At 41.7% G+C, this 136,199-nt stretch overlaps 6 protein-coding genes across 7 annotated transcripts; 3 read left to right on the top strand and 3 right to left on the bottom strand.

Moving 5' to 3' along the window:
• Window positions 1-55,924: 55,924 nt before the first annotated feature.
• On the bottom strand, window positions 55,925-61,993 carry C19H17orf67 (chromosome 19 C17orf67 homolog). The gene is made up of 4 exons (XM_050908619.1): window positions 61,922-61,993; window positions 61,140-61,240; window positions 57,923-58,062; window positions 55,925-56,376 (listed from the first exon to the last, which is right to left on the bottom strand). The coding sequence occupies exons 1-3, from the start codon at window positions 61,974-61,976 to the stop codon at window positions 57,946-57,948; spliced, it is 273 nt and encodes a 90-aa protein (XP_050764576.1). The 5' UTR covers window positions 61,977-61,993; the 3' UTR covers window positions 55,925-56,376; window positions 57,923-57,945.
• Window positions 61,994-64,515: 2,522 nt separating this feature from the next.
• Window positions 64,516-74,193, top strand: DGKE (diacylglycerol kinase epsilon). Its single transcript, XM_050908517.1, has 11 exons — window positions 64,516-64,973; window positions 66,647-66,806; window positions 67,293-67,412; window positions 68,339-68,482; window positions 70,409-70,566; window positions 70,864-70,915; window positions 71,066-71,179; window positions 71,705-71,776; window positions 72,280-72,407; window positions 73,334-73,445; window positions 73,755-74,193. Exons 1-11 carry the CDS (start codon window positions 64,516-64,518, stop codon window positions 73,944-73,946), a joined length of 1,710 nt encoding a protein of 569 aa, XP_050764474.1. The 3' UTR covers window positions 73,947-74,193.
• A 9,186-nt stretch (window positions 74,194-83,379) lies between these two features.
• On the top strand, window positions 83,380-89,668 carry LOC127024116 (meteorin-like protein). Its single transcript, XM_050908559.1, has 4 exons — window positions 83,380-83,489; window positions 84,451-84,860; window positions 86,494-86,553; window positions 88,955-89,668. The coding sequence occupies exons 1-4, from the start codon at window positions 83,380-83,382 to the stop codon at window positions 89,269-89,271; spliced, it is 897 nt and encodes a 298-aa protein (XP_050764516.1). The 3' UTR covers window positions 89,272-89,668.
• Window positions 89,669-95,873: 6,205 nt separating this feature from the next.
• Window positions 95,874-106,283, bottom strand: TRIM25 (tripartite motif containing 25). The gene is made up of 8 exons (XM_050908358.1): window positions 105,675-106,283; window positions 104,399-104,494; window positions 103,236-103,469; window positions 102,639-102,795; window positions 101,925-102,008; window positions 100,732-100,758; window positions 100,273-100,368; window positions 95,874-99,570 (listed from the first exon to the last, which is right to left on the bottom strand). The coding sequence occupies exons 1-8, from the start codon at window positions 106,281-106,283 to the stop codon at window positions 99,023-99,025; spliced, it is 1,851 nt and encodes a 616-aa protein (XP_050764315.1). The 3' UTR covers window positions 95,874-99,022.
• A 3,619-nt stretch (window positions 106,284-109,902) lies between these two features.
• On the bottom strand, window positions 109,903-116,652 carry COIL (coilin). The gene is made up of 7 exons (XM_050908578.1): window positions 116,402-116,652; window positions 114,581-115,775; window positions 114,155-114,241; window positions 113,046-113,093; window positions 112,361-112,436; window positions 111,519-111,607; window positions 109,903-111,022 (listed from the first exon to the last, which is right to left on the bottom strand). The coding sequence occupies exons 1-7, from the start codon at window positions 116,650-116,652 to the stop codon at window positions 110,933-110,935; spliced, it is 1,836 nt and encodes a 611-aa protein (XP_050764535.1). The 3' UTR covers window positions 109,903-110,932.
• Window positions 116,653-116,864: 212 nt separating this feature from the next.
• Window positions 116,865-129,342, top strand: SCPEP1 (serine carboxypeptidase 1). 2 transcript variants are annotated; one of them, XM_050908372.1, is made up of 13 exons: window positions 116,865-116,931; window positions 118,462-118,607; window positions 119,575-119,664; window positions 120,586-120,741; window positions 121,027-121,101; window positions 121,313-121,385; window positions 122,389-122,426; window positions 122,610-122,738; window positions 124,252-124,336; window positions 125,163-125,273; window positions 125,934-126,071; window positions 127,609-127,772; window positions 127,896-129,342. In XM_050908372.1, exons 1-13 carry the CDS (start codon window positions 116,865-116,867, stop codon window positions 127,959-127,961), a joined length of 1,338 nt encoding a protein of 445 aa, XP_050764329.1. In that variant the 3' UTR covers window positions 127,962-129,342. The 2 variants fall into 2 exon arrangements, with proteins under 2 accessions (XP_050764329.1, XP_050764328.1); XM_050908371.1 differs by having other exon boundaries at window positions 125,160-125,273.
• The last annotated feature ends 6,857 nt before the right edge of the window (window positions 129,343-136,199 follow it).

Below are 136,199 nucleotides of genomic sequence, written 5' to 3'. Positions count from 1 at the left end.
AGTGCTCTGAGTAAGGTGCCAGTCCAGAAGTGCTAAAGATTACATCATACATAAGGACTGAAATCATATCCTTGGTTTATTCAAAAGCAACTAGGACACAATTTATATCCTAAAGTTTGGGGCGTATGTTACAATATGTGTTCCTATGTATCCACACAAAATTTTGCTTCAAGTCAGTAAAATCTAATGTGTGACCCAAACAAAACCAGCACAGTGAGCAATAAATTTTCAGCCACAGGCAGTAAAATACTGGTACGGGTGCACACCTCTGAAAGCTCTACTGAAAGCTTAGAAACCCTTGGCTTTTGCCTGTGGGGTATGGTGTGGTGTGCTAACAAACATTTTCACAGTGAAAACAGCCATGAGCAACTAAGTGTGCACTCACACCCTAGTGACAGAGCAATGGCTACCAGCGTGGAGGCGGGAACCGTCGTGGTTCCTCCTGCCATTATGCCCATGACTGCACAAGCATCTCTGCAGTTGCACAGTCCCTGTTGTCAGTCCCTGTACTGCAAAGCAGTACCAGTTCAGAGGACAGCAAAACATCCTTGCCCAGACCAGCTGACTCCACCCTGCGAGGGATCCTCTAGATCAATGAAAGATCATCCAAGGAGAAGAGAGAAAAGGAGCCATTGGCTGACCATTTGCAGTTCCTGAAGGCCAAGGCCTGGGGCAAATGTAATCATTTTGAGTAATGGAGTGCAGTAGCTGATCAAGGTGGACTAATTTATGATGCTTGATTTTATAGTTCTAGATTAATTATACTTTTTTCCCCCTCCCAATTACTCTAAGTACCTGACAAAACAATGCCCAAGCAAATTTCCATAAAATGAGGGGGGGGTGAGCAGCTTCTTTTGAAGGATACACCAGAAGTTTTACATCAGAAACAATAAAACGTCCTTGAAGCTTCTACAAGCTGCTGCTAATGACTTTTCAGTTATTTGGACTGTGTTTTAAAGTAGATAAGATTTTAAAAACTCTTCTGGCCTAAAAATCTGTGAAAAAATACTGATCTCTCTTTGCTTCCTTTGTTGGAAACAGTATAGTGCAGACAGTATTGTAAGCATCATCAAAATAGCAGGTATCAGGAGAGCTGGGAATCTATGAGTAGTTGGGAATGCTGATTTTCTTTATACTCAAAACTGTATGTCATTATGTCTGGTACCTGTGTGAGCATGGATATCCAGTTCAAGAAAACACATATTCTTGTATTAAAATCCCATTTAGTCAGTGAAATTTTGTAAGTGCATAACCTTTAAGACCTGATGATGCAACAAGCATATATTTGAAGATGCCCTTCAAAGATTTCCTGAACTCAGGCTGGAAATAGTGGTAAGGTAGTTCTGACCAGCTGAAGATGGATTCTTTTTGAAAGGGGTTTTATTTCACCCACAAATAGCATGCCCTGGTTTGCCGTCATTAATTGCCTAACATGGTGAGTGATAATGTAACATTTCCCTGATTGTTTTTTTTTTTTATTTTTAGAATAGTAGCATTTATATAACAGTCTTGGTAGAGATTTAGGGTACAAAATACCCCTAACCAAGGCTACAGCTATTAACCTCATGTGTTTATAAAAAGCCACTTTAATACAGTGCTGTATAAAGTATGTATAAAAAGAAAAATCCATTACAACCAAGGGGATTTTCAATGAAGTATTAGCCTGGTAAGAGGGTTAACAAGGTTGGTGCTTTTTTCCCCTTCCTTTCTTTTTTTTTAATCAAGGCACAACTTAGTATAAGCAGTTAATGTGCAGGTTTGGTGCCACAGATTAAATTGTGCAGGCAAAAGTACTGCAGGGTTTTTGTAAAGACATATATTCAGTTCATTGATACATATAAATAAGATTATACCCTTTCCCCTGTATTTGCATTAGCCAAGACAAGTATTAGACATCATAATACAGAATGGTTATTCAGAGTTCACTAATTATGGCTTCGTATCTTTAAATGAGATTATAATATGGCCAGCTCTGGATCCTGGTACAGCCTGACTGAGTTATGCTGTGACACTTGGAGGCAGCAGAAAAATAGCCTGGAAAAGAAGTTCACAAAATATTTCCATATCAAGTTGGTAGGAGTGTGTGTGTGCAGGGCAGGAGGGAAAATGGATCTGAACCTCCCGGTTACAAACGGTTGCTCCAGAGCTGGGATTTCTGATGCTGTCAGCTGGCAGTGCAGGTGCTGAAGGTAAATAATAGCGGACTGCATTAAACCTGCGAGTGAGGAACTGAGGGTGGCTGCCTCCCAAACACTCCCACACTGCTCTAGTAATAGTCGAGTTTGCCCGTGCTGGAATGCTTTCAAGGACTATCCCAAAGATTTCCAGTTCAACTGAAGATGTGGCCATGCAGTTGTTATATTGGCTGTGGACTTCAGTAGATGTTTTCCAGTTCTGTGCTGGCCAGGATGGCCTTCAGGTGTTTGGGCAGACAAAGCTCTGTGAAAAAGAGAATTTTTATTTTGTATGTGACTTTTATGGGGATGATATCTACCTATCATCCATTTTTTCTTAGGAGCCTGTCGAGTTTCTGCTGCTCTTCCCCTCTTCCACCCTTTACAGTTTTTGAACACAGTCACATCTCTGGCTTGCTGGGTGGCAAAGGGAGCAGGGCATTGCAATGGAGGTGGCTGAGTTTTCCTTCCATTCCCTATTGAGCTACAGGCTAGCATGTTTAACATCATGTGTAAATCACAAATAACATCACAGAATTCAGTGTAACTGCAATAAGATATGGAAGAAGAGAATCAGGCACTCCATACTCCCTGCTGTAAACAGCTCTATAGTATTGCTCTGAGCTGTTGCTACTAACCATGCTTCACCCCAGAGCTGGCTGCATTTCAGTGATGAATGAAGCCATCCTGTGTCCAACATGTCTGTTTTGTTTTAATTCTGCAGAGCTCTTTGGACTCTTCTAGGCTGAAAGGCGCTATATAAGCGTGAGATTGTTGTTTTTATTTGGATTTGGAAATGGCCTTTCTGAAAATAGTAACTAGTAGATTAAGCGCCAGACCAGGATGAGGCAATACCGCTTTGTACACAGAGAGGATTATTAGAAATATTTCTTTAGAATGATACCCAGAATGTGAATTACTCAACTTGCCAGGTTACTTATGAAACAGAAAAAGTTACAGAAGCGCTTATGTAACATTGTTTTTCCAGAAAAGTAGGTGGTGATTTTTCTCAGCAGTTCCATCTGCTAAATGGACTAACATCTTGCAAAACCCCCTCACTGCTTTTCCTCCCAGAACTTCTGTAAGCGGACACATACAAAAGCATATCCATGCGTAACAAAGAGCAATCTCAGATGTTTTAAGTAGGCAATCGGATACAAGAACAAGCTTGGACTATTTGATGGGTGAGAAAGGTCAGTTTGTTTTTAACTTCTCTGCATATAAATCATCTATGAAAAAGTTTATTTTGCAAATGTCTTGAGCAGTACAAACAAGCAATACAAAGTTCAGTGATGGGGGGGGGGGGCAAGTTGGCCAAAAAGGTCTCTTGACATGCATGGCCTCATCCTTGTTACACCAGCGCTCTGTTACACCATGCCGACAGCAAGCCCAAATTAGCCCCTTTCTGTACAGCCGCGATGTGAAGAGGTTCAGTGTCAATGCGGAGTGACTCTTGCAGCGTTCACCTCTCCTGGGTACAGCAGTATTTATAGATTAGCAACTGCTCCCTCTGCTTTTGGAAAGACTGGCTGGAATGCTTAATATTTGGGGCTGAATTCTTCTAGAAATGTAATTATTATTAAACACAGAAGGGAAAAGGATTAGTCAACTCAGAGTATTCGCTTCTAGGCAAATATATGGGAGGTCTCTAGTGATACAAACGTTATGTTGTGCCTACTATTTAGTCTGGCTAACAGCATGTTCAATTTTGGGTGCTGAGCTGACAGAGATCTCTTTCAGAGGGTGTATCATTTACCCCTTCAAAACAATGCTTCTTGATGCTTTTTTTTAATAGTATTTTAAAACTCACTACAGGACAACAACAACAAAGAAACCCTCCTCCTTAGCTCCCCAGTAAAGCTCCGAGCGGGTGTTTATGTCACTCCTTTAATGGGCATTTGTATTTTATGCTTTATTTTTAAAATGCATTTACAGATTTCTTTCTAATTAAATTTTATGGGTGAATTTACTGCTCATGAAAGTGAGTGATTAATAATACTGGCTCGAGTCAGATGTAGTGGGGTAGGCATTATGCAAACTTCCCTGCGTGGCTCTGCCAGGGCATCTCAGTCTTGACCTATTTTACCCTGGAGAGCAGGCTGGCCAGTCGTGTGATAGTCGTGGCACATGGCGTGACTTTTTCATCACGTGCCACCAAGCAAGCCGCCAAGGAAGAATTTTCCTCTGGAGTGTCAGTGGCTGGCATGATTCTGTTATTTCTGCTGCTGACATACATGGTGCCGTACTGGCACTAATAACAACAGGAGAACCTGACTGGGAGCTTTGTGCTTGGCTCCCATGAAAACAAAGAGTAGCCTAACCTTCCTGTCACTTGGAGAGGGTCTGAAACTTCAGTACCTGAATAACTTCAAGGATGTAAATAATCTTATTGCATTTAAGAGGAGAGTCATCTTAAAGTCAAGCATGTGCTGAAGTAATTTGTTGCCTATGAAAGTAAAAAATCAGCAGAAGCAGTAAGACAGGGGAGGTAAGCATGCCAAAGACTTGAAATCAAGTCATTAGAAACTAGAAATCAGTATATCACTAATCTATCTATATTATAGCATACCTTAGAAATGCAATTAATAGATAAGACTCCCTTGTTAGTCCTTACCTGCTATTCCTTGAGAATCCTGTATTTTTTGTGTGTTCAGAGCAACTCATGGCAAATACGAGGCCATTTATGACAACGTGACCTGAAGTAATTATAGGAATAGCTCCATTTCCAAAAGCTTGTAATGCCCAGTGTATTTCCCAGTGACTCCTTCCCAGTCCTGAAATGCACGTTGACTGTCACAGCTATAATACAATTCTGAGTTGATATTGTGGCATCTTCAGAAATCTTGCCAATACCAAAACCATGAATTTATACCAGCTCTGAAAGGTACAGATCTGAGCTTTACTCAGTATGATTTTTGAAACCATCATCTTGAGTATCACTTGTTCTTTGACATTTTCTGTCTCACAGAAATCCCCATGTCTTTTATTCATCTGGAAAGGAATCTTATCTTTGCGAAGACTGTCACAATAGAGCATTTCTAGAAAGCAAAATTCCCTGTGACAGCTGTTCCAGTTTTTCTCTTCGTATTTTTAGACAGTGGACACATCCCTCAGCTGATATAATCTCAAGTAGCACTATTAGTTAAACTTAAATTTTCAGTAGCCAGATTTTAGCCCCAACCCTTTAAACATTTCTTTCAAATGCACTTTTAACTGTGATAGTCTTTAGCATATTTCATTTATATGCCTGTTACGTTTTTGTAAAATAGGCCCTCTCTTCACCACATACTTTCTATTAGCAGTGTTGCAAGCCTTCTTAATACTTAGTGTTTATACATACAGGCTTGGCATTGGGATTTGCATGAAGACATTAGAATAGTAATTTTCAAGTTTTACATTTAAAAATATATCTCTCACTACTGTGGTTATAAAATTTGGACATGTTTCTTAGGACAAGGCGGCAAACAGAGGTCAATAAATATTTACAAACTGTCGTAAGAGTTTAATTTTTTTCTAAAAAGACATTATAATTCTGAGGCTGCTACATCATTTCTTCAAACACTTTGTAATGCTGTAATAGATATAAATTACCATCAAGAAGCAAAAAGGGCTCTGGACAGAATGAAATGATGCTACACTTATATCGAGAGAAATTAACTGCAGTATATAAATAATGCCTGTGCTGCTTGACCAGAATTAGCCAAGCCTCACACAACTCATTTGATAATGCTATTTGTTGTTTTATTTTTCCTCCCAGAGAGAGTTCTGGTAGTCCAGAAAAGTCTAATGAAATGTCTAATGTAAAGACTAATGAGAGTCAATGGAGTTTTAAAGTAATGTTGGTTAATACTGTAGGGTTAGACCTAGGACGGTTGCTGAGACATTTTTAGAAAACAGAAGTTGACCCAATAACATTGGTATAATTGATAGGTGTTCCCCGGACACCAGATCAATGCTGGTACAGCAGTAGGTTGCACATGGAATAGGCTTCTGCAGGGTGATAGTCTATAATGGGATTTGAAGTATGGACTACACCTGCACTCTTAAAACTGAGTTGGGGTACTGCTAGAGACTCTTGTATGGCAAAGCTTCATCTGGACCAATGGTACACTCTGGGATGTACTTACTGCATTATTTTCAGCCCAGATTTTAGGCCACTTCATAGAGAAGTGGCTATTTACATGTGGAAAATGCAGCAATGTCTTCCTAACCACAAACAGGATTTCCAGTGAATAGTTAATGTTAGGCAAAGTAGGCATCTACAGTAAGTAGCAATGTGGTTACTGTAAGTGCATATTTTATAAATATATATATATTGCACCCACATTTTCTTTCCCCTTTTAAAAATTTAGCCTTAAAATCCCAGGTTACCAGACAGGATCTTTATTTCTAGGGCCTTATATAAATGACTTTCATATACTGCTTGGAATATATCTATCTCACAACGATTAAACTATAATCCGCTTTATTATACATTGTCTTTAATTTATTCATACCATGTTCTGCAAGACAATCATTATGGAAATTGCTTATGAAGAACATTCCACTAGACAAATGAAATGCCAGTTGAATATCTTAAGGAAAACTCTGATTAAGTAAAAAGACTGACTGATCATGTAATAGGTTTTGTTTCCTGTGAAAATTATGCTGTCTGCACTGAATTGCTAGGGGTTTTTACAATCACTCGTTGCAGAACTCCATAAAGAACCTTCCATCACTCCTCCTCCTGGCTTTCACTGGTGTGAATCCAATCTAAAACCTGGTAAATGAAGAAGAAACTTCATGAAAGAATTTAACATTTGCTCCTTGGGAAAGTGTAAAGAGTGACCATCAGACAGGACTTTGCAGATAAAATATTTACCTGCAATAGCATTGATGTCTCAGTAACTGTGAAGAGCATTCTCCAATGAATAGTCAATGTTTGGCTTAAACTCAAGTGGCCCAACAGCTAATTCAAGTTGGCAGGTTTTGTTGACCCGCAGACCTAATTATTTACACTCTCCAGGTATTGTGACCTTTAAGGAGCACATTTCAGATAGAAGTAAATGGATATATGCCAATTTACACCAGCTGTGGAACCAGTCCTTAGTTTTACACCCTGTTCTTAAACATTGTGAGTCAAAACCAAAGTACAAGGATTCATGGAATTTAAGTAATTTCTGGATGTGCTTCTGGATTCATATCCAAGATAGCTTGGTGCCTTCCCTTCCCTAGCCTTCCCTTCCATCATTATGAGCTTCAGAAGATGTCTTCAACATAATAGTTTATGCCTTCAGAAAGGCAGACATTGCTGTTTCAGTAATTCCTATCTACATAGAACATTGTTTGTCAAGGCCTAGTCCTCTGCTGGCTAATACTGGTGAAAATCAGGAGGAATGTCACTCACCTGGCTACAAAAATTTGAGAATCTTTGCTAAAGACCTCACCTAAGGAAGGAAGAGGAGGGAGTAAGGAATATAGCAGCACAGAGCAAGTAAACTATAAAGCCAGAAATAGCACTTAGGTTTTCGAACATTCTCTTAGTACCCTGTCCGCTGGACTACACAGGTGTAATTAGGAGGCTGAATTAAGCTGTAAACTAAATCCATGGGAACTCAGCATAGAAGAGCTAGCAAGAATGTCAGGAACAAAACTTTGTTGTTGGAATTTAAAGGGCTCTTTTGCCAAGTTCACAGAGCGCTTCTGGAGTCCTTTGCGTGTAGAGCACTTAACTGTGAAGCTGGCTTCAACCTCTAGATACTAACAGACAATTCTTTTTTATCCCTTGAGCAACAGTACACCTACAGTGAAAAACTCTGGAGAAATATATGGGTATTAGTGCAAAGAACTGCAGCTGTCCAACACATATCAACTGGAAGTATTAGAGAGTACTGCATTGGTGAACTTGTTGCAGAAAGTCATCAAATTCTGGTCATGAGAATTTGATCCATTTTCTTACAAGTAATCACAGTAGGGCAGATGAGAGCATTCCAAATCCACTTATGTAAAAAATGGAACCAAATTTCTGGAGTCCCACTCTTAATTTTGCCTACGTATTGTTATGATAAGGATATCTAGATACACCTAAGGACATCAGTTTGAACTGTGCTGTTTTAGCCCGTAGAAAAGCGCGCACCACAGAGTGATCTACAGTCAGTGGAAAGATTTCAGGGGTTCCTGACTCAGTGTGTGACATGGGTGCTTTGAAAAAAACAATGACTAGCACTAACTGCAACTGTCATATTATTTTTCCATAGAAAAATACCTGTTTATCAAAACAGATTTTGAATTTTAATTCAACATTCTGATATTTAGGAAGGAATTTTCGATCAAAATTGGAGAAAGAAAAAGAATGAAAGAAACTGTTCCTTCTACCCATTTCAAAATAGTCAGTAAGGTGGTAGCTGGGACAGTTACTTGGAACGTGAGATAACTGGCTTCTAATCGCTCTGATTCAGAGATTTAAAGCTTATCCAGCAGCTTTACACTAATTGTTACTCTGGAATTGTTAGCTTTTTCTTTTCTTCTCTGATTTTTGTGCATGAAAATTCAGAGGGACTTATTTTTGTTCTGCAAGAAATGCTTAAGAGTAGGTGCTAATATTTAACAATTCCTACAAAGTACAGTTCTTGTTTTCTAGCCTGGATTTCTCTCTGAAGCTCTCCACATAGCTGTCAAGAATAGTTTCTGCACTCTTCCATCCCAGTTTCAGCTTTGAGTATGCATAGGGCCGGAGAACCCTAAGTGTGTGCACTGAGATTTCTTAGCAAACGCAAGAGTAACTTAGTTACACTACACAGGAAAGACTAGAAAATATAAAAACATTATTTCAAAGTCATATTTTTATCTGTTGGCTTTAAACTTACAACCATGTGTATGAGGAATTGGGTGTGCCAATCCCATTAACAATAATGGGAGCAGAGGACTTAATTCTCCACATACTATGCTGAAAATGTGCCCCCCTAAGAATACTGCGTGTGTAATTGATTTGGGCTATTTGTTTGAACTTGCCAAATGGATTTCTTGAATATTTGTAGCTAGTTTTGAAAGCACTCCCATCCTCAACCAGACACACACGTTATTAAAGGATTTGATTTGACATTTAACAATTTTGTATATTAATATTCCCCTCTTTTTCCTAAATCGACATAATCCTCCTAAATCCTAGCATCAACAGTCATTACACCAAAAGAACAAGATGTTGCTGGTGTCGCTGCGTTCCAATATTGAATTTTGTATGAGCTTGGCTGATTTGGACAGATTTATATTCTGCTATTTCCTGAACTGTGAGCAGCACCTTGCAGGTTCAGCTCTTTGAAAACATTCACATAAACAATCTCACTTCATTACTTTGAAGGAAATAGATTCAGTGGCATCTGCTAGAATGGTGATATTCCGTGACACAGAAAGACATCTTTTCGCTCTCAATCCTGGCTAAATAAGACTCAACCTTGGGTACCAAGAAACTGGTACGTGATGGAGATCTGATCTCAGATATAGTAAGGATTCATGTCATTTTGAGCTACTCTGGATTTCAGCTGTTTCAGGTGAGAGTGACAGCAAGAAGCTTAGTTTCAATTGATGTAATGATTGATAGTTCTTCCCATAGCCAATGTGAGTTGCAAACCAGAGTGCAATGTTTTTTCCCCAGCTTTTCCTAGGACTTTTTTTATGATAGGTCTTCATTCTATCTCGCAACATTAAAGTGCTTCTCATGTTGTCTCATTCTATGATCACAAGATATAAACTATGTTTTGCCATCCTACCTAAGACTGAGTACTGCATCACTCAACAGATAATTCCATTGCAATGAACTGGGCTACTCAGAAAATTTACCCTACAGCTTCAGATCTGGTGTGATGGAGTGAACAAGATTCACTCATCAACTGACTTCCTTATTCCAGTAGGTAGAGTGAAGAATGAATGTTGGCTCTAATTTTAGAGTCACTAGCCAAAATGGCAAGGTCAGCATAGCAGGAAGATGTTGTAATTTGCTGCTGGTGTAAACCAGCAGTAAGTTTCTGCCCCAAAGGACCAAGAGGAAGTAATGAAAGAATAGTGACTCAGAGGTGTGTCTCTGAGTCACAAATGCCCTGGGGATTATCTTCAAGACAGTGCGATTAACACTCAACCCCTTGTTCGAGGCTGTGCCTAAAGGTACAATATATCCTACGTGATGAAGATTGATCTACCCATTCTGAGTCATAATTGCTGTTGTACTGAGCAAGGTGAATGCTAATCCCAAAGTCCAAATGTTGAATATAAGTAGTACAACTCAGTCAGCCTTTAGCAGAGGAATCTTTTGAGAAATGAGAATACCTGAAATTTTCTGTGGAAGATGCTTAACTCTTTTTTTTTTTTTTTTTTTAACTCTTGTCAGACACACTTCAAACCCAGGCTGAGGAGCTTGGAATAGGTTAATTTAGATACCTAGTTAGTTGAGTGTTAGTTATAGCAGAATCCCCCAATGAGTGAATGAACTATGTTTAGCACCAGCCATTTATCAGCAGTGTTTTGTTCCAGTGTATCCAGCCTTATGTTGACATTGTAGTGTTTTCCAGGCCTGATTGCATCTCTCCAGGCTGTATCTATGGCAAATGGGAGAGAACAGCTGGCATTCTAGAGAAAGGCCTGTCTTCCCATCCCCTCCCTTGGTCATGCTGCTCCTAACTGAATACGCCACACTGAGCACCTCGGGGAGCTCTTGCTGACCCCTTTCGCCTTTAGATGTTAGTTCAGACTTGAGACATCTGGGACCTTCTAAAGCTTGCTCGTCATATAAACCAGCAGTAACTACCAGCATGCATATACCTCTTCTTTTTTTTTTCTTTTTTTTTTTTTAATACGCCATACCACTCTTCACATTTCTGTTATGATTCATGGAAAGACCTTGGGTCTATGATTCACATATTTTAAAAATCACCAGTGTTATGACCTTTATTTCCTAATGTTCTGACAGAAGTTGTGGTCTCAGTTGTGTTTTGTAGTTTCCTCCTATTAAAATGTCTTTAGAGAAGTTGTGGTTGAGGTTGTTATGTAAAAAAGGACTCTCACAGTTAAGATGACTAAGAGTGTAGCTTATTTACTGGACTCAGCAGGTCTGAGAAGGGCTGCATTAGCAGCCCAGGCATTAGCTTTTCTAAGGCTACTTAGGACGAGCAATCCAAATCTCAGTAGCATCTCCTTAACCTTTTCTGCCTCCAAAGCAAATGAATTAAGTATCAAAGAGAAATGGGGTGAGAGCTTAAAGTCTTCTCCAAGCGATCAAGAACATGTTGTACTTTTAACAAAAGAGAGATATTTTTTTAGTCAAAATACTGTATTCTTGCTGATAGTGTTGGGAACTAGCTGTTAGTGTTGGAGCCTCACGGATCCCTAAAAGAACGAAAGTGGCAATCTGGCCATTAAATGTTACCCCTGTGGTAACACAGCTGACTTGCCTGTGGTGTAGGGGTTGAAATGGTGCAGCTGGCAGTGCTTGCCTCCATCCTTCTCCACCTTCATGGCACAGTTACCTAATCCATTTTCTGCCCTCAGCAGCTACAGCTCAGCATAAAAGTTACATTAGCAACTTCAGGAGTAAGCCAGATAATGGCTCCAGTGTTGTGCTTATGTAGGTCCCTGCCCCTGCTTCTGTCAGCTGCCACTGGCTCAGCCACTGCCAGGGAGAAAAAGGATTTCCCCTGAAAGCTAGTTCTCCTGAGGCCAAAAGATTTTTGTGACACTGCTGGTATGTGAAAGAGTGATACACAGCAAATAGTATTTGTACATTACTGAAGAGACCATTTAGGGGTTCCTGTACTATAAATGTTGAAGAGACAGTACTTCTTGGGAGGTGACATTCAGTGATATTGTCATATTCCATTCCACCCTCTCCAGGTTAAGATGCAGTATTGCAGTCTTGAAGGAAATTATTTCCCCTCTGCAGTCTTAAACTTTGAAGCTTGAATTAGGCAGGAGAAGAGAGAACTCAGAACGAAGGGAGCCCATAGGGGAAAAGAGTATCTCTCTTGTATTTATTTGAGCTGAGCTTAATTACCCTATTAATAGCCTGTCTTTGGCAGCAGCATTAAAGACCTGTCCCAGCTCCTGGGGAGAACAGGAACTCAGCCACCCAAGCCCACTTCATCTCATGCATTTGCTGCGCAGGCCTGCAGCACCGCACCCAGCCTGGACCTGGCTCCTGGAGCAGGAGCTGTGCACAGACAGTGGGGTCCAGCCCTCACACATCTGCCTCCTCTCTCCCTGCAGGGCTGCTCCTGCTGCCCCGTCACCTGACGCAATGCCCAAGGAAGGACAGACACCTTGCGTGGACTGCTGTAAGAGAGGCTGCCAGGGTCAGGCCCACTGTGTGAAAAGGGAGTGAGTAGAGCAGCAATGGTAATGTTTGTGGTTTTGATCAATGTGGTTATTTTAAGATTTTCATGACCCTAAAAACAGTACATAGCCTTTTATTATATGTCAACAGACTGCAGCTTAGCTCTGTTAGCTCCACTGAGTTCTGTGCACGTTCTATTAATATGAATCATATAGTGCACTTAAAAAAAAAAAGAGGGCTGATTTGTGCTTATTTATTCTGTACAACTGCAAACATCTGTGTAGAAAATAAATATGGACACTAAAGAAAAAAAACACTTCACCCTTTTTCTCTCCCCCCCCCCTTTATTTTTAAACCTTACAAAGGCAGGCCATGTGGTCAATATCTGGAATGTATGTGGGAATTATTCAAATGAGCCTTAGTGGTAGTTGCCTTGTGCCAGGCTCCTAAAGTGGCAAGGAGGAGTGACAGCTCACCACGTCTGTGTACATGCTATGCTCTTGCACACAACATCCACATTCCAGTCGTCTTCTTGTTGCTGGGTTTGCCACTGGTGGCCTACAGGCTTACAGGCTATTTCATATCAAGTGTATTTTGCATGTCTATGGTCACGTCTATTCCAGGATCTCAGTGCTTGACAGTACTCCCATCTTTGGGAGGGAAGGAATAGATACTGTTGCTGGTTTTAGTTCGGAAGGGTAATGTTGAGCCACCTGAGCAATATGCCATTTGCAAGGCAAAGGGAGGACAGTCACATCCATTCTTACAACTACAGAGCCCCCCATGGAGCCTGGGGGAAAACACCCAGTTCCTGGCAGAGTTGAAGCCCTTGCTGGAGCTCTCACTGTGTTACTTCCAGTGAAGCAAATCAATGCTGTTTGAAAATTGAATTTGGTGGATCAGCACCAGGAAAGAACATGGCCCACTACAGAGACACAAGTCCAGCTCATTCCTGCAGCTCCCCAGGCAGTGCCTGGGAGGCTGCGACACTGAAGGTGAATTGCCATCAGATAAAGTCTGCGGCCCTTATGCTTGGGCTGGTGGCTTCTCCTCAGACTCTGCTTGCCTGAAGTGCGCATCACAGGCTCCAGTTTGCCTTTCACCCGTGCAGCCAAGTTTGTAACACCACACCCACCATGCTCTAGTTGGCTTCACTGAACTTGAATAAAGGTGGTTGGTAGAAAAATGTTTCTTGGGTAAAACATATTTATTTGCTTCTTTCTAGCCCTTTAGCTAGAAGTCCTTCATCAGTAGACTTCATCTTACACAGGCAGGGGCTGCATTTAGTATCAGATAGTTTTGGGTTTGGGTTTTTTGTCATTACTATCAGCTAAGGGTCAGTGTCCATACTTATGGAAGATTTTGGAAAAATCTGTCATCTTTGCTACTATGAGAAGAATCGCAGAAAACACACTGGAACTAAACAGACTTTATCTCCTGTTCCTTTTCTTCCCAAGTAGCCAGGCATCTTATAATTAGAAGCTGGATGGTGAATGCCTTACTCACATCAGCGGCTCATTACATCAGTCATCCCACTTACGTTCGTGCTAGGCTAATACTCTCCCTATTAACTTCAATGGGAATAAGCGTGTATGAGTAACTCGCCGTCCTGAGCTAAAGCTTGGCAAGCCAACCCTAAATATGTAGCAGTTTGTTCTGTGAGATAAATAGTGACCGAAGCGACTGTGGTTTCATCAGCTGAGCTCACTGGGTTGGAAAGAGATGCGTTAAGACTGTACTCGCCAGCCCCGCTGCTTTCAGCTTGCCGGGCAGCGGGAGCGGAGCCGGGCGCGCTCGGGCAGAGGCGCGCAGCCGCCCCGGCGCTCCGGGCTTGGCTCCCAACCACATCCACAGTTTGGAGAGAGAGAAAAAAAAAACCACCCCATCGCTCGCAGAATGAGGTTTTTCAGCAGCTCTATTGGCTCCTCTCCTCGGAGCAGTTTGAAACTTTTTGACAGCTTAGCAGCTCAGCGGCGCGATTTTCGCACAGCCCGAGCAGGAGGCGGGTGAGCGGGCGGCAGCGGGCCGGGCCGGGCCAGGCCGCCGCCGCTCCGGCAGCTGGGGGCTGCGGCAGCCCGGCCCTCCCGCCGCAGCGCTGCCCGGAGCCGAGCCGAGCCGAGCCGAGCCGCAAGGCTTTCCTCGCCGCACGGCGCCTGGCCGGGCCGGGCCGGGCCCCCGGTGCCCTGGCCCGCGCTGCCGGGCCGCCGGTGCCCTCTAGCGGCGGCGGGGCCGTGCGGGCCGCCCTGTCGCGGCGCCGGGGCCGGGGCTCGGCCTCGCACACACAGGCGCACAAAAAGGAGCCAAAGCTTTCCGTGGTGCAAAGCGGCGTTACGCCGTTGGCTTTATTGCTAATTGACTCCAGCTGAGGATCTGGCCCAGCTTGTTCAAACAAATTAAAAACGATGCAAATCAGCCACAAGTACTTGATGATTTCACTGTGCTAAGGGGAATACAACTATTTGGCACTGGGTGTGCTGTCAATGGGAGGATTGCTAAGTATTTTGCAAGCGCAGCACTTTCTAAGTGCAAAATGGCTCACTTATGTTAGGGCTGATCAAAAATATTTTGTCAAAACTGTTTTTCAGTGGAAAATTGAATTTCCAAAAAAAACCCCATCTTTTTCACAATGGAGATCTGCTTTTGCAGAAGAAATACATTTCCCTCGGGAACAATTCAGCTAAAATTTTAAACTTCTGTTTACAGGCTCTTAGTTTCTGTTGAAATTTTTCATATTTTGGGTTTTAAAATAAAAAGTTTGCATTTCTGCAGCAGAGGAGGAGTAATTTTCCATACAGGTCTATGAATTAACTCTCATGAAACCCCAGCCAGCAACACAAGCATAGTTTTCTTTTTATGGATGAGAAGCTGAGAAGCAAAGAGGTTAAGTGATTTGGCTCCAGTCCCTACAGGCACCATTAAAAGCTCCTGGCTCCCAGTTCTGTGCTCAGAATGTTAGATCGCATGACATATCTTTGTGAGGCAGTTAAATGCTTTCAGACTCCCTTGGATTTCAACGGGAGAATCAGTCAGTCTACCGAGAACAAAAAGAATGATAGAGTAGGCTTGCCTCAACTCACACAGCGAGTCCTCCGCAGAATTAGAGCTAAGACTTTTGACTCTTAGTTCTTTGCATTACACGTCACACAACGTGGCTCGCCATGCAGGAAGCTTGCGCTTTCTTCTGGCCCATCTGGGCAAATCTTATGTCTTAAGATGGAACAGCGGTGGCCGTTCCATGGACAGTGGTATTTGCCCTGGATTTGAAATCTAGTTGATACCCATAATTGAAAATTGGAACCGTTGAGTCTTACTGAGTGGTTAATAGTACGATATTACACTATCAGCCCCAAAATGGTGGTGGTCAGCCACAGGGAAGAAATCAGAAGACTAAGCAGGCTGACAAGGTGACTGAGGGTGTCAGTCATTTCTTGGTTAGAGCCCATGAGCTGAAGCTCCTAAGCTGTGTTTCCAGGTTTGGTAATTTCATAATATCTAAAAATGGTTAAATCATAGCATTTCCTTATACCTCAGTTTTCATATATGCTTATAAAGTGTTTCCAAACCTTGTGAGAGAGCAAGGTCTTACTGAAAGGAATGGTATTTAGCTGGGCAGAAACTTAGGTCGACCACACTGGGGTTTTTTGTGTATTCTCCAAAATTACAAGAGGCGAGATTACCTCCCACCTGTGCTCTCAGCTTGCACAGGTAACTCCAGAGGCCGACATCTAAACATAGGTTCACACTGTAGTTAGGCATCGTAAGCTGAAGTGACCTGGTTTTTAGTGATTGCCATTAACATATGTCTCTTCTCAGATGTTTTGAAAGCTGAATCACTTTGTATATTGACTGAGTATCTCACTGTGAGCAGCCGAGATGGAAAATGTTACTTAGATTCTTTTGTACACTGGAAAACACAACATTTCTTCCTGGGTGGTACAGATCTTTTCACTCAAGCAGCTGTGTGTGTTAATATTTTTACATTGAGGCTTTTTTATCTTCATTCACAATTTCTTTCTTTGAGGACTCATTATCCCTTCCCTTGACATTTTTCTTTTATTCTGGACGTGTATCTTGATGAACCATGTTGAGGAACTAGACTATATTGTATTGTATTACCGTTGCATTACCAGGTTGCAATACTACTATATCTTCTCACTTTGCCAATCAAGTAATTTGTAAACTGTCTAGACTACAGTGATTTTTCTACAAATAGCTGGTGTAGTGATCTCGCTAACAAATTCAACTTGCATGATTACCATGTTCAGGAGAGTTCACAGTTTGGCAGGAGCTGCGCAGGAAGCACCGCATCCAGTTCAGAGGCCACTGACCAGAGCACACCTTTTATCACAGGAGCCAATGCAGAGAAGCCATTTTTTTTCTCCTTTTCCACTTCAACAAAGGACTGCTTTAAAAATACAGTTCAAAAAATGTCAGTGATTCTTTTTTAATTCAGAATAAATGGTTTAAGGAGTCCTTGCATCCTAAATATCGGTACTTTTTTATGAGCAATTTGAGATTTTTTTTTTTGCTGTTCCTTAGCCAGTTGTGGAGTTGATAAATATCACTGAATATTCTAAATTTTAGGGAAAAAAAGAAAACATACTTTTTCCCCCCCACAAAATGTTTAATTCTATTTTTCTTTAAGCTCTAATTTCTGTTTTTCCCCCAGCAAAAATTGACAACTGTTCTTTGTGTCAGGGCCCTGCGGGCACTCACAGCCCTCAATTGCCCCAGCCAGCCTCACCTGGGGCCTCCCCACACTCCCCTGCCCGTGGCTCCAGGAGCTCTATTTAAGCTCAGCTCTGGGCCCTGGGCCCTTGTTTGATCTGTGCTGTTGAAGTGCCTGCCTGCAGCTCCATCATGGCTCCGTTTGGCTGTGGCTCCCAGTGATCTGGCCTTGCCTTGCAGACTGGTTTTTCCTACTTGCTCTTGGACTTGCCTTATTGCCATGGACTTGCCTGGCAATCACAGGACAACGTCTGACCCTGGTCACCCTCATCAGAGCTGATCCTGACTTGACTTCTCAGCTTGACCTCATCACCAGGGACTCCCCTGATGTGGACATTTGGCTGAAGCTGGCTGCCACCCCACGCCTGCCCTGCTCACCTTGCTCAGGTACTGTGGGACAGGGCAGTGGCCAGCAAGGTCGCAGCCCCGCCAGCCTTGTTATCGCTTCTAGCCCCGCATCACTCAGGGAGCAGCCAGCCCAGTTATTTCAAACACTTGGAAGCTAGACAAGTGTTCATCTGGCTGTTTTACTGTACACTTCTTTTTCCCTGATAGTGGGGAGATAGAAAGAGTAGGCTACTAATGCTAATCTTGTTCTTTTCACCCACTGTCTGAAATATAGACATTTTGAATGTTCAATATTGAGTCTATATAAATAGGCAATTTAATGAGACACAGAGAGAAATTACTTCTGCAGTAGCCTGATAGGAAAGCTGGAAATTAAACTCATTTCTTGAACCAGTGATCCTCTACCCACTGAACCAAGTTTAAAACTTTTTTAATGCATGTTCACCTCATTTGGAAAAGGGAACTTTTAGTAATTCAGTTTCTTTACCACTCCTCTACTCTGTTAATAGGTAGCTAGATAAACTGGCTCCTTCTAGTTCCTGGTATTTCTGTTGTTTTGGATCATAGACTTCATGTTGGTGCCACCTACTTTGCACCTTGTGTGAGAGGCTTGTGTGATTTATTGCACTGAAATTACTTTTATTATCAAGTCAATTCAAATTTGGTAATTTCTGGTTAGAATTTATCTCCTTTCCAACTCAGACAGCGAGCAGGTGAACATCTTGGTCTGGATACACCTGTAGATGAACCTGGGACTGGTATCTAACCATCCACTTAGTGATGTTTAGGCAGTGTAATATGTATCATATACATTGTGTAACAATTCCTGGAAAAGTCCATGTCATTCCTTTCATTAAGTCTTAAAAATTAACATTGTCAGCCAAGAAACATAGTTTTTCTGCCTCAAGCTAAGGAAATACAGGCACTTGGAGTTACAGCAGTATGAAGTGATGAGTTGGTAGCTGCTAGGGGAAAGTAACATGTTGTGTAGCGGTGTCCATCACTGAAATACTCTGCAAACATCAGCCCTCATAATCCCTCTTTCAAAGACACACAGAGGCAGAATTAGTTTAAAATAGACTATGCTGTGACTTGTCCAAGAGCCTGTATTAAGTCACTGGCAGATGCAACATGAACCCAGGCTTTGTCAGTCCTGTTACTGTGCACCGAGTTCCCCCTCTCTGGTATGGTGGCTTTGTCCTATGCTTCTTGTCCTGGCCAGGTGCTGCCAGCTTCAGCTGGTAACCTCCGTACTGGGAGGAGCTGGGAAAAAGGCCAGATATTGGTGAGACCTAAGTTGTGAACTGGTGACCTAGATTGTTTCCATTCTTTGACACATGATTTCTTCAGTCTCTGAGGAAATGGACCTTGCCATCTCACACCAACACAAATGGAAGAAAAACAATATTCAGTGTATTTGCAGGAGAGGACAGTGAGGAGCACTGCCCCAAAACCTTGTTTCAAAAGTTTTGCGGAGGTTGGAGCTCTAGAGTCAGGAAACGGCAATTCATCTAGGTTTTCAATTTCCTTTTTTTCAGCATGATTTATCATAATTTATTATTGGTGAGGTCTAAAAAGGAGTTGTGTAAGTGGCCAGAACTTTTTCTGGTGAAAACTGCTAAAATTCCCTGTAACTTGAGTAGTGTCACATTGATTGGCATGGCCTGGGCATGGTCTCACTGGAATTCAGTGGAGCTCCACTTGCATCAAAAGCAATTTTGGTCCAAGATGCACTCTGATTTGTGTTTAAGGTGCCTGGCAACATGGTAATGAGCAGCTTTATAAATAACTCTGTATTATTATCTTTATGTCTTAGTAGTAGTATTGTTATTTTTATGGTACTGTAATGTTTATTATGGCTATTTTATAGTGTAATTTGATTAGTGTGTTACCCTAATGTCACATAGAAAAGGGGAGGGCATTCCTGTCATACTTCTGAACACTACCCCTTCTGTTTTCATCTGAGGAACCCAAAGCCCTTTGGCGATCATTAATTGTCCCACACCATATAAGTAAACTCAAGCACAGAGAACTTAAATGATTCCCCCAAGCCCACACAACAAGTCAGTGGCAAAGCTGAGAGTTAGACCTCAAGAGTCCTGACTCCCTGACGTCTGTGTTAACCACTAGAAAACATTCCCATCACAGTAACAGCAGGTATAATAGAAATGAAGATTGCCACTTTGCAGTTTTTTAGGTCAGCTGTAATGAGAACACTCAATGTTTTATAAACTCTTTAGGTTTCCTGTTTAGGACTTGATCAAACCATAAACTGCTCGTTTAAATAAGCTCCAAAAACAAAATGTACTAGAAAGCTGAGGAGTAAGGAGACAACATCCAACAGCAAACTTATGTTTATTGCTCATTTACTTTCCGTGCTGGGATGATGCCGTGTACTTAGATTAAATATGCAGAGCCAAATTTATCCCTAGGGTGTAATTTTTTTGGACTCTGAATGACACCAGGGTGAATTTGGCACATTTACACTCAAAATTAATATGGGTTTTACAAATATTTGGAACGGTGTCAAAATGTTGTGGGTTAAATTCTGTTCTCAGTTCCACCAGTGCTAACCCAGGTTAACGCCGTTCTGATCTCACACTGGATTTACAGCAATGTAATTCCACTGGCCCAGCGTTCAGCTGGTGTGAATTAGTTTATCTGCACTGGAATGCAGGCAGCTCAGCTGCTTTACACCAGCTAAGAATCTGACCCATATTTAAATAGAATTACTCCTAAAATACACAATGGCAAATGCAATGTGAGTTAGGTCCACTGTGCCCCTAATTTGCACTAGGGAGACACAGCTGAAGCTGGTTCTGCAGCTATGCTGTGCAACAACACAAGCTAGTGTCGCAAACCTGAACCTGACCCCTATTCCGTCTTCTGATGCTTTGTAAGTTTTAAAATAACACTGCAGTGTTACACATGCTGCGTGTGTGTAAATCATCCCAAACTGCTGCAAATCATCGTCTGGTCTCTTGTTTCAAAGCAGAGATTGGGAAGTGCTTGGTGATATTTGGGCTCAGTTCAGATATTCCAAAGCTTGGATGGATGGATTGTTTTGATTCTTTCTTTGAACTCCTTTCCCACCCCTGCTAAAAGAAACAGACAGATCCACTCAGTTAAGCGACAGACAAGTTGGAGACAATGCGCCACTGCCCTCCCCAGTACCACCCCCCACATGCCAAATTTGCAGACATCTGCTAGCTGGAGCACAACTCTGCGGTAGTAAAGAAGTGCTGGTATTCATGTGATGTACTGCCTTTAGCATTCACAAATGACTGAAATTAACCTCTGTTCTATGGGCCTTAACTTGGTTTACGACTGGGGGTCTTTTGTTTTATACCACTATACAGAGGTGCCTTTGCCATGCTAAAGATTTAACTAAATTATAATGAATGATCCTCACCAGCACTGTGCCCCTAATTAGAACAAGTCGCACAGACATATTGTCTCCTTGATTTCCTCTGTTACATTTCTCTCACTCTCTTTCTCTGCCTGAGACACATGGGTCCCATTAAACATTTTAGCATTTAATGTGGTTCCCTTAAATGACTTCTCAAGTTTTCAAGTTCCATTTAGAATTGTATGTTACTCTCCTGACTGTGGTTTTGATTTTGTTATGTTTCATGCATTTAGCCAAAGCAATTGCTCTTCTCCCCCCTCTAGTGGGGAGTAGCTTGGGTCTGTGGAAGCTTGTGTGTGAAACTATACCATGGCATCTACCTATACATTTTGAAGACATTCACACAAATCTCTACATTTATATATAAAATAAGGAGATGGGAAAATAGCTCCTAATGATTGGTGCATGCAAGCATGGTTGTTGTGTGATGTTTTTTCAGTGCAGTACAGTTGATTTGTTAATGAAAACAAAGCATCTGTTAGTTTATTATCATTAGGTTTCTATCAAGATCTCTTTGTGTTTCTGTAATATACAGAGCTTCTTATTAATCTTTAGATATTTCCAACTTAAATAGAAATGATTGACAAAAAGCTTTTATAACATGTGGTTATATGTATGATGTATATTATCCCCATTACGTATCCCTGTTGTACAGATGGAGTGCTGAAGGACAGAGATTTTGTTGTTGATCACATTGTCTGTAATGCACTTCCTCAGTAACCGCTGCAATGAGAATACCAAATTGTCCTTTCCTAGAGTATCAAGTCAAGTTCAAGGTCTGGACCCTAATCCTCAAGGTATTTTGTGGCCTGGGCCCAAGGTGTCTCATAAAGCTTGTCTGTGCTTGTCTTAAAGCTTGTCTATTCCACTGTCGTTATCCCGTTTCAGATCTATGCCTGGATAATTATTTTGGAATAAGAATGCCTTATTTCCCCCCACTCTTTCCCCATTTAGCTTATGCTCCTCTGAAAATGGTATATACCTATTTAAAGGAAAAGGGCATTCTTATTCCAAAATAAGCATCTCTTTCCAAATAGTGTCATAACAGTAAAGAATATTGTAATAGCATAACTTAGCAATATAATTACAAAAGATAAGTTTTATTTAAGAGAAAAGGCCTTTCCATAGTCATAAAGGAAATCTGTTACAAAAGTGAGCAGTAAACCTGGATTTCCTGGCTCCTAGTTATGTAAGTGGCATCATATTGAGGACCTGTATCTTTAAAGCTGTTGACTTTCTCAGTACCAGACTGACACTGGTTGCTGTTAGGGTACTGTTAGGGTTGTGAATCCGGAAGCTTATTTGTTCCTGTTAAAGGCATTGATACCCTGGTTCTGATACCATTGTCGCAGTATTTTAATGGTGGATTTTGACATGCCATAACAAAAACATAAGACACAATTTCAATGACAACGTCTTGCTTAGATCCCTCAGATGTGAAATCAGCTAAGATTTAATTATGGCGACTTACCAACATTACTTGTTCTTGAGATAATTCTTAAAAATTTCCGTGATGTATTGGCTTCCAGGTTTAAGCCACAAGAAGCTTGAAATTTATCTCTGGAGGTGAGATTTAGATTTCATTAACAGTTAAGCCTTCGTCTGGATTGCTGATGTGTTCTGCAATGGGTAACTCAGCTTGTTAGTAACATTAGCAGATTTGTGAGTCCTCAAACACATCCATGGATAATTGTGTTTCAACCTTGTGTTCTTTATTATAATCCACTGTCTGATAATGGGTGACAGGGTAGATAAGAGAAGGAAATGTGCCAGTAAGATTTCATTCAGTCTTGTACGTTCTACATGCAGCTGCTGTTTCCTCTAAGGTGATGGCTGACTTGGCATCTTTTGCTTTAAAACAGAGAAAGCCACGATTGATGGCAGGCTGTTTAATGCGTTTCTTACCAGCCACTCACGGAGACTTTAAGATTACTGTAAAGAGATATCACAGGCCTAGGAGCTGCTTTCTGGAATCATTCTTCTTGCAGTAGTGCAAATGGACAGCTTTTGTTTCTATCACAGCAATGATCACTGTTTAAATTAAATAGAGCTCTTTGAAATTTTTTTGACAGAGCAGTTTTCTGGTGATAAATGCGGTTTCACTAAAATTGAAATGTTTCTCCAGGGAGGGTATCAATTTGGGCAAAATTTTCCATGGGAAAGTTAAAAAGAAGCATCTTGGCTTTGTTGAGAGGAATTTTATGAAGTTGAAGTATTTTGTTTTGACTTCATAATTTTAATTAGTGTTTAGATTTTCATTTTTATACTAAGGTTGCAAACATAGATATCTAATAACATACAATTCCATTAGTATATTTCATTGTTTCTACACAATTGTAATAAAAAATGTTTAGCTAATTCTAAATCTTGGAAAGTCTTAGAAATCTTGATTTGTGGGGAAAACCTGACATTTCAATTTAGAATGAAAAAAAATTTTAAATATTGACATTTCCTATTAGAAAGAAATTCTGGTTTCTGACTTGTTCCTGTATTAAATGTAGACATTAATTTCTCTAGTTGATTTTTTAGTTCTTCATAGCTCTGCAGCCTTCTGAAAAAACTTCTATTGCATGAGAGCTGTTCCCTAGAAAACTTTGTTGTGATGAATATTTGCCTTTCTAAACTATAGAGTAGCATTTCTTCAGCTTTCACAGAAAAGTAGCACTGTTTCCTGTTGGACTTTTCTCACAATACTGATCATTTCACTTATATTAATACCTTATTATAAGTGCTACTACTGTCTTTGCCATATATTATAATCACAACACTGCTGTTGAGGTAGAGATTAATTTTATTTTATGAATTAAAAAAAGTGGCAGAGAAACTAAGATCCAGACTCTCAGACTCTTATGCTGCTTTGGCTCCAAGTGACTTGTTCTGTCATAGTCCTCCCGTATGATCTCGGGTGAGGAATTAACAGTCTTAATTTCCCTGACCACTTTGTGGCAAGCTTCTAGCAACAGCTACGTGCCTCTCACGGACGACAGCCCATGCTGAAAAATCCTGACTCATGTAATTTAAAGGGTTAAAAAGCAAGGAGGCAAACCACCACCAACAAAATGCCATGCCTTTGATTTAATAAAGAGATAATCCTCTTTCTATTAGCTACGATAATAATGACTCACCAGTAGTAAATGAAGGAATATACACAGAATGACATCATGTGAACAGCACAGTGTCTGTGGGACTTAAAACGAAGAGGATTATTCCAACATATCAGTTCTGAGCCTAAAACTGGCAAGGATGGATCTGGAGTAAAATTTAACATGAGAAATGTTTATTGAAGCACTAACATGAGAAAGGAATTATATAACTGAAGTTATTAAAAACAATAAGCTCCTATTTCAAAAGCTTTAATTTTGGTAGAATAATATACACCCAGATCGACATAAGGCTGTAATTCTATTCAGTCATTCCAATGACATCATGAACCACAAGAGGGGATGTACCGTGGTTTATCGATGTCTGCAAACCACACCCCATCCCCCGGATGGTATTACAGCCTCCATCTTACACTGGAGACCGGAGTCTCATCTGGTTCTTAATGCGGAGGGAACTGCCCGGAAATCAGCAGAGCTGGTCTGGACTGACACTGGTGTGAGGAAGAGGAGTTAAAGCACTGATCGCTCACAATTCTGAATTTCCAGGCCTTCTGCTTCTAGATGGCCCATCGATGTGCTTTATCACAACAAGAGTTTCCAACTCCTTTATATGGATCAGAGATTATTTAAAACAAATTACAAACTGTAGCAAATTAACATTTTGGTTATAGGGTCTTAATCTGATTTTTACAGACAAGGGATTTGCTTTAAGTTGATTTCGTGGGTCTGGATTGTCCCTGATCACCACAAAGATTGCCTTGCTCCCATGAAGTGGGAGCTGGGGAATGGCTGGAAGTAGCCACTTTGTCTAACTTTAGGACTAAAATGGTAGTTTTACTGTGCTGTGAGCAGAGAGAGATTCCTATAGAGAATGTTTCGGAGCAAAAGTCGAGGAAAATGCAGATGAGATGTTCAGGCTATACAGTTGCATACTGGGAATGGGTGATACAACCAACTCTTCAGTGCTCCTGATGCAGGCTTGGAAAGGTTTCTCTGTATCTCTGGTGGCCCCATCTGGAGGTACAGCTGTGTAGGATTCATGCCTGAATCTGGTCCCACAAAATACTTTTGAAAAAATCTTGCAGCCCACCTATTTCTCTGTCAGAAAGTGCAGATAGTATCACTTGTGTGTTATGTAGATAATTGGGCTAGATACCAGTAAAGTTTTATTCATACTAGGCTTGGATTTAACATTTTACTGTAACAAGTAAGGAAATGCAATTTAGATCTAACAGGCCAAAGCCTGCTTCTATTTACTATTTGTATATTTAGATACTAAATCCTGAATATCTATTTCTGGTAAACTGGATTCCAGTGTCAAGCAGAAGAAGAATAACTCGGAGGTCAATGAGATTCACAGTGGTGCCACTAAGGACGGATCCAGTGAGTCTTGCTTGTGCTGATGTCAACAGCAGTGCTGGGAGGGGGGGGGAATCCACCCTGCTCCATTACTCAGAGTGCTGACAGAGTATCTTCTATGAGGAGTTTGAAATATTCTGGAATCTGCTTCCTACCGTAGTCCAAAGGAGCCCAGATTTGTTGACTTTCCATGCATATTGCAAAAGAGATCCATTTGTCAGATACCTGGAGAAAGTGAGAATATGCCTCTGTTCATCTGCCCTATGAAGGGGGTCAAAATGCTGGGGAGCTGATGTCTGGTTATTTTGTCTGTGCTGAGACACCTAGGCAGACAACTTCATTATCTGAAAACTAAATAGAAAATACATACAGACTTCATTAGGGAAACTAGGCAATAGGGAATTCTACCTACAGTTTGGGGGTAGGAACGATTCCTTATACTTTGGAAAGAAGGAACTGTTTATAAAAGGACTGTCACAGTTTCTGACAGTCCTCAGCAGGTCTGTATTTTCCCTGTGTTTCTTTTGTATTCCCCACCCACCTCTCCTCCTCATTGAATGATAAATGGAGAAATACTTTGTTATCATTCAATGAGCTGATTTCTTGTTTTGGATGTTGGTCTTTGATAACATAAGTTTCTAAATGCCTGATTAAATTTACTCCACTCTACTGCTGCAGATTGTGTTAGAAAGGCAATTACTTGATGAAGCCACATCAGTAAAAAGGTGGATAAATAAATGAACTGGGAAGAAGACATTTTGGTACAGAGCTCTAAAACTTCTAAGTAGGGTCATTTTTCTAATTATAGGATGGTGAGGCTGAAGATTCCAAGTGCCCAGGCAAAGGATGAAAAAAAGTATCCAACTGAATAAATAAATCTCTTAAAGAAAAAGATAGTTGTCTGCCAAGAAACTTAATATGAAATGTTGAGAGTGCAGTTCTGAAAAAGATTTAATTGGAGATATACTCCTAAGAATATGTAAATAGTCTTTCAGTTTCTTAACTAAAAGGAGAAACAGATGCCAGCTCTAAGATCTCAGATCAAATATGAAAAGTACTGAGGCTTCTAAATGTCACTTTAAACACATATAATTAGATTCTTATCTTGCTAAGAGGTTGGCCAGTGCTTTTCCAGTGGAAGGTATAAACTCTTTAGATATATTTTACAGCAAATGGTACAATTGTCTACTTTAAAAGCAGTAAAATTCAAACATCTAGATTTTAAAATGGAATTTAAAATTTTAGGTAGCCTTAAGACAAAACAGTGATATGTCAGTTTTGACTAGCCGGTGTTTTGGCACTCATTAGTTTGGACCTACTGATTAGGGATCCAGTATCTATTTAGTGTTTGGGTACTGCAGTAGTAAAAATTTCAGTGACAGCATGTGGACTTGACTATGATGTCAGTTATAGGTAGGTCAATGAATTTGAGTAAAATAAGTAAATCCATTTTTATTCATTGAAGACCCCACCAATCAACAGAGTCTTAGCTCTTACACATGAAGGACAACAATTCTGTGGGGTTGGAGGCCAGTCATTAAATTGTGTATGTTTTTACCCTCCACGACTTTGGTAGAGACCATCATGGAAAACACTGAATCATAGAGTAGAAATTAACGTTGACAGAAGGGATGGCTCAGTCACTGCCTGACATTGCAATTTTTCATTTACATGAGGACATTAGAGATTTCAACAAAAATTAGTATACTCCACTATGCCTTCATCATCAGCCAACAGACTAAGATGCAGGAGTTCATTTTGTTTGTCTGGGGCAACAGCTCTGACTCCAGTTCTACCGAAAACCAAGACATAAAATGACTGTGACATTTCTGATCCAGTAGGAATTTCTAAGTACCAGAAAATTCAAGCAACTTTCACTCCACAAGTCACAGGTTCAGGTAGGAGGCTCAGTCTTGGGCTGATTTTGTTCAGTTTTGATTACTGCAATAAATCTGAAATTAAACCGAGCTTTCCAACACTGAGTTTCCAATGATGCCAGGCTAGATTTATGGTTCTGGGAACAAACCATACAGTTTTGCAGAGATTGTGGTGTTGCCATAGAATCATAGACCTAAAGAGTCTAGTCCAGTCTCTCTGCTCTGAAACAGAATGAACTCTACCTAAATTCTTTGTCAGATGCTTGCCCGGCCCGTTTTAGTGACCAGTAACGGTGATTCTCCCTAGATGCTCATAGAAAAACACTTAGAAAATGAAAATAACATAGGCCAGCTCCTTTGTTGGTGCACCCAGATGTACCTCAGTGGCAGTCAGTATTATGTGGCTGTGGCCCATGCATGATGAAACCAGATCTTACTTGCATTAAATGTTTCCATTTCGCTGTTCAAAAACATTTCAGTGAAACAGTTTATACAAAATGAGGGGGGAAAAAATGGTTGAAATGAGTCCGTTTCTCTTATCTTGGGAAAAAAATCTTGGTTTAAAGCTTAGAAAAATCAGTACTTTCTAGTTTTTCCAAAGAAACGTCCTACTGTTATGAAATTGTGACAAAATGTAAAATTCCCCAAAGCTGAAGTTTTCCAAGCATTCCTAGCAGAAGGTCAGCACAGTGCTAGAAACAGAATTTTGTACTGTTTCCCTCCCTACCCCTGTTCTGTTGGACGTGCTTCTCACCCATGCTTCAAAGCTGCTTTAGAAAGACAAGGAAAGAAATGGCAAGTGAATGTCATTGTCTGTAAGGCCAACAGGAAACCTTTACATTGCCTTCTGTACACTGTGGAGCAGACCCGAACAGAAAATCAGAGAAGGATAAGGGGTGCCTAATTCTACTGGGTTCTTCTGTGTGGCCTGTTATCCCCCAATACAAACTGCAGCCTTTCCAGAAAGCACTCCTGCCTCCACTCACTGTCCTCTGTACTAAACTTCTGTAAATCCACACTATAAACCCGGTGTGCTGCTCCACTGCTGTACTGTCCTTTTTGGAATTGACAACAACTGTTTAGTCTGGCCAGGAGAATATCTGTGGGGGAGTTTTCTTTTTGTGGGGACAGTAGCGCTGACCCTTGTGCGGGCTGCGATGGGGACAGCGCAGACAGATTGGCACCTCTGCAAAAGCCGAAAGCATCACCTTTGCTGTCTGCCTCAGCACTCAGATCTCCCACACGGTCCTGGAATGTGCCTCTTGTCTGCTACCCGGCTGGCTGGGGAAGTTTTGAAAAGGTTTAATTTAGCTCTCATTTGAGTCCCTTTGCGCTGCCAAAAAAACTGAACTTTGGTTCCAGGCAGAGCTTAGGAATCCTGGTTCCCAGGAGAAAAGAGGAGGGGAGGACAGGGGAGAAAAAGTTGGGCATTTTAAAGGAGAGAGAGAAAGAGATGATACCAGATAATTTTTTTTTTTCCTTTTTAAAGGGACAGTTGTTTTGTGGTGTTATCTGCTTCATGCTGTAGCACTGAAGATGAGTGACCAGCTCCAAAATTTGGGGTAACAGCGACACTCCGTGGCCAGCTGTAACCACCCACATAGGGCTTTCCTGGGGCCCGGGTGGCTTTCGTAGTAGGTGGCAGTTCTCTGGCTTACACCTATTTGACATGTATAGATGTGTAGGGTTAGCCTGTGCTCTGAGGAGCACCAGCATGGTCCTGTGTGTTGCTCACAACAGACTCTGCTTCATGGGACCCCCAAGGCAAGAGAACTCCTGCTGTGCCTGAAGTTGGGGACGGAGGTTTCCCAAGTTATTGCAAAGTGCCAGAGTATCTCTGTTATGCTACAGTCTTGCACCTCGGAGCACAGCAGAAGCGGACGGCAGGCCAGCTAGCCTGGCTGCATGTGATATCGGGGATCACGGAGCTGGCACAGGTGAGATGCCCAAGGCTCAGGTAGGCAGCGAGGGCATGAGGAGAAGGCCAGGAGAGGGAGTCTCATGCACTGTGCCACAACACCTGTGAGCACGTTTATATATGTGCAGCTGTGAACAGTATCTGGCCTACAGAACTGTATAGGTGCAGAGCAAAATCAAATTTATTGCTTCATGGACAAACCAGGGACCACTGTCTTGCCTGGTGTAAATCACCATCACTCAGCTGAAATCAATACAGTGTTGGTAAATCTTGTCATGTTATTGGAAGTCTAGCAATATTTGATACATTGCTTAGAGCCCCAAGTCCTGTCTCATGTGGATGCACAAGAATCTCAGCTTTCATTTTGAAAAGTCCTTGTACTTGTGGGGAAAAGCTTGATGATGTGACCCAAGCACTCCATAAGGACTTAAATATCTGGAGGCAAATGGAAAAAAAGAAAAAAAAAAAAAAGGAAAAAATCCAATATGAGTTCTCTGCTACACTTTCAAACTTTCAAAATAGCCTCATGATTCTGGAGATCCTGGTGGCTGCTCTGCTAGTTGGATTGAAATGAAATTAAACAATTTGCAGTGTCTTAGGATTTGATCTAAATATCCCTAATACAATAGCATAAGTATGGAAATAAATTCTTCTTTCTTGTAAGAGAAGGGCATGTATTAAAAGCTGCATATGCCATTTCCTACTAATCTTCCCTTTTTAGACTGTTTTCTCCCTTTTCAGTGATATTAGTATATCCAACTACCTATGTAAAACACAGCAGCTTTGATCATCTCACTAGATCAGATAGAGTCAATGTTTGTGAATTTATAGCTATTAATAGTTTTTGGTGCCATCCCAATAATTAGACAAACAAGACACTTCATGTGTGCATGTAAGGAGCAATTACACAAAGTAGCAGTCGCAGGGATCACATTTGCAGGAAGATATTTCTTTCCTATCTGGTTATGGCATCTACAATAGGCAGTTTAACAAGCAGCTGTCAGGGAGAAAACTCTGAGACTCCTCAGAAGATCAGCAATGGGACATTTCCAATGATCTTGTTGACCTCAGATGTCAAACATAATCAGGTTAACACACCCAGCAGTGAGCTGCGTAGAGCTGTCAGCTTATTCCAAAACTAATACCCAAAGGGTGCAATTCTGCGGCCTGCTCACCAGCCAGTGGGACTCCTGATACAGGAGAGGGCTGCAGGAATGGCCCCTAGGAACTATAAACAGGAGGATTTCTCCAAAGAGTTCTGTATGAAAATATTACTGGTCATTAGTTTACTAATAGCTGCAGGCTAAGTTATGATGGAAAGAGCAAGAATAAAGGCATTCGTGTCTAGAGAGGAGAGGTTTCACTGTGAAAGTTATTCATGCACTGTGGCAAGGGACAGGAATGGCCAAAGGCTGTCAAGTTTTCAAGCTGACTACAGTGTAGGATGTGAAGATGGCACTAGTGCTTATGCTGGGCACGTCAAAAGATCTTAGGGAGTTGGAGACCTAAATGCCAGGCACATCTGAATGGTAGTTAAGTAGAAAATACAAAAATCCCAACTTGCCCTGTAGAGGTGTTGAATATCATGAAGTCCTCTACCACCATGAAATGTAGATTGCAAGGATCCAATTCACAGATGATTATTGGAACTATACTTCAAACTTTTATACTATAAACTATATACTATAAACTATACTATATAAAATTTTAAGTTTATACTTTAGCAGAGAATTGTATCCCCTGCTACCGACCATTTCCAGACATGAGAAATGTTACTCGTTTTTCAAAGTGGTATAAGCTCAGACTAGGTAAAAGCCTGACGTACACTGTGGGAAGGTGAACTGCCACAATAATCTGGTGCTGGATGAAAAAGAGAGCTGAGCAAAAATCTGGGAAGGAAGGGGAATGGGGTGGGTGTGTGGAATAACCAGCTGGGGAAACACGCTGGCCATTTCAGCTTAAAATTGAACTACCCTCATAACAGAAAGATCTTTAGTCAATTCTGAAAGCAGGAAACCTCAGCCTGAATCTGTTCTTATTACAACAACATAAATAATTACTTTGGAGACTTGTAGTGAAATAAGGCTGAGGTAATTAAGAGGAGAATTGGACCCTCTTGATGGTGAATGAAGAGCCCCAGAGTTTCAACAGAACAGGCAACAATAGTTTATGTTTCCATGTCACTCTTCAAATGAAGTTCTTGAATGCTTCACAAATAGTAATTAAGCTTCAGAATATTTCACAGATTACCAGACTAAGGTGTAAAGAGATTAAACAATTTGTCTAGATTGACAGAGTGAGCGAAAACAGGAGGAAAAGCTTGGATGTGTCCTGCTTTCCTTTGCAATGCACTGACCAAAGTGCTGCCCAACACTGTGGGCATTCCATTATTTGTGGAAGCAGCATCCCACATGATTGGGAGAACAGTGCTATTTCTGTGTATACCCTATGCATAAAGCTAGTTATAAATGTCATCTTCCAGGATTATATTAAGATTGGCAAATAGTCCATAGGAGGTCTGAAATAGTTGTATTGGTAAATGAAGCTATTGCACATCACCAGCAGTTCTCAACAGCATACAGTGCCTCCATATATATGACCTCAAATAATGTTTTATAAAGAGGAGACGAGGAAAAGAGCTTTCTAAGAAGGGGGGTTCAAAGCTATCACAGTTATACTTCTATATAGCCCAGATGCTGCATAAATACCGCTCACATTTCATGCTTCATTAACTTCTTTTGTAGATTAATCCATGTTTGCACAGAATGCTTTAAACCTATCTGCACTGATCCCATGTATTCACTGCACACCTTGCAGCTGAGGGCTGGTTGATCCTACTCCATTAGCAGTTCTGTGAGCCACAGGACATGAGCTGGCCAGCAGGTATGTGCACATGGGTATAGACAAGGCACAGAGGTGTGACTTCTCTGATGCCTTATTCATGATAGATCCATTTCTGTAAAGTCATTGTAAATCACCGTCATTCTGATCTGGCTTGGTTTCCCATTTCATTGACACTGCCCTGAAGATACTGACTTCAAGTGCTGTCACACCTGATTAAAGCTAGATGGGTAGAAAAAAAATTGGGCTCAAGTGTAGTTAAATATCTTAAATTCATGCTGTGGGCCAGATCTTGAGCTGATGTATTTCAGCAAGGATGTTATTCTATATCTGCTGAAGACATAGCTTCTTTTTTTTGATTAGCCAGAAAATAGCTTCTAAAAAGCCTGGGAATATAATATGCTGGGAATTCTTCACAGACTGTTTTTCCATTAGAACTGGCTGCCAGCCTGCTTACGAGGCTGTCTGAGATCAGGTATATCTTTCCTAGGAAGTCTCCATTATCTGATACTGGTATTATCTTTGTGCCAATGCTTGAATTAAACTATTCTGTTCTTATTTCAAAATGAAACTATTCTAATGTAAAAGCCATGGACAGATAATTTCCTTTAATTCAACTGGCCGAAGACACTTCCTTTTGTTTTAACCAAATCAACCTAAAAATTGAAACAAAATTTTGATGGTCAAGAAACTGTAGTCCGAAACAGCTCACAAGTTACATGACAGAAAGCTGATCAGACAGCCATCTGAGACAGTGGAAGTAAATACTGATGTCATTCACGCTGATCTAAACTTAGAGTTACATGATAAAAGTCATAGGAACCACTTAGATCAGCTCCAGGCTGAGATAGTAATCACCAGCCATCTAACAGCAGCATTTGGCTACGATTGCAAATTAAATCTTACGTCTCTAAGAAAGCACCCTGTCCAACTTCAGCAGTGACTTCAGGAGCAAGGAGTGTTTGGGGATTTTTTTTTTTTGTCACTGACTAGAGTTCAGGAGAGACTGATGAGGTGTTATGCTGAGACACCTCAAAGGAACTGATTTTTGGAAATCCTCAAACTATCAGGCTGTTCTCAGGGCTGGCTCAAGTTAGGCAACCCAGAACAGGCATGCAAAATCACTAGTCCCTTTTAAAAAACATCAGTCTTCATCTGTCTAGCAGACATATTGGGAAATCAGGCTAATGTAGAAATATTAGCTGTGAAAAGCCTTAAAAGTTCTACAAATCTAAAAAAGGTACTTATTAGTGCCTGTAAAATCTGTGTGTATAGTGCAGGATTTCTTCTTCCACTGAGCAGTAGAACATGCTGTACTGTAACTATCAACCCCATGAAACTGCTAATGATGCTATATTTATGAATAGTCATTCGAAAAAGCTAACTGTCTCTGCAGTTTTGGTACTCAGCCAGCCTGCCCACTTGCCCTTATTCTAATAGAACTGACGCTGACTGTGACGTGTTGCTTTTGAGGGTGAATTAAGGCAGAGAAGGAAATATTTGTGATGATAATGCAAACTGAAAATGGCTTGGTTCGGTTTAGAAGAACTACGTTCTAGGTTGTTTGGGAATCAGCCCAAATGGGTTTGAGCCACTCATACAGATCAGTTTACACACATTGTTCTCAGTGTTACCTCCTAACAGGACTAATTAACATCAGTGAGATAATTTATTAAATATTTGACTTCACTTTGCAGTTAGAGACCATGCAAATAGGAGTTCCTCTGGAAACACGTTAAGAATGATTGCAACACGTTAATACGACCACATTGTACTTCCAGCTTGATTCTAGGAACATGTGAAAAGGTATTGGTAATCCACCACTGGAAACTGAATACACTGTGATACGTTTTTATTCAGGAGTTGGATTTTTTTTGTTTCTGTCTCTCCTACCTCCTCCCATTAGTCCTACCTGTGACTCTCATCTGGGGATTCTGATGAGGACTGTAAAAATTCATGTGTTGGCTTTAAGAGGCAAAATGATTCTACCCATCTATGATGATAGTAACATTTACTAAAAACTAATGAAATGGGTGGCATTATGATGTCAGGAGGATCAGAGCCAAAGGTGGTTTTCTGAACGGAGACTCTGCATGAATCTCCCCAGACTGCCCAGCAGTCAAGGAGATTATATTCTCAACTGTTAAAGCTGTTTACACATACCAACCAGCACTGACTGCCTCTTTGTGGCAAGCTGTTTACATGAATTTATTTTGGGAAAATTCCATTAGACGGGACCAAGATTTCTTCATAAATCATTGAATTTAGCTTGTGTACTGATAAAATCTGGTTAGTCATTTATTCTTCTGAGCAGTGCTTAGTTATGAGTGTTCATTATTTGTAAGGAGCAACTTACATGGGTAATATAAAAATAATGGATTGCCTATGGCTGTTTTCAGTGGTGGATATTTTACTCTGCAGGGAAAGATGTATTAGAAAATGACCCTCCTTACCAATTCATCTAATAAAACAAAGGACTCATTAACTGGAGTCACAGACCTAATGTATGCTCTGAATTTTGCTAATTTAGCCAGCAAAAATCTCCCAGTGAGACACTGAAACCGCTTTGAAAATGGTCCTGCAGATCTGTTTGCTGTAGGCTGTATTGCTGTGTCCTCTGTAGCAGTAGGGCTCTGGCTTGAGATATTACTGCTACTGCAATGCTCAGTTCTTTCTTAATCAAAGGAGAATCGATGCTGTTGGACTGGACTGCAGCGTCCTAATTTCATGCACTAGCAGAGAGTGAGTTTTCACAAAGTACCGTTTACCAAATCACGGGAGGGATATATAGAGTTTGAGAGGACACAAAATTCATTCCTTAGTTTTGAACAGAAACTTATTCTTACTTTGAACTAGCGTTGCTTGCTCTGCAATTTCATGTGAACATACAAAATGTCTGAAAAAATCTAATACTCTTAAAATTCTATAATTTATAAAGCATCTTTCTGCTGATTTGTGACTTCTTTACTAGCATTTGCTGCAATGCATTCATATAGCAATATATCATCGCTATAAAAAGATGCAATTAAAAAAGGCCCAAAAAGCAAAGCTAGGATCTAGACATCAGTTTTAATACAAACTTCTGGCATGTTCAGACCCAGGATTTTGGTTGCTTCATTTCAGGCAAATCGACCAGCGTCTGATTCTTTGTCAGTACAACTGGAATAACTTTTTTATAATTAACTGCCTGCATCAGTTTACACTAATATGGAATTTGACACCTTGCCATCAAATGGAAGGTGGCTTTTCATCCTCTAAATTCACACAGACATATTAATCCAACACTGAGGTTTGGCATAATCTCTAATTTTATATAGCACATTTCTTCTCCAAGTGCCTCACAAATATCACTCAAATGCAGCCATGTCTGGTAGGGAAGTTAGAAACATTCCACAATGCTCACCAGAGAAGGCAACTTAACGCCTCCTTTTATTAAAAATAACATTAATTCGGAGACCCACAGTTTCAATTGTGTTGGAAATATTCAGTCACTCAGACTAAACGGCATGAAGCTCAGTTAATGAGGTGTTTAGCTGCTCCTTCCAGAATCTGTACCTCTGCTTCAGGCAGTCTCTGTGTCTCTTGGATTATTCTAGATCTTTACCTTGAATTAATGATTTGCACGTAAGATGTCTTCTTCAGAAGATTGCTTATTGTAATGTCCAGTTCCCATAAAAACAAACTGATTATGCCTCGTGCTAATAAGGCTGTTCCCACTGAAGTTAAATGATAGTAAACTGTCAGCAGTAACGCTCAAGGGCAAGAAATATTTTGTTATGGAAAAAATATTTCTGATATTTGACATATTTGGTGATGTTGAATTTCTTGTTCCACAAGGTTTTATCTTCACCAGGAAACCTAATATGCAAGTTATTTTATCTGCTTGTATGTCTCAGTCCTAAGAGCAGGTCCTCTGAATAAGATCTCTCTCTGTGCAAATAACTCAGATGAAGATTCAGGCTGTCCTCTCAAGATAGAGGAAGAAACACAAAATCCTGCCTTCTAGACAACAGGAAAAGGCTAGGATGACACAGATAGTTCATAAGTTAGTCTCTGGATTAATTCAGTCAAATAAAGAGGATTTAAAGGTTGGTAAAACAGACTGGTGGAACTGGAGTCTGGATGTTCGTTGCCTGCGCAGGCAACGGAGAAATACAGGAAGAACAACCGTAGCGCTCCCATAAGCTTCCTCCTTACACATTATGCTGTGGATGCTGATTTCAGGGCTGCTGTTTACCTCTGCAGAGGCAGTGGCAGCAGTGGATATTAGTAAGTGGAAAGAGTTCCGCATGTTCAGGTCCAGGTGGAGGCATTCCCTGTGCTGGACTGCAAGCTGCCACACTGCTGCTGATGTTCAGAAGGACTTCTCTACATGAGCAACAGCTTTATTTTCCAGCTTGGGTTCCTGAAGGACTCTCTCAGCAACCTTTCCCTGAGAAATGCACAGAATCAGCCTACCTCTCAGCCAGCTCAGCCCTAAACTCTGCTTGTTTGGCCCAACCAACTTTAGGAGCTCACCAGCCACATCTAAGCCTTTGAGCCTCCCTGGAAGAACAGATGTTGCTGAGGCCAAGGACTTGGGTGTGAATTGGACCCCAAAATAGTACACTTCCCGCTTTACTTCACTTAGCACAATGTGGGAAGTTCTTGAGTAGCAACAAGCTTCAGGCCAAGCAGTTACTTAATTTTTTTCTCTCCCTTTATTGATTGTTTGCTTTTAAAAAAAGGTTGGCAAATCCAGTGATCATGAAAAGCCCTGGATGGATCCAGATGTAGTGTGGGCAGGATTTACGTGAGTGCATCCACAGAGCTCTGCCAATGCACTTTTGTCCTGGCCAATTCCTTCTCTTCCAAACCTTGTCCTCTCCAATGCAGACACTACCAAGTCAGGAAGAACTGAGACATATTATTAGGTGGTTTTGAGCTGTGGATACTTGCCTACAGAAAATGCTATGCTTGCTTTCTCCCCTGACCAGACACAGCACTTATGCTAGGCTTCCAGAAGCAGAAAGTGGAATAAGACTAAATGTGACTAATATGGAAAGGAAATGGTGAAGAAGGGCCATATTCACACCACTCACCAAAATACGCCCAGTGGCGAGGGCCCTGCCATGGGAGTTCCAGGGGATGTTGTGCTTTCTAGAGCATTAGGCAATGATGTGGCTCCCGTCTGTCTTGGGGATAGGATTCCCCTTGCTGGCTGAATGTGGAGACCTCCATCTTTATGCTGCTGTGCTATGCCTATCTCCATGGTGTCCAAACCCATGCTTGGCTAAGGGCAGAACCTGCAAGTCCTCCTGCTTCCAAAGAACAAGGAGGACCATTGTGGCCTCCCCTAGCACAGAGCTGGTAGGTCGAGGAGATTCTGGCTGTTCTTCCCCCTGACGATTCACATGCACGCATGCTAGGGCTTGCTATATCCAGGTGCTAGGCAAGGTCTGAGAGGCAGCGTATCTAGTGACAAGGGCACTGGACCAGAGATCCTGAGAACTTGGTTTCTGCCCGGCTCTGCCAGATTTTCTGTGTGACTTTGGGAAAACCACTTGGCATGTCTGTTTCTCTTCACCTTCTTTGCCTTTTACGTGATCCTTAGGGTAGGGCACTACCATATAATTGTATGTACTGGAGGGGGCTACTGTGTTATAAATGATGAGGCATTAAAGATTATGTTCTTCAAGCTGGAAGATCTCCCACTGAAATGAATAAATGAAGAAACTGGGAGGGCTTTGATGTTTCGCCCAATAGATAGCAACTTTTAACTGATTAAAATTACAAGATTAGGGAAAACTTTAGCTTCCTAAAAAACAACGAAAGTAAAGATAAGTAATTACAGGAAAGCTATCTATCAAACAAAATACAGAACTCGCAGAAAACAGTTTCCCCTATGGCTAAAGGCACGGGCTATAAAATAGAATTTTTTTTTCCCTTCACAAATCATTTAAACATAAGTAAGAAATCAGTAGCTCCCTCTTCAGAAGCACCCTAAGGAATAAAAATGCAGTGAATCATGGGTATTTTATTACTAGTCTGTGTGTCTATCTGATGGCAAGCATCAATGGCTTCCCTTACACAGGGTGCCCAGGGGGATAGAAGAATGCAGGGAATAGCTTACTAGTTTCTGTGTCTGTCTAGTGGCAGAAATCCATGTTTTCTTATAGAAGACACTGTGGTAATGCACGGGCAGCGTTTCAGTGTGTGTGCCTGGCTTTCTGGTGGCAAATCATAAAGTGGGATTGAAATGTTGCCACTCATGAAGTGCCTGCTCTGCCAGTGAGGCATGATCCTTGGGCTCAGCCCCTTCCAGTAAAGGCAGAAACTTTGCACGCAGGTTTGTAAGGGTAGCCAAAGACAAGTGTTAGGACACAGAGAATGCTGGGGGGAATATCCAGAGTTTAATAATAGAAATAGATACTGATATAGGAGTTTATTCTGCCATGTGGAGCGGGAACACAGGCGGAAAGAATCTTCTCAGGTAGTGAGACACTCTGGTTAGGATGGAAGTGCAATAAGGCATCGAAGGCTTACGTTAGTACATCTCACTAGTTTCAAAGAAAGCTGCTTCTATGTGAATCTTGACAACAGTGCAAACCAGGAAGGTCCCGATAGTTGACTCCCTGCGTAGTCTGAGGTTCACAAACAAGAAGGGGGGGGGGCAAAGCCAGCGAGTCCCAGAGGAAGAAATTTTTTATCCCTACTGCTGAGTGATCTCTGTTATAGGGCTGATCTCTGAAAGTGTTTTTACTTTATCTGCATACTGTTTAGAGAGGGACTGTCTACCAGGCCAAAAGCATCATCCAGTGGTCTCTCCATGGCGCCCATAATATCCATCTGAACTTTAATACTTCCTATAGAAAAGTCAGCAATGTTACATCTACACTGGAAACCACAGGGAAGAGTAAAGATACATAGGGGAATTTTAAATAAGCTGGTGGGGACAGAAAGCAGTCTAGCTGCGCTCAGAATGGGATAATTTACCCTACCACAAAGCTGCATAAATTGGCCTAATTAATTTGTACTAACTCTGCCTTTCTACTGCTAGACTCATGTTACTATGTGAGCTAGGTAGTTTTAAAATGGCTCTCATGTCTCTGCTTTACATCGCAGTGTGACACACAGACATACGCCAAGTCTTGATTTAAAGACTAAGTAACAGGAATCTTGTTCATCCCTAGATAAGATACCACAGCGATTAACTGCACTCATTGTTAAAATTGTGCATGTTATTTATTAGTATAGAAACAGTCTCTAACGTTGACATTCTGATCTTAAAGGGAAGGGGTTTCTAAAGACCATGGCTGGTGCTCTTAAACCTCTTGGCTGCTTCTGAAGATTGCTTTTTTCTGATAATAACAGTGCTCCAAGATCTAGGCAAGAATAGCTATTTGCTCCTTCGTTTGGTTCATGCTTCTGTTCATCATTTCCTTATAGCAAAACATAATTTAAGAAACAAGCCATATAAAATGTTGTTCTTCTAGTGATTTATTTTATTTTCACGGTGTCTGGAGACATGATGTACTCCCATCCTCTCAGAGTGGTTATTAGCATTTGGCCTGGCTGTTTCTTGTGGAAAATCATAAAAATATTTGGTGAGCAAAAAAGAGATGCTAAGTGCTTTGGTGGTCTAATCAGGGAGGGTATTTAGAAAGACTGTGTGTTTTGTTTTGAATGAAATTACTAGCTGTATCCTTTATTGATGGCAGAGACACAACAAATTGCAGCACTGTTCTGTATTTTTCTTTTAAATCATTCTTTTCATTTAGAATGTTTGAATGTTTTGCGTGAAACTTCTAACTGGTATGTTTTCAGTTTAAGCTACTTCTGGTGTTTTGATGAAGGTAAATAAGCATCCTCACAAGGCAATGCTTGGAGCAGGCCAGTAGCCAAGGCCAGCTGAAATTTAATAAGACAGTTAGAGGGTGAATAATTTCCAGTGTCACAGAAGACTGGGAGACATGGATAGTGGGTCAAAGGAATGGAAATCGACGTCAGCAGGCTTTGGATCAGGCAAGCAAGAGAAGAACTGGCCAGCTGAGAGAGGACAGCTTCCCAGAGGAAACTTGTTAATGCTTCAGAAGTAATTGCTTGGGGGGGGAAGCTGTAATCAAACCTTATTAGCACCAGAAATATCCTTTTCCCAATGTCATAATAAACATTAAGCTTATAGGGAATTAAAGGTACCACTTCAGTGAAAACATACTTCCTTAATTCAGTTTTAACAAGAAAACCAAATTTTGCTAGATTTTTCAGTGCTTTTGATCTATGCTATTTTTGAAAGAAAAACAGTTCAGAACTTTCATAAATATATTGAAATCAATAAATGTGAAAGAACAAACTTGAGAAGACCTATCACTGAAATTATACTAGTATAAGACAACTGAAGCTTAAAATATTCCATTGCTCAATATCAAATTAGCACCTACAAAATTAAAAACAAGAATCATAACAGATTATCAGAAAAGCTAAATAATTTCATTAAAATTGCAGATAAACTATACAAATCCTAATCAAAAATTGAAGAAAATGGCAAAAAATAACATTCACTATAAACACTCTGGGACATGGCTACTTTCATAGCGGCATATGGATAGTAACTTTATAAATAGTCTGAAGTCACTTGTGGACCAGGCATGGAATTACTATTACCAGCATTGGTGTTGGTGTCATTATTACAGTGACCTAAAATAACATTATGCTGCTTCTTGGACACCCTGTAGGAGTCCTTGGATCTCAACATATCCTAATTTATTCTGCTTCTATGATTTCTGCAGAGATATTGTCTATATTGTAATCGAGTGGCTAAAGAGCTCGGTTCTTCCCTTGGACCTTTCGTTGCAGGCTCTCAGCTGATTCAGGGAAGCATTGGCCCACAGTTTCATGACTCTTTTGATAAAGTGATGTGCAGGGAATTGCTCAGGAAAGCTGAAATTCCAAGTTGGAAGCTCAGACCTTCATGTATCTGCCAGTTCTAGCCCAGAAAGAAGATGTCTTAGGGAAAGCAGAAAACTTGCAACACGCAGTCAATATTTTGTCCATATTCTGTATCGGTCAATATTCCATATCAACCCCTTTTCACTATAGTCCACACTTTCTATCTCTAACTAATGTATATGCATACACATACATGTTTTGATATGCCACTTCATTTAACTCCTCTGTGCTAAGAAAAATACTAATATTTATTTCAGAACACTGTAAAGCTTTTTTGCTGCGATGTCTGCTTTCTGATTCCAGGAGAACACTATCATGTGAAAGAACCTATTCAAAATCCATTGCATTCCCGTCCTTTTAATTTATGCAGTCAGATTTATACTCTAACTTCACATATCGGTTCTTGTCTGCTCTTGAGTTCATTTGCTTTCATAGCAGATGGAGCTGCTAAAGTGGCTGCATACATACCAGCCTCCTTACACTGGAATGATATTGTCCCTAGGTGGGTTTCCTTATAATTGCCACAGATCCTCCCAGAAATTCTGGCAGAGCACGGAGGACATCACAAGTTCAGCAAATGTGAGACGATCAGATGATAAAAGCCTGTTTGTGCTGCTCTTAACTCAGTAGGAGTAATAGCTGATTCTTCACATGCCCAAAATGAAATTAAGGGGGCTACTCAAAGAGGTTGTGGTTACACGGTCACTTTAGTCTGGCATAAATCTGGCTGCTGCTGAAAGGGGCTGTTCCACTCCTCTCTCCCCTCTTCCTCTGCACCCAGTCATTTTTTTCACCCACTCTTGTCTGGCACCAGTGTTTATATGGCTATGCAACGAGTTGGACCACAGAACTGAATGTCAACTCAATTAGTTGTATGCTTTTCTTTTTTTTTTTTTTAATTACTTTCTTAGGGTAGTACAGCCACATGAATGCTTGTGCTGGCGTAAGAGAGTGCAGAAATGAGTGTCTGGGGGAAGAGGGAATGGAAGAACCACTTTTTCAGTAGCAGTCCAAAGGGCCGTTGAATGATGGCCTGATTAGACTAGCAGCATCCAACCCACACAAATGAAACTATCTAGGCTAGGCTGTGAACTTCTCACGTTCCTTGGTAACTCCTCTGATCCTTTCTCATAAGTGCCTTCCCATTTCTCAGTAGCCACTGAACACTTATGGTTTTCAGGCACTCTGTCCTGGGAATCCTCTGCCCATCTCTTCAGCAGTAAACACAGTTATCTGTGTTGCCTTCTTTTTCAGTTTATAATTTCTACGATCCCCCAGCAGTCCTATTCCCAGCATGTCAAATTAATTCAAATTTCTTGTTTGTTCTAGTTTTTTTCCTTTTTTACCACAATGTGCATGCCATCCTAAACTTTTCCAGAGACTAGTCAACCAAAGAAAAACAAGGTATTTTTCCAAATTATCTAAACAATGAGCATTTCAGTTCTGAGACACAGCCCAAAAATCATTTCCCAGTTCAGTGAAATATTGTCCTAGTTCTGTTGGGCTTAGGGGCAACACGCAGTATACAGTTGAGTTATCCCAACAGCAAAGCAGTGCTTCAGTTGTGGCTCCTGGGTTTCCTCCTTTCCAAAAGAAGCAATCCGTGTTAGCATTGTGCTTGGCTCCAACTACGTTCCCCTCCTTGCCGCCTGGCTGCCTCGGTGTGCGAGGGGTGCCAAACCAAAATTCCTCAGCTCCCCTTCCCAGCCCACCCGTTCCCCACCCGTCTGTGTGGGAATGGGGAGGGCCACTGCTGGGACCTGCCACACCAGCAGCCAAGGTAAGAGAAGAAAGAGAAAACTCCCACTCCCAAACTCTGCCACGCGAGAAAAATGCTCATACCCGCTACTCAGACTGGGCAGGTTCAAACCCATGGCAATAACAACTTTTGTAGCATCTGTGACTTTTTTCTTTAATGTGATGTAAAAAGCCCTTGTGCGCGGCACATTTACACAAGACTTGAGACCAGAATGCGCTGACAAAGGGAAGCCTCAAACCCAGTAACAGAACAAGAAAAAATGCAGGATCGTCCTGGAAAGACACAAATCTTCCAGGTCAGTGTTTTGCATTTGTTCATGCTTGTTTTGGTTTTATCACAGAGCTGATGATAACTACTGCTGGTTAGATGCACCTTCTGAATCCAGTTGGCTGGTGCCAAACAGCTTAACAAACTCCACATATTTCATTCTCTACCATTGTTTCGGTCGTAATGGGCAAGAGTCTGTGACACTTGCTAGCAGTTAATATCACTGTGTTCCACAAATCAGCCCATTCAGTAAGGGCAGCAGAATTTGGGTGTCAGCTGTTACACAGATTTGTTATATTTTTTCCCCTGCCACAGTGGAGGCCGATATGCCTTGATATCCATGGAGTCAGTGATCTGTCCAGTTTTATAACAAATGAGGGTCTGGCCATTCAACTTAAAATCCCTTGTTGGAGAAAAAAATTGTCCTGAAGTGAGGTTTTTATTTTCAGATGGAACCTCCAAAATCAGCTTGCTAGGACTTACCATGAAGAGTACTATCATTCTATTAAAATCTGGTCCAATGGGAAATACTTGCACTATTAGGATAAAACTGAAGGTGACAGTAAGGCTTACAGCTTTACTGTAACTGTGCTCTGAGAAATCATACACATAATTTAACAAAAGATTCTATGAAACAAACTGGAGGTTCCTGCAGAGAATTATCTTCATGGTTTTAATCAAAACACAGGGGAAAGACACTTAGCTTCTTGTTTATTTTAGAAAATTGTAGAAAAAATGTGCTCTTTCTTGCCTTTTTTTTTTATTTTTTGGTAGCTTGAAATGATTTCTTATTCTCTGAACTGCTCTGGTCTGTTATATTCCCTCCCTGCTCTTGGAGCTAATTTCTATTTCTTTGTCTCAAAAAATGATTGTATTTGTATCATCTCCAGACAGGTCACAGGAGGTACATTGAGTGCACACTGGATATGTTACACATCTGGTTTATATCCTCCTCCACTGAGCCACTTCATATCCCAGACTGCAGTATTTCGGTATTGTTGCCATATATCAAAACACAAAGACACACAGACAGTGGAGCTAAGTGGACACAGCTACATGAGACACAATTAAAAATTCAATTAATTTAAAATAGCACCTTTTCCTTTAAGCACAGTTCCCGATTCTTGAAGTAGAAGCAATATCGAACTGAAGAACCATGCAACGCAATGTAAACTTCTCCACTAGGCAAAAAAGGCCGACAGACTCAGTATTCTGGGTTTTCTTTGCAACAGCCTTTTGGCATTTGTGTGTAATCCTGACAGACTCATTTTAGGGACAGAAAAAAGAAATTTCTATTTAGACAGTTTGTGGCAGTCTCTCATTTCTCATGATATGGACTAAACCAGAGATTGCTATACTAGCTATTTGTTGTGGGTCACTTTTCAGGGGCCTATGGACCATAGTTCAGGGGCTTCAACAGAGGGGATAACGTATGTCTTGTAGGTGGACAAACACAATCAGAAGGCAGACCCTCAGTGCTTTCAGACTGGCGTCCACTGCCCCTTCTCTGCCAATTCATCTGCTTTCCTCTTATGAGACAGGATGACTCTTTCTCGGTCAGCACAGGACAATAGCTCTGGAGGCAGTGTGAAAGGACTGTGCCAACAATAATCCCTGAGGCACTGCCACTATGGGCCAAGAGATCCTCAGAGCATGGGAGAAAGAAGTACTTTATGCTGCCTTGGGCTTCTCTGAGTCTGGCACAGTCTCACTGCAAAACTGGTTTGTCCCATAAGCAGGTTTGGTTTGGCCTGTTATCAGTAACAGAAACTTTCTTTGGGTTCATCTGTAAGTTTGAATTAATCTTTACTCAGTTCTGCTTGGTGTTTCAGACTAGTGCAGTGACACAAGCCAGGCAGGGTTACAGCCATCACTTGATGCGATGACCTGACATGGTTCTGAGGCAAGCAGGCAATGCCAGTGGACTACCTGACTGACTGACTGACAGGCTGACTGACGGATGGGCTGCCAAATAGACAGTTGTGCTGGGCTGGGCAGCCCCAGAGCAAGCCAGTTCATGAGTGACTAGAGCATGTAGTCCCTTGGCACTGCAACCACCCTGTGAAACTGCAATGTCATGAGGGAATCAGGCATCAGCTCTCATGATTGAAATCTCTGCTTCTATAAGCGCTTGGGTTTGGAAATAATGGCCCTCTGTGTGTCAGATGTGGGCCCTGGAAAGGTGTGACAGCAATGGGAGCTGGCTTGGGCAGTGCAGGGATGAAACATTGGGAAGAGGGGCAGCACCGATTGCCCATTGTCTCCATCCTTCCTTCCTTCCTTCCATCCATCCATCCCCCCAAACGTATGTGCACACCTGCACCTACACACACCAGTTTCACTCTGATTTGTCCCTGGATTGAATTAAGCTGAAGGATCAAAGAGCAAAGCTGAGACACTGTTTCCACACAGAGCATAGGCAGAAACTCTGCTCTCAGAAACCAGCCCAGTGTTTGTCCCTGCTGGCCTCACCCGATTCAATCAAAATACAGCCAAAGGTCTTCTGTTTCCAGCCCTAGCTCCCTCCCATCACATCCCCCTCAGCTTTCTTCCCACATAGGCTCCTTCCAACTTTGCCCCATGTTCTCCAAAATGCTGGAAAGTGTAATTCCCTTTTTTTGCCCCTGGAGTTGGCATTAAAGCTGGAAGCAAAGACATTTCTGTCTGGTTAGAGGGAGGGAATATCTGTTCCAAATGCTTTTGAAATAGGCACATCAAACTTTATGACACTCCTTTTAGAATAGTGAATTCTATTTTCCTTATATAAACTTTGGGGGAGCAATTTTCCATGCCCGCATACATGCAGACTGCCTTATTCCTGGGTTTGGGGAGGCTGGGTCTCCATTAATTGAGCGGTGCACAGAGTTTCTTAATGTGAGCTTGCATTTTTGGAAGCATTATATCTTCAATATTATCTTAAGGTTCTATTGAAAGTGTGACTCAATACATAATAATGTGCAGTTATAGAGCTTTTTAGTTAAATGCAAACTCTCAGTGCTAATTTAAGCAGAATTAAGATACTTTATTTGCTGGTTTGCTCAGAGCGTGCAGTTCATTATTCCACCCTAAAAATTTTAGGACAGTTGAGGTGATGTATTTATAGTTCCTAAGTACCCCAGCCTAATAACAATCAATTTGAGCAATGGCATGCATTGTTCGTCTGATAGCAAAGGAGATCAGAAGGTGAGGTTTGTAGGTAGTAAAATCTGGTCATGAGGCAAGTGAAGTGAACAATGTCTGAATGCTAATGTTATGGTAAATGCTGATCTCCCTGATTTTCAGTAACCACTACAATTGCTTGCAACATCTAATCAACCCTGTCACCACATGGGTGAACACAGCCATTGCAGTCCAAAGTTAGTAAGTTTGTCTACCTAATATATAGCAACATTATATGGGGAGATGTTTGTACACTGCTTGCCATAACAGGACTTGAGTTTTAGCAGGGAACGTTAGGCACTGTAACTGAATTCCAAAAATAAAAGGAAATTACCAAAAAGTGCATAAGCTAATAAATACCTAGCATCTTTTGTAGTCCTTCTCTGCTGATAATGCTCTGTAACCATCTCTTACAGGATAGAGATAGCAGAAGAGCAAAGTTGAAAATAAATGAGACATATGTGTGGGCTTAAATTGGAGCAACAGTTAAGGAAAAAGTGACCTTGCTGTCATTTCATGTATTTTCTTGTCCTGTTTAATTTAAGGAGTCATGTTCTAAGAAAGCACATTTTGGTATTTCTGTTGTCCCTGTGCTTCTCTCTCTGTGCTGGTGATTTACTGTGTGTAGCCCAGAGCTGTAATCCATTTCTCCCTCTGCTCAGGCGAGTTGTTCTGGGCACATGTGTGTCCTGCTGCTGACAGGCTGGAGCCGCAGGTGCTCGTCACTTCAGACCTGCTCTTGAGAGAGTGTGGTTTCAATAGCAAAGCTGTTGATGCATATGGGGCAGCATTAAAACCTTGGGAATAAATTAACTAGGTGGCTTGATCACTTGTCATCCCTGGTAAATAGGGAATAGATGAGCAACTGAAATGATGGAAGTAGCCGCCTCCTACCCCTTGGCAGCCATGAATTTCAGACTGTGCAGGATGATTCCTTTTCAAAGCAGAGCTGAAGATGCGTCAGCAGTCTGAGTGTGTCAATAATGCTGCAGCCCTTAGTAAGCCCAGTCAGTATACCATCCGTGCTAGAATCATGCCTCCTTGGAATGGATCCTAGCCAAAGTTAAAGCAGTGCCCTCTGTTGAGTGCACTATTTGAAATCTACTGTCAGACTATTTTGTTTGAGGGAAACCCCTCTTTCTTTCTTGGGTGGGATGAAACACTGTGAGTACCTTTGGGCTGTCACCTCTAGGTGCAGCTGGAATGATTAGTACACAGGATGGCCTGTAGCAGACCTAAATGAAACAACTGCAATACACACCCTTAGACACATTAGTAGTATTGGGTAAGAAAGCTTTAACCTCCCTGGGCAGTTTAACCACAGCTGCAGAATTTACCGAGCAGAGGAGGCTCTACAGCTGATAAAAGCACCCTAAACTGCACTGAAGTATCCCCAGTTCTCTAAAGCTGGTGTGGAGAAGAGAATTGAGATAGTCCAATTCACACTTAAAGCTTGGGGTGAGAAAAGGAAGATGTTTCTGACTCCAGAGGTCACAATCTATTGCATCTATGAGCGATTCTTTGCTGAGGTTGGACTGGAAAGCTGTAACTGATACAATCATACATAATGAGTTCTGTAGGCATGCACCAAAAAATAAATAAATCGGCTTACTATCAGCTGGAGGGATTTTGGTCTTTGACTCTATTTTTGTGATTGTTCACTTTGCTGAAACTCATTGCATTGAAGTGCCTCTTAAGAAATGCTTTTAGCCCCAAAGCCATATTAATATTTAAAATGTTTTTCTCCAGCAGTGCAACAGCTGTGCAATGTGAAATAGAAGACATTTTTCTCTCTTTCCCTGAGCAGCTCTAAAGCATCAAATGGTAAACAGAGAAGAAGGGAAAAAAAAAAAAAAGTTTTGTTTCTGCTATGGCCAAATATTAACACACACACCCGCCCCCGACCTCCTCCAGTGCTATAGATTCAATGGCAGCAAAACTTTGTGTATCACTGAAATGCCCTCAAATGTTAAGGACTTAAAAATAAATTACTCTGGGCAGAAAACATTCTTGAAAACGTTAATTTCTGCAGCTGGAATGCTGAAATGCAATTCAGATCCATCCACTGCTGAAACATAAGCTTAATTTCTATAATTTAGAGTACATTAAAATATCTGTAAATATATACATATATGAAAATAAACATAGACACAAATCTACTACATTTATTGTTTTGCTTTTGCTTTGATTATGGTTTTCACAATTGGAAAATGATTAATTGTACATGCATGGTTGACAGGGCTGAATGAAAGCAAGCTATGGCCTACCATGGTGTCCCACGCTGCCTCTTGCCCTCAGACTTTAACCTGGCCCTCCTTAGAATTGCCAATAAATGTCAGAACTGGAAAAAACAAGGTACGTCACATGTCTTGGAATGGCTCCCTCCCTGAAGGCACAGGCAAAATCTGCCGTATGGAATTCATATTTCAAGCTTTTTCTTGTATCCATGGGGGCTAGAACCATGTTTTCTAAATGAAAGATGAGATTCTGGTTTCTTCGTGTGACTGTAGGAGATGACCAGTAGCAGTTCAACCTTGATCCATCCCAGACAATATTCTGTAATACCAGCCTGTTGGACCCTTCTGTGTTAGCAAGGAAATGAGTATATTTAGGAGTTACCAAAATTGTATTTGGTAACAACAGAAAAAAAAGTGTTTGAGTACCATGTACCATAGTGACTTTACTCCTGTGGAAGGTTGGAGTTCACTGGATGACTTCCATGGGCAAGATTTACTCATATTTTACAGAATGAGGCCCTGAATATTCATTTTTTAATTATATTTTTAAATTATTTCTTTTTCAGGCTCAAGGCCTCTGATTATTGTGAATCATGGTATTTGGCTGTTGTGCAGTCTGAGAGTTTCCTCTACGGTGACCTATTTGAAATATGATTCATACAATAATATAGTATAGCTGTAGTGTAAAATAGTAACAGTAGATAATACAGAATAGCACAGTGAGGACAGTATAGAATAACCTAATATAGACTAGAAAATCAAATTACAGCTGCACAGTATTGCTGTGCAATTTTAATTTTTAGAAAAGTGAGGAATCCAACACATCCTACTCTGAGTAGGGCTCTTTGATGGATTGGGATGCTGCATGAATGATAAATATATCCGCAGACTCAGAGTAAATATTCAATGGCATGTAACTAAGGTATAAAGGAGTAAATTTTATACAAGTTGGCCACAGACAACCTTGTCGTTTCCCAGTAAACTAAAGAGTCTTCCATTGGACCTATAAATTTATCGTACTAGTATTCTTCCATGACCACAGAAACAGCCTGACCCTGTTTTGATGGAGTGTTCCATTCCCTACAGATTCAAGAGTCCAGTGCTGTTCCTGTGCGTACCATGGCACCAATAAATTGAGCGCAAAACCCTTTTTGCGGCTCTTCTGTGGCTGCCATTCAGTGTTAGTCTTTCTGTTTTACTGTTTTTTTTCCCAGAACCTTGATCAGAGTCTTTGCCAGAAAAAAAAGTGCTCTGCTAATTACTTGCAGGCTTATAAGCCATTTTTTGATAACAGAAGCATAGCAGTAGGATGGAAATCTTTCTCCCATTATGAATCACATGGTAGTCACCAGTATTGCCCAATGTCCCCAGTTGCTTCCCAGCACGAGCTCATCCAAAGTAATGGAGTTGAAGGCCATACTATTAGCCTGGATTAATTTCAGACTCCAGATTTTTGTGTGTCTGAGGTAAAACCGATACCTTCTTTGCTTAAAATCCTGTGGTTTTACATACCTCACCCCTCATCATGACACTCTGAATGTCAGATCTTGCCCATGATTGCAAAGGGTCTCCTGGGGGAATGCATCGATGCTGTGCTCTGCAAGGAAAGGAGACTTCTTGCATGGTGCTGAGCTCATGAAACAATCCTTGAGTGGTGCAAAGAGCAAGTGGGAGCGAGCTGGGGCAAGGAGGGGAGAGCTCTGTTCTTACGCCAGACTGGGTGAGGCCAAACCATGTGCTGTGAAGGATCTGCCACATCCTAGGCAAGATTTGCTTGTACAGGAAAATGTTGCTATTGCTCTGTGATTGGAGGGTGAAGGTTCTCCCTCCCAAATGTTCCACGGGCACCTGCCTAGCTCTCTGGTTAGCTATGGACAAAGGTGCTGCCAAGTGAAATTCAGAACTTCATAAGCGTTGGATGCTTTTCAACCCCGGGAGTAAAATGCTCAAAGTATTGCGAACACAGGTGTCTGAGCATAAAAATAGCCATGCCAGTGCTACACAATTGTTGTTTCTGCATAATTACTGAGGATCAGGTTTTGAGAAAGCTCAGTTATAATTTTTATAGACTTCAGGTCCCTCCATAATCAATGAAAAGAAATAGGCACTAGTAGAATGCCTATTTTGAGAATCTACTTTAGGATTAAAGGAATCATGACCTAGAAAGAGCAGATAAATCCCATCTTTGTTCATTATTAATTTAAGAATTTTTTATTTACATTTGATCCATTCCTATTACTGCTAAGGCTTGCTTTTATGTTTGGCTTTTTTGTCTATGCAGGTATGCAGCAAACCCTGTTTATTTAAATCACCCATGACTGATCACACCTCGGATCCCTGTGGGGTAGGTGAGCTCTACTATAGTCATCTTATGGACATTGCTTGGCCCATTGTCTCCCAACCAGAAAGGGGCAAACCCGTCACTCCGCAGGGCTTAGTTTAAGCTGTGCCTCTAACTGATCGATAAAGGCTGTGACAACACTCAGAGTAGTTGAGCTTTGTCTGTTAGGCCTGGTTTTGGCCAAAAGTAAAACTGGCCCACCAAAACATGAGCAATCTGCTGGCTGAACTGGGTAAATCTATGTACTAGAACTATATCTCTTAAATAACCAGGACAAGCTCTTATTCTGCAAATAATTATGTATGTGAATAATTTTTCTCATCTGCTTGAAGTTTATTACTGATGCTGGAACTAATCCTATACAGTGTATGGGAAGTATATAGAAGTACATCCTGATTGCATTAAGTGGAATATTGGGCTCTGTTGGTGTCTGGACAGTAGAAGTGCTGTGGATCTGATAATCCAGGCATTTTGTGGACTGGATTCTGGCCTCGGTTTTATAGGCACTATAGGCACATATTCAGAGTCACACCAAAAGAGTTTAAGAGCAAATCTCTAAGCCAAGTATATTCTGAACATTTGGAGCATTTTGCTGAATTCATTTTTTGAAGCCACTCAATAGTTGCTCTTTATTCTGAAAAATTCAAAATGAAGCAATATTCTGCCCCACTTTGTCTTTGGTCTAAGATCTCCTATATTTAAGGTTGGCTCATTCAGTTTAATAAACGTATGTGTGTGATGCTTGTGTTATATACACTGTGCAAAAAAGAGAGATGCCCAAATGGATCCTTAGATCCAAATCCCCCCAAATTTGGAAAAAAGTTGTCCTTCAACTGATCATCACTGAAATATCCTGAAAAAAAGACAGGAAGTACCAAGATGAGCTTGAGATTTGGAATAATACTAGTGCTTCAAACTTTTGGTTTCATGTTGAGCCTACACTGGGCTGGACATGCCTATTTGATAGAATAAGGATAGTTGTATTAGCTCAAAGTTCATTGAAGCTTTTCTGCTTTTTACTGTTTTTCATTTTAGTACACATCTCTACCCCCAGACCTGAAAAAGGATTAAAATGCCAGAAAGGAGACAGATCACTCAGCATTTCTAATCACATACCAGAAATCTCAAGACACATAGTTCTCACAAGATTTTCTACTCTTTGTAGACCATAAAAGGCTCAGATAACCTTCTGAAGTCCACTCTGATCTCTTTAGTCATTAAAAAATAAGTTTTTACTGAGCACCTAAGCTAGATTCCTACTGCAGTGATCACATTCAATCAATCCAATTTCACTCCTGCTTCAGAAGTTATTTATGCATTCATTCATTAAGACAGAGTAACAGAAGTCTTCATTCAAAACAAGATTCTAACATTCAGAACAAGGCTGTAACTATTGCAAAAAAAGCCCAAAGTGCTGCAGGGAAACATTTCCATACACATTATTGCATTTCAGGTTGTTACAGGCATTTGCTTTGTCTCTTTCACGTTCATTTTTCAGAAATGCTCCAGAGAAGCAGTACTGTCGTCGTGAACAGAAGAGTAGACTCACCCATTCGGCCTCCATGAGAAGCAGGCAAATACTCTATCATCTAAACTACAAACTGGTAAGTTTAATCTTGCATTTTCCATTACATTCACCACTGTGAAAGTGAATTTCAAATAAAGCAAGTGATTGACTTGCTTTCAGTGAAATTTCTGGAAATTCCAGTCTTAGTAAGTAAGTACTTCTAGTGCACGTTCTCCTGAAAGGTAAGGCAGTCTGGTAGAAACAGCCAATTAGTTGAACTGCCAAATTGCTTAGTGGCAATAGTATAACTACTTCATATACTATTTATCTGGCTGTGATAAAATCTTTTAGTCTTGGCCTTGCTGAACAAGCTGATGCTTTCAAAAATTCCAGCCTTTGTCTCTTTTCCCTGAGTTGTTGTATATTTAAATTAGAGTAGATATTATTTATCGACTCTTTATAGAGGGGTACTACATTTCAGGCCCTGGGCACAGTCTGCCTTTTCAGTGTGGGTTTGTACAGCACCTAACACATAGTCCCCCAAGCTGCTAAGGATAATAAACGTAATAAGATAATGTCATGCCGTGAAGAGTGATGCCTTTACCAATTAGTTAGTCTGCAGCTTACATTTTGGGGTTACTCAAGATAGATCAAATGGGACCTACTCTGAGAGGGAAGAGTTTCTGCAAACACACAAAATCCTTTCTTAGGATCTGTGAATGGCAGACAGTAAAGATTCACAAGCCACTACGATGTGCTGTGTAGAAACTTTCAACCATTTCTTTTCATGGCATAATTAAGCACACCCACATAACCAGGCAGACACCACACTAACATCCGCATTCACAGTAATCTTGGATCCAAAGGAGAAAAAAATCAGCCATTTGCTAAAGGGTCTTTTTTTTTTTTTACCGTCTAGAGGTGACTTTTTTTTCAATCATCTGAGCTGAACATTTCAAGAAAAGGAGTGAAAAAACAAGGGAGGAGAAAGAGGGATGAAGTATTTTGAGTCAGACGGCCATTGAGGGCTGTGATGCCGTTTATGTGCAGAAACAGTGGCATCTAGTGGGCAGTTTTTCAGATGAGAAAAGACAAAGAGCAGACACTGAATATAAAACGTCAGCGATTAAAGCTAATGATATGTTTATCTCTTTCATAGATGAAAGATTCTCCCAACTCTGTTATAATCCTTTTCTGTAAAAGCATTTGGAAATCAACTATTTTGCCAACTTTCACATCTTCAGTATACAACTTTAAGAACACTTGTTCTTCCTTTTTTTTTTTTTTATTAAGCCCTCTCATGGCTTTCACATGCAAATTCTAATTACTTAATGTCATATATATTATCATAAATCTTCACCCAGTAGGAAGGCTAATGGTTTGCATGCATGTATAAAAGTCTAGCATTTTACCCCAAGATTTTAGACATGGACAAAAATAAACCTCCAACTAGTCCTTGAACACACTTGATCTAGTTCAACTTTAGATGATTTCAAGCACAGCATGGCTTTGAAGGAAAGATCTGTGTAAAGGAAGAGAATAAAAACACAGTAGAGCAGCCACACTGAAAGACTCTGAAAAAAGCTTAATTACATAATTTCTGTAGCTGTAACTAAGTATAGTGTTTATGCAGTGTTAACTTCCTATGCTAATTATGTATGAGTTTTTTCACTGCTGAGTCATAATAAATGCTTCAGTTAACCTGACCCTAAGATCCTATTCTTTTATTAGTCCACTGGATTACATGCAAAACACTGTATATATTTTATGGACATACAGAAATGTTTAATAAGCAGGATGAGGGGTTGCTACATCCATGGCAATAGTCTAAAGCAGTCACACTCATGCCTTCCCTCTCTCTTCAGACTTCAGTGTTTGCCAGTGCTGAGCAAACTTCTGAAAGTCTGCTGTGCTGTGATGGCCTCCTCTTCTTTGGCTGTCTCTCAGGTAGGTTGAAGGGTGTTTCTCTGTTTACTGCAGGGCCCAAATTAATTTTTGTATGAATGGAGGACTTGGCTTCTTAAATCTGGCAGAAGAGCTGGATGTCTTAGAAAGAAATACCTTGGCTATGTTCTTCATGATCACAGGATTACAGAGGCACTGATAGGCTTCAGTCTAGGTTTTTCTTCTTTACCATCATAATTTTCTGTTCTCTCTCTTTTTCTTTACACTTTTTTCTCCCTTTATTCTCTGTTTCAAACTTTCCTATATGGTGTCTGCTGTTTTTATTTTCTTGATGGACCAGGAGGTACTTCAATGGTCAGTTCTACCAGAGAGTTTACTTTTGTAAAGAACCTTAAGTGCTGGAATTCTAGAAACACTGGTAATGGTTTTGATTTGAATCTGAGTGCAAATATGGGTTGGCTCTTTTGCTCATTGGCTAGATGAATCAGCCTGACACAAATGTGGGCTAACGACTATTAACACTGTACCAAATTTTTTTCCTTTATGAAGTGGGAGAGAACATTGAACAGGGACCTGGAAGTACTTCACCTTTCGATGTTTGTAGTTTTCCCCTTGTAAATTAGACTTAATAATACTTAACTTTTCTTTGGAGATACCTATATGAGATCCTTCAGCCCTAATGTGGAAAAGCAAACTTAAAAACAATAAACAATCTCTGTTCCACGTGTTTGCTTTAGGATTAGCTCAGTGTTACTGAGGTAGACCTAGAAGCTACTATTTAACCTTACTACTTATCTAACTCATGACTGAATATAACTAGGTGGGAGTTCTTTTATTCCCGAGAAGTACTTAAATCGACTTTCACTGGGTGAAAGTTGACATAATTGGGATCGGCATGAATTTTTCACTGCACAAGAAAAAAACAGAGCCAGGATTTCACCTAATGACTTTAACTTCAATAGAGATATGCAAATTGAGATCTATGTATTGAGAGTATTATGAATGAAGCACACAATAGCAGCCTGATTATACGTTTTTACACTCCCAGATTTAATCTATGATTTGATCTTGACAGTAGGGGAAAGGAAGCCTTTGATGCTTTGAGATTTAAATTATTTCCTTGGAGTCATCTAGGAGAGCTCTCTTACTGGAAGGAAAGTATACTAGAAGGACTGTTGATCTATTTCAGCCTATCAAATGCTCTGTGGCAACAGTAATTACCTTATGTATCTTCATAAAATTGTGTTTTATTTTACTACCAGTCCTCAGGCTCTTAGTGTGACTGCAGTGAGGAACTCTGAAAGTTACTTTGGTCCGTTCATAACTAATTCTTTTGCCATTACAGATCGTAACAGTCACGTAAGAGCCATCAAGACATGTTGTTTTGCAGACATCATATGTTTACTATCTGACTGTACAAGATATTCTGTACCAAGGCATAAGTTATAAAGGCACGCAGGCAGAAAAGGGATGGCTGGATACTTGTGCCTGACCTGGCAGAATTATAAAGGAAAGGGAAAAGTTGTGCAGAGAAACTACAAAATGATTAGACTGCACCATAGTGCTTCCCAGCTGCTAATCCTAAAAAGTCCTCTGACGTTTCCTTAGTACTTCACAATACTAGCCTCACTTCCAGTGATTTTTGTCAGCATACAGTATGGGAGACTAAGGTAACAAAATCATCTGAAAATGGGTTTGAATCAAGCTTTTATTATAAAACAATACATGAAATACTCATCAGGCAATTAAACATAGATTAGTGTTGCACAAATGTTATGTCTTCATATAATATTGTTATTTAACCTAAAAAACTGTAATTAAGGATTCCCCCAAAGTCCAGAAAGCTGGCCTTCGCTTCATGTTTATATTCTCCAATTTTCTGTGGACCTCTCCCTCTAAGTTCCTTTTGCTGCAGACAGTCTACGGCTGTACCCTTAAAAAGCATATTCTAGAACTAATCACTGATTTATTCCTGCCCATACCTCAGAGACTGGGGGAAACCCTTGATTTATTTGTTCATGCATGCAATCATTACTGGTAGAAAATATATGGTGGTATATAACATATCTAGCCATTTATAGCTGGAAGTTTTGCTATATCACTAGGATTGCACTGTATTGCAAAGAGGTTCAGCTCTACAATGAGCACGTAGCCAATGCAGGAATAATCTTGTCCTCAACACAATCATAGTATATATCCTCTTCAGTTCCCATGAAGAGATCTGCAGAAAAAAAAAGAAAATATAGTTAAAAAACATGCTGACATTGGCCATACTAATAACATTTAAAGGGCTTCAAATCATTTAAGCACTTTTCTAACATTAATTGTTCACAATTGCCTGTGAGCAGCTATTGTGAAGAATTACAATAGCTAACTGAGCCAGCTTTCAACTGTGTCTCAGCTGGAAGATTTTTTGAAAAATGCCAACTTACCTCCTAGGGCTAAGGTTTGGGAATTTTATGTTTTTGTTTCTAAATAAATTTCAGACCTTTGGCTTATTGTGGATTAACATAGTTCCATTGAAGACTACCACAACATCCAGATTTTCAAAGGTATTTAGATATGTACAGGTACAAACAGATAGCAGAATTTTAGGCAGACAAACTTTCTGTCTTTTGAAACAGATCAGCCCTGACAGACACCATCTCTGTATTCTACTGCTTCAATGCTTTTGAAAGTATGGAGCTAAATCTGCAAATTTTATGTTAAGAAGTTAACTGTGAGTGATATAGCATCACTATTATGGTGATGATTCAAATTTATCCCAGCTGACAAATTTCATGTCTGTTTAAAGAATGTAAGCAGGAAGGCTTACCCTGTTATAAAAATATACAGATGTAGGTATATCTTCTTTTTTTAGCATCACAAATGGCTATTGGGTAATTGGCAGAGTTTATGATTAACACTTACCTTTTACAATCCTGTATGTTCCTTACCTCAATACATCACATTTTTTTAATGTAGTGATAAGTTGATACTGCATGCAAAACACACAAGGAAAAAACGGGTGACCACATCATAAACCTAATGTGCATGGAGTACTATTGGGATGTGTCATTTTGTCACCGACTGGCTTGTGAGTAGTGCCTCTGAGCTGTGCTTTGGAGTATATTTTCCCATTGAACTCTATGATGCATATGATAAACAGGGGCAATAAAGCAAATGATGCTGTCTATTACACTGATGTTGAAAATCGTAAACAGAACTAATGATCCATGCAAGCTCTGTGAAAATGTTCTCTGTTAATGTTTACCAGCATGTGTACTAAATAGTGAATTTCACTTTAAAAATCAGCAGCTAGCAAATTATTACAGCTGAGATACTGCAGAACAGGCTCAACTCCTAGCAGGTCAGACTGCATCTTAAATATCTCAGGGATGACAACTATGAGTTTAATCCTGCCACAGTCCTACTGAGAGCTAAGTGAACAAGTACAAGACTTAAATAGATGAGTTGGAAAAGGAGCACAAGCAGACAGGAAAGAAACAGGAGCAATCTGAAGCAACATTAATAAGAATGTTGTGCAGTCACCAACTTATATCCATATAGCACAGAAATGCATAACCCAATGTTTTATTAACATGAACAGAAGTACAGTGACACAGTTGATGCCTAGGGCACTTATGTTCCCTGCCACTGCTCTGTCGCCAGACACCTTTCAGCACAAGGTACTTCCTCCAGCCATTGGTTTTCTCTCCTCTGCCAGTTTGTGGCTCTGCCTTTTATTACGAAGAAAGAAATGCGCACTGTAAAAGAAATATATATACCGATTGCAGGGTAGGCAAAACCATTAGATTGGATGCACTAAATCCCTGTTGCAGTGTGGGAAGCAATGTGGATTCAACCAGTGTTCAAGGAATTGTTCTTCTGATCTCTGCTCCAAGCGCTGGAGGTAAAGCATATACTCCTATTTAAAGAAAAGAAAATGTAATTTAATTATGTAATCACTCAAGTCTAATGTCAGGCCAATGAATCAGGAGAATTTTACAGCTTATATAAGAGCAATTAATTTACCCCTTAAAATTATCAAATATAGTGAAATGGTGTTGCTAGTTAGCTTGACCCAACCTAGCAATATTTAATGAATGACATCATCATCCAGATCAGTAAAGGTGTTGAGCAAGAATTTTACAACAATATTCATAAATTAGGAATTCTGCATCCACATTTCTTATTTGCATATCGACACAGAAGCCTCTGTTGGTCCTGAGGGTACAGAAGGATTCTCACAGATAGGTCTGTTGTAGCCTCTTTTGAAAATTGATTCCTGCTGATTAAAAAACATTAACCCCTTAGAGGATCATGTGGCAGTACTCTGAAGGGTTCTAGTAAGTAGCATGCATCAGTGCTGACTGGTCTTTCTGTGATACATAAAATAATGTGAATTTCCCGTACCAATTTGTAGGTTTTTTGGTGTAAGCAACAAGTTATCAAACTAAAGTGGGCTGTGTACCAAAACCTTGCCCTCCATCAGGAAGAAAATTTACTTTTAAAAAGTTTCAGTCCCAGTGCATGTAGGCTCATAAGCTTTGTGAACACTAGATACATTTTTTTCAAAATATACCCCCATTGCTTTGCACAGTAGGCATTGTAGGAATGGAAGCTGTAGTGTAAACCCTTTGCACTGGCCAAGTATTCCTGCTGTCATCCAGTTGTCTGCTCTTTGTGCTGACCAGAGGGTTGGTACACTGGGTGCCAGCAGGAAGCATTTGTGTCCTGCCTTTTACTGTGCTTTCTGTCCTCGCAGCACAGGGAGACTTGGCTCAAATCCCTCCGTGAGACTGCATTATGAACTTGCGGAGAACAGGGCTATACGACTGAGAAGATGCCACATGATAAAAAGCAGAGTCTTGGTCAAAGTAAGATTAAAATATGCTGATAACATAAGTGACATTTTTAAAATAATCAAAGATAGCAGATCTTGCTGTCTGTAACTGAACAGGCTTTTTGACTGAAACAACACTGTGGAAGTCAAACAGTGTCACAAAGAATTGCAAATTCAATTCCCCAGCTCAGCATGATCTGGCCTAGTACAAACAGCTTTTGCTTAAAATAGATGAACAGAGGTGGGTTCATCCCAGCATTCATTTCATTCTGCTACAAAGAATCCATACAAAACGAGTTTTTCTCCTTGAGCTGGTGGTAGAACTGTGCACAGGGCCGCAGCAGCCATGCACTTCCATTCACAAGGGAAAATCTCCATGTTCCACATGGTGGGGCGGGGGGGTAGTTTCTTTATCAGAAGATATTTCCCTTTCTACTGAAAACCTTGACATTTAGTGAGGAAAACAAATACTCTTATGTTTGGGTTTTGTTACAGAAAGCCAGCATTGCTGCATAGAAAAAAAAAAAAAGAAAAAGAAGGTTGGAATTTCTCAACAAGTGTTTACTACTAATCGTGGTAGGATGGAAAGTGGCAAGGACAGAGCAGCAGAGGTCAGTAATCGAATGCTTTTCTAGCCCTAGCTCCCTCTACTCCCCACCTAGAATTATGGAATCATAGAATATCTTGAGTTGGAAGGGACCCATAAGGATCATCGAGTCCAATTCCCTTCTGCTCGCAGGACTACCTAAAACTAAACCATATGACTAAGAGTGTTGTTTGTACGCATGTAACTTCCTGTAATACAGGATTTAACCCAATCCAACTTCTCTACTATTTTATTTATTTTGTATTTAATATATGTTACATTTACTACATAACATATTATATAATCGTCGTGGTATATTAAGCATAAGCATAGATAGGAGCTGTATTCCTGCTAATTTTCAAAAACTACAAGGCTCATTTAACAACAGCTTAGAAATCAACCCAATCCTCAATGTTGTGGGCAGCGGTGAAGCCCGTGCCTTCTGGTTTTTGGCTCTGTTGTACAGCTTTCATTGTACAAGATTGTTAACAAGCATGGTGCAATATTCTTGTGACAGCTTTGATTTGTTGTGGCTGTCACACTTGACAAAGAAGGGTGTACATCGGGAGTGGCATATGGCCAGATGGATTCTTTTTGGCTGGTATACAATAACCATTGGAAAGGGAAAACCACGAGCTGTCCCCACAATCCTGGCACACACTGAGCTCAGTCCTGCAAGGTAGGTAGCACCCTTCATGTCCCACAGAGTTCTGAAGTGCTCAGCACCTTGCTAAACTGAGCCCCTTGTATTCGTCATACATGCACAATCTATTGTGTGCTTTCTAGCTTCTGTGGGTTTTGCCTCTTCAGAACCATGTAATTTTAGCACAGTTTATTTACTTTGGAAAGAAATAGGCAGTAATTTTAAAATACCTTAAGTACCTCTTGAGAAGTGCAGAATTATACGTTACATCTTGTCAAAGCAAGTAAAACAGAAGGCTCTTTAATTCTTTTACTTTAATATGGTTTAGAAATAAATAAATGTAAATATTGCGTGCAAAAACAATGCTGTTGCATTAAGCTAGAAACTAAAAACTTCTACGATATCATAACAAACCATCCTATTTGTAGCATTCATAAATAAGGGAATGAAAGTAAGTGATTTTAAAAGCTAGCTCAGAACTACCTCGATCTCCACACTGACCACTGACACCTACATCTCCCTTCTGCCTTGAGTGCAGAATGTACTGTAAGCAGAAGACATTTCCTGTTATTTAGTTTTCGGGAACAACCTGATGAAATCCACATTTCTATAAATGAAAAGCCACTTTCTTCTCAATAATTTAATCGGCATTTTTGAACCGTGATAAATAATTTCCACATTCTGCAGGCATACATTTCCTGAGCAATATTCAGCACTTACAGAATGCTACTTAACAGTAACTGAAAGAATGTAAAGGGGTTTTTTAATATTTCATGGAAGAACTCAGCTGCTTAAAAGGTTGATATTCATGACGTATGGCTTGGAATTAAATCTATAGAAATTTAATACTAAGCACAAATGTTTTGGGGGTTTTGGTGTTGGGGGTTTTTTTTTAGTTAATGTAATTTAAAAATGAATAGCATAAATCACCCTCATTGGCTCATCAGGGAAACCAGCTTTTCTTGGTCTGTCTTCACGACGAGTTCTCAGAATCTGTTTAGCATCTTTTTCAGTCAAAATTGGTGAAGTGTCTAAAGACAGAAAAGCAGAAATTACCAAAAGGTTAATATTTTATCTGTCAGTTGTAAAATGAAATGTCTCCAAACCTGATTTTTGTCTATATATAAAGTGTTCTTTCATTACAGCCCTTTCCCAGGGGATATTGCGTTCCAGGAGATATGAGTGGAATTTTAAACCACTTTTATACTTACGCTTTCTGTAGTTCGACCAGTATGAAGCAAACCCTACATATTCATATTACTCTCTAAGATGAGAAAATGTAACAGCACCATCTAACCACGGATGTTAGTAACTCTTCCAATTCTTTGTTCTTTTCTGTGTTGCTTTACTTTTTAGGATTATTTTTCAAAGTAATGAGTTAGACTTTTGTTGCAAAGGAGAGATTGCATTGAACATTTAGGTTGCAGGACCTTGGTAAAATAATATTAAAATAGTAAGCTAGTAAAATTAAACTTTTTTGTTTTACAATAAATGACTACAGTGTGGTAATGCAGAGAGTAAAATATTGAATACAATAGCATGATTGTTTAAAATCAAATCATGGAAAGCCTGCAATATAAAAATAGTTAAATATTAAAAATGAAATATGAAGATACTAAAATACAAGGTTATTGTATTGATGAACAAATACTATTATAGTATGCTCTGCAGCTCTACATATATACGCAGGTTTGTTTTATATAAACTCCTACCTGTAAAAGTGGTCATCAGGGCCAAAGAAGAGACAAACACAAGTAACTTCTTCATTTTGATTCTGCTTTCTCTCAGTCTGTTCCAAAATGAGTAACGCTGACTGAGGCATTAGCCTATTTGAAGTAGCTACGTCAGTCACAAATGTTTGTTTATGCTTTAACTAATTTGAGTGATAGTATGATTTTGAAGACATCTGGCCTGAAGTTTTGAATTAGGCTATTATCTGCTCACACATTCTCAGCATAACTCTGTTCCTGAGGGAAAGAAAATAGAAGACCTTTTTTCCACTTCAGGCTTCAGAGCTACACTGGATATTTTAAATTTGTGAAAATAAAACATATCACCTTACATTTAGCATAGCGAGTAATGGTTTCGGGTGCCTAAGGTAAATTATTGTTTTTTAAAAGAAACAACTGCCTATTACTGAATGTTAATCTCAAAGAGTTGCAAAGGGGCCCCTTTTTCAAAAATTGTCTCTTAACTTTACGCCATCACAGAAGTACATAGTATTGTGGTTTAACTCTAGCAAAGCCAAATTATCACTGCTGAAAAACACAGCAGAGCGATTTTTATCAAATTAATAGAAACGTACAAATGAAAACTCACATAAATCTTCTCTTTTCAGGACAAGTTAGTAGAAAACAGGATTATAAATGTCCTTACTAGTAAACATAGTGTGAAGTAAGAATGTAGGTTAACAAATGTCGTTGCAAACAGCTAGTTTCTGCCTTGAGCAATGTGACTGTCCAGACCTCTCCTGAGCAGCGCTATGCTGGACATATGGCACCAGCATCACCAATTTGTAGGAAAAGAAATAAGTGTCCCTTTGCATATAGCTTATGAAATAGGTAGTCAGAATTCACTACCGGCTCTCGCACGAGGACGTGAGTAATTGACATTTCCCTTCCAAGGGGAAGGGGAAGGTGCAGCACATCCCCATACCTCCTGCACCACAGGGATTCACCCGGGGTTTGCCAGCCTGGCTCTGAGCAGCCCTTCTCATCTGTGCCTTTTTATTTCCTAAAGAAGTGGTGTTTATTCTGTCTGTGCCACTATGTCTGCACAAGTCAGCCAGTTTCAGTGAAATCTGGCAGAGAGCTGCGGGTCTCAAAAACGTTAAGATACGGAAAGGTTCAAGAAATCAAACAGCAGGTCAGAGAGAGGGGCTCTGTGAATGCCCCCTCGGGCGGACACCTTCAGGGTGTCCTTAACTTCAGTAAACACCAGTGAGGCACAGCTCCTTAGCTAGCTGGGCTGGATTAGCACAACTGCTCGCACAATTATTTCTGAGTTTATAAAAATCTGGCAGAATCATGGGCTAAAACGGAGAGTGCTGTAGGAGTGAGGGCTTGACCAGAGTGAAAGCAGTTCAGGGGTTGGGCCGTTCTGGGGTTCTGACGCCCCATTACAGGACTTTTCTTGGAAACCTGAGTGTTGTCACACTGTGGAGCATTTGCATTTTTCAGCATGTGTTTTAAGATACCAACAGTCTAAAATCCAAGAAATGTTGTGTGTATTGTATGGATTTATGTAATTGTTCGAGATACTGTTTTGAAAGTGCAAAAACCTGTAGTTTCTAACGGCAGCAACTATTTTTTCTTAGAACTGCTACAGGGGAAACAGTATAACATGTAACGACAGACCGAAATTATGGGAGGAAAAGCATTTGTGGTTGGGGTAATAAAGAAACAAATAGGACGGTAACTGGCCCGAAGCCAGTTCGGCAGCCTCCTCCACCGAGGCCCTTCGCTTTGGGTTTGCGGCCCTGCGCCCCAGCGAGCTCCTGCCCTGCTCCCGCTGGAGCTGAGGCCGGGCCGCTCTGCCACGCACTGTCGCGACTGCCGGGAGCTGCTGGCGATAAACCCGCAGTCGTGAGAAACCGGTGACAAACCCGCCCGCCCGTTTCCGGGCGGGGCCCGTCTCCTGGCAACCGCCCTCCGCCGCTTCCGCTTCCGCCGCCCCGCGCATCCCCGGCGGCCGCCGCTCGCCTCTTCCCGCGCTGCTGCCCGCTGCGGCGGCCCCTCGGCCCAGCCCCGGCGGCAGCGGCCGCGGGGAGCCGCCGCCAGGAGCCCCCGCCGCGCTGCAGAGGGGGAAGCGGTGCGCGGGGCGAGGGCGGCCGGCGGCGGCCCCCAGCGCGGGGCGGCGGAGGGGGGGGCGCGGCGGCCTGAGGGTAGGTGGTGTGAGGAGCCGGAGCCTCGGCGCGGTGCCGGTCCCCGCTCCCACTGCGGAGGGGCCTGGGTGGAAGTGGGGCGCTTGGGGGCAGCCAGAGCCGTGTGGCGGCTCCCTCCGGGCGTCTGGGGGGAAGCGGGTGAGAGAAGGGCCGGGCCGGGAGGAGGCCGGGCGCCGGCCAGCCTTGCGCTAGGCCCGGGCAGGCCGCGGAGGGGCCCCTTTCACCTGGCCAGCACTGAAGTCCTTCTGTTGGTTGGTAGGCCAGATGTGGGGGCAAATAGGTGCTTAGCCCTAATAAGGGATTAAAAGATGTTTCATGAAGCTGCGCGTTGGCTCCTTGAACTAGAGGGCCGTTCCCGGGCTCGCCCTGCTGTCTGGCCAGCTGGTGTGAGGGGTTAGGCTGGTGAGGCTGAGCTGCTGAGGAATGGAAGGGATGGAGAGCAGAAGCGGCACTTCCTCCTCGGTCGTCGCAGACTGGAGTTTGGTCTTTTGGACTCTATGCTCTGTGATCCTGCCGGTGCTGATCACCTTGTGGTGCAGCTTCCAGCGGTCCCGGCGGCAGGTGTTAATACGAGACATCTTTCGCAAGAGCAAGCATGACTGGCACTACACAGACCTCTTTGGCCAGCCCTCCTACTGCTGCGTGTGTGCTCAGCACATCCTTCAGGGTGCTTTCTGCAACTGCTGCGGGCTGCGTGTCAGCGAAGGATGCCTCAAGAAGGCTGACCAGCTTTTTCTCTGCAAGGAAATTATGATGAGGAGCAATGGTGGAGCCCACAGCTCTATGCCACACCACTGGATCAGAGGCAATGTCCCACTCTGCAGCTGCTGTATGATATGCAAACAACAGTGTGGCACACAGCCCAAGCTCTGCGACTACAGGTACTGCAAGGGAATTGGACTTTGTATGAGAAAGTACGATGCTATATCACTATTGTATTTTCCACAGGGTTATTGGAACACATTACGCCGAAGGAGATCCTGCAGTAGTCAAATATGAAACTCTTAAAAAAAAAAAAAAAAAAAAACAAAACAAAAACCTTCAAAGAACCTAAAATTAAAATGGGTGCTTGTGGGTAATTTGAGTCATGGATTAAGAGTATGGCATTGCATCTCATGTCTGCTTGTTCTCTTAATTGCATTACTCCAGCATGACGTGCTAGCTACTGTATGATTGCATTTAAAAGGCTCTCTATGTCCAAGAGAGTTTATATTTTAGGGAATGACCTTAAGAAGGTTCTAATGCACTTGTCATTTGTACAGTGGATATCCTGAGCAGTTTGAGTGGCACAGCTCACAATTCAGAGCACCAAAATGTGTATGCATCTCTGCAAAACTAGCATCTGCTCAGTGTAACTAGAACAAACAACCATCCTATAGCTGTTTTAAGTTCTATTTTTAAGGATACTCAAAAAAAGCTAATGGGAAGTTTTAAAAGCTACTGTAATATAATCTATTGTTAAAGTTTGTGGTAAGAGTGTTAAAAAATTTCAAGGAACCGTTGAATGGGCTTGCACTGTCATCAGTAAGGCTGCTTGCAAAGTTGTCAGCATGACACATAGTGGCATGTTATGCCAAAATATAGTGCTAGTGGTCCAGGTCCTGGGTACAGTGTAAGTGTTACTTCAACCTTCTCAAAGGATGTCATCTTTCCAGCATATGTTCTACCAGCTTTTGCTTTGCTTCTGTGTGATACTGTCAAATTGCTTGGTAAGTAAGCAGAATTACGGTGTAAATAAGCATACTATTGGAAACAAAACCTTGAGAGGGAGTGTGCGTAGGAGAGGAGGAAAGAAGAGGATTTTGGAGGCAAAGGGGGAAGGAAGGAAGAAAGAAGAGGAAAAGAAGAAAGTCACAGTACAGGGCAAGTATCATAGCTACTCTAGTTGTGTGCTGGATTAGTCAGAAGGACTCCAAAAATAGCTTTCACAGCTGCTTAAACCAAGGCTTTGGATGTAGCAAATGAGGATTAACATTCTGCAGAGGCTGGCAGTGGATATTGCAGTATTTCCTCTTGTTCTAGTCCGTTTTCCAGGACAGCTTTTAGAATAGGTCAAAAAGCTGAGCAGTTTTGCACAACAAAATCCCATCAGCCTTGTACAGTACTGTGTAACCTTCTGGTTTCAGACTTGAAGGGGTATTATCAATCTTAAGAAATTTATTAATTAATGTTACTGGTAACACTTTATTAAATTGAACTCTAGTGTTTTAGCTGTGCCCTTTAAGGATGGATAGGAGTTCAGTTTCTCATACAAGCTTTCAGTGTAACTGTTAATATTGGAGACAATGCAAGAGGATATTTATAGCACCTGGTTTTGGAATTGAATAGAATTAATTTAAAACTATTGGGTTTTTTCCCCCAGAATTCAAATGCTTTTCTAGACTTGCAAGCACATGACCAAGTTATGTAATTTTCTGTAGCTTAAAGTGTTACTTATAATGGTGCATGTAAACATAAGTACTTTTCAGAAAGTTAGTCTATCTAAAATAAATGAGCAAAATCGATGTGCCTGTTGTTTGAGGATTTTTTTCATGTGTTTTGGTCTTTTTTCCAGATGTGTATGGTGTCAGTACACTGTACATGATGAATGCATGATGGATTGTTTAAAGACTGAGGAGTGTACCTTTGGAGAATTCAGAGACTTAATTATTCCACCATACTATTTGTCTACAATCAACCAGATGCGTAAAGACAAAAGAACCAGTTACGAAAAGGTAATTGTCTACTGCTTCTTGGTTTTATAATGTATTTAAAAAAAACAAAACAAAACACCCTCCACACGTTAAAACTTGAACTTAGTACATTGTCAGGTTAGTAACTATCAGATAAATATGAAGTACTTGCAGTGTTAATTCGGAGGTGTTTGTCATTTTATTAACAAGGTGGTTGAAGCATGAGCAGACATTTGGATTTTGTTATTCCAAAACAACACTGAGATTTGGGTACCTTACTTCCTTGAATGTTTTGTGATTTTTCTACTACTGTGTTCATAACATTGTAGTATTTGTTATCCTAGGCACCACAGAACAGAAATCTTCAACCTTGGTGTGTTAGAAGTATTTGTTTCTGGTTTGACTACTTCAGACTAACTGGTAACTTCCTCATTTCCGCATTTACGGGGGACAGGTTTTGGAGCAAGACTTTAAACGTTTTCAAACATGCAGTATTTGTGTGACTGACTGACTTTTACCTTTTTGCAGGTAGTACCTTACTGCAGAAAGCACTGGATGCCAGTAATCGTACTGGCTAATACTCGTAGTGGAAACAACATGGGTGAAACTTTACTAGGAGAATTTAAAATTCTGCTGAACCCCGTTCAGGTATTTACAGTGAAAAGCCACTATAATAAAATAGAAGTTTAAATTAGAATAAACATCACTTTGCTTACACAATGGCAATAGGATCTTGTGGAAGATCAGTAAAGGAAACAAATTTATGCAGTTTGTTCTTTTAGAAAGAATAGCTTTATATAGAGAGACCAAAAGCGCAGAGGCTCCTCCCACCCCTAAGTTTGTTATGGTTCTAATACTGGTCCATTTTTCTATTTATAGTAATACATGCAGTAATTCTGTTAACGATAAGTATCTGGCTTTTGAAACAGTGTACAATTTTTAGAAAATGAAATATTTAATCTTCTTAATTTGAAATCTGTATTTGTTTAAATCCTCACTTTACTTCTGAAAACATCAGTGTTTACAGTTGCTGCTTTGTGTTGTCACTTTCCCCTTAAAATCCACTGGGATGGCACAGGATGTTGATGTAAGGCAGTTAGTTGTTCCTTGGATTTCCTGGCTGCACCTTAATACTCTTCCTTTGAAGTTCAAAACCCAGCCTTAGAATACAGCCTAATAGAAATCACTATGTGTTTTTTTTAAATGCATCCCAGTAAGGCTTTAAAGAATAAACCTCCTTCTATGCTGAGTATTTAAAAATAACTTTTATCTGAAGTCTTTCATCTTTACAGAATTCATCGTAATGCCTCTAGATACAGACTTTTCTTAGGATTCTTGTCAGCTCGGTTTATCAATGGCATTTATTCCTAGTGAAGCAGCTGGAGCTCTGTTGTGAATTTGGGAAACCAAATCCTGCTCATAAAAGTCAAGACAGCTCATTTACTAATGTAATATTGTAAATGAAGAATCTTTGTTTTGCATTAGAATGAACTTCTTGAAGTTGTTGACCTGTGAGGCAAATCCTGAGTCATGTTCTATGAACTTACAGAACTCCTTATTTTCCTTTCTTCTAGGTGTTTGATCTAAGCAAAATTGCACCTGCTAAAGCACTCCAACTTTGTACCTTGCTGCCTTGCAACGCTGTCAGGGTTCTTGTCTGTGGTGGGGATGGCACAGTAGGCTGGGTCCTGGATGCAATTGATGAAATGAAGATAAAGGTATTGTGTTTTAAAATTGAAAGATGTCTTATGGTGAAATGAGTTTTGGAGCTGCTAAAGTGCTACACCTAATGTCTTACCTGCATTTATTGTTTTCATCTTCCTCAATAAGCCTAGAGAAATATTTGCAGAATTGCTTATTCATATTGGGGGAGGGGAGTGCATCTTGTTATCAGTCCTTGTAGTTCAGGAAAAATATGAAAGCTTTAGATTTTAAATGATACTTGAAGTCGTTCTTTTCTGTAAAACAAGAAAAGAACAAGCTGCAGAATATTTTATGCATTGTTCTTTCTTCTTTGTCTGAACAGATTTATTTTGTCGTAAATGGCATCGCTAATAATGGCTAGTGTGCTCTGACTGCTTATTTCTCCCAGCGTGCTCAATCTTTTATAATAACCTCATAATTTTGCTGGCTATACTGGTTATATTGCCAGCGCATGAATGAGTGCAGTAATTTGCTTCTGCTCGTTATCATATATTCTGAAGACTCTATCAGTCTGCAGTCTCACCTATTAACAGCAAGTAGAGAAGGAAAAAATAAGCTGTATGTTTACTGTTGATTTGAAATGGAAGATACTCCGATGTACAGGGTACTACTAACTCCTGAGAAAATTAAGAATGAAGAATGATTACTAGGGCTTTAGTGCTTTACCTAATAAACTTTTTCTCTAGTGATAAAAGGAAGAAAGTTACTCTTCTTATATCAACGTCTTTTTTTTTTTTTTTTGCTGCAGCTTTCTTGTTAATACATGAAATGTTGTAGTTGAAGGCTATTATTACAACTTCATGCATAGCCAAACTGAGCTTCTTTGAGAATTATGTACTGATAAAGTAGAAATGCAACAAAGTAACTATAAAGGTTAATGAATATGAGTATATGGTTACTTGGTCTTGGACACTTGATATATTGTCCCTCAGAGCCAATATAGTTGATGAAATCTGGGCAGTTCTTTGTTTCCAAGTATTGAAATTGAGTCATTGGAGTTACATAAATACTGTTGAGATTATCAGCAAAACCTTTTTATTATCAGCAGTAGGTTATTTGCTCCCTTCATTTATCTTGACTCTCAAATACAGGTTACCTGGCTGATAACTCTTCTTGAAAAAATAGTAACCACAATGCCACTTACTGCAAGTACTTCTCACAGCTGTATTTCAAAGGCCATAGTACATCTGAAATAACTGGTCACCCTTCTGTGGTAAAGACAGCAAAGACCTTTGCTAAGATGGCCATTTTGAATGTCTGCTTCTGTCACTTACTCTGTGATCTGCAGAGGTGATTATCATCTGCTCCATCTGTTGATCACAGTTGGATCTGTGTATGTACGTGGCATCTCTGAAACTTAGATACTGACTTTCCTTCTTTGAGTATGTGAATTTCTGTCCGTGGTTGAATACTCTAGTATTATGTGCCTCTGTTGGTTTAGACCTGACCTCACTTCAGTCTTGTAAGAGCATTTTGATGTCTTGTTATGGTTCACAGCCTTGTGTGTTATGTGTCTCTTAGTGTTCATATCACTTCCCAGAAGTATGTGCAGTAATAGTGTTAGTAACTTATCATGGCTGCAGCAAGTCAGCAATATATAATCAGGAAATCAGATGAGAAGTTCAGGCTTCCACTTCTAGGTCTAAAGCATCATTCTTTTGAAGGAATACTCTGTTCAGTATTAATAATGCATTGTTTCCATATTGTGTTTGTATTCTCTTTTCTTCTCACAATGGTTTGTTTCCTTCCTTTGCGTTATCCCTACGGTAAGTACTTAAATGTGCCATCTGCTATACTAACGCTGCCAGCTCTATTGCTCTGCACAATGTAACAAGCTGCTATGACGATTAATGATATTTATCCAACCTGAACATTTGGGGGTAAAAGAGAGAAAATGACTGCTGAAGAAGGAGCTAATATGCAGTGGTTTTGTATCCTAGGGGCAAGAACGTTATATTCCACAAGTTGCAATTTTACCTCTGGGAACAGGCAATGACCTGTCTAACACACTGGGCTGGGGTGCAGGTTATGCTGGAGAAGTCCCTGTAGAACAAATCTTACGAAATGTGATGGAGGCAGATGGAATCAAACTAGATAGGTAAGTAACAGTGAAAAGATAAATTTTATACAACCAAATACTACTATAGCCCTACTGATATCCAGTTGCAGCAGTATATGTAAAGAAACAGAAGTATTGCTGGAGGGAACTGGAAAATAACTGAGGTCCAAAATTAGTCTTTATTTAGTTGTTCTACGAGGCTTAACTCTTTTGTAATTTAACTAAATTTGAATCTTTTGACTTGATCCCAGTATAGATATGAGATTCCTTACTACAGGTTTGATACTAAGTGAGAACAGTCTGTCATGAGTCTAAGTAATGGCTGTTGTTTTTCAGGTGGAAGGTTCAAGTAACAAACAAAGGATACTACAACTTAAGGAAACCAAAGGTATGGTTTGCAAGTATAAATATGGATTCTATGGAATACTTGTACGTTTATACTTATTTTTCTGGTTACCAACTTCCCATTAAACACTGTGACTTTTAAATCCTAATAATGATATTTAATAAGACCATAACTAGAAGTTCTGTCTTACAGGTATTCACAATGAACAACTACTTTTCTATAGGACCTGATGCTCTCATGGCTTTAAATTTTCATGCTCATCGTGAGAAGACTCCCTCTCTGTTTTCCAGCAGAATTATTAATAAGGTGTGTTTGTTAAAGCGACATTTTCTCCTTGTAGTTGTTGACTTGACTTAAGGCTATTTTTTGCTTTACATTGCTTTACTCCCCTACTTCCTTTCATACCATTTTAAGAGTTTGAACACATTTTTCTTGGGGAAGGGATTCCATGGGTAAAACATGTTTCCAGCCCACTCACAAGTGTTCTGCCTTGCCTCTGCTTGCTTGCTTACAGAATATGCTGTTTGTTCAATTTTTGTTTAGAATGTCTTATTTACTTTGAAACTTAATGGGTTAAGGACATTGCCTATTTCCTTTTTAAAGTGGAAAGCAAGCTTCTTACGCAAGTTGTGGCCTATCTCATGAAGAAAGCTTACTTAGTTGAAGGATGTGCAAATACATTATCAATATTTTGCCACTACTATGAGTTGCAGATAAAGTTTGCAGAACAATAACTATACATGAATATTTCAAATAGTCTTCATATGTATTGTCTTTTTCTAACAGTGTTTTCTGTTCTCCCTGTTTTTTTGTTTTTTTTTTTTTTAATAGGCTGTTTATTTTTTTTACGGAACCAAAGACTGCTTAGTACAAGAATGTAAAGATCTTAACAAAAAGGTTGAGGTAAGTTTTTTAACTTGCTCATTCTCTGGACAATCAGTGGAGTGTAAAAACTTACCTTGTGAAAGAAAAGGGGAAAAGCTTTGCAGTTTGCATCTATATGATATTTGTATAAGGATGGCTCTGGACTTGGAATATTTTTGATGTTCCTTTTGCTATCTGCAGCTTACTTCATGGAACTCATGTCTTTGAGCTTACTGAAAATTCCTAAATTTTTTTCTGGCCTTGACTCAGTTCTATGAGTTCAAGTACTGCTATTCAGATAAAATTTGCCTTAGCACCAGAGACTCACATAAGTGAGAGTTCCTTTTTCTTTTCTCTATTAACAGAAATTTATTACAGCTTAGGATATCTTGTGAAATCAGAAGTCATTTTTTTAAAGTATGAAAAGAAAACACGTTCTATTTATACGGGGCCAGTCTATTAAATGCATAAAGAGAATAACTAGCTTATACTGAAGTACTGAATTTGATCCACAGTAATTAACTTCTGTTTGTCTTTTAAAGCTAGAGTTGGATGGTGAGAGAATTGAGTTGCCCAATTTGGAAGGCATCATTGTCCTGAATATTGGATATTGGGGAGGTGGCTGTCGGCTCTGGGAAGGAATGGGTGATGAACCTTACCCCTTGGCGAGGTACACAGTGCATCTTTTTCTTTTTTTACCTTTAACAGTCCTTGTAGTGTAAGCAGTTCCCTCCAGTAGGCTGTGCTTATGTAGCCAGACTTGTCTGAAAGTCAGCAGGATTCCTTGTGACAGTAGGCTTTCTCAGATTTTTTTATTTTCCTCGTGTTAGAGGCTTGGACTAAGTGCATCCCACACATCAAGGTTTTTTTCAGATCTTCTCAAAATGTCTGGCAGGATTAAGCAATAGCGTTGAAGAGGCTATTAAAAATAAAGGTAGCCTTCAAAAAGTAGAAGATATGTCCATTTCAGGATATAAAAGAACATGTCTTAATAGAGGTTAAAATATAAAGTAAAAACAAAGCAAGCCAAAAATTTGACTCCCATGCTTGAGTAAGTTGGCTGGAGCAATACTAAAGAGGAGAATAGGTGGGTACGTTAGTTATTCCCTCTTGTGACTTCTTTCTTCAGAAGCCATATATATAAATATACTTCATAGTTCTGTTACAAGGCTTATGATCCTGGATTTCTAAAAAATATTTCGGCAAGGTCCTTTACCAAAATCTAAAAAATTAAGCCATTAAAAGATTTTCCTGTAGATTAATAACTGAGTGAAAAGACAGAAAATTGTAGAAATTTATGGAAGAGAAACCCACTGTGAGCCTTAAATATGCACAATGAGCCTTGGAAAGTCATATATCCGTAATTTCCAGAAGCTAGCTAGGGCGTACCAGCTGGTGTATTGCTCCATACTTGTATGGCTTCCTTTGCCGTGCAGTGTGATTTGTTGTCCAGCGCAAATAGATAGTTTAAACGTATTTGTAGAATAATATTTGTCTTCTCTATAGGAATAGCCATAAAAGGACTGTGTAATATTTGGACAGGTATTCTAGAGCTCACGAGCATCGCTAAAAAGAGACTCCTTTCTTAATTCATAGACATGATGATGGACTTCTGGAAGTTGTTGGCGTTCATGGTTCTTTCCACTGTGCCCAGATTCAGGTGAAACTAGCAAATCCTGTTCGCCTAGGGCAGGCACACACAGTGAGGGTAAGTGGTGTTTATGAACCTGTTTCCCTAAATTTTTTTAATACACAGTATAGAATCTCACGCACTCAACTGTCTGATCTGAAGTTGCAGTTTGCAGTTGAGCTAGATGTTTATCTTGCTTAGTAAAAATGAATTATGTCATAATTCACAGTCCTCTGTTATTGTGGTTGGTGGCCTACGAGTGCAACTAATTATATACTAAGTTTCTCCCTGGCCAGGCTGAAAACGTGCAGCATCAGTATATTGTGAAAGGTATCATCAGAGCTACTTTGAACTGCTATGATTGTGTGTTCTTCTATTTAATACTAGCTGATCTTGAAGAGTTCAAAGATGCCGATGCAGGTGAATGGAGAGCCATGGGCTCAGGGGCCCTGCACTGTTACCATAACTCATAAGACACATGCACTGATGTTGTATCACTCGGGTGAACAAACAGATGACGACGCCTCCAGCGTGTCTGAGCAAGACCACGTGAGAGAACAGACGGATGAAGATGTATAGATTTTGCAGAATTCAACGTAGTAGTGATGAACTTCAGCTCATTAAAAAACACTGAGAACACCTAATCTAGATTAAGGTTTATGCCATAAGGTTCATACTAGTGAACGAACTAGAGCTGAGGAAAAAGCCATGCTCTTACGTTTATGAAAACCTTCACAGCTGAATTACCACAACTGTTCTGCCTTTTAGATTGGTGGTGATGCCCAGCCTTTCTAGCTGGAGGAGTTAGTTACTGTAATGGCAGGAAAGAGACAGATACTGCAGCCCTTCCTTGCTGTGGAATCGGATCTTCTGCACATACACAGTCTAGTATGCAAAATGTTTGATACCCTTGGAAAGGGGAACAGCTGGGAGTTTGGCCTGATTCCGCCTGCCCTCTTCCCCAGAACAGTTCCACAACAGAAAACCAGACCAAGTAGGATGTGGGCTGATTTTCTGACAACAGCCTGCTCCTGGCTGCCATCTCTTCTTGGGAGCAAGACAAATACTTTTCTGTGCACCTGCTTGTGCAGTGCGTATCTAAGAGGCTTGACTGGGAGAGCAGAGGATTTGGGAGCTCTTGGGAAGGTGGTGAGCAAGAAAGATGCTTTTGGACCAAAGGTTTCTGGAAATGTTCTGTTAGTGAATGACCTTTTTCAGCGGCTTTGTAAGCCATAGAGTACTCCTGAGGTGCGAAGTACGCAAGATACAACTTCAGAATAATTGTACCATGACTTGCACTGAATGATCCTGTGACTGACTCTGCTTCAGTTCAGTGACAGACTAATTCTAGTTTTCGTAAATAGCAACATCGTAGTTCTTGAGGAGGCTTTTTGGAGGAAAACTTGGACAAAGGAACTGTCTTTTTTAGCTGTTTAGATGAGGGTTTTAAAGAAATAATGATGATTGGCAAATGGGGGGGGTTTAAAGGCTTGTTAAAGATCTTGCTTCATAATTACCTGACAATGATCAATAGTAAGTCAGTCTGTTAACTGTTTCAATTTTAAGTGTGGAGGGTAAGAGCTAAGTTTGCAGAGGTTAGCGAGTTCTGGCATTCCTGTGTATAATTTGATTGTGGAAAAAAAGCATGGAAGTATTTGTTTTCTGACTGGATCTTAGGGGGTCAAAGATACCTTGTTGGACCTGAAACTTCATTTCCCATAGGAATATAGGGCGAGAAAAAGATTGGTGGTCTATACTGATAGTAAAAGTTCAGAACACATACAACAGTACGTGGAAACCGTCAGTTTGGCATATCTGAAGCTTCTCAGGTTAAAAGCTTCTCAGGTGAAAACATCTTCATGGTTAACTGAAGTAAAAATGTGCTTCCTTTTTTCTTTTCTGTTGTAGGTATTTTGAGCCTGCAGCAGGTGAGAACTATGAGTTGAGGTTTAAAATTTGTCACTAAGTAATTCAGTTAAGTCCAGTTGAGTTACTGAAGGTGATCTTCCAAGTAGGAAGAGAATTTATGCTGAATGTATACTGCATAAGCCAAGATCATAAGAGAAGTTGATAGCTTTGGTCTGAACTTTAAATGTTGCTGCTTTTGTCAGAACTTCCCCAATCTTTTTTTTTCTTTTTTTCTTTATGCTAACTGAAAGTGATACCATTGGATAAAGTAGGCTATGTTTCTAGGTTTTGTAAAATGAAACTGTTTTTCAACAATCTATAAAATGACATTTGCATTAACGGTGAATGAACTATTTATATTTTAAAATAATTTATTGAAACCTTGGCAAAGTCAGTATTTTTAAAACCTTCAATTGTAATCCTCTTTGGAGAGCATTTTTAACTCGATGGTATTCGTTGTAGAAAGTGTGTGTACTAGATCTTAAATACTACTGATTATCAGTGAATTTATAGCTGTCTGAAAATGTGATTAGTGTGTGATGAACTGTAAAGCAGAAGCCATTTGTAAAGTCCATATTCATTAGCCTTATACACCTCATCTTAATTATTTTATTGTATGTAAATATAGAGAACAAATTAATAGTTAAATCTATGTAAAAAGTGTTTAAAATACCCAAAAGTATACTATGTTAGATAAATCCACTACCCTTTTTTTTTTTTTTTTTAGTTATGAGGTTCAATTTGTATTAGCTTCAAAAATCTTACTAGTTATTAAATTTTTTTAATAACTTGTAACCATCAGCATCCTAAAAATAGTTAAGTTCTATGCTATGGTTCTTACGTAACTATTGTTTACAATCAAATGACAAGTCTCTGGAAAAGCAGGGTATGTGCTATGAAAGGCAGTATTTTCTCAAGAGAAATGACACCACTGGCTACTTAATCTAAACTATTCATAATACAGCTTAAAGAGTTACCTGAAGTTGATCAAATGATTATTCAAATTGTTTTATAACCTAAGAACCTTTAACTGTTCAAAAACTTCACTCTTTGAACTCCTGACATCTAGGAAAATAATAATTGATGCTAAGACTTTGACAGTCTCCCTTTTTTACAGTAGGTGAGCTGGCTTCTCCACTTGTGCTTTGCCTGAGTGGGTACCAGTGACGATGTACTATGTTTGTGCAGGCAAGATCCTCCCACTTACTGCAGCTTGCTAGGAGTCCAGTCCTAAGTGTGTGAAATCCTCTTTGGGAAATGTAAATCCATCATTCCTTTTGGAGAAACAAAGCAGAATTAGAAGTGAAAGTAGCATCTAATTGGGCGCTTGTTTGGGAAAACCCCTGGTAAATGGTCTTGTTTGTATTGAACAGATCAGCCCCTTCTTGCATGTGGAAGTGAAGAAGTTTGTGTTTCACAAATTGACTGTTAGCGATTGCAGCAAACGATAGGTAGCAAACGTAGCTGTTGTAAGCATGGGGAAGCCTCTTGTAAAATTGTATTTATGGTATGGAGAATATTCTGTAAGGCTGAAGTGTCCAGTTCCCAATCAGATGTGGGGTCATCCTTCTATTGTAACTATATGTAGCTGTCATATGCATGACAAAAAAAGTTCTTTTTAAACATACAGTGTTAGCACTAGAATCTGTTGGGAAGTCCTGCTGTTTCCAACGTGCTATCCTTTGATTTCAATGTATCCTCCTTTCCAGCATGTTGCAAATTGGGTTAAAGCCTGTTTGAGTTAACTTTTATGGAACTGTTTTAAGTTTTAGTCCAACTGCAGACAGTAAGTGTCAGCAATGGGCTATTCTAATGCTAGCGTAAATGAACTTTTCTAATTTGTAATACAGCTGTAGCTGCTTAATGTTGTCATGTGTGTTGTGACTGTAAAACTGTTACATGCTTTTTTAATGGTGTAGGTGCATAAAGCACCAGTACAAATAGCTACTCTAGCTCTTCTGAAAACAGATTGGAAACCGGAAAATACTGTGGTACATTCTCTATCCAGAAGAGGGTACTCTGCAGCTGGATCTCGTGTCCTGCACTGAAGAATTTTCCCTTACCCTGTTAATGATTAACATCAGAAAAATAGTGAAAGTGATGTTTCAAAAAGATAAATAATTAATAGTTTCTTCTGGCAGTCTTCATACAGTATACCTTTGTGTAAAATGTACAGGGTGAATAATAACATCAGTTGTCAAGTGCTCAAAAGTGAATTCACAAAGTTTCATTTTAAGTTTTATTGCTGCATACACTAGCTTAACTGAAGTTTGGTCAGATTCCGATAACTTTTTTTACTGTAGGTTCTCAATCCTGACATGCAATACAAAAAACTTAAACTTGTATGGAGAGCCTTTCTGTGAGTCAGCTTCCTGCCTTGCTCAAACCTCGCTTGTTTATACACACATTGAGAGGATGTGTGTGCATATTTTCATGTGCATAGAACTTCTTGTCATAGGCTGTGTTTTACTTTGTGTTTCCATTGCAGCAATTCATAGCAGGGTTAAACGGTTTTAAATGTCACCTGCAGTTTGGATCTTTCTCCATGTCTGGACTTTTTAAAAAGGCGTCTGAAGTCCAAACTTGCATTCTTCGTCTTCAAAAACAGCTGAGGCGAATGGCATTCACTTACGTATTTTTTTTCCTAAGTATGTCTATTGATCCTGGTGTTTAAAGCAGATTAGGGTAGTATTTAGAGCATACTTTTAACAGCACTTTGGAATTACTGCAGTTTATTAAAGAACGTAGTCTTGTGTTTTCTTTCTACTGCAATGGCGATATTTCTCTTTCAAATTAATTTGGAATTATGTTCAAATTTGAACATTTTTCTCAGCGCTGTTACGAATTGCATTTCATGTTCATAATGTAAAGACTGTATAGCATAATTTATGCATTTGATACTCTTTTTATATGTTCATGTTCAATGTTGCCCCTTCATATTTCCCCCCACCCCCTCCCAAGTCTTGCTTTTCTTAGGCACTAAGTAACTTGAAACACAATTTACTTTACTTAGAAGCTTTAAGTACTTGCTCTTGGAAAACAGACTTGAGTTTCTCCTGGTTGCAAAAGAAAATGCTACCGTGTTTGAACAGACTCGGAGAAAATCATCTTGTTGAGGCACTGCTTATAGCAAGTTAAAAGTTTCTTCTGTATTACTTCAGCTGATTCAGATTGAGAATTTGTTCCCCCGTACATTTTGTGTTGCTAGTGTTTACAACTAGTTAGTAAGTACTTCCTTCCCTCAGTTATTTAATTACTCATTTTATGCTGGCTCACTTTCAGCTAAAAATGTCATTTGGAACAGTATCAAAAGCTCTGCTGAAATCAGGATAGTGAGCGTCTCTTCTAGCCACATTATCCTTCATGCCAGTTAGCTTGTCAGAAAAGAAAATTGGAATGGCTTCACACAGCTTATTCTTAGCCCAGTAACTCACCTGTTTGGCTTTTTCAGTCACCATGACCACACCTGGAAGATATTAGAAAGGACTCCAAAGGCTCCCAGTCCCCCTGACCTATTTTGAAAGTACAATTTTTGCTCTTTGCTGCTGGGGAGGAACCTCCCCGTTCTCCACAGGTTCTGAGAACTGATAGTTAAAGGTTCTGGTTTTGGTTTGGCCAGTGCCTTCTGGTTCTGCACTATGTTGCACTGAAGCTCACAGCTTTTATAGTGTATGTTATTTTGTCTCACTGGTTAAAAAAAAACTTAAAGCACTGTAACTTAGCTGTGAACAGCATAATGGTATCAATGTTATAATAGTTATGCTTTTTGGTAGAGCATCACTGTAACCTAGTTAATTTATGGGTAAGAGTAGGACACTTAGGAATCTTTGCATGTGTTCTAACTGAAAATCCTTTTTTGTTCTGTATTTTGTACCAACTACTAGCAGTTTTCTTCCTTTTGGAAAAGAAAAAAGATTTGACCCTTCAGTTAGGAGTAAACTAGGATATCTTCAGATTTAAAAATACTAGTACATAACTGATCCTGTTCAATGTGAACTACTTATTTAAAAATGCTCTGACTTTTTTCCTGAGAAATGATAGTTGCTTCTTGAACACAGGAATGAGTCAACAGAGACCACTTGTTCATTTAGCAATTAAGTATATTAAGATAACTTATACATTCTCTATTTCAACTTCATTTAGGCCACAGTTCTAAAAGCACGGCATGATCAAAATTTTTTATGTCACTAAGAGTGCTGAATACCCGGTTCAGGTTTTGGGCATCTCAGGGAGAGACTTCTAGATGGAGTAAAGACATATGCCTTGACTAAACCTAGTGATGTTATGCGGGCTTACATTAGCTGAGGATCCGGCCCTTAACTGTTCAGAAGTATGAATGTATTCAAAATTTTAGTTTGTTTCTCGTTAATACTGCCCTGTTTAGTGTGCGGTATACCCTTATTGCTGTATGTAATTCATGTTTTGCATTGTTTCATTTGCAACTTGTTTGTAGACTTCAGCACAAAAATAATTTTAAGAGTAAGTGGGAACTTACACTGTGAGTTTATTGCATTCTGTATCTTCAACATTTACATCCCTCAAAAGCCATTTTGTCTGCTACCAACTGTTGTAATCCTTAGAGTACCTCCAGCCATCTTCTCTGTCTAGGATTTTTATAGTTAAACAGAACGGATTTTTATTTTTGTAGCTTGTAACTTCCATATGTATAGTAGTTATTTCTATTTAGTAATTAGTGATCAGAATACTGTAAAAATGTTACTTTTAAGAGCTGTAACTTTAAATTAGTAATAACTACTTACAAGAAAATACCAGCATGTTAACAGTTTAAAAAAAAGAAGTTATTCTTTAGCTTGGAAATACTGTGATGCTGTGACTTGGGATTTGTATTGAATGTGTTTATGCATATATTGTGAAGTTGCACTAAATAGGGAAAAATTGAGCTTAAAATGCAAGTAATATATCAAAAAGCTGAATTTATAACATCTTAGTGGTTTTTTTTTTTTTCAACTGAGAAAGGTGACATTTGGGATTCAGTATTTTTTTGGTTTTCCCGCAGAACAGTACAGAAGGAGTGATCAATGTACTCTTGACAGAACAGTTGTTTCCTTATGGTGCAGTTTGAGATATGTATGATTTCGTGCCCAAACATAAGCAAAAGCCATCTGCACCATTCCTGCCTCTCTTCTCAGAAAACAAAAACTCAGAGTAAACCTGACTGCTCACAGCTGTAAAGTATATGAGATCTTACTTGCAAAGAAATAACCAGCTAACGTAACATTGAAGGTCCAATATAAATGTTTAAAGCCAAAATTTGCTGATATTTTTCTTGATATCAAGTGATGCTTTCAAATCCCAAATTGTTTTTCCTTTGTTTTTTAAAAGAAGGCAGGCTGAAATGAGAGGATAAGGAGGTATTACTGTAAAACTCTTAGTCGTAAAAGCTGGGAAGTGTGTTCTTTATTTGCTGCGTAGGCACAGGAGGTGTGATTGTGGAACGTCTCATACAAGTCTGTTTGCACCCTCATTGGCTTCATCCAATATTTCTGAAGCGGGAGATAATAGCATTGCCCCCTGTAATTGTGACGTTTGCTCAAATCATCACGTGTGGGTGATGTGCATTATTTGAGTACTTGGGCCAAGTTCTGTCTGTAAGAAGCTGCAACTTCAGTGAAGTCACAGAACTCCACCCAGTTCTGTGGCGGTGCTCCATATTAACACAAGTGAAACTGAAGAAAACTTGTCTTCAGTCAGTTGTACCACAGCCTATCTCTTGTGACATAAGTTCCCAGAAGGCTCTTTTGAGAAACATCTGCTCCATATTCTTCATGTAAGTTTGTAAATACAGATTTTTCACAGCACTGACTCCATTACTGAATTTCCTAATGCATCTTTTTGTTGTCTTGTTATTTGTACTGTATTTCTCTGTAGATTAAAGTGTGTGGATTAAAGTATTTAAACTCAGTTTTTCCTGTTCCTCTCTATGCATAAAAGCAAATGTGAATTTTCAACTCTGTAACAGCCTAGTGATGATGGTAACTGCCTGGCTTTTAGAGGGCTGCAGTACGATAAGCTCGGTCATTTTGAGAACGGAGTTGTATTTTGTTGAACACTGCAGCCATGCTTCTGCCTGAGAGATCCCTGCTGCAAAGTCCAAGCGTTTCAAACCTCAGATACATGGAAAAATTTCTAGACAACATGGTAATGTCATTCAGACCTGAAACTAATATTGTTTGGTAATGTACAAAGATCTCTCAGCATCTGCTTGCCCACTTCCGGATCATCCTTCTCGAGGTATTCGCCCCTGGGGAAAAGCTGAGTTGGTATGGCTTTATAATAGGTGTGTTTAAAATGGTTTAAAAAGCCCAGGCTTCAATAGTAAGATGAAATGTCTAGATTGTTCCTTCTCACCGATGTTGTCAGTGATTTGGGATCTTAAAACAGTTTGTGATGCACACTATTTAGTCTAGGGGGAAATAGGCCTACAACTTTATCTGTAAAGAGCAATTTCTAAGTAAGAGTTTTAACGGGAGATGTTTTGGTGTTATGCGGTGTTAATACAAACTGGAGGCGGGACGGCTGCTGAGCACAAGTCGGCAAAAGACACACAGAGCTTTCCACAGAAGGGGGAAACGCTGCTGCTGGAAGACGTTCAGAGATCAAGTGGCTCCGTGCTTTCTCCTGATGGCAGCAGATGGCTTAGTTTGAGCTTTTGGAAGTGAATAAATCCTCCTGTGGGGCCACTTTATCACAGTGTCAGTTCCCTCCCCAGGTCCTCTCCTCTGTTCCCCGATCTCATTTGCACAAAAGAGAGAATGGGTTCTGGCCTCTTAGCTCCTGTATTATGCCACAATCAAACCTTTTAAAGGCTATTTGTGTGTTGTTTTCCATTCAGGATGGGGTCAGAGCATAGATATTCCACAGGTTTTTTCTTAGATGGGTAAGAATAGTTTCACAGAGCTTTGATGATCACTGGCACTAATGTTAATACAAGATCTAGGTTTAATGCATTTTAAAATGTTTTTAGAACTGTTGGAGTGAACCATGCACAGCACCAACTTGAGCTAGACTTTAGTCTAAAGTTGTGTAAGAAGTCACACCGCAGGTACGTGTGGAGAAGAACAGGGGATCTTAGAAAAGTGCAAGACTGAAATTCTATTTCTGTCTTTTGATATTGAAAATAAAAATGTAAAATATTTGGTGAATGAAAAGTAAAGTGGTTGTATGGGGGTCCAAGTAAGATTCAAGGAGTCCAGCGTTAGACACTTGAGGGCTAAAACTCTGATTTCAGGATATCTCCTCTAGCGTATCTTATTTTCCTCTTAAAGAAAAGCCCTAATTGCAGAAACGCAGCGGACAAACTCTGCTTCTCTTCCCTTGTGCATCTGTAGGCAATGTGAGAACACGCTGCTAACCACAAGGTAACAGATGGCCGGAGAGTCCCGGTGACCACGGGCGCTGTCGCGCCGAGGGGGGAACAATGCTGTGCAGATCTTAGCATGTGCCACCCAGCAGCGCCGAGGGCCATTGTCCCCGGCCTGCTGCGAAATCCTGATTCCACGGTGAAGAGCTGCAGAAAAGAGCTGTGCTCTCTCAGACCTGCAAAAGAGCAGCTCCCCATGTCGTTCACTGAAAATATGGAAAGGGCAATGCATGTAGAAATCTAATTATTGGCAGGCACAGCCTGGCTTTTAGCATGATAATTGCAGGCCCTTGTGCTTTCTTGTGCACGGACCCCTGAAAGGTACCCATGAAAGCAGAAGTTAGAACTATTGAATTTCCATCAATCATTCAATGTTTGCTTTGATTATGTTGACACGATTTTTGTTTGTTCCTAAGCTGCAATGAGAAACACTTATTAATCACTTCTAAATATTTTCAAGACAAAGGGGGCCGCCTGGCCCTCGTGACGCAGAAAGCGCTGAGGAAGCCGAAGGGCCGCGGCCGGGATGCCGCCGCACCGCAGCCGCCCCACCGCCCCCCGCCCGCTGCAGGCTGCTGTTCTCTCTGCGGCGCTGCCCAGGTCCGCGCCCCGGCGGGGACCCGCGGCCGCCCGGCGCTGCTGGCAGCCGGGCCCCGGCACCCCCCTCCTCCCGCCCGCCCTTACAGCCCGGCCCGCGGCCTCTCTGCGCCGGCCGGGCCCGGCATGGCCGCGGAGCGGGGCTCGCCCTGCCTCCTGGCCGTCCTACGGCTGCTGCTGCTGGCGGGCGGCGGGCAGCGGCCGGGCGCCGCCGACTACTGCAGCTGGAGGGGCAGGTAGGGCGGGGAACGGCCGGGGGGGGCTCCGCTGAACCGGGGGCTCCGAGGGGTTAACGGCCGGACCCGCCCCGTTAACCGGGTTCCGCTGCGGGGCCGGCGGCTCCTTGGGTTCTCGCCCGTTGCGTGCGGAAAGGGAGCAGCCGGTTACCGCTGACGGGGGTGGCAGCTCAGCCTTGCTGGACGTCTTTCTCTTGTAACTTTGACAGGAAAATAGACGACAGAGCTTTCTCAAAAATTATATCCCTTTCCTCTGCATTTGGTTGTCTTTTAACTAATTCTGCTATTACAGATTTGATTTTCATAAGTGACATAAGCAAAAGTAACTTCTCTGAAAGCAATGAAATTGCACCAGCTTGAGCAGGAGCTCAGGAGCAGGGCCAGCACAGCCTGCTTTGATTAGAATCATTTTCTTGATGAATTCTTATTGGAAACGTTAAAAATAATTTTAGAAATTTAGGCTTTTAAACCAAATTTTTCAGATGTAACAGCAGTACTCATTGTGCAGCTCCTACTTCGAGTCAGTGGCTCTCACCCCTTCCCACCTACAGATGGGATTCTCCAGAGAGCTGAGCATTGGCCAGCCCTATCCCACAGAAAGTTTTTGCTGCTATTTAACAGAGAGAAGCTTCCCTCTCTCATTTTTCTGGATGCCGCAGGCATCCAAGCATGGATTTGCAGGTAGACAAAAAGGGCTGAGGCTCCTTTCCGTGCACCCTGGTGCAGCACCAGGTGTGAGCAATCCCCCTCCCCTCCCCGTGGCACTGCAGCCGTGCTCGGAGGGGAGGGAGGGAGGGAAGGCAGCCCGGCTGGAGGAAGTTAACTTCAGAGTCGTTAGGTCAGAGTCAGAGTTGGGAGTAGGACCCGTATCTCTGGGCTGCCGGTACGGCAGTGGCTGCTGGGCTGTTCTGCCTGGGCCGCGGGTATCATTAGTGACGGACTGATGGTATTGTCTTGGCAGCGGTTTGAGCTGGGAGCCCCGCTCCCGCGCGGTGGAGCAGGTCCATCTGCGCTGCACCGAGGGCTCCCTGGAATGGATGTACCCAGCACGAGCCCTGCGTGTTGTTCTGGAGCCCAACCTTTCGAGTGCCCGGCACACCACTGTCTGCATCAAGCTGGCTAGTGACTTCCAGGGTGCCAGCATCTACGTGGAACGTGCTGGGCAGCTGCATCTGGTGGTAGGCGAGGCAGAAGGGGCTCGACCCCATCATGTGTCTTGCTTCAGTGCCCACACACCGCAACGAGTGGCCCTCTTCCTGCAGGCCAGCCCGCAGAGGGACATCAGCCGCCGGACGGCCAGCTTCCAGTATGAGCTGCTGAGCAACCAGAGCGCTGCTGGCCCCGACTTCAAAAAGATGGCACTGGTCGAAGGTAAGAGCTGGGCCAGCCTCGGGGCTCCGCTGTTGGGGCAGATCCAAGGTGGCATCCGATATCCATTGACCTTGCCGGTGCGTCCCTGCTGACAGAAGCTGTTTTGGGCTGAGGGGTTTGTCGTTGCAAGGGAGGTCCTTCTGCCAGCTCGCTGACTGTTCGGCGGGTGCAGTCTGTTTTCAGATTTCCACCGTGAGGGGCATCCTGTAGGCACGGGAGGGAGCACTGCAATATAAAGAGAAACTCTGTCTCTCCATTAGCAGCCAGCTTGGGCCTGGATGTATGCGCTGTGATCATGGGTGTCCCCAGCCGCTGGCAGCACCATCACTGAGAACGCCTGAGTGGGTTTTAGGAGTCTAAATCCCGTGTTCAGAAGGGATTTAAATTCATCAGGAACACAAGGCCTCAAGATGGTCGCTAGAAATTAGAATGATCTTTTGAAAACGGGATTAGCCATCTAAATTGCGTGAAACTTCATTTACCTTTCTTTCCTATTCTTACCCCAGCTTAATCCTGAACCGAATAACGCTTATCCCCCCCACACACACACACATTTATGTATCCAAGGAGCACTGAGGTTGAAGAGGGCTCTTTTCTATCCCAGTTCTGAAAAATCAGGACCCACCTACTGCTGCCATTATATCCCTGCTGCCCCAATAAAGAATACCCTGGGCAAACCCCCTGTTAAAAAGGGGTATTCAAGCCATGTTGCAATGGCAAGAAGCTGCCCTTAAAATGGAGAGGTTAAATAAAAAGAGCAACTATAGTACTTTTGGGTTGTCCTCTCCTCTTTGTTAACCTGTCCGAGGTGCCGCTTTGCGTGGCTTTGCTCTGTGCTGGAGCTTCATGGCATTAACTCAGGGAACATGCTTATTTTAGGAAGTGCTTGATAGGATCACTGGCCTGATTGCCCACTACTCAAGATGGGAGCTTTTGGTAACAAACAGGGTATATACCAGGTGTGTGGATAACAAATTATGTTTATGGGGTAACAGAGCCTGATTGATTCAATGAACCCTGTGACCTGGTGTTAGACTCATGAAGGCTTCAGATGTGGCGTGGGGTGTTTTCTTTTATCCCTGATATATTGAATGACTTGTGCTGCTCCCCCGCACTTGGAATAAAATTCAACCGTGTCCACGCTGGATTACTAACATTTCAGTAGGCAGTAGTGGAGTGTTCCCTGGCTGTGGAGCTGCACATTGTCTGAAGTCATCGTAGCTCCCAGCACACACATAGATGCTTGTCTTTATTCTTGTCTTTTGTAGTCCAGAAGTAGAGAGGAGGATCTTCCCCTCTTTCTGTCAAAACAGAACCAAATTTGAAAAGGTTGAAAAATGGTGGAGGGTATGTGCCAGGTGCTGTGTTTTCTGCTGTATTTTTTGCATGCTTCATCGGTTGTTAAAGGGATTATATGCCATCAGGCCCTGTTGTCGCTCAATGACTCTTACAAATTCTCTGTGCTTATTTCTTTGCTTCGGTTATATTTGTATAACAAGAATTTTGGTTTGCATCTGATCATAATGCTCTTTAAGTGAGTAGTTCTGCCCCATTTCCTCTCATAATTTCACCAGTCCTTTAGCAATGAGACATAGTATAGTAGTATAAGTAACTAAATGCTCTTTTTTTCTAGCTATGTGCCGTCCTTGTGACAACGTGGAACTTCTTATGGCCATTTGCAGCAGTGATTTTGGTAAGTTGACTAAAGGGAAGTCATTCTGCTTTTAATTATGTATTGATTATTTGGATTTACTTGCTGCTTTTCTTAAAATAACAGCATGACTGTGCTCTCTGATCCAAGAAAGAAACTAACCGTGTGAAAAAGAATTTGAATGGGGGGAAAAAATGAAACCTAGAAGGGAGAAGCTTTCTTTCAAAGTCCTCGTTTCCTGTGGGCAGAAAGGTTACGATCTAAAACTGAGCTGAAAGTAATTCCCACAAGTGTGCTGCTGGCTCTCACACGTAGCAGTCACATACATGTAGACACACATACACACAGGTTGTACATGCTTGGTGTGTTCTTTTGTATTCCCTTCATCCGTTTCTTTTTTTTTTTCCTCCAATGTTGAATATTCCCTCTCTCTTCCCTCACAATTTGCACACTTCCTAGTTCTTTTTCTACAGAGGTAGTGAGTGGTTTGTAACTTAGCTAAGGATTTCAGGTGATTTAAACTTCCTTCAGTGACATACTGGTTAGGTTTCATGCCTTATGAGAAAACAGAGCAGTTAATATTCCATAAGGTAAGAAATACTGATTCAATGGTATATTAAAAGCTTTTTCCATTTTCTCTACTTAATAATGCAATATAATTTTTTTCTTTTTCTCTCGATCATGATTTGTTCATTTTATTCCCACAGTTTTGCACATGAAAATTTGTACCTTTTTGATTATGTCCAATAGCTAAAGCTGTAAGGTGCCTCTCCACCTCCTCTACTAGGGGTTGCCATACTTCAAGGCTACTGATAAAATCAAATGCCAGCATCACTCTGTTTTTGTATTAGCACAATGCAGAGCATGCTTCCCTTAGAGTGCTCCTTAGCTGTAATTTTTCTTCTTCTTCTAAATTAATTGATGCAATCCAGCCCATTGTTTCTACTTGATGAAGTTATCAGTTCCCATGCGAGGCGGTCTCCCCCTGCGCTGCCTGAAAGACCAGAGACTGACAGATGTGGAGGCCCAGGCACACAATGGGGGCACTTACACTTCCAGCAGCAGCAGAGGAGAAGAAATAGCCCTTTGAACTGACTCTATTTATGGCCTGACTGCCTTGCCCTAAGCTCACAAATCGCTATCATCAACTTTTTTGATTAGAGAAAATAGCTGCTAATGAAAGTGTAAATGACACTGGGAGTGAATAGGGGCTTTATAGGTATTCTTAAGATGGAGCTCTTCAGTCACTAGGCTCTGAGCAGCGCAGGAGCAACTTGGAGCACCAGGAACAAGTGCATTATAGCTTGTCAATAGACTTGACTGCATCTGATTAAAAGTGATCACACAAAGAGGGACATGGGGAGCAGAGACATCTGTTACGCAAAATTTTCCCTTGGAAATTGAATTAGATGAGGAAGTGCTCAGAAACTTCAGAAATAAGCTTTTTCTGCCTCTTGGGTTGTTGAGTTCTCCGTACCTGAATGAGAGAGTTTTGTGGCAGAAGCATGGTTATGTTCCCATTGCATTGGTAGCCTCTCATTTGCTCAAGACCTCTTGGCTCAAATGGTGGCATGTTTCTTTCTGAGCCTTCTCTGGGTATGGGATTGAAATTCATTTAGTTAATAGAAGAATAATTGATTGCTGTGAAAAATGGGGGCGGTGAGAATGAGAAAGATGGCTTCAGGACAGCAAACACAGTCGGATGGGATGTTTCATTCTCTGTACAGTTGATGCAAAGGATGCTTTCAGTCAGAAAGGCTATGGCTTATTGTGCTTTCATTCCCAGAAAACAGCTAGGATCATTTTGGGAAAAGGAGGTACATGTATGCTATGTGATTTTAAATAAGTCTTCAGATAAAGTCACTTTAAAAGTTCTGCATGTTGTTCATCAACTCCCAAAGTGTCTTTTGATGGATGAATGCCATTTTCTTTTGCGGGAGAAAATCCCAGACCTTTAAATGAAAAATGTTTAACAAGATCTTATTTTTTCCAATCAAATTGTATTCTAATTCTTCTTGGATCAACCTCTTGGATCAACCTCTGTTACTGCTGTCAAAGAAGAAACTTTGTTGGAGGTAGACTGTGACAGCCATTGTCTTGGAGCATAGACTGAAAAAACTGAATCCCTGAGCTGACCTCTTTTCGTGTGCTTTTTTAATCCTTTACTGCTGCTTTGCATTATGAAGCAAGCTATATGCTTTTTCCTCAGATGTAGCTGATTTGAGTAGTCATAAAGCATGCTTCCAAGCATATAGCACTGTTTGTGTAGCGATCCTCTGTGTAAAGGATGCAATGTAAGCTCAGAAATGTGCCCGGCTGTAGGTGGTAGGCGTACAAACTGCACAACAAATCTGTTTCTCCAATTATTTCATTCAGTGAGCTCCTCGTACCTGAACTACTTACCTGCTGCTCCATAACCAACTCCTGTCTTCTTCATATCTAGTGGTGAAAGGATCTATCCGAAATGTTTCCCACGATTCAGAGAACCACATGTCACAGGTTGATGTCAGCGTCCACACAGTCTACAGACAGAAAAACAGAATTTTCCAGCAGGATGAAGCAAGTGGTGAATGGCGAGGCCCTATACGAACCCTGCTGCAATGCAAGGTGAAGAAGGGAGGTGGAGATTTCCTTTTCACTGGAAATGAACATTTTGGCGAAGCTTGGTTGGGCTGTGCGCCTCGGTTTAAAGATTTCATGTTCATTTACCGGGCTGCCAGAGAAAGAGGAGCCAACCCATGTGAGTTTCAGCTCAACTGACAGGAGTGACACTGGAGTTGAGAGTTGAAAAATTTCAGCCCAGTTTTTGGATATTGAGTCTGAAGTAGAGTTAAAACCAAGGACTAAAGCTAACAATTTCACCAAAACTGGGGCCTGGAGAATTTCCTGAAGATAATGGCTCTGTGAGCCCTGTAAACTCTGACTTTTAATCCACGTTTGCATTAGTTGCATTAGTTTCTCCTCCTTCACATCTTCTTTGCCTCACAAAATAACTCTGAATTTTGAAAAGGTTGTCTTTTTTTGTGGTTAGAAAGCAGCTTGTGCTCAGTATTACAGAATGCTCTCTTACATCTTTTGCTCTGTGTCCATACTGTGTGCTTTTCCTCTAGATTTTTTCCTCTCCTCCTCCCCCATCCCTACTTGATTTCCCTTCCGAATGGCTCCTTTTTTTTTTTTTTTTTTTTAAAGTGAATGCTAACTATTGTCTTAGCCATGGTTACTAAACCTTCAGTCAATTGGCCATGTTTTTTGCCTTCTGTATGTTAGCAGAGAGATTAACTAGCCTCTGGGGCAAAATCACAGCTGATGTAATTCTGCAGCGCTCTGTTGATTTCTGCACAGTTGACAGCATCTGATTTTGCTCCCCATGCAACCAGGCCAATGAGGGACACTGCACTTTAGCTAATACGAACACTAACACTGTATCACTACCAGAAGAGAAACGGTGTTTGGGAAATGCATTGAAATAATCAGAAGTTTTGGTTGTAGCGTTGTCCGCGTGAGAATGTAATATTTGGTACTCATAGTACTGGGCCCACAACTAGCTCTAGTTATTGTTTAGTGCACAACAGGAAAGACCTAAGCGAACTGGCTGTTGTAAAGTATTGGAGGATGTACGGGGATATCCGAGTACTTGGGTTTTGAGAGCTGGAGATCAATGCTACGTTTGAGATTTTGAATGGAGTACTTTTCTTTGGTTGGTATTTGCACTGTAAATATGAGATAAAATACGTTCTTTTAGTATAGATCAGCGGTACTGCATTTATTCTTCTTTTGTATATTTGTATATGTCAAACTTGTGTGGGTTTTTGCCTTTTAAAGGGGCCTTAGCCATTTCTTATAGCATTAATGTCATAATTAATATTTGCTTTCATAGAGCATCATGCTCTATGAAATAATGTGTTCTTTTTAAAGCAAATAGTAGTTTAGTGAATGAGTGGTTGAAAAACTAAAATAACCCGGTGTGAAGTGAAACACCACACTTAAAAACGTATGTGGTCTGGTGATTTAATCCACAGCTCTGTGGACTTGTCAGCCTTGCAATGAGCAACCTGAAATCCTTGCAATTAGTGAGAATAATGAAGAGCTTATTAGAGATCATGGATGTTGGATATATTAATTCTATTTGACTGTAATCTCCCTATATTGCATAGAGTTGGGATAACTATCATGATACCAGTAACTACTAGAGGTACCTGAATGTTTCTAAGTGGTGGGGTAAAAAGCTTTTTTTGAGAAAACCTTTTTGTTTTCATTTGTTTCAGATTTTAAACAAATATTCTGACTTTTCTGGGGAAAACAAGTAACGTATAAAGTGCCCACACTCGGAAAAAGTTCTGCTGTGCTAAAATCAGTAGTGCTACTGCTGTTTACATTTGGTCCAAATTTATTCCAACATCAAGATGAGGATGTTTAGATACAGACATGAGTAACAGTGGGGCAAAGCAGCTAGTGTTTCCATGGGGATAAGATGGAAAATTTGAGTCAGTGGAAGAGCAGTAAAGTAGTTGAAGAGTAACATAAGATCAGGTCATACACTCTTTAATTTCAGTGACTTTATTAGTGTGACAAGGTGGACAGCCATTATCACAGCAAGGAACTGTGGTTAGGTCAGGGCATTTTCATTTCGTCTTCCGGTGTTTTAAGCTCTGTCAGCCTAGGGCAATACTGTGGTTTTCCAAGTACTTCGTTTCAAGAGCAGCAAGCAATGTTTCTTCCCCTGGCATCTTACCTCCCATAGGACTCTCTGGTTCAGTTAGAAACTTTCTTTAGCCACGGTAGAATAAAAGCTAAAGGGGAATAATCTTCCTTGCACTGGCTGTGTTAGTTTATGTATAATAGGAGCCAACGATTGCATTTATTTGCTCATTTTAGTCTTCTCAGACAACAAGAGGTTGAACAGACAGAGACAAAACATATTATGCAAGCAGTTTGTAACGCCCACTGCTTCATTATGTCATTGAATGTATCCCGAGTTCACCCACACTGCTTTATTTGCCCCCCTTGCAAAAGAACGGGCAGAGACCAATTGTATTGAGGGCATGAAGCATTCAAACCAGCAAAAATGAAGCCAATTTACAGAGATAGAAAGGTGGACTGGGAGTAAGAGAGGTGAAGAACAGCAACAAGGAGTTTAAGCTACAGCTGTCCATAAATCTTGCTTAATGGTTAAAGTCAGCATCTTCCATAAAGCAGCAATCTTCTATGTAAGATCTGTTCTGTTGCTTGTTCTCTCTGTAGATGATAAAACCTTTCAAAGAGTCCTAGACATCCTGAAGGAGACTTAATCAGTACGGTTCCAGAGATCTATTACAGGAAGTTCCACATCCCAGGAGTTTGTCGTTCTATGTTCAAGAACCATATAGAAGTGCCATCTTTTATGGCACTAAACAAACTCTTCATTCAATTGTTTCTTAAAAATTCTGTGGATTTTCCTCCTTTCAAGATGGATAAATAGGGCCAGGCAGCCTTACAGAAGCACAGTGATTCATGTATTCAGGGAATAGGTACCTAAAACCAAAGTAAGGATGCCAAAAGCATCTTCATCGTTTTTTCAGTCTTTGGGGATCAATTTCTCCAACTCTGCGCACAGGAAAATTGGGTCAGAAGGGGTTAAATACTATCACTGTTTCACATATGGAGAGTTGAGGCAACGAGAGACAATTCTTGGTGGAATTTGGGTGCCAGCTCTCATTAGTGCCAACTTTAAGATTTGAGCTAGACCTAGTATGGGGAAGGGGGGACCTAAGTTACAGTCAAAACACATTTGTGAACAACGGCAAGCAAACAAGTGATCTTCTTTCTTTACTGTGGTTGAATTTAACCCAATGAATTATCTTTACTGAGGAAAGCATGTTGAACGTTTTCCCCTTGGGCACTGCAAGCTTAAGTCTTTCAGCCTCTTCCAGGAAGGAAGTGAAGCCTTTTCCATAATCCTTCTGTAACATTTCATAAAGCAGCAGGGCTCTTTAAGCACTTAATAATTTGTTCTTTGCTGGACTTGTGCCTCATGTGTAGACAGAGGATCAAAAGAGGGACAGGACGTTTCCCCCGTTCATTGAAAAATAAAAGAGCCGCAAGAATCTCTAATGAGTATTTGAATGACTGGACCAACACCGGGAAGTAAAGGTTTGTGAATGGACACTGTGGGCTAAGTCTTCTTGACTGATTTGAATGAGGTTTTGCCTGCTTACACCGGAGTGGATTTGGCCCTTTTTGAATGCAGCTGGTCTCTTCCTTATGTCTACCTTGCCTTTTCTGCGCAGTTTCAAATGCACTGAATTTTCAACGCACCATTCTGTAGGAAATTAATTACATGAATACAGACTTATTCCCTTTGTTAGAGGTTTGACTCATTCACTCCCTTTCTCCAATTCTATTATTATTCTTAAGCTAAATGTTTCAATATTTTTCACTGAAATGTAAGCTCAATTTTTGTCTCGGACAAAAGGATAAGAACCCTGCTTGTATAACAAAGTAGGACGATAAGTCTTCTGTCACAGTATGAAATGGGAAAGTGGTGGCTTTCCGGGATCTCGAGAGTTCTAGCGGGAAGGCACAGGAGCTGCATGCCAAAGTCTCGAAATCGGGGGCTTATGCTGAGCTTTGCCACTGACTCAAGTATCTAACACCTTCTGCTGTCAGTGACAGAGCCCATGTTTTAACGCCTCTCCTAGGAGCTCATTCTGCACTGAGATTTGTATGCTTAACTTCAACATGGGAAGAGGAGTATTTTTTTCTCTTTTTCTGTCATTGACCAAGAGTCTGTCTTTTCTCCCTTTTTAATGGTCTTGATCTCATTCTGTTAAAATCTAGCAAGGCTTCCAAAATAGTCATGGAGAGTCAGAGTTAAGAATATTTATAGTTTTTCTAAATGCTTTTCTTCATTTCAAAGTGATGAGTTTTGGTTTCAGTACACCGCAGTGATAATTTAGAGATACGTAATTCGTGCTCCTGTAATTAGTACAGTCATACTTAACATATTTATAATTTTGTCTCAGAATATAATCCTAGTAATGTTTGAGAAGGCCATTGCTCTATCTTCAGGAAAATATCATCTCACTAGTTAAAGGAATGCTCTCGCTGTCATCCATAGGCAAGTCCCTGAAATGAATTGGGGGCCAACAGGGAATATAGTGGCTCCAGGTCTGCTGTCGGACTAGTCATTGCAGCGTGCCACAGGGCAACAGCCCTCTTCACTATGAACTTGAGAAGTTACAGCAAAATTGTAGCTTCCTTATCTGTTACAGTGCCAAGATTAAGGATCTCCAAACTGCTTGAGTATCAGTTTCACCCAAAATGAATGTTTGACTTGAATCCTACGAGATTTACTTTTGCAAGATTGATATTCCTGACTCCAAAAGAGAAACTGTTACACTTCATTGAAAAGTGTTGCTGATAATTTGATCTAAACCTTTGTTTTCAACTTCATATAAATGGAACAATACACGAATTACCTTGTTGCAGTCAGGAGAATAGAAGTAGGATTTACAGGATCAGGCTTCTAATGCACAACATTCCTTTACAGGCAAATGTGGAAACTCTGTCTAAATTGGGGGAAAAACCTAACCCTAAAGCAAAAAACCCTTTTCTTCCTCCACCAAGAACTAATTGATTTTTAAAATGGAATGTAGGTGCTGTAAAAAGTACAAATTCTTTTCTTACATTGAAAAACATACAGGAGTTTAATACAAAACCAGACAAAATATAACTATCTCGCCTCCTTAAAGTACTGTTGAACTAATTAGGATCAAGAATTGCTCATGATGGTATTTTCACCTAAATTATCTGCCTCTTTTCAATTAGCTTTTATTATTTTGATGGTGGCTCCTTCCACCCTCCCTTAGTGCTTTGGCCGGACTCACGTAATTGCCTATATTTTATGTAAATGGCATTGTTACACCGTAAAATGATATACAAGTGTGTCTACCACACAAAGTCCAATAAATGGTGTGAATAAACCCATTATTTTCAATGTAACGGCATCTGATAGCAGCCTGGGAAACAGGGGGCTGACAGATGTGAGCCTGTGACAAGGCCTGGAAAAAAACGGAATGAGGAGCACTCTGACAGACCACAATTAATTGACTTTTGAAATAACTCCTTTTTTCTACGGTTCTACTTGGCTGAGCAAGATTCACAAATTGCTGCCTTGAGCTCTTTAATGGGACAAAATAGCTGCCAATGAAAGTCTAAATGACATGAACTTTGAACAGGAGTCATACAATGACCACACCGTGACATGTGTTTAAGTGACATATTGATTATTTGAGAAGTAGCAGCCACTCAGTTGGGAGGGAATTGGGAAGGGGGGAAGAGATGGGAGGGAGTCGGAGAACTGGGTATAGAAACGCTGTCTGTTAAACACTAGCCAAATACAATTTTTTTTTAGGAAGAGAAACAAGTATTAGGAAACATCCTGATAAACATTTTCACATATGTTCCCAGAGAACGTGATTTGGAGTCCAAGTCTGTTGTTCCTTTTATTGTGAAAAAGTGATCACAAAGCTAAATTAAGAGGAAATGACATTAGCAAGTAAGAAAACAGACCTTGTATGAGTAACGAGCATGCTGACTTCTCTGGGGTTTCAGTACCTGCTCAAGACCCAGGCTGTAGTCACAGTCAAGTTTACGCAAGCTCAAAATATCTATTTGTCTTTCTTTCGAAACCGAGGCCAAACTCTGGCTGGCCTGATTGACCTCTTAATCCCAGGGGCATCATGGGACAAGTAGTTCATGAAGAGGATTTTTTCCCCCCCCTCGTTTTTGTCCTACCTGCCACTGCTGACCAAGCAATACCATTGTCTGAGACTCTGGGAACTTTTTACCTTCATCAGCCTGACTCACTTGGAGAACTTGAAGTGGAAAAGTCAATTTGTAACTTGTTTTGTGGGTGCCTTTGTTTTGGCTAATTTTTAAAAGTCTACGGAGCTGCCAGGGCAGCTCCCTGTTGAGCTGCTTTCCACTGGCCACATGGGGAGGCAGCAGCTTGCAAACCACAAGCCCTTTAGCTTGATTTCACTGAGTAATATTAGGAATCATCACCCATTGCTGCTGGCAGATGCTGGCCGTCACCTAAGGCTTTTTTAAGCAATCCCATTGCACATACTGAGTCCTTAGTCGTTCATCTTCCTCCAGCTGATGACCATGTTTATGCTTACCCAAAAAGGTCTCCAGTTTCATTTACTGGATAGGATGTTCCCCTCATCCTCGGCTAGGATGCAGCATTACTGTAAAGGGTGCGTAGCTCAGATGAAGGAGACAGTTTAGGATGGCATTTGACAGTCTAGAGGATACCACAGCCTATGCAGCTCTCCTTCTTTTCTCTCTTCCCCAGTTCTTGTATAACTTAGTGAGTTATGCAGTAAAAGCCCTGTTATTTGTACACTATAGCATCTTTATTTCTGCCTTCGTTACTGCTTGCTTCAACTTTGAGCACAGTACAAACCATTTAGAGTTAGGGTTTACCATGAATATTTATTGAATTCAAAATACCACAATTCATTCATTTTATAGCTGAAAAGATCAACAACAGTCAACTTCTAAAACAGTTACAGCACAGTCATAAAACAGATGGCATAAAATCTGTATCTATTGCCCTGACAAGGATGTCTAGCTGTGTTATTTCATATAGATGTGTCATAGTATATGTATTGAAGTACATAGCTGATATCAGTACAATCAGCAGGTTTATAATTACATAGGCATTTATTTTTCTAACTGCAGTATTTTACTGATTTTTCATTGAAGAAAGGATTAAACTTAGACAGATCAGTGTATTTTCAGTGGGCAAGCGTTTCTCCATTTACTCTCACTTGTACGTTAATGTGCAAATCATTCCACATCCTCATGGCTTTATTAACACCAGAATTAGTTCTTTTTCTAGACTGGATAAGAAGTTGGGTTCTTTATAGTATTAAAAAGTATAATTAAAACACATGCTTGTATCTACATTTTGTATTAAAACCAGTACAGCTTTGATAATTACTGGCTGAGTAAAAACACTTCAGTTGTGTTGAAGAGGCTTTTGAACCGTTATTTATCACGCTGTAACTAGTATTTTTTTCTAATGTTGTATCACCCCAATGTTTCGATATAACCAAGATATCTGAAGCTAACCAAAATAACAGTTTTCAGAAGTGCAACAATTCAGTTACGCATTTCTCATTTCATTCCAACTTAACAGAAATTCATTCTATCATTTCTAGTCATTCATAGCACAAAAGAAAACAAACAAAAAAAGAGAATCAGGAATACAGCAGCAGGCTTGTTTCACTGCCTGTGGTAATCCGGAACACTTCATGTGTTATGTACTGTTGGTCATACACCAATGTCACATTTAAAGAATCCCACCTTGTCCAACGCGGCAGAATAAGAGCTCTCCTTTACTTTGCTTGAGTATCACTCCAGACTATGGCTAAAGAAGCCCATAGACTTAGAGGTTAATATTAACACCCCTTTAAAGTCAAGGAGCAAGCAATAGAAAACGTGGACTTTCTCCACTACACAAACTGCCGGAGCACTTTTTTCCCCATGAACAAGGGGACAGAGTACTCCTTCAGCACCCTGCCGAGTGGATCTGCAGCCCTGTGGCACAGCCAAGCAGCTAAAGGGACAGGGTTTCTCAGAGGAAACTGCTCTTGTCCCTCACTGCTGAAAAACTGGAAGTGCAGAAAAAAAAAGTTTTGCATTCATTGTTGGCTCCTAGCAGGACACATCCTCCTCCTGCGCCTTCTGAAGTGTTCTGCTTAGTTTGGTAATTTTAGTGCTGACTGTGCTTTGGAAAGCTGAGACCCCTGAGGCAGTACAACTACTCCAAAGACAGCCATGGCACTTTTAGGTCCACCATCGATTCCATATCCTGTTCTGGCCAAAGAAATGGAAGCGTCTTATCAGATTTATGCTATCCTTGTAAGAGTTTACAAACCAAGTAAAAATAGAGACACCAAGCCTGAATTCCTGCAAGTCTCTCTCTAAAGCACTTTGGCTAATGTGAAACACAGTCACAGAGGTTCTTCTGAGCCTTCTAACAATTCCATTCCAAAGTGCCGGCAGTAGCTTTGTGTGTTACTTCACCAAGGGGAGTTTTACAAATCAAAGTCCAGGAAGTTCCTTGTGTGAGTTTCCCTGTTCTTCATGGGCTACTACAAGAAATAAGAGCTAGCACAGTAAGTCCAGGGGCATCAACAAGATACAGGCCCAATAATTATGAGATCCAAATACCTTGATTGCCTACTGACTGTTTTAAAGTTGTAAGAAATGCAGAAGTACAGATTCCTCTGTACGTGGCAAGGACTTCTGAGGACATACCACAACCCAAAGGAAAGAACACCAGGAGAGTTAAAAATCCATCCCAGTGGGAATGGACATATATTCTCCTTTGTGCCAATCCCCTGTATGTTTCAAAAGACTCACGTGTCTGCCCGCAGGCTTCAGGCGGAGAGGAAACAGCATTTTCTAGGTACTGTGCACACTGTCTTGAGACTCCTCAAATCAAGAGTTCCAATAACGTGTAGCAAATTCAGTTTCTACCACCTGAACAACTAGAGATACACCAGCAGGGAATATCCCGCCTCACGAAGAGGAAAAGCTTTATGACAGGAGACCCTGCTTTAAGTGAACAGCACATTTATGCTCCCTGTGCAAGCCAAAAATGCACTCCCTGAACTCAGCACACAAAAAAAACCACATGGAAGAGCCTTCAGTGTGAAGATGTGAAGCATGTTCTGGGTCAGAACATGAGACAGAATGCTTCATCCCACAAACTATATTATTACAGGGTGCACACTGCTGCTCTGCAGGATGTCTTCCTGAAGACTCTCTGGTGTATTCCCAGTCTGTGTGTCAATGTAATTTATTTCCTGGTGATTCTGACACCATTTCTTATCCATCAACTCTACAAGTCTCTGCATTTCCATTCTGATGAGATTTGTCATAGTGGCTTTTATAACTTAGCATCGTAAGACCTGAACTTACCGATTTTAATAGTCCATTCTGTACCATCTCATGGAGTCATACACTGAGAACACGTGTATTGCAAATCCTAACTATGGACAACAGTCTGCATATAGAGAAAAAGGCAACACTGAGACCTACTTCAAAGCCTGGAACCTGAATTTGTCAAGGAATTCTTCCTGTTTCATTCTCAATGGTGTTATTGCTACCTGTGAAACACATTTAGACCTGAAAATTAATTCTGGGGATCCTTTACAGCAAACCATAGAAGCCACAGCAGCTACTGAAGACATTTAACAATGGTTTGTATCATAACTTTGCTTTTACAAGGACAATCAAGGTCTTTGCAAAACCTTTCATCATTTACTATCAATGTTTTACTAAATCACTGTCTAAAGGGTTTAGCAATTCAGACCAAAGAATCAGCGGATTTCCCAAACTGCTTAAAAGAGCTAATAATTTTCGTCTCAAACAAACAATCTTCGAGACTTCTGAGTCTAAGACATACAAAGAGTTGCTGCAGGACTGATTATCTGCATGTAAGTACTTAGGCGAACTAAATTAAGATACGAGACTGTTGCATTTCGCAGAGAGAGAGAACAGTGCCACTGGAAAATAACCAGAAGGCAGGGTACAAGGCTTCAGTAAACTGGGTTTTGAATTTATAGATCAAGTTATGCTTCTCCCCAACAGCCATGAAAATCACAAACCCTCCCTCGCAGTGGAGCAGCACACCAATCTTGGTAGCCTTCACACTGGGTAAGCACTTTTCAACATCATTATGCCAGGACGATATTTTGGAATTAAACCACTCAATACACCAAGAACTGCTGTTCCTCCCCAGACGGCTCTCTGGCCCCTGCCGCTCCATGCTGCCGTAGCAGATGCCAATGCCACAGAAGTTGTTCTGCTGCAGTTCCACTTCCCAGTAGTGGATGCCTCTCTTGAAGCACTGGAACCCCAGCACTTGGAAACAATCGGTGAAGCGCTGAGGGTGGTGGTTATAATTCAGCGGGGTGTCTGAGACAGACATCCTGGTATATCTCTCAGACAGAATCACTTTGTTATGAGCTGTGTTGTAATCCAGCGTGATGTTAGCAGCATCTGCAATGACATGAATTGTTTGAAGGTACTGAAGAGTAACGCGCTTCTATTTATACTGTCCTGCCTAGGCACTTGTTCCTATGCGTGTTTATCTCCCTGCTCTGCTCTCCTCCACAGCGCAGGCAGTTCTTAGGGCCACAGTAATAGCTGCTGGGTTCAACTGCAGCTCTGTGTTACACAGCAGGCAAACGGAGGGCAAGTTTCCTTCCTTCCTGCAGCCCCATGGGATTCCTTCACCACCCAAATATATGCTGGCAGAAGAAGAGGATTGCCGATCTGGCAGTGAAAGGTATACCATATTGTATACCATCTGGTATAATATCTTAAGCCATCGTGGGCTCGCACAAAAGCCTGCATTTCATTTCAAAGAAAAATCCAGTGTGTTACGTCGTATTTCTAGGCTATCCTAATGCAGTCATTTTGGGCGAAACCAAAGCCATTACAGAGAAAACTTCATTTACCTTTGTAAAGATACATGAATACCGAAGATAAAATTGATTCATCTGGCAAAAGAACCACTTAGAAACCTCCTGCCCCCTTTTCCTCCAAAAGTTTCCTTCATTTGTAACAACCAGTTGATAACCTACTAAGCTAACTAAACCCCTTCAAAAGTATTTGTGTCAGATAACTACAGAGGGCACATAACACCAGTGCAGTAAGTGCAAAGTTCATCTTTAAATAGTGTAACGTTGGGTGTCTTACACTGCAAAAGCTCCTCTCTGGATTTCTTCAGAAAGCTGTCAATAAGCTCTTTAGTTGAAACGGCAGCTGCAGCATTTGCTGTTCCCACGGTTGGTGCTGTGTCGACAGAAGAAAAGGGAGTTTGGCCAGTTGGGAAGAAACCCTGCATGTTTAACACACCATCACAGACACACTCAGGTTGGAGTGGACCTCTAGAGGTTTTCTGCTTTAGCCTCCTGCTCCACGCAGGGTTAACTTCAATATTAGCACAGGTTGCTCACTCTCTTGTCAAGTTTTGAAAATCCCCTGTTGTCCCCGGGCAACCTCTTTCAGTGCTTGATCGCTCTCACAGTGACTAGTAAGAGCCTTCTCAGAGCAAAAGTTGAACTTTTGCTTAATATGCCAACACTAGTGACCATCTACTTATTTGAAGAGCAGTCAATGAAAATTAGAATAAGTATGCTGAAAGTTTAGACTCACCAACTTTAACAGGTTTCTTTTTCTCCTCTGGAGGGGGGGGAGGAAAAAAAAAAAGAAAAAGTGAACTGTGAGTTCTACTGAGACTGAAAAGCCACTGATAGAGACTATGCCAGCTGTAACACCGTCATCACAGCTCTTGTGAAGCTGCAGCAGCAGCAGATAAAGCTGATGGTCCATCATGTTGAAGCCATGTACAAATACACCCATACTGGAAAGCTATACGTGAAGCACAACCTACTATTTGCTTCCTATTTCACAGGGTCATAAGCCTGGAAGGAGCTTCATCTCTACTCCAGGATGCAGTGTGTTAGGGCAAGTGGTAATAAGCCTGTTCCCATGGGCACATAGACTATTCCTTTTCTTTTTACAACAGAACTTGTAGTGCAGCAACAGGAGCTACAAGTCCGTTCAACTCCAGCATCCCCAACAGACCCCGCTGAGCGCTTCACACCGAGGACTTGTGAATGGAAAGGACCATGTGTCAAGAGCTCAGTGGAAGTAACAGTAGTAGTTTCTTAATACTTGGATTTATTTCAAAAAGAGAATATGGAAGATCTTCCAAACAGGCTAGAGCGCTGCATTAATACCAGTATCTTCACAAAACCACACTGAAAGGCCCCAGTATAACCTGCCATGAAGACTGTCTCCATCACCCCAGCCTTAGACTGTAGGCAAGACGTGGCCAGCAAAATGTTTGAGTAAGGCTACTATTAATCACCACATACTGGTATCTGCCTCCACCTGCCAAGTGGCTTGAGCTTGGTGAAGGATTTTCTCTTTGTGGGTATGCTCTGGGGCGGGGCGGGGGGAAACCAGAACATTAACAGCTCATAAGCAGAATTCAATACATACAAATCCACCAAACAAGCCAACAGATGTTTAGTACAAATGAAAAAAGACCTGCAAGAACCAGAGGGTGGGGAGGCTCTGCTGTGCTTTACAGCCTCCACTGACACCCCTACAGGCACATACTGAGGCTAACGCACCATCGTATCTGTGCAGTTTGCTGCTTTACAGCTCGCAAGGCACCCATCACTAAATAGCCCCAAACACCCTCCCCTTCCCCTGCCAAAGTGCTCACTACAGATAATTACTGCATCACCGCTACAGCAAACAGCTCCTCAGTAACTGCCTGAATTCTTATTTAATGGTAAAACCATAGTTAGGAGAGGATGATGTTCTTTAGTACTTACGTGGTCCTGGAGGCTTTTTTCCAACAAAGGTTTTGTTTGGAGAAGCTGCTGGAGGGGGCTTAGTTTTCCCAGGTGTCAGTTTTGCTGCAATGGCAGTATTTTACATTATCGTTTGTATTGCCAGGAACAGGAATGCATTAGCGAGGACATTTTTCAATCTTTTTTTTCAGTTATGTGAATAGAACTTAAGTGATACTCGGCAGAGATGGAAACTGCATAGAAGATACCCATGTCCCACTCCAAAAGATACTTCTGCTTAACCCAGTAAGTAGGGCTTTGTTCTACAACACTTACATGATCAGCACCTTTACCGTTGGGTAACCACGGTCCTATCACTCTATAGTGTTTTACGTCTCCCCTCAAATCCACATCCTAACTGCATCCAACCCTGCTACATAATAAAAACATAGGTTACTGTAAGGAATAAAGGCTGAGCTGTGCCAGAAGGACATAGTATCATGATACTCATCAGCTTAGCCAAGTACAGATAAAAGTGAAGAGACACTGGTACATTTTTTCTCCTAGTCTAGCCCACATTGTAGCATTTTTGCATGGAAATGAAGGACTGCAGAAGTTGGAAGACACAATTTATATTAACCAACTGTATTTGCTGCACTATTTCTTTTTAAATGATATTTGGATTGGAGGGGGAAGATTCCTCATTTGAGCTCAAAGCGAAGGTAGAAAATGCCAATTCTCCCAGTGATACAGTACCTTCTGCTCTTTTCTCCCTACACGGAGTCACTGACAGTTTCACAATGTCTTTAAGGTTAATGACAGACTGAAGAGTGGAATGTATCAAGTTTTGGTCCATTTCAATTACAGGAACGAAAGCATCTTTTGTTGATGTTTGTTGCAGTGCTGTTGCTCTCTGAAACGACAAATGGAAGATCTCATGCAGACCACCTTGTAAGCAGACAGAGAAAAATACAATCAAATTACTTCAAATGGGGTGGGGTTTTTGCATTAATTCTCAACCGATATTTGAAGCAACGAGAAAGATCTACTAGACGGCATCACAGCATGGAGCTGCAACACCTCATGGAGATGAGTTCTCTCATCCACCGGCCCCTCTGCTTGTGGCAGAGGTAGTGGCTGAATTGGGGGGGTTACCAGACACCACTTCATTTCAGCACTCTTTCATTGACACTACTGTACTTATCAGAACATCTTTTTATAGCAGGTTCTTGCACACGACTGCATTACCATTTGACTGAAAGTGTCTGGAGAGCAGGACTACCACAGCAGGTTTTTGTGATTCTGCATTCTAGAAACATGAAGAATTGGATTCGCATTTAAAGGACATATTACCTTCAAAAACAGAACGTCATCACCTTCAGTCAGTGCCATCTCAATCTGGTCTCTGAGAGACTGAATTTCATTCTTCTTACTTCCCAGAATACCATAAATATAATCAAACTTATTGGAAACTCTTTTTTCTTCATCTGCAATTATTTTCAAGGTCTGATTTTCTCTTTCTTCAGTTAAAGCTTTAATTTCTGAAAACTCACTTCTGATCAAATCTTTCTTTTTGGAAGCTGTCTCCTGGAGCAGACAAGAACAGACAGACACTGGTTTCAAAAGAACAGTTTGCGGATAGAGTACTGACTGCTACTACTACAAGAAGCCTTTGAGGAACACGTAGGCTTCAATTACTTGAAACAGGCAATAGAAAAGCTATGTATTTCCACGTAGTTTGGAAAGAAAACTCATTTACTCCCAAGGAATCAGGGCAATTCTCGGTCTCCAGATCCCTGCTGCAGGGGCTGCCGGGCAGAGGCCAGGCCAGCCGTGCCATCTAGCGGTTACCAGCACTGGGACGGGGCTGTGCCGCCGCCAGCTTGGACACCGCACACCCACTTGCACGGCTGTAGCTGTTTCTGCCTCCGAGATGTGGCATCTCTGGTTAATACAAAGTTATTCCCGGTTCTCCAAGAGATGTTCCAGAGGAGCACAGAAGTGCTGCCCCAGTGGCTTTTCAGTTTCTTGGTCTCTACCACTCGGTTCAGAAAGGATGGTACAAGTGAGACGGACCTGATCTAGCTGACAGCACAAACAGCAACCCCGATCATCAGCTAAGAGCAAGGATTAGTTGTGGTAATTTATGGGGAAGAGCCACGCCAAATGTCTGCACTGGCGCAGCCACTACAGCTCACTAATCCTTTAGCTTGGGCTGCACGGACACATGCTTTCTGGTGCAACAGGAAAGGATGGGTTTGAGCCGCATTATGGGTCGGGTGTGCCAGCACGTGCGGGTATAAAACCCTTGCACAGTGGCTGGTTTACTCCCATCTCCCACGGAGCTGCCTGGCTCTGCCAAAACGCCTCTTTTCTGTTCCTTCCCAAGAACGTCTTCTCCTGCCAATGCAATCTCAATACTACAGCCGGTGTCACAAGAGTACAAGCATCAACAGCACGCAGTGGCCAGCGTACGCCAAGCAACCTGACAGCATTTTGAAGAGTTACCCACTTACAGCAGCTTGGCTTTGGTTTGTTTTCACAGTGTTCATCGCCCGAGCAGCTCTTTCACCCTGATGATGCAGCTCCATCAGCCTCTTCTTCAGCACCAACTGCAATAGAAGACATCAGAAAGTATTTCAGAGAAGCAGTTGCCATGTCTGCTCTCAGTTGGGTCATGCTTACTGGAGTAAGAATCGTATTTACAGAAAGTTTTAAATAACCATTATAAGCATTTAGTACTATTGGTTTAAAACCTACTATTCCTTAAACCTTAGAGGATGTAAAAGTACTCTCCTGCACGTGTAGCTTGTGGAGCTGGCACCCTCCCTGCACCTCCACATCTCCCAACAGCAAGATGCACACTGTTAATCCACTCCCTTGATAAGGACTGAGTGCCTTCATCAGCGCAGCAGTTCCCAGTGCTAAGAATAAACTTTACATTAGCTCTCAGGTTGGACTTTGGGCACTAGGTTAACACTACTGTTCACCCCTCTCATTTTAATTGAGAATTTTATTGCTCAGATGTGAATTACCTATTCCTTTAGTTCAAGATGCTGCTAAGCTAAATCAGGGAGGACTTCTGAGGGTAAACAGTATACACGCTCGCCAAACAGATGGGAGTTTGGCCACCTAAATTTTTCAAGTGTGCTTTACTCATCTATCCTCTGATTTTCAGCTGCGCTGTAAGATACGAAGGCCAGGTTTCCTTCTGGGCCAGGTTTCCTTCCCTTCTACTCTGTGGAGAACCTCCTCCTGGCTTTTATCCATGTGCTAGAGATCTCCCTAGGCGACTTTTATAATTGTTTGCTTCTTAAGAACGTACACAGAGCAGTGTCTGTCTACAGTCCCTTGGTCAGCCTGTGGTCAGGCCACGCAGTGAACCCCGTACAGCGAGCAGCAGAGGAGGGTCGGTGTTGGGGGTGACACCCACAGAGGCAGGAGGCCTCGCCAGTCAGCCCAGCCCAAGACAGGAGCTGGCAGTCAACTCCCTGACAGCGCCTTCCCAGACCCTTGGAGCACCATCTTGAAGAGAGGAGGAAAACGCAAGGAACGACTCTGAAGACGCACTCGAGCGTGCGTTGGAGGGCAGATAACGGTTTGCCAAGGCCAGGCGTGAGATTTGCAGTCCAAGCCTTGGTCCAGCCTCCCCCCGGCACTCCACAGCCCACGACCCCAGCACCCAGGGACCCACCAGCCCCCGGGGGAGCGAAGGGGAGCTCCGGGGTGCCCCTCGGAGGGAGCTCCAGCCCTGGAGAGAGCCGGCCGCCCCCGCCTGCCCCGGCCGCTCACCTCGGCGTTGGCTTTGGCCACCTGGAGGGGGCTGGTGTGACACAGCTTGTGCCCGAGGAGGCAGAGGGAGCAGATGCAGCTGCCGTGCTGGCTGCAGAAGAACTCGAAGAGCTTGTTGTGCTGCGGGCACTTGCGCTGCTGCAGGTCGCGCACGGGCGGGCAGAGCTGGTGGTCGCGGAAGGCGGGGCTGTCCTGGTGCGGCCGCAGGTGCTCGGAGCAGAAGGAGGCGGTGCAGGTCAGGCAGGTCTGCACGGCGGGCGCCTGCAGGCAGGTATCGCAGTAGACGGGGGACACCTCCGCCCGGCACCCCGCCGCTTCCTCCTCCTCCTCGGCCCCGGCCCCGGCGCAGCCCTGGAGCTGCTCCACCACCCGGCACAGCACCGTGTTCTTCTGCAGCTGCGGGCGGCCCGCGAAGGTGGCCCGGCACTGCGGGCAGCTGAAGTTCCCCGACAGCCCGGCCCAGGAGAGCTCCAGGCAGGAGGCGCAGAAGTTGTGCCCGCAGGGCACCGTCACGGGGCTGCTGAAGAGGCAGAGGCAGATGGAGCAGGTCAGGTCCTCCTCCAGCCCCGCCAGGCCCGGCTCCGACGGCGACCGGGCCATCGCCGCCATCGCCGCGGCTGCCGCTGCCCCGAAACGCCAGAAACGAAACTGGAGCTGGGGCTTTCCGGGAATCTACGCGCCCTGTCCCCGCCCCGGCGGGAGGGGCGGCAGCTCCGGCACCGACCGCTCGCGGCGCCCCAGGAGCCGCCCGCCCCGGGGCCGCCAGCGTGGCGGCTCCGGCGCCTCCCGCCCCGCCCCGGCCCCGGCCGGCGGCACCGGGGCCGCTCCCGGCTCTTGCCCCCGCGGGACGGGGACGCCGCGGGCGCGGCCGCTCTCAGCCCCCGGGGCCGCCTCCCCCCGGGGGGGGGTGTGAGCTCAGCCGCCTTCCACGCGCGGGGCCGTGGGTGGACCTAGGCGCGAGGGCGGCTGCCCGTGACTCGGGTGGAGGCAGAACGGCCCCGGGGTGCCCCCGTCCCGCTGGAGGTCCCGAGTGGGGGGGAGGCCAGGGCAGTGTCCCCCATCGCAGCCGCTGTGCCCGGGCGGTCACCCATCGGGAGGTCTCAGGTTTGGTTTCTGAACCAGAGTGAAGAATATCAAGATGCGAACGCCCACCCGGACTGCCAGCCCCACTGCGGCGGGGAGCGCTGCCTCCCGGCTGCCCCGCTCCCGTCCCAAAACCGGACAAAAAGAGAACTCCGGACACTCCAGCACCGTCTGGCAGCTGCCTGCCTTGTCACCGCTGCCCGCAACCGTGTGCTTGAGGCCAAGTAAACGTGTGAAGCCCAGCTCCCGCCGTGCACAGGGCCAAGGTGCCACCAGCCCTGGCTGCTTTCCTCTGAGCTATGGTTAACCTGGCTGTTGAAGATCAAACAAGCTGTTGTCAACCCGGTGTTTTTAAAGCACACAGGTTACTGCACTGTGAATGTGGAAGCCATCTCAACAGAAGATACTTCCTCAAACTTCCTTTTTTTCCCTCAATCTAACTGTTGAATAATTGCCATTTTAACAGAAACATTGGATGCTGAATAGCAGTGTGTGCAACTGCTCCTTTTGTAACTAACGACTCCAAATTCTTCCAGTGGCCTCTTCCTGCTCCCTCTTCTGCCTTGTCTGCTGGTGTCCCAGGGACTTCCTCGGTGCCCTCTGTGCTTCTCCACTGACACTGGCAGCATGGATGAAATGGAGCAGCCTGGCACAAAGTCTGTGACCCCTCCAAGAATTGAAACAGAGCCTGGTGGTCTGCAGTGGAAGAAGCCGTCTGCTCTCAACTGCATTTCCAGTGGCCAAAGGACACCTAGTGTGGAGAACTGCTGATGTTCCTTTTGATGTTGTTAAAAAAGTATTGGCAGGCAATTGTGGGGTTTCTGTGTTGCCGTTACTCCTCAGAGACTTCCAAAAATGTTCAGGAATCATACAAAGCACTCAAAAGAGGCAATGGTGGTTCGTCTGTTATAATTAGTGCTTTGAAATAAATTCCTAGCCAGTTCTTTTGGAAGACTAAATTAAATCTGAATGGTCATTGTAAACCTGCATTATACAGGTAATGTTGCCTTCTACCTACATCAATAATCTGCTCCAGTCTCATAATACTCCGTCAGGATGAACCAGGGAGAGGTCGTGTGTCACAGGCTCTGAGCCACTGCTTAGTAATGGTGCAGAAAGGACAACAGGAGGTGTTCAGAGCTGCCATGGCTTTGACAGAGGAGCGAAAGTTCAGGGATCACGTGTGTAATCTGCTTGAGGGTGGAAGAGTTTCTAGGAGACGGGCGTGGCTCCACTGTTATTTACAGCGTTGTTGAGATATGCAGATCAGGACTTCCTAACTGCTGTCAGAGGGGATGGGAACACCTGAGGGTACCTGAGAGGTGGTGGTTGACAGTGACTGCAAAGGAACGTTCTTACAGAGCTGTGTTGTGTGTGTTACCAGAGATGGGACCAAAGAGCAGCTGTTAATGTTTACATTTCTTATTTTTCTATAGGTGAACGAAGCACTTCTTCCTGGGCTTATCTGGACTAAGCCACTGTCATCTTTCAAAAGCTCAGCACCTTCACTGTATTTTCTGCAGCACTCATCTAGTGTCTACTGATGCAGACAAAGGTATGCAAATATAAAGGGTAAATATGCACCCTCACAATTGTAGCTTTTGCTTCTGGAGCAGAACACAGGATGTTTAGAGCTCAGATTAGCAATTTAAGAAGTGCTCCATTGTCAAAGAAGGCTTGAAATTCTGTTTTGAGTAAGCCCAGCCACTCCTGTTGTCTAAAAAACAATAATGTTTAACATTAAAAATTACTGAAGAATTTTACCCTTTAAATAGCTGCTGAAGTTACTGCTCTCTTTGCTTCCTTGCAGTTACTTGAGAACTTCTTCATGTGGTTCTGAACTAAATCTAACCCTTTACCCAGATATTGCAGATGCAAAGTGCCACTCAGAGTCTGAGCAGGAAGTTAGAAGCACAGCAGAATGAATTGTTCCTCGTGTGCATGTGGCTGAGCAAACATCGAGATGAGTGTTCTGATACTCTTTGACTTTTTTGGATTTAATATTCAACGTGGCTTAAGTAGGTACGGTTTTCCCATCAAAATTATAAATGACCCCAAATTCCTAAAGCTCTGACACTGACTGTGTGTATTTTTGCACGGTCTGTAGTCCCAGCAGCAAACTTCCAGGTCTTTTAAGATCTGCTCAGCAGCTTCTGGCTGCCAGCCTCTAGCTGCAGGTGCTCATCGTGTCTGTAGGCCTACAGCGTGTTGTGCATGCGGGACCGTAGCTTGCTAGCTCCAACACATCCTCGCATTTTGAGTCATGAGACTAGAATTTGTCAAAAAAATTTTAACAGGATTTTTAAACAAACCCATAATGCTAAATTGCCCAGAGGAGGGTGGCAAGGAGCCCCTGTGACTGACAGCTGGGGCTGCCCCAGCAAAGGGGCTCACCAGTGACCCCACAACTCTAGGGACAGAAAGCAAGCAAGAGGGGTTTGTTTAGAGCATCACCAGCTCCCTCTGGGATTCATGTGCAGTCTGTCCTGTTCCGCATTTCTCGCCCGTGTAGCACCCCAGCCCTGCCCCGCTCCCCACATACGAGGAACCTTGTGCGTGGCTCTGTCAAGAGAAGGCGTCTGGGCGCGACAGGAAGGGCAGCCAGCCAGCTCCATCAGACTGCATTGACTTGATTTGATTTAAATTGTGCATTGAAACAGTAGTTACACCCTAACATCATAACAACGGATAAATAAAACTCAAGATTTTAATCTTCAAAACATCCTTTCTCTGGGGTGTATTTGTTTTCAACCATCATCTGTTCGTCACAGCCAGAGGGACTCTCTATCCATTTAATTTATAGCCAAAATGCACTGTAGGCAATGGAACAAGAGGTGAATCCTGCTCTAAAATGCTGTGAAATACTTGCATTTAGCTTTTGCAATTTCATAAGAATTCAAAATTAACAATTTCCTTTAGAAAAAAATCTTTCCATTAATCCCAAATGTCTCAGCATGACTGTGCTAGAGTGTCTAGAATTTTCTTTTTGTTCAGTTTGCAAGAATATCCACGCATGACACTAACTGTCCATTTCTCTAAAAAACAAATTCTAACATAAAATAATGGCAAAGAGAACCACAATACACAAATTAGTTTTACTCATATAAAAATGATGCCTTCACAAGCAAGACATTTTAATAGGGATAATGCAAAGGTGTGTAATATTTTAATGTAATCATGCACTAGTCAGAGTACATGTTAGCTAAACCGTGATGTACAATTTTTCAGGTATTTGTTTGTATCTAGGGGTTTTTTTTGTTTTCATGTCTTCTGTTTAAGAGTCAACTGCCCGGGACAGGGATTATCTTAAACTATAAGACTTGCCAAGATGCAAGTAGGACATGGGTAGGAGGTGCTACCTCAATGCTAGTGATCAGCAGAGATGTCAGTGAGGCGCACTGCCACCACCTGGCGACCCATTCTGGTATTGGGAAGGAAAGAAGAAAGGCAGCACAGAAACTTCAGCACTTAAAGGGCGAAAGGGTTTGCTTCAAAACAAACAAACAGGTTTTCAGAGCCTACGCAGATTACCACACTGGGACACAATTTTGCCAGGGATTCATGTTATATTCCACTGGTTCTAGGCAAAGTTGACAGTTACCAATACTATTTATCTGCCTCTCAAAATTACAGAAGTTGAAATCCACAAGCTTTTCTTGACATGTTCAGGTGAACCCTGTAAATAACTGCAAGGTCATGGCATTTGTATCATGCTCTGCAGCTGTAGAGGAAGAGATGTGCACATCAACAATATTTATATTTCATTTTTAAATGTTGTTTTTAATTATCCTTACAGCAAGCTACCTCTGTATGGCACTTACACGGCTCTAGCCAAACCCAGACATTTACGTGGAGTGACTGACAGTACAAGGTCATATTTTATCTTTTTGATCAAACCATTCCAGTTCTGCAGCTCACAGCAGTAGGATATAAAAATTGTTATTAAGCTTCTATTAAGAAAAAAACCCCAACAGATCTATATTAAAGACTTCCTATAACAAAGTATTCCTGTATTACATAAAAACATATCCTAAGAAAAAAGTGTTTTTCTTTTGGCATAGTTTCTTTTTAAAACCATTTATTAAAAATATCCACCAGTGCATCTGCTGCCCTCAGAACTAGAAGGCAGCATTTCACAAAACAAGTCCATACAATTATTTACATTTGTTCACATCTTAGATTGTTCCATTTTCAATGCTGGATCCATTAACTGGAGGCTCAACAATCAGTCTTGGCTCTATCAGTGCATCCCAACTTTCAGTTATCTGAAAACAAAACACAGACAATACTTAGCATGTACAAGCTACACAGGCAGATGCAACTTCTCCTACGTTATGCTTTGTCTAGGCTTGAACAACAGCACTACTGAACAAAGATCACAGATCCTTCCCGTGATTCACCGACCTTGATGAACCTCAACCTGCCTGACGTCCTGGGTAAGGAAAGATGCAGGTAAGAAAAACAGTGCGTGAAATGAATAAACTTGTAAGAACGGATACTCTATCTAGACATGATATTGTTTATTTTATTAGCCAAAACAAAAAGTTACATGGTTTGATGACTGGTTTTGAACCTAGTTAATTGAATAACATGCAAGTCTTATCTTGTAATCATGCACATTCTTGCTAGAAAGGAACAATTATTTTTGCTTCCATTTATTTTAATCAGGGGAATCTCACTGAGATGAACGGAGTCATAAAGCAGGGCAGGTATCAGCTATGCAGAACTTGTAACAGGCTTCAAAACAGGACACCCACATACCTTTGTATCCTGAGGAACAGCGTACTCTATCAGTTCTGCTCCATCTGCAGATTGGTAAACCAGATCAAATTTCCCTGGCTCTTTAGCAACTTAAAAAAACAAAGAAACAAGCAACTCCATTAACTATAAACAAAAAAGTTTAGATGTTTACCATATTTAGAAAGCTAATCAAAACCAGTTTGGTTTTGGGTTTTTTTTTTTGAGTTGGGCGTTTGGGTTCATAATTGTAACAAAAAAATCTGAGGTGGAACTGACTACTACACACCAAAATTAAGGTAATTATCTAATATGAGTATATGCATGCAGAAGTTAATCAACAATATGCTGCCTAAATTTGAGAAAAATGCTCGTATGATGATTCATTAATTCTGGCTTAAATGGCAACTGCAGTATACACATTCAGTTTCAGAAACATTCATAGTTTCAGGTCTCTGAAGCGCACTTCGTCATTGCACGGACTCAGTTCCACATCCACTGAAGACAGTGGCTTCATTGACGTCGCAAAGAACGGCATGATGATCTGAAATTTTCTCTGTAATTCCATATAATGATTTTAATTTTTTCAGGAAATGAAACCACAGTAAAGATGAGTTACTGACTACTCATACTGACTGGATTAATTTCATTTTGTAAATACCTATGAGCATCTTCAATACAACTAGCAAGTGTTAGAACTCCTCCATTTAAATAGACTTTTTGGGGAGGGAGCGAGGAGGGGAGGGGTGTGTTGAGAAGGAACCTGAGGAATTGGAAATACTCCTGAAACATGAAGTGTGCCTCGGACTAGCTGTTTTCCAAGTGATGCACATGACAACAAGCATTTAGTGTCCCAGGGTACATACGTTGTCCTGCTGATGACGAAAGGATCTCAAGCTCGATCTGTTTTTTATCAGCATTCCAACTGATTATTTTCCCTTCCTTCATAAAGCAACAAGAAAAGAACCAGATAAGATACAGTTCAGCACTGGGTAACTATTCCATATTTACAACCACTGTGGTACTTGATCACGGTTAGAGGAAGTATATCTGTCTGTCACATTTTTCTCTCTCTGTGTATAAAATCTGCAAAGTATTAAAGCTCAGCAATCTGCAGTTACTGGCACCAATAAACCAAAGTTATTCATTGTCACCATCCTTGTAATTTAAATCAGCACTTATCCAGAAACCAAGTTATTTGAAGTAGCTACAAAATTTTATTTGCACCAGTTTCAAGTCTTAGCCTTGACTTCAAACAGCGTAGACTTGAATACAGCTACATTTTTCTACTTGAAGGCCTGCATTTTTTGTCATCTCTAAAATATTAACGATCATTAATAATGTTTGTGGGTTTTTTTAAATAATGGCTACACCTTTCAAATTTTCGATTAGTTTTGGGTTCTAGAGTTTTCATTTTCACTCCTGCACCAGGAATAGCCTGTGGAGTCAACTGGACGAGAAGAGAGACACTGCACAACCTCAAAATATTTAAGCCTTACCTCACCTACAATAGTTTTGTGAGTGAATTAAGGGAGGAAAGACAAACAGTACCTTATAGTCTGAAACTTCAGGACTGTAATTTTCAGTTAGTTCCAAGCGCTGTTGAAAGAAATACAAATAAATTACAACTTTTCCTGATCCTTGATGATGCCACCTATATCCAGCAAGAGGAAAGTGCAAGAACCAAGTCTCCCACTCCTGGATCCTGATGCCGATCACAGTCCCAGGTAGTCTTCCAGGACTCACTGCTCCAAGGGATTTCCGTTCAGGTCAGGCTGTGAGAGGAGATCAGGGAGATGGATCCCAGTCTCCTCAACTGCAGTGATTTCATTTTCATTTACTTTTTTATCTTGCAGTGAAGTGTAATTATTTGTATGGTACGATTTGCAATAATATTGTAGAAACACTAGAGAGAGAAGTAACATAGACTTTTTTTTTCTTCTTTTTATAGCATCTAATTTTAATGCTGACTTTCCTTGCATGTTGAAAGAGAGGGGTAACATGCTTCTTTCTGGCATTCTTTACACATAAACCTTGAAAATATGCCCATGGTAGAGAGAGAGAGAGACTTTGTGAAGGTGCAGCCAGAAAATTCTATTATCTGTGAACTGACTTGTCTGCTAGCTAAGAGAGTCATTGTACAAATGTACATGGAAATTCACACTGAAATGACAGTGGAGAAAACATTTGTTTGTGTTATACAAAAATAGGAAATCTGAAGAAATGCATTTAACTTATGCACATGCTCCAAACCTTTGTAAAAATCAAAGTCAAGACTTTACAACAAAAGAATTTTTTAGTCATCAACAGAAACCGTAACAGTTTCTGTTGTATGGGAAACTATTAGGTTAGAAAGACAGCAAGAGAGGAGTGAACGCTTTCAGAGATAGCTACAAACATTAGACAAAAGATGTGTGCTGAACCATTTGCTTAAGTTTAAAACAAAATTTTTAAAAAAGAACAAATAAGTAGGACAAAGACTACTTCCTAACTCTTATGCTTCCAGGATAACGGTCCCAGACCAATGTAACATTAAGTTCTTCAGTGTAAGCTTTTCCTTGTCAGGACTATGCTATCTGTAGCATGTCCTGCAAAACTTACAGTGGCCCAAATTAAACAATTTTAGCCCACTAACATTCAGTATTTCACAAGTTCTTTACCTTAAAGGCAATTTTTTCTCCCACTTGTGGTGGAGCAGCTAGAAGAGGTAACACACTATAGTCTCTCTTGGGGACCTCCACAGGATTCTGTGAAACAAACAGTAAACCCATTGATTTAATTACTGTATTATTAATAAAACAGAAGACAATGTTTATGCTGTATAGATTGTAAGAAGTTCTGAGAAAAGGTACGTATCAGAGTGCTTTGTTTTGAGATATATAATACAATCACTTAAATATTGTTTCATAAACACTTCCTCAGGCTGCTAAATGGAGATAAGAGTATCTATCACATTTACTAAGTTAAGATCAACCTTTATCCTACTAATCCATTTCTGCTTTTACGAATTACTCTCATCCTATACGTTTTTTGTATAGTTAAAGCTACAAGAGAAAGGTGACCTATGACTGCGTTAAGTCACTCACCTGGACAAGAACGGAAGTGTTTGTCGCAGCTTCATTTAACTGCCTCTGTTTCTGGCCTTCACTGCTGTAGTTATAGAAGAAGCCAGGGTTTGCTCCTCTCCCACGGCCTTGGCCCCTCATCATCCCACGAAACCCACGGCCCCTAGGTCCTCTCCAGAAGTTATCCTCTCCTGTTCCACGCCCCCTTCCACGACCCGGGCTGGCAAGTGGTCCTTGAGTACTGGCTGGCAACTGTTTAGTACAGTTTCTTACTATGGAATTACTCAGTTCAGCATTTGCTGCAGGTTTTTTAATAACAAGTGTTTCTGAATCTGAACTATCAGACTCTGAAGAGGAGGTCTTTGCTTTGGGAGCCTTGGTGGTACTGGTTTTTACAGCTGCTGCATTGTTAGGCAGTGACTTTTCCTTTGCAGTACTGTCTTGTGCTGTTGCCACTTTCTCATCCTCTGTACTCGAGTCAGAATCTGAACTAGAGGACTGGGATTTTTTGGCATTTTTACAAATTGCAGTCTTAGTGGAATTTTCAGCGTTAGACTTTACAGTCACTTTATTAGAAACAACAGTTTTCACATCGGAATTTGCAGCAGCTTGGGATTTGTGTTTGGGAAGTGTTGCCACTACAGGTTTATGGAAAGATTTATTTTGCTTTATGTTAAATTCACTGCTGTCACTGTCAGACGATGTGCTGGAAGAATCTGAAGATCCCACCCTTTTTTTTCTGGACTGTATTGTGATTTTTGTGGTGTTATTTTTACCAGAATTTAGAGAAAAGCTCTCATTTGCCTGTTCTAAAGCCATCTTTGCTGCAGCGGCCTTTGTCTGCTTTTCATCCTTCTTTTTTGTTGCCAACTGTTTCTCCCTCTCTGTTTTTTTAAGCTTTTTAGATTGGTCAGCGGAGCTCTCTTCCTTACCTTCTGTGAGTCTACTTCTTCCACTAACTTCTTCCTTTCTTTTTCTTTTCTTGTACCTTTTTTGAGAGTCACGAATATCTACAGAGGTCTCTTCCCTACAAGAGGAATACTCAGGATTATGTTTATTCTTTTTCTTTTCCCTTTTATGCCTGTCATCTTCATTTCTAGAAAATTCTTCCTCTTCCTGCTTTTGTCTACGCCTTTTTTTGTCTTCTTTTGGTGTGTAAGAGAAGCCATCATCTACCTCTTCATAATCATCTGCAACTATCTCTTCCAATTTTACTCTGTCAAAAAAACCCAAAAAGCCACTGTTCAGCATAATTAACACCTTTTTCCTGTATGTTAGCAGCTCAGGTAAGGTTGTCTTTTGGGAGCGGGGATGCTCTGCCTGTGAACGGGACAGTTCAGAAAGCAGTCTCCAGAGCACGGGTTGCTATCCTAAACATCCTAAACCAAGGCTCACAGTCTGAGCCCGCACCTGAGGACATGGGTGCTGCAAGGTCTCTTTAAAAAGGCCCGCTCAGGTGGTGCAGGCGCTCAGGGGAGGGAGGCAGCGCTCTCCCTCTGTCCTTGAGGAGACTTCCAACCCCTTGGCTCTCTCCAGCCCCTTTCAGACATCCTCGGGTTTCTCAGGCACCGGGGGCTTCCGGGAATGGGAGCACCCAGCGCCCGCTCCACCCCCCGGGGACCCGCTGGGCTAGGGGCAGCCGCGGGAAGGGCCCGAGGGCGCTTCTCCGGTTCCCCGCGGAGGGCACCGCCAGGCCCCGTCCATGTGCGGCGGCGAGGCGCCACGTTTCAAGCCTGCTAGGGGACCCGCCCCCCCCGGTGCCGCGCAGCCCGAGGGCCCCGAGGAGCCCCTCTCCTGCCGGCGGCTGAGCTCGGGCCCCGTCCCGGGCAGCCCCCGCCGTACCGGAGCGAGTCGTTGTCCCGCACGAGGCGGGCGCTCTCGGTGGGGGGCAGCAGCGCCCCCTCCAAGAAGAGGCTGAGGCGGGCCCGCCGGCTGAAGCCGAACCTGTGGCGGATGAGGCTGACGAGGTCGGTGACGAGGCGCACCTGGCTGGGCTCCAGCAGCAGCCAGCACAGCGCGCAGCCCGGGCTGCCCGGCGGCGGGTAGTCGAAGAGCAGCCGCAGCCGCACCGGGCCGCCACCGGCCGCCGCCATCTTGGAGGAGAAGGAGGCCGGGGCGGGGAGGGGGGGAGGCGGCGAGACCGGGGGACGGCGCCGCGCACGGGACAAAAAAGGCGGGCGTCGCGCGAGCCTCGGCCGCGCCCCCTGGGGGCGGGGCGGGGCTGGGCTGGGCTGGGCCGGCCCGCTCCGGTCCGGTCCCTGCGCACGTGACAGCGCTGCCGCGGGCGCCGGGAGCTGCTGGCGGGATGGGGCCGCTGCGCGCCGCGACGGGGCTGTCGCTGCTGCTGCTACTGCTGGCGGCGCTGGCGGCAGGTATGGGGCTGAGGGACGGGACCGGACCGGGGGTTCTGCCCTGCCCTGCGGCCATGCCCCGGGCAGTGCCGGAGCGACGGCCTCCGGGCACGGCACGTCCAGCTGCCGGGCAGGGCCCGGGCTGAGCCGCTGGCGGTTTCCGAGGCTCGCCGCGGCCGTTACCGCCGCCCCGGGGGTGGTAGCCGGGCGGGACGCGGCGAAGCGGGTAGCAAAAGCGCCGGCGCGGCGGGAGCCCCGGCGGGAGCAGGTCGAGCTCGGGGCGGGCCCGTGCGCGGTCGCACGCGGCCCCAGCCAGGGCTGTCGCCGTGTCTCTGCCGGGGACTGTCGTGACCTTGGGAGTCGTCTCCTCCCGACCCGGCTGACTGGGGTCTGCGCTCCCCGGAGCCCCAGGGAACGCTTTTGGAGCAGGAACGTGGAAATTCAGGTCCCAGTTGATTCACCTGGGTAAACTGGGTGGGAGAGGCTCCCCACAAACCGGGGCAGCACTTCTCTTCGCTGTTTCACCCTGAGCTGTCATCTGTCCTTCCTGAAAAAGACCCCCAGACCCTCTTCCGTTCCTTGGCAGCTGCAAAGGACGATGAAGAAGCCATGTAAGCCAGCGTGCCTGTAAGCACGAGATTACTGCAGTGCTGTCTCATGCTGGCTGACAGGAGCACAGGTCCCCGGCCACAGTGTTTTACTTGCGAGAGCCTTCGGGTCGGGGGCTGCAAGGAGCAAAACGGCCGTATCGGGGTGTCACCGCTGTTGCAGTGAGGGCTGACCAAGAAAGTGTGATGTTGTCCATGCTGATATAACCTGTTCAGCGCTGTGTCCTGTGGATCAGCGAAGACTGGGCACTGTGGCTTGAAAAAGCCTTGTTGCTGCTTCTCCAGTGGACTGCTGCCTTCTGTCGTGATCGAGAAGATTAAGGGATGTAGTTTCAAAGTTCTGTTTCTGGGAAAGTGTCTGTGTCCTAGATGGGGAATAGACTGACTGCTTAAGTTGACAAGACTCTACTGACTTAACTGAGTTTAGGATTAGATCTTGGGTTTGTTTAGAAGTGACCCCTCTGTCTACCCTGCATTTACTCTCCTTGGGGACTGTAAAATGATTTGATCTTCCCAGAGACTAAGATCAAAGTGTTGGATCCCTGAGGGAGCCCTGGTGACCCTGAAGCTGGTGAGAGTTACTCCATTGTGTCTGGTGGGGCTGTGCTTTCAGCCCAGGCCTTGAAAAGATTTTAAATGTTTCCCTGATGATAGAAAAAATTATCCTAGCTATTGGGCTGCTATTTCAGCAGCAGCTGTAACGTCAGGCCCTGATAAGTAAGCACTTAATTACATGCTTAACTTCATTCATTGATGATAACTCATCTATGTGTGTGGGTGTAAGTATAGGCATGTTTCTTATAGTAATTTTTTTTAATGGAAGCACTTCTAATTATCACACCCAAGACTGAAATGTAATGTTTTGGAACAAATCTGGTGGAAAGCCCAAAGCTGGGCTTTTTACCTAGCTGATTTTTATTTTTATTTTTATTTCCCTTCCAAGGTGTAGTTCTGAGGCAATCCCCAGAGCCCAAAGAGCTGTGGGGATATGTGCAAGTTCGAAGTAAGGCCCACATGTTCTGGTGGCTCTACTATGCAAATAACCCAAGCAAAGACTTCACAGAATTACCTCTCATCTTGTGGCTTCAGGTAAGGTTTGGTGAAAGGCACTTAAATGATAATTCTTTCCATCTGTGCCTGGTTCAGTCTCACAGGTATCTTCCAGCTCTACAGAAATAGGATTCAGAATTGTCCAATTCTAAATGATTTCCCTTGTGAATGAGGTATTCAGGTTAGGAAGAAATAATGAAAATATCATTCTGCAGTTGTGGGGTGTCCTGAACTGCTCACCTTCCATCAAGTTAAATTGCAGAAACAGAGGTTGTTCTTATCTTATAAAAGTACAAGTAGTACACAAAAGCACAGTAGTGCTTTTTGTGCCAGACACTACAAGTACACTGTAGCATCACAGCTCCTTTCCTGAAGAGCTTACAGTCTAAAGAGTGTTCAGAGACACAGTAGATAAAACAATCAGAGATTTAGAAAGATTTCTAAATGGAAACAAGTAAGAGAGAGACTGATTGTTTAGAGACTGGTCCCATTCAATCTCAGTTTGATAAAACGCAGTGGCGTGTGCTCCACATTCTCCTTCAGCAGTGCATTTCAGAAGTTAATGTTGAGTGTAATCACTTGATGACTTGGTCTTTTTCTTTCTGGGTTATTTCTTCAGAGTGAAATGCACATGCTGTACATGCTGGTAAAATGAATGACTTGCAAACCTCTGTAGCTAGCTAACACTTGCATTCGGTATTAAGGGAATAAGGCGAAGGGTTTTCAAACTGCACTCATAGCATGCAACTCATGAGATGCTTTCACAAGTGGGTGATCACTTCTCTGTTTAAATTCTTGCTTTCAGAAATGGCGTGTGTGCACATAATGAAAGACGATGAGGAAGAGAGCTCAATTTGCTTTGCAAATTAACACATAGTGCAAAAGCCATTTTTTAAAATTTACAATCTGTCATTCTACTTACTGGCTTGCTTTTATTTTTCTCCTGTCTGTCGTATCTATACCATGCTGCCTTTTAACTTATTTGTCATTTGGTATTTCCCCGTAGGGAGGTCCAGGAGCTTCAGGCTGTGGATTTGGGAACTTTGAAGAGATTGGTCCATTAGACAAAGAAATGAAACCAAGAAATACAACCTGGGTATAGCAGAGAGTTCAGCTTCTAATTACTGATTGCAAATGTTTGTTGCTTGTGTACACAGATGATTGCTATGCAAAAATGCACAGAACAGTTTTCACTTAAAGTTCAATAGAACTACAATATTTCATCTTAAAATAGTGTGATTAATTAATTGGCTTATAGGAATAGCCTTGTTAAGAACAGAAGAGTAGACCTATTAATTTGATTTGCTGTAATATGTCTGGGCTTCCATGAATTTCTGAATTGCAGATGTCTGGGAAACTGAGAGCAGGGAAGTTCTAGAAGGATGTTATTTCAGATCATAGCTTCATTGCCTACAGTCATAGAGGTTTTTCTGGATGGCTGGCAACGGATAACCAATGGCTCGTAATTACAAGTCCAGTATGGCCTTCAAGGGAAAACAAATTACAGCTGCCTACGAAGGTGGAAGTTTATTCAATGAAATGTATTTGTGCTCTGAGCTACCAATAGTCTAACTACTCTGGAGTTCCCTAGATCGTATGGGTGATCTGCCTTGGATCACTGGGATTTTTTGGGTGCCTTTCTTCTTGCAGATTGAGCAAACTGAAAGACCTTATGTTGTACCTCTTTATTTGTGAGCCTTACTGCTTCGAGCCATGCTAGCTATCTGTGTGCTGATCTACTGATTTTATTTGTACACTTGTAACTATACAACTATAGCATTTGCTATAGCAATTTCACAAAAGCCCAGCAACCCAAAAGAAAAACCCTCTTATTTGACATTCTGACAGACAAGTCTCACCTGTACCATTCTCTCTTTTGGACTTGCACCTAATTTTTCTGCAAGTTCTTTCAGGGCCAGAGATTTGGTGGCTCAGTTAATCATTTGTGCCATCAAAACTAAGGTTTTTGCAGGTGCTGAACTGAGGTTTCATACAAACCTTCTTTCTGCTTCTGCAGTTGCAGGCAGCCAGTATCTTGTTTGTGGATAATCCTGTGGGCACTGGATTCAGTTACGTGGATGATTGTAGCTTGTTTGCCAAAAACCTTACCACAGTAGTTTCTGATATGATGGTTTTTCTTGGAGAATTCTTCACATGTAGAACAGAATTCCAGGTAAGTGAATTGAATTCTTTGTTAGAATCATATTTTTCTTTGCTTTTAAACAGATCTCAAAAAGAATTAGTGAACAGACTTCCAGATGGGCAGTGTTTGCTGCTAGGTAGCATGCATTTGGTGGGAGTCAGTGTGGGTATAAGCACTGCCTCTTATTTCCCACAATTCAGAAGTTGCGTCTTGAATTTGGTGCCAGTGCCTGGGTTCTGTGGGATGTGGGAGACGGTTGGAGGTATCTTCTGCCCACTGCCCAACAGGTTCATTGTGTGGCTTCTCTCTCTCCAGACCATCCCATTCTACATATTTTCTGAATCTTATGGAGGTAAAATGGCTGCTGGCATTGCTTTAGAGCTGCATGAGGTAAGTAGTTGGAGGATGTAGTTCACTTTTCACTTTAAAACATAGTGTTCTACAAGTACTTATATTTCCTGGAATACACTGTCCCTGTTGCCTAATTCAGACTGCTACTGATTTTTTTGACTTAAAGAGAACTGCTTCTGGAGTCATGAGTATCTAAGTAAAAGTTGATTGATTGATTGTTTGTTTGTTGTTTTTCGTCTTATTCACCAAGGCTGTTCAAAAAGGGACGATAAAGTGCAATTTTATGGGGACTGCTCTTGGAGACTCATGGATTTCTCCTTTGGGTATGTTTAAAATCCTCAGACTGTGGGTGGGTTGTTGTTGTTTTGTTGGTTTTTTTATCATTCCATGAGTACCTAGAGACAAAAATGCCAGCCCTGTCTTAAGTGAATTAAATCTCTAGTGAATCTGGTAAATCAAAAAGAAATACTTCAACATTGCAAACTGTGATTGAGGAATCTAGCTTTAGAGTTTATCTAGATTATGAAAAGTCAGAGAGCAAAGTCAGTGAGGAGCATACTTGTATTTGAAGTGGGGTGGTGGTGAAATGTCCCTACACATCTGTGCAGCCTCTGAGGTGTTTTGGTAAGAGTACTGCACTTAAAATGTGGTCACCAAGTGATTCACAAGGTTGCAACTGAGGTTTTCTCTGTCTTTTCACAAGAAGACCTTGTGCTGAGGAACTGATGTCCTCACAGACCTGGAAGAGATAGGTCTTGTATGTCTGGTGGAGGACAAAAAAACAAATTAAAGGACTCTTGGTCCTTCTGTTAGATATGCAAGGGCAGGCTTCACAGATTCTCTGCAGCACGGGACAATGTCAAGCAAACTCCTGTCTGTCTCCTGTCAGCTGATGCTTGAGACCTTGTAAACAAACTTGTTATAAAACACATTTGTTTTATAACTAGATTTTTCCCCCCTGTAACTTTTGCAAACAGATCAGTTCAGAAAATGCACATTCACTTGTCAGATCTCTCCCCATGTTCTAGCAATGTGCTGCAGTGTTGGGGTGAGAACATCTTGGTAAGAACATGTCTGTTGCTTTAAATAAATTTCACTGATTAATGTTTAGGGGGTTAATGACGTTGCAGTGCTTTTGTTGGTTCTCAGGATTTGTAAAGAACCTGCTCTGTGGTACATAAACTTTGGGCTAAACTGAGCTGACAGTACCTTTTTACTCATTAATTCATCTATTTTTGTCACAATCATTCTTGCTACAATAAAGGAAAAGTAAAGGAAATCATATGTCAAAAACTTAGATGTTTGAAATCTGTTCTGTTTCTTTAGACTCTGTGCTGTCTTGGGGGCCCTACCTTTACAGCACTGTAAGTACCTTCTTAAACTTTTGGTCCTCACCTGATTACTTGTACTGCCATACAGTATATATGGATGTTGATTTTTAAGGTGGGCTCTTAGCCAGAATAAAACCTCGAATGCATGGAGATTGTTAGCGAGAAATGAATGTGAAATTATAATTAAAGCTGTCCTCCTTTGTGTTTGTCTTCCAGTCTCTCCTTGATGATAATGGTCTAGCAGAGGTGACTGCTGTTGCCAAAGAAATAATGGATGCAATAAATAAAAATCAGTATGGGCTGGCCACTGAGCTCTGGGGCAAGGCTGAAGGTGTCATTGAAGAGGTGAGATCTTCTTTGACTAGCATTAATAACTAACTGATGCCTGGGGAGGCACACAATTTCAGGTTATCCTTTCTCTGAGCGCTGGATTGGCGTGAATTCTCCAATGCCCTGCCCAGTCATTTTTGCCAGTATTTATTTTATCCCAGTGCTGATGTAAAAGAGCTGTTTGTTTGCTGTGCACCACTGTGTGATTGTAAGAGGCAGTGGGTAGGGTAACCCACATGGGCTTGCAGTATTGCATCAAGGTTTCAACCTGGCATATCACTTAAATAGATGCTTAATTTTTAGCATGCAGCTAGTCCCATTGATTTCTATAGAACCCAGTTTCAACTTAAATGAGCTATGTCTCCTTGAAAGCTTTGTTTTGAATATAGAAAACTGCATCCAGCAAGACACAAATTTCAAGTTGAGCATAGGTCTCTCTTTAAAGAACTACAATAGGTGCACAGGATGGAAAGGAACCTCAAGTTATGTCCTGTTACTGTGGGTTACTGCATCTTGTTACTTAGCAAGTTCCAGCTTAAAAGATACGTAAAGTTTTGCTCTTGTTTTTCCTGTTGAAGCATTGCTCCAAAATCTGATTCTTTCTTGTGTTTTTGTTTTAGTACAAGTAAGGCTCTGGCTTCCTCAAACTGACAGACTAATCTGGAGCTGCTTCCTTTTCTCACTCTTTTTGTTTTGTTTCGTAACTGACAATGCCTTGCACATAGTTGGTTTCACTTCTTACTGTTTGGAAGGAACTTGTGGTTCCCATCTTGCCTTTCTCTTCAAGTCTGCTTGTCTTCTCCTCCCAGCTGTGATATTGCTGTCAGGGTGCAGGCACTTCACTTCTTCTAGGGTTGCTCTTGTGAGCTGATTTCTGATGTATGCATCAGAACTTTAAAAATTCAAAAATTGAATAAAGCAGGGCTTCAGGAATCTCAAGTAACTTCTGTAATGGCAACACTGATCACACTTGTCCTTTGGATGCAGGCAGTCTGCTGTCTGCATCAGAGCTGCCATTCTACAGTTCTTGGACACGTCCAGATGTCAGCAGTTCCAAAAGAGGGGTGACCGATAATCACCACGTTCTTGAGGAAGCATTTTAGATTTTGAAGGGTTGTAGGTTGGGAGGGTGTTGAGCAAGAGGCAGCATCAGGCTAGACTAGATCAAGCAGAAGAGACCATCTGAAAGCATCATCTGGCATTGCAGCTCTCTATAATGAGAATCTTCAGTCATTTGCAGGGTGTAAGGCTTCCTGTAGCTTCACATCCATTTCAGAGAAGTAAATAGCATCTCTGGCACAATCCACGTGTGAACAATACAGACTTGAGAAATCTCTTCCCCACTTCGCAAACCAAATGTAGAACCAAAGTTTTTCCATAGGTACCTTCCTGACATGTAGGTAAAGTGGCAGGTCACAGGGTCCTTTATTTAGGATTTACTTATCTCTTTTTTTCAGAAGAGAGTCTGTTCCTCATATCTGAGAAATGTTTTTGTTACAGTGTTACTGAAACTATCTTGTGTTTTCAGAACACAGACAATGTGAACTTTTATAACATCATGACTAAGGAGGTTCCAGAAATGAAATCAAATGAACAAGAAAATCTCCATCTCAGTAAGTTGTATTTAAGTACTTGAGCTTCTGAGGCCCTATGTTTGCATTCGCGTACCTTCAACTCTGATAGTGGGAACAGCCTCAATTTAGCACATCCTTAAAATGGGGCCTTCAGATCCAAAGGATATTGATACTCTCTTGAGCAGAACTTGTTTGCCCTTGCATAAATAGGGATAAATAGGAATGTGGAACAACCCTTCTATAGATTACACCTCCACCTATACATCCTGCACAAATTACACCAGGGAAGTAGTCAGTATAATTGCGACATGGTTTTATGACCTTTAAGTTACTTCCTCTTAATGTCTTTCATTTCTGTCTTCAAGCTAGGACACAAAAATATCTCATCAATATAAATAGTCTGATTAGACTCTTGCTTCATGATGTTTATGCATCAATGTGAAAAACACATGTATAGAGTTTCTTTCAAGCTCTTTATCTCTTTCTGTTGGCTTCAGCAGGGAAGGTGAATGGCACAGTTAACTCCCAAAAGTAAAGTATTGCAGCTCAAAAATAACTGGTCTGTTGAGGAGAAGAAATCATGTCTGTACCACGTGGCTAAAGCAGAAGCTGGTCCCCTGAAAAAGTGCTGTATTAGCCAAAAGTAGAAATGGATGGTTGGGTTCTTCCCATATCATTCCCTCACCTAAATAAGGGTTGACTTCAGTGGTTTTTAGTAGAAGTAAGCAAATCTCTCTCTGTGGTTTTGCATTTTCATTAGAAAAGAGTTCGTTGGCCATGACTGTAACACTGAAAATTGTTATCTGTGCAGGATGACTGTCTTAAATGTGCCACTAATCAAAGCGTGTTCTCTCTTTTTCAGTAGGACTTTACCAACGCCATGTCAGAAATATGCATAAGGACAGCCTAAATGAATTGATGAACGGACCCATCAGAAAGAAGCTAAAAATTATTCCTGACTGTGTGAAATGGGGAGGTACTTTCCTGTCTTCTAGTGCGCATCTAATGACTCCATTATTCCGTTTACAGTATTGCAGTCTGTAGGAAGATGCTTTACTGTAGTAAGCAGTCACATTAAATTGTCATTATCCTTGGGCCTAAGAAGAGGACTTATTCTCAGAAATGAACATGTAATGGGGCAGGCCCATGGGAGCAGATGTGGTTCTGGTTCTGATTCTGCTGCTTGTATCTGTCTTTAGCCAAGCAGCTAAAAATACAGGGGGAGGAAGAAGATCCTCCATATCTCAGCAGCTGGTTTCTGTCTTTCATGCAGTCTTGCTGAAATTCCTGTCAGTTTTTCTCTGCCAGAAATCTGGTATCATGTAAAGCTGCGTGGTGTGGAGGGGAGGGCGTAAAACAGAAAGGAAGGCTTAAAGGGCTGATGCCGGCACCCTGTATGTGTATAATAGGAGCCAGAAGCTACAATGCTGTCTGTGAGCTCCAGTGGGAGCATGGCTGCTTTCTGGTTCTCTTTAGTTCCTCAGACTGATAAATCACTGGCTGCTGCTTTGGGCTAGGACTGGTTTTTATGCAGCTGTGAACTGCATTTTAGAACCCTTAGCCAGTTGCTTCTGTCCCAGCTTGGGGATGACATTCTTCATCAGTTAAAATTTGTCTTCGTTCTGGTTCCAACCAGGTCAGTCCAGAGATGTCTTTGAGAACATGGCTGAGGACTTCATGAAACCTGTCATTGATGTTGTTGATCAGCTTTTGGCAGCCAACGTCAATGTTACAGTCTATAATGGACAGCTGGATCTCATTGTTGACACCATGGGTAAGAGACTTCTTGGCTGGGGTTGGGAACAGAACACATGATGAGTAGAACATGAAGTTGCCAGTAATATTGGTACCTGAATCTCTCCAGTCTTCTGTGAAAATCTCCTATCTAACTCGCAACGCTTAAATACTACAGTCATAAATGAGCAGCTCTTTGTTTTGTTTACATCCCTCTGAGAGAGGCAGTTCCTTTATTATACTGTTGGGAAATGGATCTGCAACATCAATAATTGCTTGTTTCAGTGAAGCCCATAAATAAGTAGGTAGCTAATAATTCACTTAATTCTTCTGGATAGAGACATACATGTATGTATGTACACTCATTCATAAATGAAGAATGAGGATAGATGAATAAGTATATGGAGATTATCCTCTCTTCTCCTGCTGTGCCTTGAAGATCCCGTTCTATGGGGCAAAGGTCGTATCTTGCTACAGATTTATGCACAATACAGGTCAGCCTTCACCGAGTGGCCTGCAGCAGAGAGCGTGGTGCCAGGTGAGATGGAACAAGGGTGTTGGTAATTAATTGGGGAGGGTGCAGTTGAAGAGTGATCACACCTGCTGCTCCGTAACATGTGTAGGCTCCTGCACATCTTGGCCACTGAAGGGCTTTGTTTGTCCCTTGCTGTGTGCAAGATGCAGGCTTGATCAAGTGGCAGTTTGGGAGCCAGGCCAAGTGTTGCTGAAATGCGTCATGCTGCGAGACTGCCGTCCTCTCTTCCATTCACCTTTTCTTATTGATTTAAATAATCTGCATGCAGTCACAGACTGCGCAAACATCTTCCTGTGTTGTGAAAGGCTTTATCCTTTGTCTGTCTCTGCCCAGTTAGATATTCGGATGCCCTTCATGAACAACATAGCAATCAGTAAATCAGGAAACAGAGTATTTAGGCTGTCAGAACAGATGAGCAGTTAGTGGTGCTCCAGTTTATCACATTTAGAGCTAAAATTGAGCTGCAGTTAACATGTAAATTCTTCCAGTTAGTTCAGAGGTAGGCTAAAGCTTTGTCCCCCTTGGTGCCCTGGAATTGGTCTTTTTGCTGTCTTGACGTCCACCTTCCCTAGCAGGCACCTGAAAACAGAAAACCTTTCTGGGCTTTTCTTGATGATTGACTGTAACAAACAGAAGTAGTGTCTCTTCTGATTTCCAAGAGGGGGACTTGGTGTGGCTGATCCTTCTCCATGGCAGGACATTCGAGGTGTTTGAGGAGTAAAGCAAAATATGTCAGAATTGCTAGGGCTGCAGAGCCTGTAAGAGGCACATGTTCAACTTGTGCAATCATAAGTCTATTTCATGTACATCTTCACTGTTTGCTTTTTCCCTTCTCCCTCCATTGGTTTGTTTCAGCTTGTCCTGAACACAGCCTTGGTCATTTTCCTAGGCATCGCAAAATTGTTTTTAGAATCTGAGCAGATGGAGACTTTCCACTAACTCTCCTGTATTGGTATCTAGTACAGTGGGCATCCAGCTGAACTGGGAATCCCAAGTCACTATGTCAGTATTGGTAATCAAGCATATCTCTTACCTCTAACAGGCCAGGAGGCATGGATCCGGAAACTGAAATGGCCTAGTTTGGACCAGTTCAGCCAGCAAAGGTGGAAGGCACTCTATGTGTCTCCAGAATCCACTGAGACAGCTGCTTTCCACAAGGCCTATGAGAACTTCGCTTTCTTCTGGATTCTTAAGGCTGGGCACATGGTAAATAATATACTTCTTGGGGTGGGATGCACCATTATCAGCAAGAAAAATGAAGATGCATATATGCTTGCTCTCTGCTTCCTTATAGCAGCTGCTTACCATGTGCTCTCATCTCTGTGCTAGGTACCATCTGATCAAGGAGAGATGGCACTGAAAATGGTCAGGATGGTGACCCAACAGCAGCACTAGAGAAGGGGAGGCCAGCTGGTATGGCTTCCTGCCGAATGTCAGTGCTCTTGCAGAATAATAAGCCGCGGGAGGAACAATGGCTATTTGGACACAGCCTCTCTGATCTTGCTGATAATGTGCACAAGCACTTATGGAAAGGCATTTTTTTCCTTGAATGAGTTGTTGCTTTTGAATTTGTAAGCTGTGATCTGCTGCCTTAACACTGTTCATAATGACTCTTCCAGAGGGAAGTCCACTATCATAAACAACTAGCTCTGAGCCTTTGCCTTTGACTTGGATTTTGTGTTTTTGTAAAAAGCTGCCCTCCCCTGAATGCTCTCTTGTCTGTTCACACACCAAGACTAAAACTGATTTGAGTCCTGATAGATTTGCTGTTTGTTCCTCTGAGAGCTAACCTGTTTCATGATGCCGTGGAATGTTCCTTCCTTTGTCCTCGGGCCTCTGCTTGAGTCACCTGGCTGGATTACAAGCTGAAGACATGGAGATGCCAGGATAGCGGACCTGCCCTAGAGGAATTACAGTCCATCTCATCTTGCTGAGGTGCCTGAGCTGGGATCCAAGATTCTTCAGGCTTCCTCTGCTATGGAGAGAGAAAAACACACTCCCGCAGGAGGATTTGACCTTTTTCATCTGACCATTTGTTTCTTGTTTTCATTCTCTTTAATGACCGTTACTCAAACTTTGCCTTTAGCCTTAACACCTAAAGCATATCCAGCAGGAATTCCTGCTTTCCTGTATGCTGAAGCAGGAGCCCTGTTAATACCCTCTCCTTGTACAGAATAGAGCCCTAATGGACAGAAGCCTCTTAAAACCTTCGGAGCTTAGCCTGGAGAGTGGAAAGGAGAGCATTATTTGAGTAATAATAGCATAATTCTGAAAGATAATGGCAGTGTTTAAAAGAAGGACATACAAGCTAGAACCAGTATCTGGATCCATATTTTTCTAGAGCTTTTTTTAAGTCTTGCAGAGACCTATTATTTTGAAACAGCTTTTTTTTTATATATATATTATACAGTCAAGAGGAGACTTGGTCAGACATCGTTTGACTTCTGCTATGGAGCACAAAGTGGTCATTGTTTATTGGTGTCTGATAGGAGGCACAACAGCTTGTTCCAGCTGTCAGAATCCTAAATAAATAGTAACCCCTCAATTACTCCAGCTACTGAAACTGTCATGAAATGTCTGATAGTGTTGGCTTAGCAAGGACTGAGGCATAATGCTATGTAAACACATATGCAATCACCCAGCAGCTGGAGTATTGGCACCTAATAATTGCTTTCCTTCTTTGTGTTCTCTGCTTGAACTGTGTTCTTGAGAACTTTAGCCATGTAAATCCAGATATTTTTTTTTAAACATGTTTTTTAATAAATGCAATAGGTTTAATTCATCTCTCTTTGGCATCACATTGATTTCACTGCTTGAAGATCACATCTTTTCTGTTTTGGCTTTTCAGTGTAAAGCCCCTGTCAATGGGACCAGACGCAGTCACACTTGAGAGGAAAGGGTACAGGTCTGTGCTCTCCCCCATGACAGCACCGCATGATGAGGAGCACATGCACTGGGGACTGCAGCTCCTCCCATCCTTTCCACAAAATGCACTCCTTCAGAGCACGAAGGGCAACCCAGAATGGGCAGGCAGAATCAAACCAGCAATTGTTTCTATTCTTTTTCTTGTTGAACATTAGATGAACAAGAATAAGAGGAGGGTCCTAGAGGTGTGTAAATCTGCATATCTGCATTCTTGGAGTATTTTAAAATAACTCGCCAAGCAAATAAGTATGTCTGAGCCTCGGCAGTTTGAGTTGGCTTGTAATCCTGAATCCTGTTATATACAATGATTTGCATTATGCCTAAACAACTAATACTGTAGGGCTTGATAGAGGGAAAGAACTGAGAAGATGGTATCTCCAGAAAGCAGCATTTACTGCTGTTCTTACACTTCTTTATCAAATGGGACATTCATTCACATTGCCTAGAGCTTGTGCTCAGTAATAGGCCTGAGACATCTGTTTCTTGTCCTCCTTTGTTTTAGCTTCTGCAGGTTTTTCTGTTGGCAGAGAGATGGCTTATGAGGAAAAAAGATGGTTTCAAGAAGGCTGGTGGTAATGATTTGTTGGTTTTAGGGGCTATGCCAAATCTAAACATATTAGAATAAAAATACTTGCCCATGGAGACAGGCTTTTAAATAGCGTCCATTTAAATGCAAACAACAAAAAAGCAGCAATCCTTTAATATCAAGGAAGATTCCTTCCTTTTATTTCACCAAAGGCTTTGTAACTGGTGCATCACAGCTCTAAATCATCACAAAGGTAGGTCAACTGTCCAGCAGAAGCTGTAAGAAATTGGTTGCTTTGAAAGGAGCTCAAGTCCTGCTGCGTATCTGATTAGCAGTGACATACTTCCATTTTGATTTCATGCAGTAAGCTGTTTCCAGACAAGGGCTGTCACTTGGCAAATCCATTAGAATGAATCGTTCTAAATATTAATAAGATCTTTTACAGATGCTGGACCAGCCAAAAGAAAACAGCCCAACATTTGTATTTCATCCTCTGCAGCTGGAGGCTTTGATTGCATAGGTAGCCTGAGAGTCACTGACTTATTTTTTTCACCATCAGTTGAGGATAATTTTCATAGAAACAAATCCAACTGTGTTAAAAATCAATAATTCAGTACTGCCTCTTCAGCATGAACAATTTTGGCTTTCTGTAACTCTACCTTTTCTAAGCCAGAGAGAGAAACCTAAAAGTTATCCACGATGTGATAAACAGGTGTCTTTGTCTTTTTCCTTTCTATTTTGCTGGATCTGGGAGGATGTAATGGGGAAGGGTCACTTGATGCATCCACTGTGCCTTAAACCAGTGTGTACCAGTGCCTCATGGTCACTGGTGCACAGAGGATATGGGACAGATGGACCTTTGATCTGGCTTTTACAACTGTTCCTATGCAGTAGAGGTTGAGACTGTTGTGGACAGATGAACGCAGGAGGCGAGAGATCTGCCCTATCTGGCACCATAGGGGTGTCTGTGCAGGCACAATATTTGTGGCTAATGTAACTAATCATCTGGCATGGAATATTTTTGCCGTAGGAAGAGTGAATCACATAAGCTATTTCTAAAGGGAATTTGGCACATAGTGCTCATTGATTATATGTCTTTAAAGTTTGAGGCTTAACGGTCGGCATGTAGCTGTGTGTTCTCTTTTTTTCAGAAGATTAACATTTTGAAATGTTGCAACATCTGCTTATCTCAGGATTCAAAGCTGCAACAAAAGAACAACATCTGTGTACCGAGGCAAGATGGAAATCTTGGAACACTTCTTCATTGTCATGTTATGTCTGTTATCCTGTAAACATCCTGCTGTATGGCAGCATAATTTGCGTGTGTCACTTCTGAACTCTGGGGTATGTTCATGTTTTTCCAGAAGGGATTCAGGAAAGGAGTAGTAATTTATCTGACCCACAGACAGTGATGAAGGAATAGTAAGAATTTGAGTAGAGCACAGTTCACCCTTGCAAGGTTTCTCTGAAAACTGTTTTTGGTATTTGCTATATAATGGATTTGGTAGTTAAAGAGTAGCTTTAGCTCTTGTGGAGGAACAAATGTACCATTCTGGTCACTGTTGGGGGGGGGATTTTTTGTTTTTGTTTTTTCTAACTATGGCTGGTGGTTGAGGTAGTAGGGAACTATGTTGGATATATCTGCAGGAGTAGAAGTGTGTTAGTATGAATGGCCTAATGCAGTGGTTTTCAACCTATCTCAGTTTACAAACTCCTCGCCTAAAATATTTCCAAGGAAAGCAAAGCACCCTTGCAAATTTCATATATTGACCGTTACTCTTCACTTGTATCTGATAAGTAATATAATTCAGTGGCTAGCATTAGCAGAGTATTTGCAGAATTGATGCGCTAACTATACCAATGGTCTAAAACAGATGGGAATATTGGCTAGACCATGTCCCATAGGGGACTTCAGAATTTCCAGCCTTGGTCTGAAATAGTCCTAAATGGTTAGTGTTCAGGACATACTCTAAAGCATACTTTGATGCCTTTTTTTTTTTTTCCCCTCTCCCCCTAACCTACTAGAAGTTGAAAAACAAAGCACTAAAAGGGCATGGCATTGTGCTAATTTATCATAGCTAGCTGTTGGTGTTAGGTGCTCCCACAAACTGGAAAGCAAGAGATGCACTATGAAAGATTCCTCCTATTACAGGGACCTGTGGAACAGTGAGCCAGACGATAACTCCTCCTTGTCCACTGTTCCAGGGACTGGGCAAGCACTGCAAACATCTACCTTGAGATTAGTGTATCAGGCCTTAGCTCAGAAAGCGGGCTTTCCACTTCAGTACTTTTGTGGTCCAGAGCTTTGGTTTTCTGTTTATTCTGTGGCTACAATACTGCAGGGAGGAGGTTGGGGTGTCTCAGAGCACCAAAAACATCCAGATAATATCCAGTTCCAGCAAATGTCTCACTGTGGCTCTGCTGTTCAGTACTAATGTATTGCACAAATCTGAATCCAAAGTACTCTTGTGGTAAGGCAGGGTTTTAGGATGTAGAACTCACTCATCCAAAACATTCACTTGGATGTCACGTAGGCAAAATCAACTACAGATTCACAGGGGGCTTGAACAAATAAGGCCAGAGTGACTGTATGGCAAGGAGGCGAAAATCATACTTTTGCTGAAGCTGATTCAAATACAGGAGCTCATTTCTGTTCTCCCCTAATTTTTATCCTCAGTCTCAATACCAAAATTTATAGGTAGATACTGTGATGAATAAGTTTTGAAGTGCTGTGAATCATCTAAGCATAAGAGACCGCTGGAATAATTCCATCTGCAAGCTGTAGTCAGTAGATTTGATAGTGCCTACCACAGTCATTTTTGAAGGCAATTATAAAGGTTGCTAGAACCAGCCTGGTTAAGCTGCTTTTCTGATTGCTTCTCTGTTCTTAAAATGTCCTTTTCAGGACTGTTTCTCTACAAGCAAGCTGGTTGCAGTGTGTCTTTGAAACAGTCAGACTGTGCTCATCACCATTAGCCGCTCAGCCAGTTTGGTCCATTGATGGTCACAGCAGTAATGATGCTGCACCTACATTCTCTTGCATAAATATTTTTGTTCTGTCCTTTATCTCCCATTAGTCAGCCAACTTGGACTCATCTCACACAATCTGTTTTGAGACACAAGTAATCACTGTTTGGCTTTAGGATCAGTATGGTATAGCATGTTCTAATTTTATTATTCTGTCCCAAATCTCATTGCTAAATACAGCAATATCTGGGAATTACATTCCTGTAGTCAGCTGTAATAAAACTGCAGATGGAACATATTTATTCAGATGTTGTGTAGTCCATCTTGGATAGGACAAAATAAGCAAAATTTTAGAAACTTTATTTGAAGCAGTAAGGGATAACTTACTGAACAGTTCATATACTGTGTTATGGGTGAGTTAGCTTAAAGAAAATACACTGGCTGGTGCGTCCTCAGTCTTTAAGAGCTGCTAGATGATTTGTTAGATGATTTTATTTTTTGTTGTAATAAATTGAGGGAGGGAAAGGGGGGGGGGGGGGGAGTCTTCAAGAATATGGGGCTTAGGTCTGTTAATGTTGTTTGCTTGTTAGAGCCAGAGAGGAATGTTTGCGTGTCTCTTGACAGCTCTTCTGGGGGTAGAAGTTGAAAATGACTGTAGCTACTACACTAGGTCTCATTTTTACATGGTTGTCTTGGAGTCTTAAACATTTCATTGTACCCAGAATCTCCTGTGAAGGAGTGAAGATCAATTCCTGAAGCACTAAGGGACAGAAATGACCTAGTGGCCTGGCAGCTGTCAGATGCCTTCTAGCACTATTAATGCTTTCAGGAGGTTGCCAGATGCCATTGCACGTTATAATCTGAGGCAAATCTAAGTCTACCCAACTGCTTAGAGCTTGTCGGAGAAAAGCTGACAGGTACTGTCCTTTCCCTAAGAGAAGGCAGCAGGGAGGCTTCTGGAATGTACTAAAAAGAGAGGTTTGGTCCCAGGGCATTTGGAGGACTGTGGGACTTCTTGGAACATGAAGAAAGCTTGCTTTATCCCATACTATTCATTCATCTCTGTTTTACTTTTTTTTTTTTTTTTTTTAAAAAACAAACCGTAGTAGCCTCACCTTGCTGCCCTACGCAAGGTGGCCAGCGATGGATTCTCTTGGCTGGTGACAGAAGTGCAGTGAAATGGCTGGCCACTTGGTGGAGTAAGGAGACCTTCAAATACCGTGGGAACATGCTGGCGTCAGCAGCTACGCTCCTGGTGCCGTCCCTGGAAATACCTGGTCAGCACCTGGAAACATGAGTTTGATGTTATGAATTCACAGTGGAAATGGCCTAATGTGAACCAGTACAGAGGATTATTCAATTTTAGCAATAATTTCATGAGAATTGGTCTTTGTGAGCACAGCCCCAATTACAACAAGGCTTTATAGTTGCAAGTAACAGCTAAATTAGCCTGCTTTAACCAGAACATACCATTCAATATTGTGATTTGTATTTAGGCACGCTCTTTTTTAAATGGTATATTCCCTGCCTATCCTTAATACTTTTTGATCAATGTCTCTGAGGGTAGTATGTGTGTTGTAAGAAGAAACAAATAAGGCATTGGTGTGTTTGCTGAGGTAACTGCAGTTAGCTGTCTAGCTAGGCTCCTCTAGCAGAGTTATGCATGTACCTAATTCATAATCTGGTAAGAGTGCTGTTGAAATCCAGCAAGAGCATTCATACTATGTAAAATTAAACCTCTAAAACTTTTACAAGGTGAGGTCCTTTAGCAACTAGAAAATTTCAAAGGAAGATCCTTGCTTGTTGGAACATTTCCCCAAAATTTGTAAGTTTTTGTTGTTAACTTTTTATAATAGAAAAAAGATTAGAGAAAAATGGCAGTAAAAAAATCAAGTATCTTGCTTCTGTGACATACTTAATTAAGTTAGCCTGAGAAAACTCCATTACCTCTTAAGTAATATTTTTAAGTTTTCAGGCAGGGCAAGAGTATTAATAAGCTAGTTCTTGCTGCCTGTTACCTGTTCTTTATGACACTTAAAATCAAAAAGAATATCCAACTGATAAAGCACATCTGTTATGTTGCTAATCAGAGCTACAGTAGTCAGTGGGAAACAGGATTTGATTCAAAATACAGTAAGACTATTAGAAGCCAAATATTCAATGATGGTTACGTTGTGTATACTATAAAGAGAAATTGTGCTATGAAGCTGTTCTGAGAGGCTGGGTCTCAAGATGTTGCTACTATATGCTGGAACACAACCAGAATTGTAGATAAGGTCATCAGCCTTGGGGAGTGCAGTCCTTAGATGCTGTTTCTGACACCAGATTACAATTTGCTATATAAGTGGAAGTGACATTGATGGAAAAGCAGCTGATTGTAAAGAAATCCTGCAAATGACAGTCATGGCCTGTGGTATTCAATGAAATGTTTCCTCTTGAACTATTTATTCGTAACAGGCAAATATGGTAGCACCACCACTAGGCATATTTCAAGTTCAGAAAACTGGATTTGCAGCATATAAAATATTTATTCCACATAGCACACAAGTCAAATGAAGAAGTTGCCAAACATCTTTGATTAAACAAGTATTTTGATATACCAGTAAGGGAAAGTAGCCCACTGGCACTAGCAGACATGTTCTACCTAAAACTGGAGAAGCAGAGATCAGCAAGGAGTAATGCCAGCTACGTCCACTGGCAATAAAAATTGACCTCCTCCTTGATTCAGCCTTACAAACTACCTTGCCAGTGTAGTTGCCCAGCAAGTATGTGGCACATGTTCAGCTCGGTGTCCTGACTTTAGCACACTTGGGGTACCCCCAGCTTTCAGATCCTGGACCTTTACTGATAGCATCTCACATGCCAATTCTCCTGTGTTCAGTGGTGTCAGATCACCTCCCAGCTGTCATATCTTTGCTCAAAATATTCAGCTGTCTACAATGACAGCTTCTACAGCCTCTTCAGCTCTCCTACTGGCTTGATTCCAGTGCTCTCTGGCACTCAAGCTGTCTGTGGCAGTTCTCAGACTTCAGTATTAACTCCCCAAACTGTGGTGTCTATACCTGGAGCTTTTTTCCCTCCCCCCCCCGTACAAATTAATGCAAGAATGACACAGATTTTAATGCTGACAGTTTTGGTCTAAATCTGTGTTGCCGCTTACTTGCATATCTACACCAAGTTCTTTCTTCCTCCAGCAGAAGATAAAGGAAATTAAC

This window comes from Gymnogyps californianus, chromosome 19, assembly GCF_018139145.2.
Source record: "Gymnogyps californianus isolate 813 chromosome 19, ASM1813914v2, whole genome shotgun sequence".
NCBI classification, from domain to species: Eukaryota; Metazoa; Chordata; class Aves; order Accipitriformes; family Cathartidae; genus Gymnogyps; species Gymnogyps californianus.
The sequence above is the reverse complement of the archived record's forward strand: the minus strand, read 5'-3'. Positions and strand labels throughout refer to the sequence as shown.

Bases quoted from the DNA above. Each gene is read 5' to 3' on its own strand.
- C19H17orf67 (XM_050908619.1), bottom strand. From the start codon at position 61,976: ATGAAGAAGTTACTTGTGTTTGTCTCTTCTTTGGCCCTGATGACCACT. The intron at 61,241-61,921 runs GTAGGAGTTTAT...TTCTGTCTTTAG, and splicing joins CCTGATGACCACTTTTACAG to ACACTTCACCAATTTTGACT. The intron at 58,063-61,139 runs GTGATTTATGCT...TTCTTTAAATAG, and splicing joins TCCCTGATGAGCCAATGAGG to GAGTATATGCTTTACCTCCA.
- DGKE (XM_050908517.1), top strand. From the start codon at position 64,516: ATGGAAGGGATGGAGAGCAGAAGCGGCACTTCCTCCTCGGTCGTCGCA. The intron at 67,413-68,338 runs GTATTTACAGTG...CCTTTCTTCTAG, and splicing joins TTCTGCTGAACCCCGTTCAG to GTGTTTGATCTAAGCAAAAT. The intron at 70,567-70,863 runs GTAAGTAACAGT...GTTGTTTTTCAG, and splicing joins GATGGAATCAAACTAGATAG to GTGGAAGGTTCAAGTAACAA.
- LOC127024116 (XM_050908559.1), top strand. From the start codon at position 83,380: ATGGCCGCGGAGCGGGGCTCGCCCTGCCTCCTGGCCGTCCTACGGCTG. The intron at 83,490-84,450 runs GTAGGGCGGGGA...TTGTCTTGGCAG, and splicing joins TACTGCAGCTGGAGGGGCAG to CGGTTTGAGCTGGGAGCCCC. The intron at 84,861-86,493 runs GTAAGAGCTGGG...CTTTTTTTCTAG, and splicing joins AAAGATGGCACTGGTCGAAG to CTATGTGCCGTCCTTGTGAC.
- TRIM25 (XM_050908358.1), bottom strand. From the start codon at position 106,283: ATGGCGGCGATGGCCCGGTCGCCGTCGGAGCCGGGCCTGGCGGGGCTG. The intron at 104,495-105,674 runs GTGAGCGGCCGG...CTTCTATTGCAG, and splicing joins TGGCCAAAGCCAACGCCGAG to TTGGTGCTGAAGAAGAGGCT. The intron at 100,369-100,731 runs GTGAGTCTAAAC...CTGTCGACACAG, and splicing joins AAAGAAACCTGTTAAAGTTG to CACCAACCGTGGGAACAGCA.
- COIL (XM_050908578.1), bottom strand. From the start codon at position 116,652: ATGGCGGCGGCCGGTGGCGGCCCGGTGCGGCTGCGGCTGCTCTTCGAC. The intron at 114,242-114,580 runs GTGAGTGACTTA...TTTGTTTCACAG, and splicing joins ACACTTCCGTTCTTGTCCAG to AATCCTGTGGAGGTCCCCAA. The intron at 112,437-113,045 runs GTACTGTTTGTC...TGCTTTATGAAG, and splicing joins CTGAAGTTTCAGACTATAAG to GAAGGGAAAATAATCAGTTG.
- SCPEP1 (XM_050908371.1), top strand. From the start codon at position 116,865: ATGGGGCCGCTGCGCGCCGCGACGGGGCTGTCGCTGCTGCTGCTACTG. The intron at 118,608-119,574 runs GTAAGGTTTGGT...ATTTCCCCGTAG, and splicing joins CTCTCATCTTGTGGCTTCAG to GGAGGTCCAGGAGCTTCAGG. The intron at 125,274-125,933 runs GTACTTTCCTGT...GGTTCCAACCAG, and splicing joins TGACTGTGTGAAATGGGGAG to GTCAGTCCAGAGATGTCTTT.